This window comes from Marmota monax, unplaced genomic scaffold (genome assembly GCF_021218885.2).
Source record: "Marmota monax isolate L192 unplaced genomic scaffold, Marmota_monax_Labrador192_F-V1.1 WCK01_AAM20220418_F8-fsc00087, whole genome shotgun sequence".
In the NCBI taxonomy this organism is placed as follows: domain Eukaryota; kingdom Metazoa; phylum Chordata; class Mammalia; order Rodentia; family Sciuridae; genus Marmota; species Marmota monax.
In genome coordinates, this window is record NW_026693476.1 from 2,670,592 (window position 1) to 2,814,770 (window position 144,179).

Below are 144,179 nucleotides of genomic sequence, written 5' to 3' on the forward strand. Positions count from 1 at the left end.
TTGTATAGTAATCAATTATTCACACGACTCTCCTAAGACCGTGCGTTTCCTAAGGGTAGTTTCTAATTCTTATTCATCTTTCTAGCGTTTCAACAAATACTTACTGAATGTCTGGAATACCAGGCACTCAGGCTGGTATAGTGATTAAGAACATGCAAAGACTTTGGAGTCAGATTACTCAGGGCTGCTAGTTTGTGTGTGTGTGTGTGTGTGTGTGTGTATTTGTGGTGCTGGAGATTGAACCCAGGGTCCCATGAATGCTGAGAATGTGCTCTACCACTGAGCTTCACCTCCAGCCCATAGGGTTTTTAGTTGATCAATTAGGAGAACTTACAGGTAAAGCCAAGGCCATGTCTCTAAGACATTTGTTGCCACCTAAACCATACACGTGCCCATTTATTCACCAATTTCTTGACACTGACCCAGGTCTTTCCTTTGAACTTGGGTCTGTAGCCTGGAGTGTCTTACCACTTTCTCGCACAGACAAAACCTATGTTGTCTTGTCTAAAAATTTCAGGTTTGATTTTTTTCAAGGGGAGAAAGAACTTTAAAAATTGTTAAGTCAATGAAGTATAAAATTCTTCACGGGTTGGTTATCTCCTACTTCCACCCTTGGTCTTTTTTCTTTTTTTTTTCTTTTTTTTTTTTGGTGCTGGGGATTGAACCCAGGGGTGCTCAATCACTGAGCTATATCCCCTACCCCTTTAAATTTTTTTATTTTGAGACAAGGATTTGCTTAGGTCCCCTTACGTTCCTGAGGCTGGTCTCAAACTTGCAATCCTCCTGCCTCAGCCCCCCAGCTACTGGAATTACAGGCATGCACCATGGTGCCTGGCCACCCTCAGTCTTTTATAGTTGTTTTGCCTATACCTAATTTGGTAGCATGTTTTTTTCAAAAAAGCAATTTGAGTCTTCCCAGAGAAGTCATCTTTTTTATTGATACCTCTTTTTTTAAATTAGTGGGTTAAAAAACACATAACATTAAATTCATCATCTTAACCCCCTTTAAATGCACAGTTTATTAGTAACTATATACACATCATTGTGTAACAGATCTCAAGAACTTTTTCATCTGGCAACACTGAAATTCCACACCAATTTTCCCTCCCCAGCTCTTGGCAACCACATTTCTACCTTCTGTTGCTATACATTTTATTTTAGATACTTTAAATGAAAGGAACCATACATATTTGTTATTGGGACTTGGTTTATTTCACTAGCATAATGTCATCATGGTTCATCCACATGGTAGTATATGTAAGAAAAATCATCCTTCTTGATAGCTGTATAATACCACATGTTCTTTATCTGTTCTTCTGTGGATAGCAATTGAGGTTGCTTCCACCTCTTTACTAGTGTGAATGCCATCATGAACATAGACATGCAATGTCTGATATATGACTTTGGCTTCTTTTGGATATATGTACCCAGAAGTGTGATTAATGAATCATTGGGTAATTCTATTTTAATTTCTTGAAGAATTCCCCCTATTTTTTCTATAATGGCAGCACCAATTCACATTCTCACCAACAGTGCATATTCCAATTTCCCTTCGTTCTTGCACAAGAATGACACTTTTCTCTTGAGAGTGGGCCATCTCAATACTTGTCAGGTGATATCTCATTGTGGTTTTGATTTGAATTTCTCTTATGATTACTTATGCTCAGCATCTCTTCATGTGCTGGTTGGCCATTTGTATATATTCTTTGGAGAGTTGTCTTCTCAAGTCCTTAGCCCAGTTTTTAATTGGGTTGTTTTTTTTTGGCTGCACAACAAAGTTCCTTACATAGTCTGGGTATTAACCCCTTATCAGTCATATGTTGGTAAATATTTTCTCCCATTCCACTGGTCAATTTCACTCTGTTGATTGTTTCCTTTGACATGCAAAAGTTTTTTTAAGTTTGATATAGTCCCATTTATCTATTTTTGGTCTTGCTGCTTATGATTTTAGTATTATATCCAAGAAATCATTGCCAATGCAGCGTTCCGAAGCTCCCCCTCCCCTTGTTTTACTTTAGGATTTTTATAGCTTTCGTCTTACATTTAGTTTTTAATCCACTTTGAGTTAATTTTTATGTGTGGTGTGAAGGGTCCAACTTCAATCTTTTGCATATGGATATCCAGTTTTACCAACAGTTCTTCCCTTCCTCCCTCCCTCCCTCCTTCCTACAGAAGGACTGAGCCCAGGGGTGTTATACCACTAAGCGACACCCCAGCCCCTTTTGTTTTTTTGAGGTAGCATCTCACTAAGTTGTGTAGGGTCACAGTAAGTTGTTCAGGCTGGTCTTGAAATTGCAGTCCTCCTGCCTCAGATCTTCTGAGTTCCTGGGATTATAAATGTGTGCCACTGCACCTGGCAAGAATATTTCTTGATGACTTTCGTTAATGTTGACATTTCGGTGGTTTACATGCTATTAAATAAATTTATATAATTATGGCACAAATAGATTTGGGAATACAGAGAACAGAGATGACCCAGGTGAGCAGCACCTCTGTGGGTGGAGCTGGGTCACGTAGGCCTATCTCAGCAGCCTATAAGCCCCAAACGGTCAGTGTGTACTAACCATGTCATTTTATCTAGCTTTTCGGTGCTTTAACATCTGAAGTTTTGCTTCTTCTGGAGAGACCGTCCTCCTGGGGCTAGCCGATTACAAAGAGGGTAAAGGACTCAACAGAGAACTTGCCTTTGCTATGCAAACCAACCAATCCAGAGCTCACACCCGCCACCTTCTCTATCACACTCAGGACCCTGATCCTCGTGCCTTAATCACCCCAAGGTCATGTCCCAGACAGGGACAGTTCCTATGTCCCAGAACATGCTGAAATCATTCAACTTAGCCATTCCTAAGTCTGCTTACTTGGACTTTCCAGTTTCTTCCTGGGAAAAGAACCACAAAGGCTCTCATCTGCTTTTCCTTCTAATTAATCGACCTTATTGCTCCTCTATTGCTTCCCCAGGTGTCTGTCCCTCAACCCTCTGCAGTGTGGCATGCCTCCTGATCTGTTGGCCCTGCCATACCAAATAATAAAATCTTAAGAGTGGGCCAGGCACACTGGCCTGCAGGTTAAAGGCAATGGGAGTGGCTTTCATTTGAGAACTTCTGCTGCAGCCCCCTTCGGGGTGACTCAGACTGTGACCACACCCACAAGATACTGGGCACCTTGTAAGAATCCCAGTGCTAGTTATTATCACAACTTGGTACTGGGGCCACAGTGTTGAACGGTCCCAATCCTCAAAACACTCTCAGACCACCAGACCACTCGGTGAGGGGATCCTCATTTAGCCTGGAAGGGCAGGAAAAGGCTCCCTGGGGCTGGAAGCCGCCCAGATTAGACAGGTGGAAAGAGGTTTCCAGGCCAGCAAGTGGGAGGTGCCAAGGCCACTGTGGCAGGTGCCTGTGCTTAAAGGCCCAGGCACATGGTAGGTGTACAAGTTAAGTTTTTGCTTTTCATTTAAGTTGAGGAAGGAATGGGTTTAGTAGTCGGGTTAATAGGGTAGGGCATTGCCACAGGCCAGCTCTGACTGCATCAGGGTTTTGACACGAGCGGATCCTCCTGGTTCACTGACAAGCGGATAATGACAGGTCATTCTCGACTGCAGACAGTTGAACTGTGTGTTTATGAAGTCTGAGTACCTCCTCCAGGACTGGAACAAGGCCAGTCACGGGGCAGTGAGTGACTAGGACACACACCCAGCCCTTGAATAACTCACAGCACGAGGTGGGCCCAGAGCAGGACACAAAAGACACAGGGGACACAAGAGGGGCCAACAGGAGAGTCGGCAGGCGAGGCCAACCCAGTGCGGTGGCCAGCCCAGTGTGGCCTGCCTGGAAGTGGAGCTCTCAGCACTGGCTCCTGCCCAGGTCTGCTGAAGCCAGTGGTCTGGGGAAGAGGACTGTTTGTACACTGCGGAGGTCAGTACCTTATGGCCCTGTTTGGCTGCAGACTGCATTGTGACTCAGAAAAACCTCTGTGCTCCAGTCACCATATGGTCACAGAGCTTTGGTGTTTGTTTCCTCATCTGCAGAGAGGAACAATATCTAACTTCTCTTTCCTAAAAGGAGGCCTATAAGGTCATGAGAATTCACCAGAAGACCAAGAGACCTTCCCTAAGTAACAGGATCCTTGCCCTTAACGTTCTGATTGGCGGGAACCTCAACACGGACCCTATGAGATCCAGTTCTTTTCTTCTAGTTTGTGAAAATCCATAATGTTTTGTGGGGTTCAAAGAGATCACAAAGTGCTAAGGTGGCAACTGGGATTCAGCCACAAACAGATAACAGAGGCTAACATCAAGTTCCTCACACAACTTCAATTTAAATTAAACTTCCTTTAATGAAATAAAAAACAAATGGTTCATTGCATAATATTTGTGGTCACAGTATAAAACAATACAATTAGTTCATATAACATTGGATATGGACAAAAATACACAAGACCCTTTCTTTTTTTCTACTGAAAATTCTGCAGATCCTTATGTGCCACACTAAAAAAAGAAAGTCAACCTTGTTCTCCTAGTGATCTGCACATGTATTTATCACTGAGAATTTGGTCAAACAGCGGAGGAGAACTTACCCAAATCCCAGTTCCCTTCTTCCTCTGTTGTCATCGGTGAAGCTAAAAAAAAGTTTTCTGAAAGTAGCAAGTTGTATAGTATTGCTTATTGTTCCTGCCAAAAAAGGCTCAGTCTTTGGCTCACAGATGTCAGTGACAATATCATGGCTGCAGGCAGTCTGCAAAGCAGGAGGCAAGAGCCCCCAGGGAAAGAGACAGAGGTTTGGGCAGGAGGGAGCCACGTGGCTAGGAGGGGGGACACACGAACACACACACGCACACACACACATACACACATAAATACATTTCTAAATTAAGATTTAATCCAGCTGGTGAGTCAGAGTTCCACCGTCCCATGAAAAAATCTGAAAAGTTGTTTAGGAAGCCAGAGTTTTGCGTTTTTCTCTTTTTAAAAAAGTGAGACGTGTCTGTAAACATCATAAAGTAAACAATTTAAAAGCAATTTTGAGGCTTCTATCTGAACATCATTCAGGCTCTTTGGGGGAATATTTTTGTGATTAGGAAAAAAAAAAAAAAACAAAACACCCAACCTTCTCTAAAGTTGCTTTAAGAAGTGCAATTTCATCCGCGGGAGGCCTGGCCAGGTCCTTCTTTGCTCATACAGTACCGCTGGCGGGAGCCTCTCCCAGAAGAGCACTTTGTGACATGGGAGCCCTATTTGGTACCAGAGTGTATCTCACACTTTGAAAAGGACACACATCCCAGGCAAGTTTACATCTCTGGAAGGAACCAGCAATGTCTTGGAATTTCTCGCCCCTCGCCCAGCCCCCAGGTGACTTGTGGTTAGGCTGGCCCAATGGACATGGGGGAAGGGGGAAGGCCAGTGCCTTCACGACTCAGCCTTGAACCTTGACATCAGTTTGAAAGGGAAAGGTATGATCTGTGACCACACGTCCCTTTTATTACCACTAAGTGCCTGGTGTGACCTGGTCCCTGGTTTTACACACACCTGGGGGCCACCTGGTCTTGTCCAAAGCTAAGTGTCCCATCTCCTACTAAGAAGAGCCGTCGCTGCAACAATGAATCTTCCTATGGTAACTGCAAGGGCCCTGGGGCACTAGCTGTTACTACTATAGCACCAATTTATCGTTGTTCTCCCTTAATTCCTGCTTGTACAATCACCCGTGTCCCTCCTTCTCTGAAATAGCACAGTTGGGAAATGACATTGAGAAAATACCCGAATCTAGAGCCATCGAGGCTTCTTCTTCTTCCTCTCTCTCTCCCATTTGGGTGGGGCGTACCTGCTCCCAGTCTTCCCACCATGGGGTCCAGGCCTGGGACGGCCGTGCTGCAACCATGACATGACCTACAGCGTGTGTCATAGGGGCGGTCCACGTGGTGCACAGAACAAAAAGCAAAAACTGGGTGGAAATCTGCTTCCAGGGGCAACTTGGTGATAAGCAAGCACTTCAGAACCAATCAAGAGCAAAAGAGAGGGGAAGGAGAGCTGGTGAGCTGGGAGGAGCTCAGTCACCCGGCCCACAGTGACAAAGAGCTGCACATGAATGGCCATCATTTTGTATTACTTTATTGCTCAAAACAAACGAATCTTTTTTTTTTTTCTTTCCCCCTTTGGAAGACAGAGCAGTGTTAGAGCCTTCAGAGCCAGGATAAAAGCACAGAGGATTGCAATTAGGGCATGAGTCACCAGTGAGCCTCAGAAAACCCCACTGGAAGCTTCTGGAAGGCCAGTGCCGTGCAGGGGGCCAGACACTTCAGGGAGCCAAGGCTCAGAGGGGTGCACTATTAATGAAGAAGTCAGGGACCCGGAAGATCTCTTTCTGTCGGCTGTCCTACTCCTGATGGAAGCAGTCAGGCAAAGCGACTGCTCTCAATCCTACTTTACAGGCTGTTCACATGACAGTAAATTGCCGGGTTTCCTCCGTGTTCCTAATAGGAAAGCAAACATACCACAAAGTATACCCTTTCTCACTGACCCCCTGCAGGGGATCTTAAAAAGTCCTGAAGGACTGTAAAGGTCATTGAAAGCGCACGGCTCCTCTGGGCAATTTCAGATTCCTTTCAGTCAGTCAGTCTTCAAGCAGCAATTTGCCTTCATGTGAAGGAGCCCAAGTGGGGTGTGAAGGACATGGCATGTCTGTGGGTCCCTGTAGGCCCCCTGGTGGCCCACGCCTTTGCCTCTCAGGAAGGGCAGAAGCGGGGGATGGAGGGGCTTCCACGGCCCAGCACAGCCCTGGCGCCCTGGCTCGGGCTGTGTGAATCGAACTTCCTAGGATCCCTGGAGGCACAGAGGCCTCACAACTATTGGCAAAAGCGTCTGTCCCTCTCCTTGTCCCCAACCTTCTCTTCCTCGCAGACTTTCTGACTGCCCTGGACAGAGGTGGCTGTGTATTTTTTCTTCATATTCATTCTTAAGGCTAAGGTGGCAAGATAAGGTGCTCGGTGGAAAGCCAAATTCAGATTCCAGGGCTGCCATTTCAGCACGCTCACAGAAAGCAAATACAAAAGAAATGGAAGAGGGGCAGAGAAGGACAAAAAGAAAAAAATGCACTTGGGCTCAAAGAGAAGTGACATACTCCAAGTTTAGATTTCAAATGTAGTCTACGCCCTGGAAAATGGGGCATGGGTTAGAGTAGGAAAAGCCACAGATCAGCCGTGGGCACAGGCCTGTGGCATCTCTAGGCTGGGGTCGAGGGTCACAGCAGCTGTCCTCATGGGAGCCCCCACCGAGGACCCGGGCGCCCAGGTGGCAGGCACATTCTCGCCCGAGGTAAAGAACTCTGAATGCCATCACCCCTTCCTCACCGCAGCCCCTCGCCACAAAAGCGAGCGACACACACAAGTCGGAGGATCGATAAGCCAGTAGGAGAAAAAAAATTAGACAAAGGTTAACCGTTAAAAAACTGCAGTTGGGAAAACACACACTCAATTGTTATATATCAGAAAGTGCCGTGGGAAGGAGAGCCGTGTGCTGGTAGACAGGTCCGCGCTCAGAACTTGACATGCAGGAGAGAGAGCGAGCGCCAAGTCCCACCTGAGATTAGAGAGGACTGGTCTTAGTGTAACACACTTGGTTTTAAAATCTCACTGTCCTCTTCTCACCCCCACTGTCCCTCTGTCACTCCCAGTCCGGCTGTCTAGTCCATCTCCATGGACATGAGCCGGCGGCGCTCCCGCCGCGTCTCCTGCACCTCCTTCTTGCAGCACCAGTGGGAGCTGCAGTACCCGATGAGGCAGGACAGGAGCCCGATGACCGTGGACAGACCCACGCCGATCAGCAGAGGATACTTGAAGGCATTCAGCACTGGCAGGGAGAGATCAAAAGGGGAAGCTGTTAGTGCTGCCAGGGAGGCCCCTGGGGACTACTGCTGCCCTGTCTGCCCCACTCAGCGGGCTTTCCCTGAGGGATCAGATGTCATAAATCCAGCACCCAGCACGGTGCTCACATGGGAGCAGCTCAACCACGTTAGTTGGAAAAAATGCACAAATATCTCCCCACACCCAGTTCTTGGGGAGGGGATTGTGTTATAGGAAAAAAAAAAGATTCCATTCAATGCTTCTGAATGTCAGCTGGCTTTTTGGGGTTTTGGCAGGAGATTGATTTTTAAAAGTCAGTATAAGGGCAACGCACGTTCAGCAGCAGATGCATCCTTAAAAAAAAAAAACTGTGCATAAATCAACTCCATGCATCAAATAACTGAAGTGTACTAAGGGAGCTATTTTAAGTAACACTATAGTAAATTATCTAGCAAAGTGAATAATCACTCCCCTCCTTGTTTGGTAAATCTGGGTTTTTCATGTGGAGTTACTTCAAACGAGGAATATCTACGATGCAAATATGGTATAGATGACAGAAGTTTTAGATATGCACAAGCTGAGATTTTAGATATGCACTGCTGAGATTGCACCCCGGAAGCCCCAACTCTCCTCCTTGCTAGATGCCGTGAATGGATACCACTACTGGACGAAGTGCCTTACCTTTGGTGTGGTTTGGTTTTCACAAGAGCCTCATGAGAGATTACAAGAGAGGAAAAGGATCAGGAAGGCTAACGATTTTGGAAGAGCTGGAGTTCCCAGGTCCATCTTCCCAAACAGAAATCTCACTAGGGAGACACTCCCAAGGCTTCTCCTGGTCCGTGGAGGCACTCGAATTTTAACTCTCTCCACAGTGTTACTCCTTTTGACATTTACTTTCGGAAGCTTTTTGCAGGGGAAACATACTTCTTGGGAACAACTGCCCTGGCATGCTCGGGGGATGGAGGTCTGACCATGGAGTAGGTTGACTCTGGGGTGGGGAGGCTGGGAATCGCCCTCCTACCTCGGGGCTCTGTGAAGTCACCGTGTGCCTATGATACCAGGGGGACTTCCCTTTTCCAAGAAGCACAGCAAACGGGCACCCCAGCTACAGCTTCACCTGGAGACGGGGACCCTCCCTCTCAATGCCGCCCTCTGCTGCTGCCCCGCAGAATCCACGCCAACCTCAGGGCCTAGTAGTTTCCACAGAATTTATGGCAAAGCCTTGAAAATCTTTCCAATGAATCTTGAAAACCATTTCGTGCTGGTGCCACCAGCAAGGGGCAGCGAAGCTGGGAACTGGCAAGGGCTGCCTGTGCTTTCTGGCTGTAGGCCCAGGCCAGGCCTAGAGAGAAAGCAGGCTGGACACGTTACGGCACAGTCGTCAAACCCTGGAAGCCTGGATTCTGTCAGCTGTGGCATGGAACAGAGAGAGGACATTCCCCAAACACAGAGAGAAAGGTCTGTGTGTCACTCTTACCATCCATCTTCACAGTTATAAAGATGGGCTTGGAGTGGATCTCTGCCTCTCTCTGCCAGGAACCTGTTGGGGACTTCACCCACGGAGTCACGGAACAATAGTAGTTGCCAAAGTCCTGGTCCTCAGAGCCATGTACTTGCAGTAAGAATTCCAGCACACTCACGCGCTCCAGGCTGAGGTCACTCTTCCAGTCCCTTCGGGCAGTGGTCACAATCCCCTTCCGATCCAGGGAGGACAGGAGGACAGGAGCCTTGTCCAAGCCAAAGGAGTGTACAGCAAACCAGGACACATCAAAGGCCATGTCATCTGTGGATCACCAAGCCAAAACCCTGGGATCAGCGCAGTGAGCAGAACTAATGCAAGTAGCCCCCACGTATATGACGCTTATCACAGGCCTGCTCGGCTCCACACAGCCTCACAGCAGCCCTGTGATAAAGGTACCACTGTATTTGCCCTCTATACAGAGACCACCTTGTTCAAGGTCACACAGCCAGAGGGAGCAGCATGTGCAGCTCAACCCAGGGAATCCAGCCCCAGGGTCCAGCCTCTTACCCATCCTGCTGCTGCCACCCAGCCTAAGGAATCCCAAGGAATCCTGGGAAGATGAGTCAAAGTGCTTCCCAGAGACAGTAAAGGATGTAAAGCTGGTATGCAGTGACATCACGCTCTGTCTCTTAAAGAAAGCAGGGTCCTTTGGCACTTCAGGCAGAAGAATACAAGAGTGAGAAGACACTAAAGTCATAAAGAACAAAATGTACACAAAATGAACGGCACAAAATTTAGAGTTGTAAACTGTTTAGATTTTATTGTTCATTGTGGTTTTTTTTTTTTTTTCTTCTTCTTCCTCTTTGTAGAAGTACTTAAGTTCAAAACAAGAGGAAAAAGATGTCAAGCTGAGAAAATTGAACACAGTTTAGCAGTCCCAGGGAGTAATGCTGCTGGATTGTAGAGTACTCTGCAAAATTAAGGCTCTAACAGCCTCCAATAAATTAATACAGGCATAAGAGAAAGAAGACATTGGCACAGTGGTAATTGTCAGAGAATGTGAAAACCAAGCACATGTCCTAAAACCCCTGACCTCTTCCTCTTGACTGAAATCAACTAATATCAGTTGGGTGAGTTCTGAGGTCATCCAGCAGCCAAGTAAGGACCATAAGCCACAAACATCATTCCATCTTAAATCCACTTGACAAGACGTTTATATAAAATGTTAAAGAGGGTAGTTTTTGCTGAACAAAATGTAACATTCATTCATTTAGTAAAAGTACACTAATAACTTCGAAAAGTATAGTATAAAGCAAATAAGTGATGTTCAGATGATTACACATTTAAAAAGACTGTAAATCAAACTAAAAGCCAGAATTTCTACAAAATCATCCAAATGATAATTCCTTTCTGATTCCCTCTGAAAACACAATATCTCCTTTTTTGTCCCCAAGGAGCCACTGTAGTACTTGATGATAAGATTTTGTTCCCAGAGTGTGAAGTTGTCTCTATTCAACAAGACCAGTTCTGCAGGGGTCGAGTGGGTACCATGAGCTGCCTCCTACCCTCACAGCATCAGGGGCCCAACAAGCAACCGAGTCAGACTCACAACTCAGTGGAAACTTTAACTCAATGCCGCTGTCACCTCCATGTGCTGGGTGGATACCAGCAGCAGCAGAAGACACAGCAGTGTTCCCGTTGCTTGTGCCCAGACTCTAGCTCCTGATTGCTCACTGCACTTTGCAGGGTGGGCTACCTGGGCTAGAATCTGGGCACCCGCACTCACTGGCCATGTGATCTGTACAGATGCTGCTGGTGCCCTGAGCTTCTGCTTCCATAGGTGTTAGATGCTGAGCACTTGTACCAGACAACAGCTGACCACTGCAGGATTATAAAAGTCCAGTCCCTTGGCTCCAGGTGGCAATAATCTGGTCCCTCACAAGAGCACCGGTGGGGGTAGACTTGTTCTGAATTCACATCTCCACTGCCTTCTTCCCTATTTATTCTACCTGGATCCCCTCCCTTCTGGCAGTATTCTCCCGAGAGTGCTCCCTCAATGAATCACTGCATGCCTATCTCAGCTTTGCTTCTGGGAGGGCCTGAGCTGAGACACCGTTCCAGAAGGGCTGTGCTCTGCTGCCCCCTCCCCACCTTGGCACAGGAGTGCCTTGGCTCTCAGCCCACTTATGCAACCGTCCTTTCCCAACAGGAATTCCCTTGCAAGCCATAGGATGCATGAAAAAATACTAAATTACAACTTGTGTTTAATTATTCAGAATCCTCCACCTACATAGTCCAAGAGTGCAAAGTTCTGAAAAATTGTGACCTGCAAGATATCAGATACATATAGCTTTTGCAATTACACTGGAGGAAAAGATTTTTATATTAAATCTACAACTGGTGACCCTTTTCATATACCAACAAAGAACATTTAAAAAAATTTTTTTTGTGTGTGTATTATACGTGAGCTTTAAGGGTAAAAATGGCATCTCAGCAAAGTCGAGCCTACTCATTTAAGGCCTAGGCCCCTCCTTTCTTACCCCCATGAAAAGAACTAACCAAATCCATTGGTTTCCTTTTCTCACAAATGTAATCTCACAGTACCCACAGACATCTTTTTCCTACCTCTAAAGCTCATCCATATTCAGCTTTCCTAAGAGAGCCAGTGTTGACGTCAATCAGTAAACTACAGCCTTCAGGTCAAATCCAGTCCACACCTGTTTTTAAATACAGTTCCACTGGAACACAGCCATGCCCATTTGTTTACATTCTCATCTACAGCCGCCTTCCTGCTATGGCGGCAGATTTGAGGAGCTGCTGCAGAGACCATCTGGCCCACAGAGCCAAAAATACTTCTTACTGGGTCATTTACAGAAAATCCCGAACTAGTTACCACTTGAACCTTCAACTGGAGGTCCTGCAGGAGCCAGACATCCACCTGGATGGTGGCGGCCACCCAAACCTCTGCTCCCAGATGCCAGAAGGGCCCGGTGCCCAGCCCAGGGTGCTCACTCTGGCTTCACTCCCTTTGCATTATTAGCATAGCCCCTTCATACAGAAAGAAACCTGATTCTTGTTCCCCCCAGAACCACATTTCCAGCTGTCTCCACACAGAAATGTGAGCACTCTGCATAATTTGGACTTCTCAAGGTGCAAATCTGCCCCAAACCAGGGCTCTGCTTGTGATAGAGGGGGAACGACAATTGATGTCCAGGGTCAAAGTGGGTAGAGGAGATAAGGGCAGCCCTTAGCAAGATGCTTCTTCACGAAGTCTTTGGGAAAAGGCAGAGGTAGGTATAACCATGCTCAGCAACAGAGATACCCTGCATTTAAGGTTCTTTCAGGCCCTAAGGATCCAGATGCAAGAGTGGGGCCAAGGATAAAAGGTGTGAAATGAATGGGTCCTACAGCTGTTAAGCAACCTGTTGGCAATGCTAATATTTTCTGTGCAGAAAAGTATTATAAAAATTTCCTAAAAATTCTATAATAGCACTGCCTGGTCACTTGCTACTATTCTCTTATTCTTTTGTATTTCTTCATAGCATTAATGGCTCTCATTTTGCCTCTGTCCTTAACAAGGTTGCAAGTTCCAAGGAGAAAGACTTTGAATATTTTGTATATTCCTCTATTCTCAACATCTCCAGCATCACTTATGTATTGAAGGAGCTCAGTAATATGTAAATGAATAAATGAATAAAAAAAAAAAAAAACAGAGAAAGACTAAACTCTGCAAGTATGTTTCACAGCAGTCTAACCAAGCCTGGAGGGGACCCACTGCCTGCCCTCACAACTCAGGTTCAGATGTCTGAACATGTTTCCAAATCACCCAACAGACACAGGCATCCAATCAACCAAACCAGTACCAAGCAGGCAGTGGGGATAAATAGTCAATCTAATCCCCAGCCCTCCCCCGACATCTGCATAACACAGTGGGGATTGATATGAAAAATAATTTTCAAAAGGCAACCTGGGAAAGGGGAAGGGGATAGGTTGGTGGGAGGTACCTGGATCCAGCACTGCTCCTTCAACAGTGATGATGCAGAATAATTTGATCAGATCTCCCCGGATGACTGATGGAGTGTCCGAATGCACCGAGGCATTAAATATGGGACCTGCAAGAAAGTAAGGTCAGCCCTATTATTTTCTTTCATACTTTGTCAAATTCCATTCTTGGTGGCATCTAAATTGGTTCCCTTTCCTGGGAACTGGTTTGAAAACTCACAAAAAAAAAAGTGTTCTAAGAGTGCCTTTCTTCTATACAAAGCAACGTGTGCATTAGGCATGTCCAAATGAATCCTGTCTTAAGATGAAGCCAAAATACAACTCTTTCTAAAGAGCTACTTTTGCTTCTGGCTTTTCCCTTTACCTGTTTTCTGATAAAATCTCATTTGAAGGTCATCCCCACCTGGTACAGATTGGGTTATTTCTGGTTCATGGTGATTCACTCTAGGCCAGGGTAGTTTGGAGAACAGAGGGACAGGGACTGAACCACAGATGCTTTTTGGTCCTAATAGTATGAGAGACCTCACTGCATTGTGCTGGGTGCTGGGGACAGGGGCCCTGCTGTTAAAAAGCTGAAATCCAGTAAAGATTCAGACATGCCAACAATGATGTTTCTGTAAAGTACTGAAGTAGGGCTCTGGGCTGCCAGGGGAAATTGAGGCAGCCTGGATAGTCCTTCAAAAGACTATCCAAGTCAGGAAGGCAGGGTGCACATGGGGACTCTTCTTTCTGCTCAAGTTTGCTGTGAACCAAATGCTGCTCTAAAAAACAAAGTCTAGTAAGAAACAAATAAACAGAAAGCCCTGGACTCGGGCAGGATTTGTCTCCCATACCTCCCTGAGAACACTATAATATGATGATTACTTTTAACCTATCTAAGAATCCCTCTTAGGTGACAGCATTTCACAATTTTAAGCCAAGCTGATCCCAAGAAGTCAATGTTAACCTTATCATCACAGCTCCTAAAACCCAGGAACAGGCAGACTTGAAAGAAGGTTCCAGAACATCAGTGCTATGGAATTCCTCTGAGAGTTCCTGGGAAATAATGATAGATGGCCCTAGATGTGGATTCCAAAACTCGTTAAAAGAACACAGATGTTACTATTTTCTTGTTCAGATTAGCAGAAAGGAAAGAATACCCGAAAGTATATTAAAACAACATCAACAACAAAACATCCAGAAGAAATGACCATGGGGAGAAAAGGAGTGTGTGTGTGAGAGAGGGAGAGACAGAGTGTGTGAGTGTGCACATGCAAAAGGTCACACCATCTAATGAGGCAATTAATTGCCATGTTATTTTTTCATTTCAACTTGATAACTACTAAGACAAATTCATTAGACTCCTTTCCTAACACTAAGTTATATAAATAGTTTGTGTTTTCCTGGGAGAAAGGTAAAGGATGGTTATAAAATATGGAACACTAGCGGGGTTTAGGCAGCCGTGGATGGGAACCACTGAGTTCCGATTAGCCAGAGAGCAGCCGGGACAGGGAACACGATGGCCCAGCAGAGGGGGGAAAGAATGAAAGCCAGAGGACAAGGACTCGGCCCTCTTCTGGACATCAACTCCTCCGTTGCTCAGCTCTCAGCCCCTGTAGTGAGGAGGGGCAGGACTGGGCTGACCGCACTGAGCTAGGTCTGTGGTGATGACTGGGGTGCTCTATGCCACAGGTGGCCATCTGCGAGTGCAGGGTAGTCGTGGCCATGGTGAACAACAGCTCTTACATTGTTCTCTCAGATAAGAATTTCACAGTAACAAATGGGACTACAATCAGGGGCTTTCTTGAAAGTATTCGGGCCCCTTTTAAGAGAACACACAATAAAAAAAAAATGCTAAGAAATACCCATAATAGATTTATGTTTCTATTTAATTTGAAATAGCAAAAAAAGACTCATCGAGTTTGGACAAATGTCACTTTTTCTTTATATTTCCAAAGAAAACCCCAAATGTCTTCTAGGTCACAAGTTACAGTTCTCATTTTCCCCATTGGACGTGGCTGTGGGAATCAAGAGCCGGTTTGTGCCGCGGCTCACAATGCAGACAAGGATGGGGAAGAAGGCCTTCATTGTGGTGAAGGAGGCACAGGAGTCGATTTCCTTCTAACGAAATCAACAGCTCACTGTTAATATGGGTCATTATCCCAGGCTTAGAAATATTTTCATTATGGTCAATTTCTGTGGTAATGCTGTTTTTGTGAGGGGATTTGTCTGGTCAACTTCACAGATGATAGACTGGCACAGAGAATTTAAGTGAACAACCAGAGTCACTAGGGGTCCCCTGATTCCTGGTCTGCAGAGAGTACGGAAACCACTTAGCTTTTTTAAATACAAACATTCACGCAAACCATATTCTAACCCCCAGCCCCAGAAAAAGGCTTAATGGCAATGTTTTTGTGAAAGCAAAAAATTGCCCATCATCCGCATGTCTGTCAAAAGGGTCATGGTTAAGCAAATCCTACTGTATATACTCATTAAAGTTAGTGTTTACCTAGAATTTATTGCAACGGGAAAAATGCTTATCTTCTAACATTAAAGGGGAAAGAAAGCCGGTCATAAAATTATATACGCAGCCTGATCTCAAAGTCGTAAAGAAAACACACAAGGGAAAAATTCTAGGAGGATAAACAACACAAATTAGTTTCTGGTCGCAGGACAGGATTCCTTCTTTCTGTTCTTTTACTCTGTTTTCAAATTTTCCATGTGAAAGAGAAAAAAAAATTCACTAATATTCTTTTCAAAGGCCAATGCCTAAAGCATCACATTTAAATCTTATTTCTCCCTTGACACTTGAGTCAGCAAAAGTCATGACTTAGTAGGCCCCTTGAGAAACAGGTCTCAATCATAAAGAGGCCAGGGCCCTGCCAGCGGGCCAGGAAGATGGGCACTGGGAGGACTCTTTGTTGTGGGTCTTAGGGAGCACTGCAGATTTTTAGGAAGCAAAGGCTCCGGTTTCAAATCAATGTTTGCTGGGGGCTACTTAGGGCTACATTGTTGTGCTGGGTACTGAATTTGATGGCAGCTTCTTCTAATTAAAATGTGAACTGGCTATGACAACTCCACAGATTAAAAATAGAAACCTCAGGCAGTCTATTCAACCTGGAAGCACAGTGAATTTATCTGTTATATTTAGTTTTTAAAAACCAAGAAATAGATTCAATATCCATTCCTCACCCAGAAATACATACAGAAGATGTTATGTCTTCCCTCTTCCACAGAAGAGTTTACAAGAAAGATCAAATAACAAATGTCAAACATGATGGAATTGACTCCTACAGATAACAAAACATATACAAATAGAGGACAAACACAACACGACCATCTCAACAGACACAGAAAAAGCATTTGACAATACCCAATACCCTTTTCATGATAAAAAAACACTCAAAAAATTGAAATGGAAGAAAACTTTCTCAACCTGATAATGGGCATCTATGAAAAACCCAGATTTAATTGGGTGCGGTGGCACACGCTTATAATCCTGGTGGCTTGGGAGACTGAGGCAGGAGGATCATGAGTTCAAAGCCAGCCTCAGCAACGGTGAGGCACTAAGCAATTCAGTGAGATCCTATCTCTAAATAAAATACAAAATAGGGTTGGGAATGTGGCTCAGTGGTCAAGTGCCCCTAAATTCAATCCCAAGTACCCTCCCCTGCCAAAAGCACCCCCACAACCCAGATATAACATGACGCCTAATGGTGAAACACTGAATGCTTTTCCCCTAGGATTAGGAGCAAGATAAGGATGTCCATTTGAGCTATTTCCATTCAAAATGGTACTGAAGACTCTAGCCAAGGAAATCAAGCAAAAAAGAAATAGAAGGTATTCACCTCAGAAAGGAAGATGTAAAATCATATTCTCAAATAACATGATCTCCTATTTTAAAAATTGTAAAGAAAAAATTAATTGTAAGGAATAAAAAACTATTGGAACTAATTAACAAGTTGAGCAAGGTTGCAGGAAATTGATCAATGCACAAAAATCAGTTGTATATCTTATAATTGCAATGTCCAAACTGAAAAGTAAATTAAGAAAGTGGTTCTATTTCCAACAGCTTAAAAAACAAATTACAAAATTAGGATGAATTTAACAAAAGAAGTTCAAGATTTGTTCACTGAAAACAAAATACCAGCAAAAGAAATTAAAGACGACCTAACTAAATGGAAAGACATTTCATATTAATGAATTGGAAGGCAATATTATTAAATGGCAATGCTCTCCTAATTGTTCTACACAATCCATATTTTTATAGAAATTAATAGATTGATCCTAAAAGTCACAGGGAAATGCAAAGGATTCCGAGTAGCCAAAACAATTTTGAAAAAGAACAGCTGGAACACTCACATTTCTTGATTGCAAAACTAACTACGAAGCTACAATAATCAAATAAGATGACACTGGTTTAAGGACAGAAATACAAGATCACTGGAACAGAAGTGAAAGTCTAGAAATATACACTTATGTTTTTTATTAAATGATTTTTGACAAAGGAAAAATATAGATTCTCCAATAAATGGTGGTAGGACGAGTGGATATCTCCATGCAAAAGAATAAGATGAACCCATTCCTCACACCACATACAAAAATTAACTCACAACAGATTACAGCTGTAAATGTGAGAGCTAAAACTAAAAATATTCTTAGAAGGAAACATGCATATGTCTTCATGACCTTAAATTAGGCAACGGTTTCTTAGATCTGACACCAAAAAACACAAGCAACAACAACAAAAATACAGATACACTGGACTTCATCAACATTGAAAGCTTCAGTGTTTCAAGGGACACCAATAAGAAAGTAATGACAACCTCCAGATCGGGAGGCATTACTTTCAAATAATAATGTTGATGGCAGCCTTATTCAGAGTAGCTAAGAAGTCAAAACAATCTAAATGATTTGACTCAGAGGAAATATCCACAAGAAGCCAATCTATAGAGACAGAAAGTAGATCAGGGGTTTCCAAGTGAAAGGGAGTATGGGGATTGGGCCAGATTACTAATGGGAACGGGGTTTCCTTTGGAGTGATGAAAACTTTCTGAAATTAGAGAGGTTATACAACACTAAATATATTAAAAACTATTGGACTGTATACTTTAAATGGGTGACTTTTACAGTATGTGAATTTCATCTTATAACGTGGGTATTGTAAACAAACAAGCAAATACACAATAAGAGAGGCTTGTGTCTTAGCTATTCCTTACAAATCTCAGAGTTTAAATCAATATTTATGTTTTATTAATTTAAAAGTTAAGAGATGCTAGAAGATTATTTCTCTAACACCATAAAAGGTTAAAATAATACAATATAGATAACATGCTTTATGGGAGTATAGCTTACCTGTAAAGTAAATACAAATAATTTAATTCAACAAACATCTTGGATTTGTTATGGTGATTCACTTAAATGCCTGAATTTTTATAGATGAACATGAATTTACACAGACAGAAATTTCTAACTGGAACCCAGAGCAGAGTTAATAAAAATGTTCAGTCTAAAACTCACAAATGATAATCCTTCACATTGATACTCTAAATAAAACTGGGATTTAAAACTTTTAAATCACCTTCCTGCTGAAACACACACACAGATCTGTCAGAGGATCTTCATGAATTACTTAGATGGGAAAGAAAAATCTCCCTTTTAGAATGGGCACCTATATCTATGCTATCAACAAAAGAGGATCCTTCTACCTTACTGCATAACAGTATTCCAGTTACCAAAGACAAAATCACTTCAGAATAGATGTGAAAATGTTCTTGTCTGAATTAACTTTCCCACAGATAAATACAATTAACAATTGTTCTTAACAAAATGAGTTGGGCAGATACATTTGACCAGACCACAGCAGCTCTGATAACTTGACTAATTGTAGGAAATCTTTTCTCCAATCCAAAAGCCAGGTGAGGAATAAGATGCAGAATCATATGGAAACACTGCTCTGATTAGCTGGACTGAGAAAAGAAGTCACAACCTTCATTCCAAGAGGGCCCTAAGCACAAAATGCCATGCAACTGGTGAAGACTGGGGTCCTGGATCTGGATCTTCCACTTTCAGCAAGTCACTTAACATCCCTACAGGCTTAGTCCCCTCCTCTTCTTTTATTCCCCACCATGTTTCCTAAAGAATATCAAGTAGCTAGGTTTATTATTATTATTATTTGTTTGTTTTGTTTTTGTTTTTAAATGAGAACAGAAATAAAAACTCACATTTGCAAAAAAATGTGAATATTTATAGCAGCATTGCTTATAATAATCAGGAACTGGAAACAGCCAAATGTCATCCATCAGGTGATGAAAGGATAAACAAAGGTGACATGTCCATACAATGCAATATTCAGTCAGAAAAATGAAGTAAGTACTGAGCTGGGCACAGTGGTGCACACCTGTAATCCCAGTGGCTCGGGAGGATTGTAAGTTTGAGGCTAGCCACAGCCACTTAGTAAGGCCCTAAGCAACTTAGCAAAACTCTGTCTCAAAGTAAAAAAAGATAAAAGGGCTGGGGATATAGCTCTGTGGAAAAGTGTCCTAGTATATATATATATATATATATATATATATATATATATATACATGTAAAAGTACTGATACATGCAACAATATATATGATCCTAGAAAAATGCTCAGAGACATGAAGGTCACATAATATATTCCACTATTTGAGATGTCCAGAATAGGGAAATCTATATAGACAGAAAGTAGATTATTGGTTACTAGAGAACGTGACATGGGAAAAGAGAGGCAGAATTGGAGGATATTGGTTAAGGGTCAGGGTTTCTTTTGAATGTCATGAAAACATTTTAAAATTGATTGTGGTGATGGCTATACAATCCTGTGAACACATGAAAGGCCACTGAGTTATGAACTTTAAATTGGTAAATTTATTGAATTCTATTTCAATAAAGCTGTTTTTTTTTTGTTTTGTTTTGTTTTTAAAAAAAGGACATTTGATAAAAATCCTCTTCTAGTTCAATCTTTGATTCCACAGAATTCCCTGCTCACCTGAGGTTTGGAAGTCTATCTCAATAGGATTGGAGAGACTGGTTGCTGCTTCTCGCCATAGGCTGCCCCCAACAGGAGACCAGGCTGTCACCATGCAGCGGTACAGTCCTGCATCTGAGACCTGAGTTTGGTACATTCGATATCGAAATTCATCCTCTTGCACTTTCTCTAACACAACTCCATCCACCCGCGATGCATCTGTCCAATTCTCCAGCTTCACTACAGAATCCTGGTCCAGGGAGATGATGTACTTGGTTTCGTTGGGACTGGAGAGGTCCCCAACAGGCTTCTCGGCTGTGATGAGTACAGAATAGCGTGGAGACTTAATATTCTTGGCCGACACCTTGCAAGTCATCTCAAACGTATTCCCGGCAGCAAAGAAGGGTTTTGGCTGCCTCGCCTTCACCACGAGCACGGAATCTGGAATGAAGCACCAGAAGGTGATTTCCAACAGGATCAGTTAAAATGGATATGCATCTAAAAGCAAAACATCAAGGAAATGGGAATTTATTTGCAAACTGCCACACAAAGGCACTTATGAAAATTGGAAAACTCAGAAAGAAAATCAAGTGTAACCGTGACCCGGCTGAAAACCAGCACAGTGGAAGCAGCAGTTTGAAATGACTGAATGGGTGGAACTGTACAGGTAATGGATGGTGAGAATTTGGTTTGGAGGAACTTCAAGTCCTTAAGATGTTCACCAAGAGAGAAAAGCCAGGGAGCTAAAGTGACCCAAAGATGCACAATGGAATTCACTCTTAGTGAGCTGGGGAGGACTAGAAATCCTGGCCAGACTCCTGGCTACACCATTCACTTCTCCTCCCCTGAGCATCTGCTGAGCACAGAGAAGCACCCCCTAGCTGAGCTAGCTGTGTGGAGGAGGACAGCAGGGAAAAATGGCTTCTCCCTGTTTATCCCTATAATGCTAACGCTACAGACCAGATAGATTACTAAATGACAGGAGCATACGCACTTGTAGATCTAATCACTTCCACCTGGTTTACACTTTAATTTCAGAGGTGCTACTTTAACAGTCTGAGCCAGTGTCTATGGCTACACTAATGTTAGGTTTAAGTGTGTTCTCTCTGCTTCTGTGTCAAAACAATAATCCCTACGCATATACACATTAGAATTCATCTATTATAATGGCACAGCATCAGGCACTTGGAAGGTACTTAAATATTTGCTGAATGGGTGAATAAATGAATTAGACCCATTCTTTTTATCCTTTAACACAATTATTAATCTTATAATCTGTCTGGTTCTTAGAGTTTTAGGTTGGGTTCTTTGGAATACTTGTTCCTCAAAACCTATTAGCAGAATATGAATGTTACATTGTCTTTCCAGAATCACTAATTTCTGAGATCCTGTTGGATCACCCACACTCTTTCTTAATACCTTTATTTTTATTTATTTGTTCTTATGTGATGCTGAGGATCGAACCCAGTGCTTCACACACGCCAGGCAAGTGCTTTACCACTGAGCTACAACGCCAGCCCACACTCTTTCTTGATTGTCCTGTCTGTTTGCTCATTCAGTCTCCCACATTCCAGGCCCTGGGAAGACAACAGTGCATAAACATACAGAAATCCTTCCCTCTACACTGGAGGAAGGAGACAAACAAAATGAATAACTGAAATACATGGTACAGTTAGAGGGTGATAATTTAAGAAGCAAAACAGAGAAGAGGGTATTTTTTTTTTTTGCATGTGGGTTGTGTGTGTCAGCCAGCAGATGCAGAGAAAAGGTAACATTTGAAATAAGGACCTGAAGGAGGTAAGGGACCGAGCCTCATACCCACCTGAGGAAAAGCTTTCTGTGCAGAGGAAGAGCACGTGGGAAGCTATACGGAGGGAGCCTGGCTGGCCCTGTGGGGAGCCGCAGGAGGGCAGAGGGCTGGCGTGCTGTGGGCATGGGGGAGTTACATGAGGCCAATGGCAACAGCACATGGCACCAAAGGCCAGTGAAAGGATTCGGGGTTTTGCCCTGCAATCGGGAGCCTGTGATGGTGCAGAGTCCAAGAGCTTCATGGTCTGACTTGCATCTTAAGGGCATGGGTAAGGGCTGAGTGAGGAGACCAGTTAGGGAGCTGGTGACAGAACACAGCAAGAGAGGACGACTCCCGGGTACAAGTGAAGTGGTTAGATCCTAAGACGATTTTGAGAATGAAGAGTTGGAGTTTGGGGGTGCAGTCAGCAGTAGAGCACTTGTCCAACATGCACAAGGCCCTTGGTTCAATACTCAGAACCACCCTCCACCAAAAAAAAAAAAATGAGGAGTGAAGGATGAAGGTTTTGGATGAAACAATTAGAACAATGGTGCTAGCTAGCTCGAACAGGCTGGGGAAGGCTGAGAGAAAAGGGTCAGCAGAGACTGGATCTCTGCTTTGAACAGAGGTTTGAGATACCCATTAGATAACTAGAGGTGGACAGAAGGCAACATAATACTGGATCTGGAGGAGCTGGGGTTGTGGCTCAGTGGTAGAGCACTTGCCTAGCATGTGTGAGGCACTGGGTTCGATCCTCAGCACCACATAAAAATAAACAAATAAAATAAAGGCATTCTGCCCATCTACAACTACAAAAAAAAAAAAAAAAAGATTTAAAAAAAAATTGAATCTGGAGTTCTGGAAAGATCTCCGGAGTAGGAATGTAAAACTGGAAGTCACTGGTGTCTAAGTATTAGAATTCATGAGATGAAAACAGACTATCAAGGGGGCACATTAAATAAAAGTCTGAGGACAGTGTCCTGAAGTTGCATAATGTTTGGGGAGTAGAAAAAGGAACAGACGCCAGCAAAGAAGGCTGAGGAAGCATTCAGGGAGGTTGGAGGAGCAATCACCTGTGTTAAATCCTGCCAACTTCAGCAACATAACTGACAGGTAGATTTTGCAATATGTGGATCCCTGGTAATCTTGTAAGTGAAACAGAGGGAAAAGCCTGATTAGAACAGACACCAAAGAGAATGGGAGGAGTGAATTTGGAAACATCCCAAATAGAAAAATTCAATGCTGTGCGCGGCTATAGAAAGAAACAGAGTAATAGGCAGGTAAGGGTTGTAGGGAACAGAAAGATGGAGGAAGAAGAGGGATCGGGATTAGTTTAGCTCCCCCACCACCTTGAAGGAGATCTGACAGCATGTTTTCAGGCCAATAGAGAGGTTCAGAGAAGAGAGAACTATTAAAGTCACAGAGAGTGTGAGGCTGAATATCATAGGCTCAGGTGCTAGGGTAGAGCACGGGGGAATCTTTATTTAATTTTTTTTTTTTAAGAGAAAGAAGAAACAAAACCAGTAGCTGATAGAGAGGTGGAGAAGGAAGTGAGCAGAGAGAAAAGGTGGAATGCAATAATCATTTAGGAGAGTGGGGAAGTAAACAGATTTAGGAAATGCAGAATGATTCCCAGGCAGTGTTGAGGACCCACTTGACATAAGTGATCCCAGATTTAAAGGCAGGCCAGTCAGCATTGTTTGAATGTTCTTCTCTACCCACACTAAACTCTACAGACATAGGTCAGCAAGCAGCAGAGAGATGGCCTTGAACTGGGCTGTCGTATGGTTAGAACATAAGGCAGACCTAGAGAGGGGAAACTCCTAGAGAGAGTTCAGGATGTACACAAGGGAGTGATGTGACTGAGACTTTAGCCCAGGTAACAACAGGTGATCACATAACCTATCCCCACCTACCACCCCAGACGCATCTAAGATGATAGAGTGTGCTAAAGTGACTTTGGGCTACCCCAAGCCAACAGTCATCCTAGCTAAGAAGGAAGTGAAGGCACAGTAGGAGTGAAGGAAGAGGAGCCGATCATTGGTCCCTGTAGGTTGAAGGGCTGTTTTCTGAGTGCCGGCAGAAGTGATCTAGAAACACAGAAGACACGTTAGGAGAACACGATGCTTGAGACTGAGACTATGAGGGGTTTCAGTTATCAGAAGTGAGCCAGTCTAAGGAGCATACAGGGGGGAAGGACCACAATAGGCTAGGAGACACGATGCCTAGAGAGAGGACGAGGGGCTCAGGGTAAGAGGATTACCCACGTTAGGCTTCTCAACCTGGCCACACATGAGAAGCCAAATTCCAGCGTCCAGATTGCATTTATTTCCCACCAGCTGAAACGGGGTTTCTGGTGGGCACCATGCTCAGCATTTTCTTTAAAGCTACAAGGGTGATTTGTAGTGAAGTTCTCCTGATAGGAGCAGCAATAGAGCAGCTATGCAACTGCAGCTAGCATTTCCAACAAAGGAGCAGAAGACCCAGGAGTCAATGAGCAACAGCCATGAGAGTCAAAGCTAGATATTCCAAGGGCCGAGAGAAAATGGTCTGGAAGCTGCAGGGAGGAGAAGGGAGGTGCCCGCCCCACCTCTAGGCCCAGTGATCTGAGCAGTGTGGGAAGAAATGCCACCGTAGGAGAGCTCCAGAGGCAACAGTGTCCTCAGAGAGTGAGCTGGTAATGCTAAGTGGAAGAAGGCAGAAGGGGAAAGGAACACTCACACTTGAGGATCAGGAAGCAGGAGATTTTGTTAAAGACAGCAAGTTGCAGAGGGCCCTCTATGGGGCAGCAGTGAGCCCAAAGAGGGTGTAGGGGTCACGTGGTGATTATGGGTCCCCAGTGAACAGGCACAGATTCCTCGTGTAATCTGCAGGCTGAGTACATCTGAAAATGCACTCCTTAAACAGAAACAAAACAAAAATGAATGATAAACAGAATAACACTCTACCTTCTGATACCCAAAATATGTTGACAGGTTTGGAGAAGATGTCCTTGCTCTTCACCCAGCTGTTATTCCGCTGTTTAGTCCAGGCAGACACAACACAGTAATAATTGCCTCTGTCTTCCTCTGTAGTCCTTTGGATCCGGAAATTGAATGTGTCCGTGTGCTCCTTAGAAAAAATAAACTCTCCGTCCTGGGCCCGTTGCTTGCTTCTCTCTCCATATCGTAGCGTCCAGTCCCCGTCCATGACCGCCAGCAGCTCGCTGGTCACCACGTCATCACTGCGCCGATTCATTCTGTAGTACCAGGACACTGTGAAACGGATGTTGGCCTCTGCATTCTTCAAGTCCACTACCCGGCATTCCAGTTCCGTGGGCTCATCTGAAAACCCAGGGACCTTTGAGGCGTTCAGATATACCTGATAGTCTGGTTCTGAACAGGAGAGAGGCCACGGGGGGAAAACATAAAAATTAGGGCCACATACCAAGAATCAGCATTAAGGAATGAGACAAGTACTCAGAATAAGAAAATTAAATCGTGTCCCCTACTGGCTATGAATGTGTCCCCTACTGGCTATCGGTCTGTGATTGGATGAGAAGGTGCCTCTAAGAGTATGTTTACAAAACTTGCAAAATACTTCCTCTTATATTTCCCCAAGAAAACTCCCAAGACCAGGTAGTCAAACGTCCTCCATCAGAACCCTAACCTTTCAATAGGAGTGGGGTCAGCTGCCTCTCCAGGAGGTTAAAACCTAAAGATCTCATAAGAAGCTCAGTGTCCACACTTGACCAAGACTGTCTCTCGAAGGCTGTGCAAGCCCACAGCCTCCAAAGCCCCCACTGGAGCAGTACTGGGAAACTCTGTCCCAGACAAGTTCCGGAACTCTAGGCCCACCATGGCTCAGCCCCTGCCATCCTCGGCCATGCCCTGAATTCCAGGCTCTCAGGGTGCCATTCCCCTGCATGGTCCTGACTTCTCTTTGCTGCTCCTGACTTTTCTGCTGGCTCTGTATTCAGTCAATAGACACCCCCACCCTCAAACTCCCCACGGGATGTTCTTGCTGCCGTCACACGAAACTCACCCTACAACTCTGCCAACCCTGCAACCTTCTGACTGTGACCCGGCTCCCCTGTGACCAACCGCTTCCCTGCTCAGATTCCAACAGAGGGTGGGAGGAAAGCTAGTGCTGCTGGCCTGTCCCCTGACTCTGCCACGGTCCTGTTGGGTTTCACTTATAGAAAAAGAATCCCTCCTTCCTCTGATGTTTGCTGCCTTGGTGTATCTATTTGGCACCTCCACACTTCTGTCCTCGTTGACCCCAAGCCTCCTCCACACCTGCCCAGGAACTGGTTCTGGAACCCCTTTGTAGCCTCTCTTTCTCCCCATCCTCCTCCTGTGGAATCCCTGATCACCAAGGTTCTCACACCACTGTGGAGCCCTGTTTCAGATGCCTGCACACTTCCACTCATTCTTCACTGTCACCCAGGTCCCAAGACCTCAGGGGTGACAATTTCTCTGTGACCCCATGCTGTACACTTGCATATCAGTTATCCATACCATGATTCCTCTTTGCTTGAGAGTCTCATTCTCAAGCTCCAAATACACCCTTGTGTACAGTAGGCACTCAATATATGTTTGCTGCTTTAATGCGAAGGTTTCTTTTTAAAAAAAAAATCATTTTTATTTGGTAGCACTCTGCCCTCTGGGAGAAAGACAATTCTGCCTGAGCAGAACTTCCCCTTTGCCCACCCTGCCTTTGCCTGCCTTCATCAGTTTGGTTTTATTTAACATTGCTTTTATTTATGACTCATACAGATTATAAACTGCTGAGGTCAAGGAACTGTTCTTCTGTGATTTACACTTCTAATGAAATTTATAACATCATGACTTCTCCAAGAATGATTCACTGGGCCAGGAAATGGAAAGAACTCAAAATCCTAATTCCCTCAAATGTCATCTTTGCAAGCATTTAATTGTGAGTGAGGATGGACGCGGCTGTAGAAAGTCAGGCCAACAGGGCCCCTGGCCTCTGCCTGGCATGGGAATACATCCTACTGCGAGGCGGTGGCTGTGGAGAAATACCGAACTATATGCCTCCTCCTGCACAGGCAAGGGTGCTGTCTGGGGCCACCTCGCTGGGGTGTGTCCTGGCTCGCAGGCAGGGGACACACAGCAGGCCTCCCTAGCAACAACTGACTACGTATGTGTACCATCACATGCAAGGACAAGAATGCTCGAACCCCACCCCCCCCACCCACTTCAAGGTCTCAGACATCTGCCTGCTCATGTTAAATTCTGGATGCAGACCCAAATGTAGACCAGGTCAACCCAGCTCATCTATTGTGAAAAGGGCAGATTCAAACTGGCTGTGCAGACAGCAAGATCACACCCCTTAGGCCTGTCAAGGCCAACCCGGAGCCCGGCCACATCAACCATCTGCGACAACTTAGGGAACCTCAAGTCCATATCAAGTACCACAAGGAGGACCCTCCTGCATGTCACCCATTAACCTGACTACAACGAGGCAGTACAGAGCAGTGGGGAGGGTCAGGGTCTGGTGCAGACTGTTCAAATCCCAGCCCTGCCACTGATATGGAGTGTAGCCTTGGGTAGATTACTTAACTTCTCTGTGCAAACGGGGATAAGTAACAACAGTAACTATACCTCATGATCTTAATATGAGGATTGAGAGTTAAAATAGTCATAAAAATGCTAGTCATGATTTCCATTTCATATCTGAGAAGAGGAAACTTTTAAAAAGTTAACGGCTTGCCCACATAACTCAAAGCAGGCAGACTCGGACCCAGGCTTACCCGCTTCCCACCACCTTCCAAGAAAACCCTCATCTCTCAGATGAACCAAACTTATTATCTTCCAAACTCTGTGTTTTCTAAGTTCCACTGACCAACACTGTGATTTGAAGAAACACTAAATGCTGTGCCAGAAATGGCACTGATAAATCACCGCCACGGGGAACGTGACTCAGAAGATATCTTCCCACGGGGACCTCACTTCAGCTTCAACGACCCATGAGTTTAAAATGCCACGATGCTGCCTGGGGGCTTCTCTTCTGTCCCCTAGTAGATAATACACTCTTGAATAATAAGCCCTTCCATTTTTTCATGGTGGACTTACAGCCCTGGGCATATTCTTCCAAAGTGACACCTTTTTGAAGGCTGCTAAAATTATGACGAAAGACCAAAGGTGTTCACTGAGGCACTATTCACAAGGGCCAAGAGGGGGAATCACCCAAGGTGTCCGTCAGTGGATGAGTAGATAAAGTCAATGTGGTACACATGCACACATCAGAATACTATTCAGCCATAAAAAAGTAGGAAATCTCTTATTCACAACAACATGGACAAATCGGGAAGGCACCACATTAAGTGATACAAGCTGGGCACAGAAAGACAAAGACAGCATGATCTCACTGTTCTGTGGAACCTAGAAAAAGGTCAAATTCATAGAAGCAAAGAACAAAATGGTAACCAGAGGCTGGGGTCAGGAAGGGTGGATGTTGGTCAAAGGACACACAACTTCTGTTAAATAGGAGGAATTATTCAGGAGGTCAACTGTACAACGTATTGACTACAGTTGACAATGGACTGGATGTAGGTACTTGAAAACTGCTGAGGGAATAGACTGTCAATGTTTTTACCACAAAAAAAGGCACGTCGGGTAATAGGTATGTTAATTAGATTAACTTCGCTATTCCACAACAGAAATACATATTAACACAACCATTCTGTATACCACAAACATACACAACTTTAATTTATCAATTAAAAAAAAAAGATGTTAGAAAAGAAGCGACATGCCTGAGCTATTAGTGGTCACAACAGGAACACATGGACAAGGTCCACCAGAGCTGCTCTCTCCTCCTTGTCTTCCTCCTCCGCCTCCACCCCCCGCTTCCCCAAAGCTCACTCACCCACGTATGAGAACCCAGCTGGCCCCCTGCTCTGGCCCCGACTCTTCCTTAGCTCCAGACCCACACACACTGGCACAGAGCTCGTAGCTCAGTCCCAGGCATCCTGCCAGCTGTCTCCATGGCGTCTCAAGTGCAGCACATTCACAACCTAATCCACCTCCCTCCTCATCCTCCTCTGCCCATACACAAACACCCAGTGAAAACCGCACCCAGACAAGCACAGCCAGCTCCTTCCAACCTTCCAACGACGGTTCTCTCTACGACATTCCCCTCCTCAGGCTCCTGCTCCCCCAGCTTGAAATATGTGCCATCTCCACCTCTCCCTCGTCCCTTCCACCTCTCGGCTTCGAGGGTTCCTACGTCTTACACACTCTGCGACCTTGGTCTCTTCCACGGCTCCCATTCCCAGGCCTGATGCCTGGTAGCGTTTCACAAAGCTTCACCATGGACACCCCGATCTGGGCCCTCACTGCCTCCAGCCCAGACTGTCAATAGCCTCCCAGCGCCACCTCCAGGCCGACACGCCTGCCCGATCCCTCCTGGGTTTCTCCTCTCACCCACAGGGTCAAGAACTCTGTCCTGGCCTGGCACTCTAGGCCCTTCTCCACGTGAACCTGTGAACCCAAGCCGCGGGGTACCGCCTTTGCAACTCCATTCTGATAGCGCCTCTCAGTGTACCCCGGTGAGTCGAAAGCTTCCAGTTTTTCTGCTGCCTTCCCACTGTTCCCTTTGCCTCAGCACCTGGAACACCTGCTCAGTAGGTTGCTGAAGAAATGACTGAATGGATTCTCCCATTCAGTTCCATCCTCTGCCCTGAAATGGATCTGTTTAAATCCCACAAACCCAAATTCAGAAAATGAGAGCACGGGGGAGTGGCAGAACGTATGCGTCTGCTCAGAGCAACCTCAGCGTCTCAACACAGAAAAATATCACTGACTTTAGTGGCCGGCCTCCTCATTCTCCTCCCAAAAGGCCTCAGCTTTAACGCAAAGATAGAAATGCGTGACTTGCGGCTGGTGAACTTAACGAGGTGCAGTTTTGTTTGAACTATCTACCAGCCTTGCCGGTAACTTTAGGCCAACACCGCTACAGAACACAGGATTCTACCCACCCTGTCAGAATGGCAGGAGTATGGGTGGCGTCTTATTTCTTTTATTGTTCTGGTGCATGTGCAGAGACCGTCCTTTCATGCTGTTTTACAGTTTCAAAATCGGCTTGCCAAGACTCTGCCTTTCCCAAGGCCCCTCTGCACAAGCCTTTCTGTGCAGCCCCTCCTCCCTAACAGGGTGCCTCCTTTGAACTAGCTCGCACATCACACCTCTACTTCTTATTCAGCGAGTGTTCACACAGATCCTGCCACCTGCCAGGCTCCCCACTCTCCAAGGAGTTTACTTCAACACTACCTTGAACTTCAGTCATTTGTATGGGCGTCTCATGAACCTTCCGTAGGACTCTTTCCAGGGACAACCCATGTTATTCATCTGCACGTGCAATGCGTGCCATGCCTTGTACATCAAAGGTATTAACATACTTGCTGAATTGAACTAATTTTAATATTTTGCATAAAAATGCTCATTCTGGGCACAAGCATTTCACCACTGATTACTGCCACATTCTGTTTGATCTCATCAAGAAATCAGCACAGAACGCAATGGTGGTTATGTTTTAAAAATGCTTATCAGTTAAGATGCATGCTGAGGTATTTAACGGTAAAATGATACGATGTCTGGGATATGTTTTCTGCTCTTGCAGATTAAAAAAAAAAGTGTGTGTGTGTGAGTGTATGTGTGTGTGTGTGTATCCATGGGAGGGAAGACAGATGAAATAAGATCAGCAAAATATTGATAGCTGTTCAAGCCGGTGGTTATTACTCCCAGTATGAACATTTGTAAATTTCTGTTTTTAAAAGTTAAAAACAAACAACAATCCACACAGATAGACCTTTTGCAGAACACTGAGGCCAATCCAAGAGTGATGTCACCAATATTCCAAGAAAGGGGATCTGCTTGCTAATCTGGATACCAGGATGGTGTCTGCTCATATACACACCATCCCTGAAGCTATAGACTCCATGGTGATCCTGTCCAGAAGACTTATACAAATAATATTGGTCAGGGCTTAAGATGTAGAGTGGTGGCACAGTGCTTGTCCAGTGTATTCAAAGTCTGGGTTTGATCCCCAACTTGCGGGGGGCAGATTCAGAGGTGGGGGAGAGGCAGTCATTAAACTCCTTTGTTATGACTTTCAAAACAATGAAAAGCTTTCGGAATCATTGACTAATTGGTAAATCAAATATTTTGTGGGTTAGTCTCTGTGTCCTCTATTCGGTACCATTGGTCGACCAGTCTGTTTTGGTGCCAATACCATGCGGTTTTTGTTACTATTGCTCTGTAGTATAGTTTAAGGTCTGGTATAGTGATGCCACCTGCTTCACTCTTCTTGCTAAGGATTGCTTTAGCTATTGTGGGTCTCTTATTTTTCCAGATGAATTTCATGACTACTTTTTCTATTTCTATGAGGAATGCCATTGGGATTTTGATGGGAATTAAATGAAATCTATATAATACTTTTGGGAGTATGGTCATTTTGATAATATTACTTCTGCCTATCCAAGAGCAAGGTAGATCCTTCCATCTTCTAAGATCTTATTTGATTTCTTTCTTTAGGGTTCTGTAGTTTTCATTATATAGGTCTTTCACCTCTTTCATTAAGTTGATTCCCAAAGCCCCAACTTCCTTAATAAGACTCCTATAGCGCATGAATTAAAATCAAGAATCAATAAATGGAATGGATTCAAACTAAAAAGCTTCTTAGAAACAATCAGTGAGGTGAATCTCAGAGAGTCTACATCTTGGGAACAAATCTTTACCCCTCACACATCAGATAGAGCACTAATCTCTAGGGTATATAAAGAACTCAAAAAGCTAAACACTAAAAAACCAAATAACTCAATCAATAAATGGACCAAAGACCTGAAGAGACACTTCTCAGAAGAGGATATACAATCAATCAACAAATATATGAAAAAATGTTAACCATCTCTAGCAACTGGAGAAATGTAAATAAAAACTACTCTAAGATTTCATCTCACTCCAGTCAGAATGGCAGCTATTAAGAATACAAACAACAGTAAATGTTGGTGAGGATGTGGGGAAAAACGCACACTTACACACTGTTGGTGGGACTGCAAATTGGTGCAGCCAATATGGAAAGCAGTTATAGAGATTTCCTTGGAAAACTTGGAATGGAACCACCATTTGACCCAGCTATCCCTCTCCTCAGTCTATACTCAAAGAACTTAAAAAACAGCATATTACAGGGACACAGCCACATGAATTTTTATAGCAGCACAATTCACAATAGCTAAATTGTGGAACCAACTTAAATGCCCTTCGGTAGACGAATGGATTAAAAAAATGTGGTATATATACATAGTGGAATATTACTCAGCAATAAAAGAGAATAAAATCATGGTATTTGCAAGTAAATGGATGGAATTGGAGAAGATAATGCTCAGTGAAGTTAGCCAATCCCAAAACAACCAAATGCCAAATGTTTTCTCTGATATAAGGAGGCTGATTCATAATGGGGTAGGGAGGGAGAGCATTGACGAACTCCAGATAGGGCAGAGGGGTGGGAGGGGAAGGCAGGGGGCATGGGGTTAAAAATGATGGTGAAATGAGATGGACATCATCATCCAAAGTACATGTATGAAGACACAAATGATGTGAATATACTTTGTATACAACCAGAGATATGAAAAATTGTGCTCTGTATGTGTAATAAGAATTGTAATGCATTCCACTGTCATATGTAACAAATTAGAATAAAAAAATATTTTGTGCCTACTGTGTTCAGGAATATGACCTGAGGTTTTTCACATAGATTTCCTCTCTTTACTCTCACGTTTCTATAAGGCTTGGGTCACTTTCCCCACTTTACAACAATACTGTTAACATCTGGCCTCAGGAGGGCTGTCTATGTGCCAGACACCATGCTATGTACTTCCCTTGCATTTTTGATAAATCTTTATAACAATCCTGTTTCCTATGACAATTATTTTCATATACACTTCCAAATGAAAAACAAAACAAGCAAAAATGAAGCCTGGAAGAGTTAAGTCAGGAGATAAGGATGTGCACAGTGTGTGAGAGCAGAATGACAGGAGAGGCTCCCACTATGAGCAAATTGCACACGTTCATTCCGCACCCAGGTGAGGTTATCAGTGCCTTCTCAAAGCTTGCTACTTCCCAGACCAGAGGAGTGTCATGTCAGTGGAAGTTCTAATCCTGTGTGTCATGGGACTATGTTACCCGCTCTGACACTCAGTTACTTTGATACCGCTAATGAGAACAACAGGCTGGATATGTGAGTTAGAGAAAACAGGAGGAATCCCCTGTCTCTGCTCGTGATTTACTTGAAATGGGAAGTACTTTAGAGGCAGCAAAGTGTATGGTCAAAGAGTTACCCAAATCATTGCTTTTATAACAATTAAATATTCTCCAACATTTAAATAGAAATGGCTATAAATAAGAAAATATTGTTGGGGGGGAGGGCGCTTCACTGCAGCTTAGCAGCACCATTATCATGGGGATGCATTTAGCATGAGACATTTGGGAACAATTAAAAAACAACAACAACAACTATAATTTGAATGGAACACTAATGTCCCACACCCAAAGTAAGACTCAGGAAAGGGCTGGAGGTGGCCAGCTCAACCTATGTTCCCTAGCTCCTCTCAGGAGCAGCTGTTTCCAGGACACATACATCCTAGTTCCTTTAGGTGGGGCTTCTCCAGGCCCTAAGAGGCATTCCTGCATCCCAACTGGTTAAGAATTTGGTGGGGAAGGACTCTCCAACAGTAATAAATCATCATCACTACAGCACTTAAGTGCTAGTTACTGTGCTTCTCACTTAAAATGCATCATCCCATTAAACCAAGAAAACCAAACCTTGGACATGTTAAGCAACACCCTGGAGACAACACACCTAGAAGATGGTAAAGTGGGACTCAACAGGTCTCCCTGGCTCCAAAACTTGGCCACATGTTCTTCTGTCCTCCAGGGATAATCCTGAGCAGACAGCTAATAACAGTCCATCTAAAAAGCTGCACAGATCTAAATATTATTCCTTATAGATGGCACAGAACTCCAAAGTTTCTACCAAGTACTTAGCAGATTAAAAGCTCCTTCTAAAGAAGAAAATAATTACCTTCCTCGCTGGCGCTCTGCTGGAATAGGGGCCGGTCCTCCAGTGGGGAAGAATGCAAATCAGGTTCTTAAGACTGAATAGCAGAACTCAAGCTCTGCCTCCTCCGGCTCTTGTATCCAAAGCCCTGGAACCCTCTCCAATTAACACCAAAGAAGCATGGTACTTGGGGCAGAGAGCTCAACCATGAACTGATTAGTATCCAACTCCTGCCAAAGGCTCATTTAAGACATCTGATAGCAGAGAGAGATGGCTTAATGTGCAGATTAACTAGCCATTCTGCTAGGCTCCCTAAGTTTCAGCTATACACTAAATTGGATCAACACAAAGCAACATTTGTCCCCCACGGTAATTCAGCTTCTTACAGAAACTCCTTCACACACTTAGGATTTATGCCCTCAGCTTTTATAGAGGGTGGACATAAAAAAAATCCATTTAAATAATCATTTAGGGCCTTTTTTAAAAAAGAACAGTTGAAAGCACTGTCCATAATGTTACCCAATGCTCCCTGAAATGAAAAAGCACATGATAAATTCAGGGCCAAGAAAAAGTCTGTCTCTCTGAAGGAGTTTATGTTTTCCTTCCTCAGAAGAGAACTGTACAATCACATCTCTTTTTGTCTCAACTCTTCAAAACTTCAGAGGCAAATTCAATAATGAATTCGCCCCAACCACCTTGCAATACCTATTCTCAGATATTTTTCCCCACTCCTTTTGATCTTGGTTTTATTTTTATGTCTCCTGCTTTGTGTTTCACTCTGTAAGCCAACTTAAACCTTTTCCCCCTCTGAAGTAAGACATAAATCCTAAGTAAAAGAGGAGTTTCTCACTTAAAAAAAAAAAAAATCACCGTGATCACCTGCTCCTTGAGATGCCAGACCATTCCCACTAGTGCCCTGGTGTCTTCCCAGCTGGCACAACAGAACTCGAGAAGACCCCGACCAGTTGCACGCACTCACTGACCTCAGCACTCCAATGCTGAGCAAAGGAGAACAACGACTACCCAGCTTCTAGAAGCCAATGCTCTGATGTTCTCAAGTGAAGCAGGTCCCCAAGGCCAAAGGTGACCATACTTAGAACAGACTTGACCTTGGGCCATAATTTTAAGCCATCCCCAGCATCTTTTTTGAAACAGAGAGAGAGAGAGAGAGAGAGAGGGGAAAAGCAAGTGTTCTCCACCATGGTAGATTCTATTTTCCAAAGATGGCTGTAAGGAGATCTTTTGTTACCCTCCCTTTTAGGAGGTCTCTTATATCCCTTTGAAATTGGCATGACTTGACCCATAGAAGAAAGCAGAGCCTGTAATGTTCTAGTCGGAGACTTTGCATTTAAGTGGTCTAGTAACTTCCATCTCCTGCTTCTTAGAAGGTATCCACCACATAAGAAATGTGACCTACTCTGAGAAGATGGAGCTGCGAGAAGCCCAAGCCCTGTGGAGAGATGTATATGAGGAGAGAGGCCCAGGATTGTGGTGTCACTTCTACAACAAAGTTACCTAGAAGGCAGCCCGAAGTCCTAAGTGCCCCAGCTGTCATCACTGTATTAGAGATGGACCCCACTGAGTCCCTCCCTAACCCCTGACCCTCAAAATCATAGGCAAAATGAAAAAAATAGTGATTTTCAGACAGGGATAGGGAGTGGTACCTGACTCATGGGATTGTTATGGGATTAAACATTTAATGCCTATGAAGTCCTTTAGTACATGTCTGGTCCACAGTACTAAATAATTGCTCAATCAATGGAAATTATAATTCTGGATCTGTTAAGTGGCAACATGGAGTTTTGTGTACGTATCAACAAAACTCAAGTTTGCCACATGACAAAGCTGGGGATCCAGCTTTCTTAAGAATGCTTCTGTGACAACATTCCACAGTCATATAACCTAAGATGACCTACATACCTGGCAGGTCACCTGTCTTCCTGCTTTTGGGGGCAGGGGGCTCACTTCCCTGTTACCTCATGCAGGCCCCAAGTTGCATCTGGCATGGAAGGCACATGCACATACACACATGTTACATTTCTAGAGATAACCATGTAGGGTGAGGTCAGGCACATCTCTTTCTGGGCAGAGAACCCAGTGTGGAGATCCTGACTAAATGTCTGCTGCTGTACTCATGCCCAGCTCGTCTCCTGACAAGTGTCCAAGCAGCTGCAAGGGTATGAGTCACAGGCACAGGGAAGAAGAAGGAAAAAAGAAAGGAAAAGAATGAAGTTTTTTTTTTTTTTTTTTTTTTTTTAATATATACCACTTAACACTCCTAGTAGGTTCATCTGTGTGCAAATATCCCTGAATACTCTGACTTAAGCAAAACTGTTTGCAATTCTGGTTTACCTGTGCACGTATTTTAACATTATCCATGTGCTGGTCCTGGATGATTTGCTTATCCAGCCAATCAGCCAATATTTATCGAGTGCCTATTCTGCGTAAAGTGAGGAAAGGCACAGGGTTCCATATGCATTAGCATCAGTCAGGGAGAAGCACGCTGATGATTTTCACGACAATGGTGCCGGCACTCCGCAGGAAAGCAGACGACAGGATCCTTAGGATAATAACTGAACCTTTTCCACAATTTAGTCTCTTTATTTCTTCTTGCTCTCTGGAGAACAGAGCCACCAACAAATCCCTTCCAGTTAAAAGAGCCCACCTCTCCCAGAGCTCCTTTCCTGATGTCTGACAGTCTCTGCACCTCCCCCGGGGCATGCCGGGATCAATACGTGAGTACTTCAAAGAAACCCTCAAATTGGAGTGCACGCAGCACTTTCGGAAAAAAAAAAAATCCTGGAGCTGGGACTCAGAAATTGGAGGGGGAGGGGATAGGGAAAGGCGGCGCTGGAATTTGACAGCGCCACACAATGCACTGAGGATCAGAGCTACGAGACAAATTCAGCTCCAGAGATGAAAAATCTTCTTTTGGTGCTGACAACATCTGTTTTATTTTGAAGGTTGCTAAGGAGAGTTCTAGCTGGGCCAACATTGTTCCAGTTCAGTACTTCATAGTGAGTCTCTCACACAAGGCTCAGACGGCAGGAATAAAAAGCTCACCAGATAAACCTTGCTGCTTTTACTTTCCCAATATCAAAGGCTCACTTTGTTAACAGGGATGACTAACACCCTGCCTAGTCACAATTGCAATTGGATTGTCCTTTCTGCTTACTCTCTTATTACCTTTCTCCCTGCCCCCTCTGTCCCCACTTGCCAATCCCCCACCTTTGCCAAATAAAGGCTTATTAAGGACAGACAGACAGTGAACACAGCAGTCCTCTCACAGAAGATTTCCATGCAGAGAAGAAGAGCCAGGAGTGAGTGGCATGTCATGGCAGGAAAATGTTTGGTAACAGACAAAGGAGGAAATCATTCTCTGTCCTTGAAAGATGTGTTTTGCCTCCTAATAATCAAAGTTATGCCTAATGCCTTCCTCAGAGCCCAATGCACTCACGGGATAGTAGCGAGGCAAAGCTCTAAACAGAAAGAGCTTGACAGGTAGGCCCTTCCCATCCTGGTAATAATGCAGGTGGGAGGAAGGCTTTCCACACCCCATTGGACCCCATCCCTCCTGAGTTGACTTGCAATTACAAGCCATTAACGAAAATTAGGAAGAGCCCACACACATTTCGCTCAGTGAGAAAACACGTAGGAAAACAAGGGATGGGGAAGATGAGCATGGTAGAAAAAGAAAACACGAGGTCAGGCCAGGGGTCACACATATGACAAGTTGAGGAAACGACGATGATCTTTGCACATATGACACACTACTAAAAATGGGGGGCGAGGTGACCAACTCTGCTTCTCCACCAAGGAAAATGTACCCAGGCTGAGAGAGCCCCCAAGAAGAGCCTGGGGAAGCAGGAAGCCCCCTATGTGTAACTGGCAGCAGCAGATAAAATCATTTTGGGATTCCAGGGCATTTAAGTGGGGGAAAAAAAAAGCCTCCTATTAGCTGAAGGAATTCTGCACAGGGCTTTGGAAAGCAGCAGCGCCTGCCAAGGAGTACCTAGGAGTGTCGGACAGGAAGGGAAAACGGCAGTGCTCGCCCTCCAACAAAGGTCCATTTCAAAGCCATCCATCCAGCACAGCTCCCACCCTGCAAATCTCAACAACAAAAGGAAACTATGCCCTCTCAATTGAAGGCACTGAGACAACTGAGGCCACGTTATCTAAACATTCCCCTTGCCTGCCAGATTCTATTTCAGCCAGTTTTGCTTTCACCTCCAGCTTTAGATCTCTCTAAAGTACACATCTCCCAATAAAAAGAAGGTCTAAATAATGCAGCACACCCAGCACCCAGACTCCTCCAGACAGCTCCAAGGAGGGATTAAGCCGGAGAGGCTAAAAGCCATCCTCCCAACACTCACCTAGCCAGGTCACACTCACGCCGGCAGGTGCAGACATGGTCTCTGCTACCTTGTGCCAGCTCCTGTTGTGTCCAGGTACCCAGAGCGCCACGTGGCAGAAATAGTAGCCGGAGTTTTCTTTGCTAACATCTCGGACCAGTAAATGGTAGGAGCGTGCGTCCACGTGACTCAAGGCCACGTGAGGCGAGCCGTGCAGCAGGGAATCACGGTCCAGTCGTGCCAACACGTGGCGGGCAGGAGAGGAGCCATCAGGTGTTCTGCTGAAGAACCACGTCACCTCGGCCCGTACCTCATCCACCCGGTCTGTCGTGATGTTGCAGGACAGGTCCAGGTCCTTTCCTTCAGGCACGGACACGTTCCTGGCCACGGCCGCTCGCAGAACTTGTAAATTAAACAACAAATAAATCTAAGTTATCTGGATTAGGTCTGCCTCCTCCACCTTTCATCTCTCCTACCCTGCTTCCCTTCAGATCATCTTCTTTTAAGTTCTCATTTATGGCATGAAAATTAGTAGGCTTTGTACAGTTCTACATACTTAAGAGGTATTTAATGGATAAATTCATGAAACATGCTGCATTTCTCTTTATTTAAAAAAAAACAATTGCAAATACTGATACACACTATATCCCAATGTTCTGAGGATAATACTCAAAATAATTCTATTAGAAGATACTATTATTATCCTCATTTAACTGATAAGGAACCAGAAGCACAGAGAAGTAACCTGCCCCAAGTCACATCGTTAATATAGGTCACAGCTAGAATTCAGATTTAGACTGCCTGCTTCTAGGAACTCTGGTCTTAACTGTTAAGCTATTGTTTGTTTGATAAGAAGTCTGCTGAAAGTCACAACACCAAAATTAAACTTTCTTCCATTTGCATAATAAAACTTGAGTGCTTTTAAGAAGGACAGCTTAGTTCTGATATGTGTGCACAGTCAGTTTGAGACCGAGAAAGAGAAGGTAGGAAGTGAAGGTGAAACCATTTTTCTAGAAAAAAGGAAAAAAGCCTTAGCTGGGGGTATGGCTCGGTGGCAGAGCCCTTGGCAAACATGCATGAGGCTCTGAGTTCCATCTCTACAATGGAAAAAAAAGAAAAAGAAAGAAAAAATACCCAAAGCAGACAAGAAAGTAAAGTGTTCCTTTTGAATCAATTCAGAGAAATATTTATTTCATTAGAATTCCCACCTAAAAGTCAAACATAAGACATACTCTATAGCCAGAACACAATGATTTTTGGATTATCCACGCTACTGCCCTCTCTCATTAGTGTGGGTAATTAAAATAAGACTATATTTAGATGAAGCACTGAAGTATTTGGTGCCACAGATTCCAGGGGATCGAGTTTCAGCATTCCCCTGTCAAAGCTTTTATATGGAAACGTTTTACTCTATTCAGGGGATTTTTGAAAAGGAGTCAAACATCTGTAATCAGAGTAGGAAAACACTGGACTTGTGATAATGCTCTGGGAACAATTACTTAGATGGTAAATAGTTGACATCACCCAGGGGATGGGAATGGGGGCACAGCCCTGGCCTGCTAGCAAGAGCCAGTGCGTCAACCACTGTCCCCAGGAAGTTCAGGGACAGAGTCTGGTGCCCAGTTCAGAAAAGACCCAAGCGAAAAGCCCAAGCCCTTTGGTGTACATTACATGCACATGAATATTTCCAGAGTTTCACAAAATTTCAAACAAGTCTTTCAAGCCAAGTTCAACATTTACTGTGAGAGATGACAGAAAAGAAGGTGGGTATAGCATCAGAAAAAGAAATTTAGAAGTCCAGTTTCATCCTTCAAATTCTTCCTCTTCCCTTGTCTCTTTAAAAAGAAGCCAAAAGTGACTTGAAGGCATCTTTTGAGAGGACTCACAGAAACTGCCACGCTGAGCCAGGTTCTGCAGTTTGAACCACCCCACTTACAGTACAATGCTCGTGGACAGAAACCCTGAAGTTGGCTGGGGGAGCTGCTATTGGGCCAACAGCTCCCCCAGGGAAGACTGACTCAGGAGGGTGTCAGGTCAGTGAAGGAGTACTCAACATGGAGCTGAGGTATGTGTATATTGAGAAAATAGATCCTTGGGTCCTGGAAATGTTGGCAGAAATGTCTTTTCAACTGTATAGTTCACTTTGTAATTTTATTTGTGCAAGTAGCTAAACATCTTGTCATATCACTAACCATAGGCCTCACACATTCTGGATTCAGGAGTTTACCACTGGAAAACAGGCTGGAGCAGGCTGGAGGGAAATAAAGAAGCAGTTCTAAAGGATTTGTAGTGCAAGAGGGGACCTAGGCAAAGCCTGTGCTGAGGAATTCTCCCTTGTAATACAACTGCATCCATAAACTAGACACCAAGATTTGCATCACCCAGTCTACCCGGTACTATAACTGTGGGGAATGGGGGCGGGTAACTACCTCATCCGGAACACAGCTTCATTGTCTAAGTGGCTCTGTGCCATTTATAACAACAATGTGATCAGAATATTTAAGCAGGCAGCTATGGATAGTACAAGACAAGAGAATAACCATAACTTAGACAAGATGGAAATGACTATAACTCAAGTGATTCTTAACCTGGGGTCTACAAAGAGAATTTATGGAATCTGTGAATGTGTATGGGAAAAAAAATCCATTTTACCAATGTTCCCTAAAATAGAGTACCTTTTCACAATGTGAAAATGAGTAGGGTAGTTCTACCTGCCCCTGGGACTTCGCTCCAACAGAAATCACAGTTATTTTCATATTACATTATAGGTTTATAGTTGTTGCAGATATTGTAAAACATCACTTACATTCATTGCTACCTAGAAATTATGATAGTTTGCTAGGTCTACCATTATATCTTATTATTAACGTGTTAATAAAGAAGCATAATATTATTTTAAATTTGTCTTCAAGTATTTTGATAACTATTTCAACATAAGTGCTTTACTCTGTCATCTGGTGTATTATGTTTTAAGAATTAAGACATCTTAATTCTGACAAAGGAACTTCAAAGGACTCTCAAGGAAGCCCATGGCATAAAAAAGATTATGAACCCTTAGTCTCAGGTGAGAGCTAGACATTATTACCTGCCTAGTAGGCTCAGTGTTCCAGTCTTATTACAAGATACTATGGGTTTTGTGGTATTTGAAAAGGAAAAAAAAAAAAACAAAAAACTTTACAATTGAAATTCCTGCATAAATGGTTAACTTGCTGCAAAGCTGAAACTCTTTTAACCCTCCTGCCTCATTAAAATAGCTGTTTGATGCAGGCTGAATAGCTGGAGATTTTGTAGGGTAGCTTCTCGACAGATCAATTCTGCTAAGGAAGCTGACCCGAGGGCTGGAGATGCAGCTCAATGGTAGAACACTTGACTAGCACGTGCAGGGTCCTGGGTTCCAGCCTCAGCACTGAGAGGGAAAAAAAAAGTGACTTGAATCCATCTGGAGAGTGATTTCTGTAACGGTGATGGGTAGCTCTTCTCCTTGATGGCCACAGTCACTCCAGAAGCTCAGTCTTGTTTTTCACACCTACTTCTACTGAATCCAGTTCTGAGGTGGTGGCATAAATGCAGAGGAATGTCCCCAGGACAATAAGTCTAACAGAGACAAACACGGTGCACATTGTTTCCTTCTTTCCTTCCCATCCAAGCAACAGAGCAGCCACACACTCACATTTCTGCTCAGGAAATGAGCCTAGCCAAGGTCTTCCCAGTTTAAAAAACAGGAGGCACCAGCAGCAGTAGCAGCAGCAAAGCACTCTGAGATCTGTCAGTCACACTCCGAGAACACAAAGTCCACCCACTCAGGCCCAGCAATGACACTACCCTGCAATGGTCTTTCTGCAGTCCATCTCTGCTGAAACTGCAAGCTCCATGGGGCCTGGGAATAAGTGTCCTGCCCCTGGGCCCCTGGGCCCCTGGGCCCCCAGGCCCCCAGGGCCCAGCACAGAACTGAGCCACACAGGTTTTCTGTCAATGCTTATTAAACAATAAGTCAACACTGGCTTTTTAAAAAATATATATATTGTTTTCTTCTAATTTTTGTGTATTTTCTAACATGCTTTTTCTATTTTCTTAATTATTCTGTATTTGGAATAGGGGGTTAAAAAGGGGGGGGTAGATTCACAAATGATAGGAAAAAGGACTTCTTGAACAGACCCAGGGCTAGATACTCCTGGGATATGGATGGTAGAGGAAGCAAGGGGCCCAGCCCTCCAGAATACCTCACCTGATGGGTTGGCACAGCTGAGGGGACCCCAAAGGCAGGCCTAGAGAATGAAAGTTAGGTAAGAGGTTCGGGGGTGATCCTGACCCATCCCAATATCTGTGGTGACAGGCAGATTGACTCAGAAAACACAAATTAGATAAAGCCAAGGGAGCAGGTGTGGGCAGATCCACCCCAAATCCCCCTTGCACACCAGGCAGGGCTTCCCTCTGAGAGGAATTGATGTTCTCATCTTTGAGTGAAGTACCTTGAATAATGTGCTGCAGCTTCCCATGGGTATAAGATCAGATAAGTGCAGCTGCCACACAAAAAACGATAGCATAGAGCTCAAAACCAATGCACCTCTGCCCAAACCATCAGCACCACCCTGTTCCCTTCACCCCCAAAGGAAGGCCTCACACGAGAGGCCCATGGTTCTTCTCAAAACTCATGGGCTCCCTGGCTCAGTTCTGTATCCCACCACGGGTCACAACACACAGTCAATGCACACCATTTCTGGAAGCTCACCTGTTGGCTGGATCACCAAGGTGGCAACTTCCACCGCCTTTTCCTGAATTTCTTGCCAGTTACCCTGATCTGCGATCCACTCGCTGACCACACACCTGTAGGAGCCCTGGTCGGCAGACAGCGCCCTGGACACCAAGAGGCGGTAGGAGTCGCTGCCCACGGTGTCAAAGCGCACGTCCCCGCTGTGGTAGCGCTGCTCATAGCCTGGGCCCGGGTGGAACCTGCCCTCGTGGGTGAGGGCGAGGATGTTCCGGCGCGAGGGCCCGCGGTGCAGCTCCCACAGCAGCGCCAGGTGCGTGTGCAGGGGCGAGGCGGTGGAGGCCACGCAGCGCAGCTCGAAAGGCTCCCCCTCACGCAGGCTCAGGCTGGGCGGTGGCCGCGCACTGGGGCCCACGTGCAGGGCGTCTGCCAGCACTGCAGAGAGAGAACACATCTGGGTCAGTGGACGTGGGCCCCCTTGTGGCAAAGGCCAGCCACCTTCCAGGACTCTGGCCTTGAACCATGCCTGCAGCCATTACCAAAGTCAAATCCTTTCTTCCTTTCCCGGTTCTAATGCCCAGATGGGCAACTTTCCCATTTTGACTCATCTATCTCAAGTGACTTAAAAAAGGAAAAGAAAAAAATAAATAAATAAAAAGGAAGAAGAGACTACTAAACCCCCGGCTAGAACTGGGGTGGGGAAGGAAAACTGCCTTTGGTAGCTGAGTTTTCAGGGATGTGCTTCTGTCACCCTGAGGCAAGTTACTTTATTCTTTTGTGACAGTTTCTTTAAAATAGACCTTCCTCATGCGGTTGACCCGAGAGTTCCACAAGTTAAAGTGGGCACGTTCCCAGGACAGTGGTTGACATCAGGATAAAACAACTGGTTATCACTGTCAAAATACTTCTCTGGTGAGGACTCTGGGCTAGAACAGGGAGTCCGCAGCCAGCAGATGAGGCATTCTCAGAGTTAAAGCCGCCAAGATCTGCTGGGGGACAGGATGGCATGAGCCATCTGTGGCTCACCACCTGGGAACTGCCTGAGATGACAGACCAGGCCAAAGAAAGCTGAGGGTCCAGCTATTGCTCTCCCAGGGCTCACTGGAAGAAACAGCACTTCTACAGGGTCTAGAAAGGGCGGGCAGGGGTCAAGGAATTATTAGTGAGTGCGATTTAGGAAGAGAAGGGAAAAGCAACCAACATTGGTACTCTAGTAACCACAGAGGGGACCTCTAACAAGGGGCATGGAAAATCTATCAGTCTAGTCCAGGAGCTCATCTCTTTGGTTTTTCTCTCAGTTCCACTCTCAGAAACTAATTCAGTGTCCCTGAGAAGGGAGTACTCTAGATAACAGAAAAAACCTGCTATGACTTTAGAAGGGCAAATTCTAAAGATCCAGCCCTTCTACAAAATAGATGCCATGACTTTCTAGCATTATATATCAATCTGTGAGTCTGGCTAACACGATTTGGTTCTCAATGTCGGTTTCTCTCTGGGTATAGATGAATAGTTTCATGACCCATGAAGTTGAAGGTCAGAGAAACCCTGGAATACAAGCAGCACCTGCCAGAGGCTCCATCTAGACAGCCAGTCAGTCTCTCTCACGGTCATCCATCTGCTTTCTCAGGCCAAGAAAAGCCTTCCTTTGCTTCTCCTGTCTGCTAAAGACTAGAGAAGAAAGAAAGGAAAAAAAAAAGATACTAGGGATGGTGACTGGGGTGGTAGTCTCCTGCTGCCCTCCTGGTCCTCAAGATGAGAATCACAAGGGAAGTCAAGGCTGCATGTGACCTAGAGGAGAAGAGATATGTCACACTGCATTGTAACTCCAATGCAAGAATGACATGGGACTTCTGCAAAACACACTCAGGATTTACTCCTCTACTTTATTCCTGTGGGAATAAAGTAGGGATTTATTCCTGTAGGAATGAAGTAGAAGAAATGGAAGAGGTAGATTAGATGTGTTAATGCTTTAAACCTACTTAACAGACATGGGTAGCTGTTTCATTCCTTCATGAGTTTCTAGTGCGGGGATAGTGCCCGAGATGGAAGGTTCTACCAATCATAGTGGATACAAACGCCTGGAACAACCCTCTCTTTTTATATCCTCGTGTACATTTTTCACTGTCCTGATAATTACATACATTTCTATCCTTTTGGGAACGAGGCAGGGTACAAATGAAATGCATAATTAATAATAATAACAATAATAATGTTTCTATTTTGTTAGCCTCCAATTAAAATGGCTTGTTCTTGCTCATTTACTAATTAGCTGTGTGATTTTAGGCAAGTAATTAACCTTTGCTCTTCCATTTCCTCCTGTTCAATTAGAGAAATATCCTGCCCTATCTTTTTCAGTGGAGTTAGAGAACTGAATGTGTGAGTAAATCTAAAAGGTCTTGAAAGATGGAAAAAATAAAATAAAACCCAAGACAGATAATACAAGATATGATTCTTTACACAGCCAGGTCAATGAACAGCAGTGACCAGATCATTTTGGGGGTATATACAAACATACAACTTCTGTTACAAATAGGTATTTAAACCATACAGGTCACAAAGAAAGATGAACTTTGAAATAAGGGCTATTTCTGTACAACTTATCATTGTCATCGTGACCAACACCTTCTTGTCACTAACCCCTGAATGCAACTTGCTATTGGCACTGCTCTAAGGCCTAGCACATGTTAACTTACCTGTCTCACACCCTTTGAGGTACATACTGTCACAGCGAGGAGGAAGTGAAGGCATGTCACATGCCCACCGCCACACAGCTAACAAGTGACAGAGTCAGAACTGGACTGAGCACAGGCGACCTAGCTCCAGAGCTGGCTCTCCCACCACACCATGCTGCCTCCAACTCCCTGGCCCCTGAGATGCTTCAGAACCATGTAGAAGAGAAGAGAAAGGGCACTTAGAGGTCACCTGGTCCCTCCTCTGCTTTTAACCAGGTAAGACACTAGCAGTCCCCTGGACATGGGCATTGTCTCTGGACACAGCCAAATGGCAGAGGAAGGTCTGGCCCCCAGTACAGTGACCCCACATGAGGACTGTACCTTTAACCTGCACTGTGTCCTCATAGTTGCCCTGGACAGTGGCATCTGTGCTGGGGGTGGAACATTTGTAGTGGCCTTGGTCGGAGGGCTGGACATTCTTTATGTGGAGCTCCACGGCGTCGTTGGCGGTTCGCCTTAACTGGATCTCGCCCCTCTGCAGCCGCTCCCGGTACAGCTGGGCGGGGAAGCCCACCTCCCAGGTGCTTGCGAGCTCCACGAAGCTGCTCCCCGACGATGAGAAGCTCCAGTCAAAGTTCTGCTCGCTAGGGCCGTCGTAGTCACTGACGTTGCAGGGGATGACCAGCTCAGTGCCCACCACCCGGACCAGGGTCCCTGCTGGGACTCTCACCACACGCCCGCGACAAAGAGCTGCAAAACAGGAGAGGACGGGAAGGTCGTTAATTGTGGAAGGTCCCTCAGGCCTCAGGCAGAGAGATGGCATCCTAACCGTGGGGGAAAAAGGGGGAGAAGGATGCTAAGCCATCCCTAGAACTATGAGCCAAGGATACCCTGAACTGAGTGCCTCTCCCATAACCAGTTTCCCAGGACTCACAGGGAGGAAGATTAAATATTAAAACAAGCCTAACCATAAACCTGAATAGCTGCGTCCCTCCCGTTACTATTTAACGTACTGTTATCACTCATGATGTAAAAATATTTTAGGTTCTCTGTGAAAGAAAAGGACACAGCTAATCAAGTATTTACATTTCTGCCCACCCTATGTCAACCCTCATCCCTGGAGACCATTCCCTGGGGCTCTTGAGACCTGATTTACAATGATGGATGCCAATTTTAAAATCCTAGAGCAACCTGCTGATAAAATGATTTAACTCCTGTTATCTGACATTGCCTATAAATTAATTTTAAAATATGACGATTCTACCAAGTATTAATTTTCTATTTTCTGGCTCATTTCCTTTTCTCTATTCTTTACCCTGATCTAAATTCAGAATGAGGATGGGGAAGCACAAAGGGAGGGAGGGAGTCGGGCTGGCTGCTGGCGTTGGCAGGTATGCAGGAACTTGCCGCAGGGGACAAGCTCGGTGCACAAAGCCCTGGGTTCACTGGCATTCCCTTCCCGGGAGCATGTGATCCACAGACCTGTGGCAGGACCCTTTGGGACTGGCACCCGTGAATCTGCTCAGGAGGCTTCCCTGCAATAGTCCTAAGCATGATTTTAACTTAGTGTGTTTACTCCCTGCGTTTCAATTCAGACCAAATGGCTACGCATGGCTCCTTCTTAATGTTCTACGAACAGGTGTAACAGGCGATGGGTTGAACTGTGTCTCCCACCCCAAATTCACAGTGAAGTCTCAGCATCCCATACTTTAGAATGTGGCCTTATTTGGGAATAGGGTCACTGCAGATGTAATTATTTAAGTTGTGATGAGGTTGTCCTGAGGTAGGGTGGGACCCTAACCTAGTATGACAGGTATCCTTATAAAGGGAGAAATCTGAAGCTGGGCATGGTGGTGCATGCCTGTAATCCCAGCAATTTGGGAGGCTGAGGCAGCAGGATCATAAGTTCAAGGCCAGCCTCAGCACCTTAGCAAGATCCTGTCTCAAAAAAAAAAAAAAAAAAAAAAAAAGAGATGGGGTTGTGGCTCAGTGGTTAAGCACTCCTGGATTAAAAAAAAAGAGAGAGAGATAGAGAAATCTGGACACAGACACAGGGAGAATATCCCATGATAATGCAGAGATAGGATAATATGTCTACAAGCCAAGGACACCAAAAAAATACCAGCAAGCCAGGAGAAGTTAGGAGAGAGGTATGGAACAGATTTTCTCTCACAGCTCTTAGAAAGAACCAACTCTGCCAATACCTTGATCTTGGACTTCCAGCTGCCAGAATTGTGAGAGAAAGAATTTCTGTTGTTGAAACCACCTGATGTGTGGTTCTTTGCTGCAGAAGCTCGCCTAAACTAATACACCATTACTGCCTAATTTTCACCAGTTTAATTCATATTATTCAACCTATAAGTTGCCACCCATTAGAAAGCACACACCCTCTGCCACCAGAGGTGTGTGCTTTTTATAATGGAATTTTAAATGAACAAAAACTATTAAGAGTGCATTGCATTTAGCAAGGGATAAATACTGTTTTATCATACAGTATTTTGTTAAGTAAACAAAGGTATACGTGTACCAGATTATGATGAAAAAAATAATATCTGAATTTGGGTCAAGGTTAAAGAAAATGGAACACTTTTTTTTTTTTTTAAAGCTAGCTCTTGTTTTTCCACTCACTATCAGCTCATTTAAGAAGGGAAAAAGAAAGTATCCACCTAAGAGAACTAGTGAAGGAGGACAGTGTGTGTTCTGAGGCTTGGCTGCCTCCCCATCCCCCTTAGACTAGCTGGGAAGGTCCAGACTGAAGCCCTGTTTGAAGAAAAGCTGCTGGACCCTAGATCATACAACTCACCTTCAAAAAATAACATGACTGGGGCTGGCAACTCAGAGGAACTATGGGTCATATATCTTCCCAAGGAGAATAACTGCACCAACCTCAGATACTACTGAGTAGCGCTGGGACAGGCTACCCTCTTCCTAAGGCAACTCAGTGCCTACCAGACGATGCCCTCAACCTTATGCCTCTTACTTCTGGCAAAGGTGCAGCAGACGTGTGGCAGCTGTTTAGTGTTACTTACCTGCCCCTCAGATGGGGCTGGCCGTGCACCTCTGCCCCAGAGATGGGCGCTGGAGGTAAGACAAGGTAACTCAGAATTCTCCTGAAGCTTCTCAGAAAGTCATTTGTTCCCAGTAGAATCAAGGTACCATATAAAGATGGTTTACCCTGAAGCTGCACACGGGCAGCCCTCCTGACCACATGAGGAAGCCATCAACATAAAAAGAGACCCAGGCCAACAGCTGAACCGCAGAGGTGGAGAGAACACACCCAGTGATCTGAAGGCAGCCTTGGGGCCACTGCACCCAGCCACAACTTCTAGACCATTTCCCAGGTGCTCAGACATGTGTGCACGTGAGCACATGCATGTGCATGCACACACACACACACACACACACACCTCTTTCTTCCTCTGGATGTTTCAGTTTCTAGCAATCCCACTCACCTCCACTTAATGTTTCTTAAGTTAATTTCTGTTAGTGGGAACTCAAAGAATAACGTTGAAATAATACATATTTCTACGTGGCAGTGACCAAGTCTCTGAAGACACCATGATCATGGCTCACAAAGGAAAGAGGTGATCACTTTCTCATATTTAGTTTTAGAGATGACCAGACAATTGTGAATCTCTCAAAGAGACCTCTCAGAGGGAAGCTCCATGGCAGAGATCTTTGTGCCCTGGAGACTGCCGTCAGCACCCTGTGCACTGTGGTGAGGATTAAGTGAGCAAAAGCAAATGCATTTGGCAGCACTTGAACAGCACCCTGCATGTGGTAGGGGTCCATGGGGATCTGCAAGAAGGGCCTCCTCTACAGTAAACTTGACCATAACCATTCACCTTACTTCCTTGGCAAAGTTTACAAAGGAAATTCCAATGCGTAAATCTTTTCTATTCCTATTTTTTTTTTTTATGAAGAAGTTGGCTCACAGGGCCTTCAGGCATGAGCCTACATCACTTGTGAGGTTTCTATCTCTATTCCTAATTCTTACAGCCTTGGAAACTAATCCAGCTCCTTGCTCAACTCTCCAATCCTTCTTCCATATGGTTGCCACACACAGTCCACATCACTCTGTGATCAGAAGTTTTCAGTGGCTGAATGTCACCCTTAGGTCAAAAACTCTCCCCCAGCCACCGCACTGCACCCCCCAGGTCCAAGCCACTGTTCTTCTCACCTGCACTATTGCAAGAGCCCTGACTCATCTCCTGGCTTTCTACTCATTACAAAGGGGTCTTTTTAAAAACTCAAGTTGTGTTATATCTTACTCTGGTCAAAACACTCCAATTATTCCCAATCTTACCCAGATAAAAGCCAAAATGCTTACAGAGGCCATTAAGACCCGGCCCTCATAGTTTCTTAGACCATGCATCCTGTTCCTCTCCCTTTCCAACACCCCGTCATGCTTTCTCCTAAACAAGCCAGATCTTAGGGACTTTGTTCATTTCTTCAGCATGGAACATTCTCAGACACTCACCCCACTGGCTTCTTTACCAGCATCAGATCTTTATTCCAATATCACCTTCTTAATGAGGTCTTTCTTGACCCCCTAAAATAGCAGCCTCTCCTCCATTCTTGCTCTTGCCAAAATTTCTCATCAGTTCTCACTAATATACCTCTCTGTGCACTTAGATAATTTTACTATCAAGTGCTGCCGTCTCTTCCTGTCAGAAGGCAATTCCACATGAGCAGCGCTCTCTGTTTTGTTCACTCATTGCTGAATGCTAGTGTTTAGAACAGAACCTGATACACAGTAGCTGTTCAATAAATCTTTGCTAAATAAAGGAATGAACAGAAGACATACAAGATCCTTCACAAACTGGCCCACGGTACCACTCTGGCTTCTTCTATGACTCTTCATTCCCCTAATACTTATCCTTCAACAAAAAAACAAACCACTTTCACTTTCTGAAAATGCCACCTTCCCTGTTGCTCCTAGGCCTCTGCCCCAATGCCCCTTCCACCTGGAAGGGCTTTCCAGCAATGATCTGGTGAGAGGCAGCTCCAGCACCACCTCCTGGGTGACCCCTCCCCTAACACAGACACACTCAGAATCACTGAGGTGCTCCCTCCTCCTCGTTCCAACTCATCCTGCAGAAGTACCTGTGACAACAGCAATGTTACAGTGCCGCTGGGGAAAATAAAGCAGATATGAACAGATGCTTGAAAGATCAAATTCTAATCTGAAAAGACATAAACCATGTCTTCCATGCAGAACTGGGAGGTCCCCTCATCCGTGAAAATCAAGATTTTAAAATTTTGGTAACAGAATTTCAATTTGCCACCAGCAATCTGGTATTTAGTACAGATTTCCATTAATATTGTTAAATAACAGCTAATGACACATAAAAATAAATACAAATTTGTAAAAAGTAAAGCATATGGCTCTTCTCAAATCAAAAAGAATATCGACAGACCCACACATTGCAAAATTTCATCAAAACCTTTTGTAACAGCTGATAACTTGAGCAAAAAAAGAAAAGAAAAATTTCCTCTGGTTTCCCAAATTCTACCAGTGTGTTTCAAATTAAGAGTCCCAAGCCTATCTGTATTTGAACTCTATTAGTGTAGCTTCCCATTAAAATTTCTTAAACAATTAACAATTTAAAATTATGGCTTCATTTGTTTGCAGGGGTCAATATAAGAAAACCAACTCATAAGAAAACCAACTCTTCTCCAGCTTTAAAAATACTACTGAGGATACCATTGGGCTGTATCACAAAGATTCACCTGATAAAAATCCATTAAAATTTAGTAGCAGGAAAAGTATACCTGCTAGGGCACCATTTTACATTCTTTCCCCCAGAAAATAAGAATTACACAGGTATCTCCTACCATGCAGGACAGTTACTACAGCCCCAGAGAACCTTCACCATATTTCACCACATAGCTGTTGAGATTTTATGCCAATTTCTTTTTTCGCAAAAAAAAAAAAAAAAAAAAAGTAGGGTGCAACCATGGTGAAGTTTTTAATGTGCTGGTATTACTTAAGCATCATTTATTACTAAATTGTCTTTGGTGCAAGATTAGGATGCACAGAATACTTGTGACTAAACAGTCATGCCGTGGTGGCAGTTATGTGATAGAATACAGTAACACCTGAGACTCAATAAGGGCACTTCAATAAAACTGGTATGAAGACTTCTATGCTCAATCAGTACTACTCCCCCAATTACTAAGGGGACCAGCATCACATTGTAATGTGCTGATTAGACTAGACCCTCTGAATGGTTTGGACCTGGAATGTCCCCCCCAAACCTCATGTGCTAAAAGCATGGTCCCCAATTCAGCAGAGGTGCAGCTTTCCAGCAATGACTGGATCATGAAGGCTCTGACCTCATCAGTAAATTAATTTATCAAATACACGGATCCATTAAATGAGCTAACCCACTGATAACTGAATGCACTACTAGGAGGTTGGACCTAGTTGGAAGAAGTAGGTCACTGGGGTCATGCTCCAGAAGGGCTTTATCTGCTCCCTGGACCCTCCCTCCCTCTTCTCTCTGTCCTTTCTATCTGCCTTCTTGTGCCACACCTTTCAGCCACAGCCATAATGTTTCTGCCTTAGAGCCAGTTCAACTATGGACTGAACCTCTGAAACCATAAAACAAAATAAACTTTTCCTCCTCTAGGTTGTTCTTGTCAGGTATTTTGGTCATAGTGACAAAAAGCTAGCTAACATACCCTCTTAGGTAAGCCTCAGAACCCCCTACCCTACCCATTGTCTCTTAATCTTCCTTTAAAAGCAATAAAACAAAAACAAAAAATATCAAACAATTCTCACTGCTAACTCCATCTCTTTACTCTATCCCAACATGCAAGTTTCCCTTTCCCCAATTTAAAAAAAAAAAAATCATGTATCTTTTTGTATTTTGGCGTCAAGGAAAATCAATATTAAACATGATGTTCAACTATGAAAACCATATGTAGTTTACATTTCTAGTAATCATCTCCTTCTTTACACCTTCCTCTGGTTTTCTGGCTGCCCTTGAACTCTGAACCTTTTACCTTATTTTAAGATTCTCACTGTATGTAGGGCTGTTTCATTAGAAGATCGCAAATATCGTGGGGAAGGGAATGAGTGGGTACAAATTCCAAAGGACCAGTAACTGAGCTGTCCCTGGCCAGATTTCCCCTTCATGCTATGATAAAGTACCTTGTATTGAGACAACTCCCCCTTTGATAAAAACCACAAAAGACAGATAAAAGATAGGAAAAGATTACTTGGATGCACTGGTGAGTAATCAAGTGGTAAAGATCACTAAAACACAGTGAGATGACCCCAACAATGTCCACTGCTTATTCTCTTGAGAAACTTGCCAATTTCTTAGTGGTGTAGGTCAGATCAAGTAGAATTTAGTAACTCAGAGTCTCCAGCAACTTATGGGGGCCAAAATAACACAGCTTCTGAACTTTAGGGGACACTAAGAAACTCAGAGATTGAGGAGCCAAGTTCCTGGGGGAGGGGGGCAGCAGAGAAAGAAGCCCAACTCGTACCACATCACTTTTCCCCTCATGGCAATTGATAACATGAAAGATACACAAGGGGCTGAGAAGCTAAGCAGAAAATAAATACAAAGAGGCTAAACAGTTCAACAGAATCCCACAGATCAGGGAAACAATATTGGGATTCTGAGACCTCAAAGGAAGGTGGACTATAACAAACACCAAGACTGGAAGGGTTATGGTCATGGGGCAAAGCTGAAAACACAACTGGCTCACGTGAAGACTGGAATCCAATCTAAAAGAATCTCCATTCCTCATTAGATTAACGTGAGTTTCTATGTGAGTTTTTCCTACATTGTTATCCTGCCAGGAAATAGTCTACCTTTTTTGGAAGAAGATAACAAACATCTCAGAGAGCCTCTACATTTTTGGCAGTGTTCAAGGTGATAGAACCAGATGACTAAAAACAGAAAAGAGACAACAAAAACAGATCTGCAGAGATCCAGTTATTGCTGCTATCAGACACAGATATTAAAATAACTATGATGAACTTACTAAAGAAATAAAACACAAGATTTCACATCCTAAATTGGAACCTATTAAGACAGCCATATTGAAATTCTAGAACAACAACTACTACAATATCTGAAGTTAGGAGCTCTGTGAATGGGTCTGATAGAAGATTAGATGCAACATAAAAGTCAATATAAGTAATCCAAACTGAAGTCCAAGGTGCAAAAAAAAAAAAAAAAGTTTAAAAAATACAGACAAGTCTATGAAATACATGAAACACAGCAAAAAGGTCGAACAGATGTGTAATAGTCTCAGGAGAAGCGAAAGAATGAAGTAGAATCAGAATTAATTTTTAAAGAGATAATAGCTAGGCTTTTTCTCAAGCCAACAAAAGACATCATGCTATAGAAGCAAAATGTGTTAAAAAACCACAAGCAGGAAAAATGCAAAGAAAACTTCACCTAAGTACATCCACAGTAAAAACTATTGAAAGGGAGAAAAATATAACCGATAGCTAATTTTCAACAGCAACAATGCTCATAAAGCCATGAAATGACATCCTTAAAGTGATAAAAGAAAATAACTGACAGAAAAAAAATTGTTTTAAAGGAAGGCAAAATATATGTGCTTTCTCAACCAATTCTCAACAAGGGGAAATGATTAACACCAAGAAGAAATACTACATGAAGTTTTTCAGAAAATGATCCCTGATGATATTTTTGGAATATGAAAAAAATTATAAGTCCAAAGAGCACCAGAAAGGATAACTATGTGGGCAAATGCACTGAAAACTGACCATGTAATATAACAGTAGTCTTTGGAATTTAAAACATATATATATATATATATATATATATATATATATATATATATATATATATATATAATTAAAATGTCTGATATCAACAATATAAAAAGTGAAGGGAGGGGTGGGATTAACTGGAGCTTAAATGTCAAAGATCTTTCCTTATGCTAAAAGAGGTAAAAAAGACCAGAAGCAGACACTCATCAGTCACAAGTATATATCATGGTAGCCATGGAAATGGAATAAAGGGCAAAAACCAAACTAATTAAGGAAGGAAATGGAATAATAAATACTTGATTCATCAAAGAACCCATACTTTTAGCTAAAATCACATATGCATTTCTCAGGTATTGATTTTGTATTCAGTTTATTATCAAATCGTCAAGTTTCTCCCAACAAGAACACAAGATAAAGTAAGAAGAGGAATATTGTTCTGTGTGTCTCTTATATACCATGCTCTGAGTCAGACACTGTTCATAGGTTATTTATTTATTTATTTTTCGGTACCTCAGATGGAACTCAAGGGTGCTTAGCCACCCACCACATTCCCCAGTCCATTTCTGGTTTTGGTTTTATTGTTTTATTTATTTAGAAACAGGGTCTTTCTAAGTTGCTTAGAGCCTCACTAAGTTTCTGAGGCTGGTTTTGAACTTTGGCTCCTCTTGCCTCGGCCTCCCAAGTCACTAGGATTCTAAAAGCATGTGCCACCACATCTGGCTCACAAATTATCTTAAAGAACACAATGATAAGGTAGAGATTATCTCTCTATCATAGACAGGAGGAAACTGAGACTCAAAAGAAGCTGGAAAAACCTGCTGGGTTCCTAAAAGCTATGACAGGAAGACTCAAAGCCAGGCTTATCTGGCCCGCATGCCGCACTGCCAAGCAGCCATGGGCTGGGCTGCCTGTGCTTGCTGCTTCTGCTGATTTTGTCTTTGCAGAGTAGAGAGAAGAAACATTTCATTTCCTCCAATGGCAATGTGAACCAGGTGGGCAGCAGTGGAAGAAAGAAATGAGTCACTGAGAGAAGAAATAACATATATTCTCAATATGAAATAGATGAGAGAAATAGAGAAATGGAATTAATGTCCAGTTTCTTCAAAAGTTTTTCTCTGCTGTTCTACCTTCATTACTTGAAGTGAGACCAACTCTAACATCAGATACTATATGTTCGTACTCACAAAATTCAAAATCCTGGAGGAGGGGCTTTTAGAGGCTCTCTGCTCAGGCTGCTTAGCAGTAGATAATGAACAACCCCGAGCTCATTGCTTTCAGATTATCACTCCCCTACCTTCGGAATACTCAAGAAAGTAATTCAATGCCTTCGACTCCCTTCTGTCATGTGGAATAGATGAGGACAGGCAGGAAAAGTCGGGCAAGTTTTTTCAAGGTAAACAACTACTCCATGTTTGTTTCAGTAAGTGCTATTGGCAACCATGAGGAATCATTAAGAAAGACAAGCCAGTAAAGCTAAACTTTATTTATTTCCCTCTTTCCACCTCCTCCTGAGATCCATGGGAAATAATTTCATTTCTCAGGTTATCATCAACATTATTCTAAATCAAGGCCTGCAGAGTACGGCATATCTGCAAAGGATTCCTGCAATTGTTTCTATTATTGCTCAAATTTTATCATCTCACTGAGCTGCCTGGAAGCAAACAATCTGACTTTCCAATCTGAACCATTTGGAAGATAAGTATCAGCAGTTACTGAATACAGTGGGACAGGTATTGCTGAAACGCAGGAACTAAAGAGCTTATGGAATTGCAGTCTGCCTTGTAAACGGATGCTTAAATCCCCTTCCTGGGTCCTCATAAGGCCTTTAAGTGAGAGACTGGAGGCCTGTGGATTTCCAAATGTGAGTGAGAAATGAAGACAGAGAAGGTCAAACTTAAACACCCTTCTGATGCCTTTCCTGGAGCACCCGACTCAACAAATGAAAAACCTTTGTCTTTTCTAGTCTGCCTCGGAGAACTGTGGCAGGAAGGGACCATGCTAACTTTCATCTGGACAGTCCCTAAGCATTGACAGTGCAGAGATGCACCCATTAAACAAGGCAGGGCTAGCCAAGTATAGGTGACAGAGTCACACGTGGCAGTGCTCCAAAACACCACCCAAAAGTACATCAGGAACTATGAGAGCAAACCTTAAAAATCATTAAAACCAAGTCCAGCTCAGACCTCACTGGGAGACACTGGACAAATGCAAGACAATATTCCTCATTCAATAAACAGCTACTGAGCAGGAAGCCCCTGTGCTAGCCATGGGTGAGAAGAAAAGTACGGCCGCCTCTGGACCTTCTTGAAAGGCATACATGCTGTGACAAGAGCCACAGGCGCACATGGACACATAATAGAGGAAAGGATATAAGTACCAAACAGAGGTGCTAACCAGGGCCATGGGTTCAAAAGGAAGAGAGGGCAAAAGGATTAGTGAAGAGCTTCATGCAGCGTCATTATCTGACTTAGATTTTGAAGAACGGCTGGGAGAGGAGGAGGTTGAACAGGGGACACGGAGGAGGAAGGTGATGAGATAAAGGGAGTATCAGAAGCAAAGACCTGGGCAAAGACATGTGGGAACACACGTGGAGGGTGGTGAAGAGCAGGGTGATTAAAATGGTATCTGCAGAGAAGACGTGGAGGCCCGGAGGTCACTCAGGAGCCCTTGTCTCCCCCAGACGACAGGGAGAGGGGTTTGAAGGGTCAAATCAAGAGCAGTGGTGGGAACAGAAAGAGAGCCCTGCTGGAGGAAGGGTCAGCCGTTATACCTGCGAGGTGAGAGAGAAGTCAAAGGGAAGCTCAAAGCTGGTGAAAACCATTTCCTACAGCACAGTAGCAACACAGCCGAGAAAAAGAATCAGTGAGATTTAGACAAGTGGAAATGGAAGCCCCTAAAAGATATTTGAGCCTTAACATGAAGATGGAATCACATGCACAGAAGGAGATGGGCAGAGAGGAGATCCTTGTAAAGGTGAAGATGTGGGAATCACTGGAGGGTCACCAAGAGAGAAAGGGCCCAAACCAGAGTGAACTTCTCAATTTAAGATACAAGCACAAGAGAGACAGCAAAGAAAAAAGGGATAGCATCCAGTTAGGAAGAAAACCAGAAAAGGCTTATGTCCTGGCAACCAAGGGATGCAGGAATTCCAAGAGGAAGCAAGCAGTGACGCCCCTGTCTCCCTTGCAGACATGCCATTTATTTGGAAGGCTGCAGGCTCCATGAAGGCCGTGCTCTTCCCCATTCTTATCTGCACTATGCACAATCTCTAGAGCAAAGCTCCCTTGTATGTTTCTGTTTGAAAAAAGATGAACAGTAACAGCAAACAAGCAGAAATGTCAAGGAAGATGGGTACCAAGAAGACAACTGAATTGACTGGCTAACTAATTACCGGGAACTCCACCAAAGAGCACATTCAGTGATGTGGTACAGGATGTGGAGAGTAAGAGCCAGGAGAGAGGGAACCATCAAAAGATGCAGGCAAGTGAGGGCCCCATCATGAAAAAGAGATGGAAACAGGTGAGAGGAGATGGTTGGGCACAAGTGGGAGGCACAAGTGGTCAGTCTTTCTGAGAACCTTCTAGGCACAAGGGACACAGAGCCAGGGGCCCCAACTGCCAGAAGCTTCCATTCTAGTGAGGAGAGGGTGAGACCCCAAACCATGCATACGTCTATCAAGTTAAAATTCAACAGTACGGGGGAGAAGTGTGGTCAGGAAGGGCCTCTCTGAAAGCCAGGATTGAGTCCAAAGCTGAATGAGGAGGAGACCCTGATAGAAATCCTGGAGCAAACCTGATCCAGACAGAAGAGCAAATAAAAAAGGCCTATAATGGATCAAGCTTGGAGGTCTCCAAGGACAGAAAAAGGATCAAGGTGAATGAATGATAATTAATAATAAAAGGACTGGGGCCCTGGATTTCTGTAAAGGAGGAAATAAGAGAGCCTGCTTTATTTGTAAAAACTTCAGCCTGGTTGCTATAAGAAAGGTGGATTGGGAGGGGCCAATTTGGAAGCAAGGTTCAGTATAGGAGAAGGTATGGCAGATCAAGCAAAAGATGATGGACACCTGGCTTCAGGCTCCATTGGTGGGGATGCTCAGGAGTAGTCAGACTCAGGATATATCTTGCATATAAACAAAGAGACTATGGCCAAGAAAGGGAGGAATGTAGGAATGAATAATGAATGATCCATGCTTCTGGCCTGAGCATCTAGGTATGTGGCGATGCCATTTACCCAGAGACAAAATAACTGGAGGGAATCAAATCCATTTGGCAAAGCCACAGTTCTCTTTTAATCACTTCAAATTTGAGATCCCTGTTAGACACCAAGTGTTGTGGTTGGATGTGAGGTGTCCCCCAAAAGCTCTTGTGTAAGACAGAGCTAGAAGGTCTGGAGGAGAAATTATTGAGGGGTATAGATTTAATCTAACCAGTGGATTAATCCCTGATGGTAATAACTGAGTGGTAGCTGGAGACAGGGGGTAGGGTCGGGGGCAGGTATGGCTAGAGGAAGTAGTTCATTGCGGGTGTGGCTAAGGGCATATATTTTGTATCTGGAGAGTGGAATCTCTCTTTCTGCTTGCTGTTAATCGTGTGAGATGGTTCCCTCTGCCGCACACTTCTTCATGATGTTCTGCCTCACCTTGAGCCCCGAGGAATGGAGCCAGCCTTCTGTGGACTAAGACCTCTAAAACCATGAGCCCTCTTATAAACTTTTCCTCCCCTACAATTTTTCTGGTTGGGTCCTTTTAGTCACAGCTATGAAAAGGCTGACTAAAACATCAAGTAAACAGTTGGACATAGAGATGTGGAGCTCAAGGGAAGTCCACACTAGAGATTTTCACTGGATAGTAATCAGCACACAGAAGGGAAAGCCAAGGTGGTAGGGGGTCAGATGGAGAGGGTGTACATAGGTAGAAAAAAGAGCCAAAGACAGAAGGAGAAATGGATGGGTAAAAAATACAGCAAAGTTTTCAGGCAAAAAGTTTGAGGAGCCTTTAATTGGTCACTACTGTCTCAGTAAAATAATAGAAAAAGGTTCAGAGGCTAAAGATCATGAAAAAAGATTTAGAATCAGGACCAAAGGGAGTATGATAGGAAACCATGACAAAGTAAACAAGAAGGAGGGCTGGGCTGCAGCAAAGATGTCATGACTTTGTTGGAAATTCAGGTGGGCAGGCTTTCAGATTGTCCCCAGCAAGATGATACAGCTCGGGTTTACAGACTGTGGTCACTGTGGACTACTCAAATACGAGGACTGGCAAAGCAACGTGGCAGAGGGTCCCGGGATGTTCACGAACTCACTGCCAAATGGTGACCACCAGAGTCTACCTGCAAATAAAAGCCAAGTAAAGTAAGAATGGCCCGGGGGACTGGAAAAGAAGGCGTGTTCAAGATCAGAGGGATCTCAATAAGGACGAAGGGTGGTTTCAGTGCACCCAAGGAATCCGAAGGAGTAAAGGCAAGGCGGAAAAATCAGAGTCAGAATCCAAAAGGTGAAAAACCTACAGTGATGGCAAGACCCAGGGATGGCCATTAAATCTCTCAGTCTACTCTATTGTCCTAGAGCCAAGATTACCACCGAGGACACATCAGCGTCTCACTGGCCTGGGCCTGGCTACAGAAACATAAGGAAAGGGCAGAGTGACTCACAGGCTGCAGGGGTGAAGAATGGTAGCCCGGAGAGTGAACCCTTGCTCTCCCTTAACATTTACATGACAGTTTCTGGCTACGTTATCCGTAGTCATTTCTATCCAGAAATCTTGTTTTAGCCTTCATACGCATGTTCCCTGGGTCTAATGAGAGAGAAGGGAGGTGACACGGTAACCGTAGTCTCCATCAGAACTGACGGGCTCTTGTAGTCAATGCAACTTTCCTTCGCTTCTGCTCCCATGATAAGCACCACCTCCTGCTCTATAGACACGGATGGCAAGGGAGACAAACTGATGCAATGCCACCAGCAACTGGGGAACCAAACTGCAAGTCACTCCTTAAAGACTGGATCATTAACTGAACTCTTGACCATGGACACTGTGACATCACCTCCAGTTCTGTGGCCTTTGAGAGATCCTGGGAGGCCAGAGTCATGCTAAATCTTGAATTCTACATGATGAAACGCTGAGGTTTTGTACCGTGTCAACTTGGTTAAGCCTAAACTATACTTCCCAGAGACGCCTTCTCTTTGCAATTCCCAGGTTAGAGTTGGATAGAACAGAACACGTGAGATTTGAAAGCAGCAGCCATTACGCTTTCACGGTCCTTGTGTTGAAGGCAATGAAAGATACGAGATGCCAGAGGGCACCAGTTTGTCCCTGCCCTTTCTGCTTCTGTTTCTAGATGCTATTCTTATGGACCAACAGGACTCAAAGAGCACAGGTGCTTGGCTGCAAACATCTCAGGAAGAGGTAAGGAACAAGGCCATTGCCCTTCTTCAGACCCTTATACCAGCCCCCATTTGAGGTCCCACTCTACCTGGCTTCCAGATTCCTCTGCAAGCTTCAATGTGTCCACCCACCCAGGGGGCCTGACTCGTGACTTTTCCCTGATCCTCCAAACTCCCCCTTTCAGGCCTTCGCTTCTCCAGCCCCTTCCCAAATCCTCTGATAAATGGCTCTCCATAGTGTTTACTGAGGCTTTGTTTCCCTGATGGAACCCAAACTGATACAGCAAACCAAAGTAGTAAGAAGACTGCTATGCCCTTAGAAATTGACAAAAACCACCTTATATTTATAGCACTGCCTTACAGTTTGCAAATTCTGTTCACAAGATTTACTACTCAACCTTGAGAGGATTAAATAAGGAAACTGAGGTTCCGAGAAGTTATGTGACCAAATGATAATGATTTAGGGGAAAAAAAAAAGATGCAAAAACCACTTTGAGGCAGTGGGTACTGATGAGCAACCAAAATAACTCAATAAACATGAAATGATTTAAACAATTCTCTGTCCGAGAACCACAGACAGAAAAGGCTGAGCCACAATCTATCCATAAGGATTATTTTAGAGCATTCTATAAAATCAACAGCTGCTAGAAGCCCAAGGACTGCCCAGCATCCCTCACCGCTCAGCCATTTTCAATCCTCTCCCTATACAAACTGGCCAACACAGCCTGCCAAATTCTGTATGAACACCTGGTCCTCCTCTGAGCCTCTAGTTGAAAGAGAACAGGGGATTTACACTGGGCTTAAACTTGCATCTGGACATGAAAGGCACCTGAGATGACTGCTGGTGAAATTCTCCTCTCCCCTACCCTGGACAGCTTTGTCCCATCTCCCTTTCCTGCTGGTCCTTTGCCTTGTCCATCCCTCATCCCTCAACAACACCTGAAGCCTCCCCTTGACCTTTACAGGCCTTGCCATATACTGTGGCTCGTGTGGGATCTGTGCTCAGCTTCCCAGATGAGGCTCAGTAAGGAGTGTCATAGCCTGGCTGGTGTGGTGGTTTGGATGCGAGGCGTCCCCCAATAGCTCACATGTGAGACCATGCAAGAAGGTTCAAAGGAGAAATGATTGGGCTGTGAGAGTCTTAACCCAATCAGTGAATTAATCCCCAATGGTAATTAATTAATCCCCACTGAGTGGTAACTAGAGGCAGGTGGGGTGTGGCTGGAGGAAGTGGTTAATGGGGTGTGGTTATGGGGTCTATATTTTGTATCTGGAGCTGGAGTCTCTCTATCTGCTTCTCCATCACCATGATGTGAGGTGCCTTCCTCCACCACCCTCTCCCACCATCATGTTCAGCTTCACCTCGAGCCCCCCCCCCCCACCACCGAGGATGGAGCCGGCCTTCTCTGGACCATGACACATGACACATGAAACCATGACACAATTTCAATATTCCAAATCACAAATTTCACCACATCGATATTTGAGAAAATAAACTTTTCCTCCCCTACAGTTGTGCTGGTCACATCCTTTAGTCATAGCAGTGAAAAAGCTGACTAAAACAGCTTGCAGGAACTGAGTAGAGAAAGACTGTAGGTTCTGGTTTCACATGTCTCTTAAGACTAACTACATCAATCTGACAGGAATGAAAATTCTTCTTCGTTCTGCAATTCTTTACTCACACCTACCATATGCACAGCCACATCATCACATGAACTGCTGAGCCAACCTGCAGCCAAGCGTCAGACAGTGTTCCTGGGACAGTGGCAGCTTTGTAGACAGGCAGCTAGAGTGTCATGTTCAACTACTTTCGGTGACATGGGAGACTCTTCAAAATCATGTGGCTTTCTCTCCAGTCCAAGGTTTTCTCTGTAAAGACCCTACCATTGAACCCTCCTCTCCAGAGGCAAAAAAAAGAAAAAAAAATTTTTTTCTTCATACATTAAAAATCAACAGGCTTGGGCTGTAATTGTGGCTCAGTGGTAGAGCGCTGGCCTAGCATGTGTGAGGCACTGGGTTCAATGCTCAGCATCCATAAAAATAAATAAAGTTACTATGTCCATCTACTGCTAAAATTATTATTATTATTTTAAAAAATAGACATGCTTTTATAAATTGGAGTATATCTTTCCCTACACTCTCCCCTCTGCCTAAAACAAACTACCTGCCCAGCACAGACGTACGCACCTATAAACATGCCTGTAATTCCAGCTACACTGAAGCCTGGAGCAGGAGAATCACAAGTTCCAGGCCAGCCCAGGTTCAGAGACCATGTTCTTTTGAATAAATAAAAAAGGGCTAGGGCTGTAGCTTAGTGGTAGAGCACTTGCCTAGAATGCTAGAAGCTCCTGGGTTGAATCCTAGCAACAAAAAATAAACAAATTACCCACTCGTTCTCACCAGAAAAAAAAAAATTACTACTGATAGTCAAGAATTAATGAATTCAAATGAATTCACGGTGCTAAAACCATTCCTGATCCTTCTCCAGCCTCCGCACCAGCCCAGGCAGAGTTCAGAGAGCCGGCTCCCCCATCATCCCTGAGCTTATTTGCTGGTCTGCCTCCCTTGCTGGACTGTGTGCCTCGGGAAGGGGCAGATGGCTCCCTGCTCGTCACCACATCGCCAGCCCAGCTCCAGGCCTGGAGTCATAATGACTGTGATCACTCCTATCTCAATGAGCTTCTGGAATTTTAGAGTCAGAATTGACCTTTGCATCATCATCATCCAGGTGGGTTAACCGGAGTTACTTAATCTTATTAATTTCAGAAACAGTCCCTCATTAATACATTTTCAAAGAAGCTCTTTGCCAAGCTCATCCTGGAAAGTGAAGGGCATATGTTCGGAGCAATTATGACATCCAGCACAGTCAAGGGACTAGGTCTCAGCACCCCAGGAAGTGACACAATTTCAATATTCCAAATCCCAAATTTCACCACTATCAATTTTATGAACACTCCTCTTTGGGGTGAGTGAAAGACAAAATACCTGTATGATTTGGATCCCTCTGAAAGGTTCTCAATCCAGACATGGCACTATAGTCTTTAAAAATACATGCACCAGTACGTATTCTTACATACATAGAGGTGCATACCTCTTCTGCAAAAGCACCTCTGTCTGAAGTGGCCCAGAACACTCCTCCTTTTCTCTAAACTTTCAGGGTTCTTTTTTTTTTTTCCCAACTAGTAATGCTTGGATTCTTCTCTAATGCCACGTCTTTTCCTGTGTATATGTCATTCCTCTACATGTAACTGACAGCTACGGAGACAAAGGACTGCATCTATGTTTTTATGTGCCCAAGCTATAGAATAAGGCCTGGCACCGGGTAGAGAATTAACAGCAGTAAACCAGGCAGTGAGATGAGATGCATGCTGCAGGAGCAGCACCACTGTCCCTGCCTGGGCCAGGACTCAGCAGGCTGCTCCTGGAACACTGAGGACAAGCAGGTGGTCTGTGGTCTGGACCGACCCCGCCACGAGGCTCTTGGAGCAAGCGCTGAGACTAAAGACGTCCAGTTCTCTGTACTGTGAACATCAGGACCAAGCCCAGGAAGGGAGCAGATGCCATTCTGGAATGGACCATCCTACAAAGGAAGGAATGGGTGGAGGGAGAGAATAGGCAAGAATAAGAACCCACGAGTCCTTCGTCTTACACACAAGCCACCAAGGAAAAAACAAATTCCACAGGGAGGAGAAGGGAGACTTTCTCATCCCTTTTTCTTTTTTCTTTTCTTTCTCATGGTACTGAGGAGTTCATCTCTTCTTTCCTTCTTTTTCATGTGTGGATTCCATTTTCTCCTACTTTACTGTACAAACGTCTCTTAGAAATGAAGTCATGGGCAATTCTTCCTGAAATATTATGGTAGTCACAAAAACAGATAAAAAGCACACATACAAAAGGTAGTAAGGACACACAGATCATTTCTACCCTTTTCTGAGTTAAGGCCTACAATTTCATATACATATTATGTCATGTATTACATATGTATTTTACATGTCTATTATGTACTATTAATATATATTATATAATACATAAGTGTTTTTTCTTTTTCTTTCTTTTTTTGTCCTCATACTACTGGGGATTGAACTCAGAGCCTTAAGCATGCTAGGAAAGTGCTCTAACACTAAGCGACCTCTTCAGTTCCCTTTTAAATTTTACTTTGAGACAGAGGCTCACTAAGTTGCCCAATCTGGGCTCAAACTTGAGATCCTCCTGCCTCCGCTCTCAAGATGCTGGGATTATGGGCATGCACCACCAGGTCTGGCTTCCATTGTTTTCTAACCACATAAATCAATTCAATCATTCAAAGATCCAAGATCAGTGAACCCAGACATATTTGTTATAGTCATCCAGGGTGAGACAGGCACCCATCCTGAGACATTGGTCATTGTAAACTGGTGGCTGGGTTCCAAAGGTATGTGGATCCATGACAGCCATGACAGAGGCCTGACGCAGGCTGGCCCATGCTACAGGTAGCAGCACTCCATCCAAGGGTCCAAAAGTATTTTCATCTTGGTGAAGTGAGGCTTCCCTCAAGACCCAAAGAATCAACCAGAAATAACTTGAAGACAAATACATAAACCAAAGAAGGGCAATGTGTTATATATATTGTATAGTCATTTCTAAGGGCATGGGGGGGAGGGATGCTTGGGGAAAATTGCAAGGACTCACCAAAGCTTGATTATGTGCTGAGTTTTCATACTTGTTGGAGGCCCAAACACCTTAAAGGAACCTACCGACAGGAACAGACCCTGCCTTATCATTGTGGCTTTCTTAGGACTTAGATCCTGGCACATGCTGATTACCTTTGTGTCCGAGGTGTAAATGAGCTCAGTGCTGGTCCCGGAGGGTCCCCTGGGCAGCATATGCCACTTTGCTGCCTCTGTGACACTCCAGAGATGCCCTAATGGAGGTAGCTTCCCCAGTTACTTATGTGCTAGGTAGCACACCAGGCTTTCTGGGACTCATACTGATGTTTGAGCTGAAACTTGTTTGTGGCATAAATGGTTATTAAAGTGGGACTCTGAAGAATGAACCACATGATTGCATAAACCTTGTTTCCGTAGAACACCAACTAAAATTCCCTATCCTTCCTCTAAAACTTGTCTGTGTCTATTATCAGATGATAGTCCTTTGAAGAAATGCTCTGATAAACTACCTAAGGGGAACATCAGTAATTGTTTTGTGAGCTGTTTTCCTTGGAAGAAACAACCCAAAATAGGATTATGGCCTGACTTATCACCTTAATTTAGCAGCCTTGCTTCCTGCAAACCCCAACAGACCTCACCAGTGGTGTGCATGCAGCTCCAAGCTGCTCTGTGGGCGCTGATGAGGCTGCCAACACCTTTCAGGGTGACTTTGGCCACATTCTTCCTCTCCACCAGCTCCTCTCCCCAGAATTTAATATCCAATTATTCCCCGAGGTCTCTCTTATTTATTCAGCTTAAGTCATCTGATTCCCAAATGGGACACCAACCTGGACACTTTCATCTACTCCCACCCCTGAGAAACTGCACTGGTCATTTTGATACCTGAAATGCCTTTCCTGCTCCTGGCTCTCTGCCAGAGAGCCCACCTGCTCTATGGAGCTTTTCCAGAGTAACAGTCCCTGGCCTCAGTTTCATTCCTATAGTTCTGACAGCCCCATATGCACAGTGATCTTATAACTCACTCAGACCCTTAAAAAGCACCTCTGATCCATTCTGCTGTCCAAATGGAACTGTTCTGTTTCTATTTTGGACTCCATTTCCTAATTCCTTTGTAATCTCCCAGTGTCAGAAGCATGGTAAATATTCCCCAAGTGCTGCTTAAGTACTATAAGATAAGACCACAAGGAAAAGTAGGATCATCTCATATTTCAGAGCAGAGTAAAAGTTGGGCACAGACTTGCTCCTCCAAGGTTCACAAACCATGTTCACATAGACTGTAGCCTAAGTGCCCACCAGGTACCAGGCTCTGGCTTAGGCATCATGGACTTAACTTGGAATTTACTGTATGGATTTCAAGCAAAGATGATGGACTGTAATGTCTTCGAATAAATAAGAAAACATTTGGATGTGCCAGCTTTCAGAAAATGGAAAAAGAAATAGTTGTGCCAAAAGTGTTTTTTTTTTTTTTTTTTTTTTTTAAACTCCTCACTGCAACAAAAGCAAACTGGCAGCATCCTGGACAGACATCAAGTCAGATAATATGCTGTTCTTGGTACACCGTGCAGGGACAATGAATTTATAAAGCACCATGTACCCTTTGACCTCTGGAATGGCACATGATAACAAGCTACTTAAAACTCAGCCCAGAATTCACTCCTAGAGAGCTCTAGGTAAGCCTCAAAAACACCTGCATACAAGCAAATTAGATCCTATCACTGGTTTTGGCAGCACCACCAATAACACCTCAATGTGGCCAGGGAGGGCTGGGCAGCAGCCCTGACGCAACAAGGACTGAGGTCAGAAACAGAGGTCCCTACCAACAAATACCCTGGTTTTCTAGAAGTTATCCTGCTAGCCAGGATGGTATTCAGCATTATTTTGAACTTTCACATTCAGACCAAGGAAAAGAAAGTAAGTCCCCAAATGCTAGAACCTATTTCTCAGCCAATTAAGACTATTGATTGGAGAAGCCTGAACTTCAGCTCTCCTGAAAGGTACTTCAGGAAGAGTGTAAAATCCAAAGTGGTGTCAATATTTAGACACATCTAAAGAGGTCTGCGTCTCTTCTCTCAAGTCTGCATTGTGCTAGGAAAGGACAACCTGTGGAGCAGAGCCAGCAACCAGGCTCCTTCCCAGACTGAAAGGCTAAAGGTGGTAGAAAACACAAGTCACATTTATGAGGACAGAGACGTGATGCTCAACCCCAATTTACACAGGGCTGACACCCTCAATCACAACTTGGATGCACACAAAAGATGAGTAACTGTAAGAAACAGCCTGTCCATCTAGAAATGCCTTGTTGGCTTTATTGTTTCTGTGTCTTGCCTAGAAGTCTATCTGGAAGCCCAGTTAGCGTGGTGGTGGGGACACCTCATACCCTGGGGAACCACAGAGAAAGATGCCCAGTTTCTCAGCAAAGGAAATGGGCTGGAATGAGGAAGTAATTGCTGATACAAGGGCAGAATAGCAAATACTTCCCAGATCCCTAGGAGGCACTGCCAGCCTGGTGGTGGAGAGGTGCTAGGCAGGTGAGAGACAACAGGCACAGGCTGTAGACCTGAAGAGTGCTCAGGAAGATGGGCCTGGAGCCAGGAAAGCCAGGCCCCACCTAGAAGCCCATATGGCCAACAGCAGGGGTCAGCAAGGCTCACAGAATTCTGGAGATGGAACGGGAGACCTTCAGGATGGCTAGACTAGTCCTTATTCTACAGGGGCAAAGAACTAGTCAGCATCTTCTTCAAGGTCAGGAAACTACTGAATGGAAGAACTGGAGCCAGAATCCAAGCCTCACATCTTAAAAGACAAGGAAACAAATGTTATCACACTTTAGCTAATTGTATCAATTCCTTCCCATGTTTGCAAAGATACATTTTGACTCTGAGTGATTGAGTCTCACACAGAAGGGCAGGGCAGAAGAGTCCACTGTGGGCAAGTGCCCAGACTGGAGCCAGACTGTCTGGGTTTTAGTCCTGGCAGCTCTGCCACTTACTATGTGACCTTGACCAGGTTATTTCACAGTGCCTCAACTCCCTCACTATCCACCAGAGGTAATAGCGTTACCCACCTCATGGGGTTATGAAACCTACTAAATGAGTCAACACATGCAAAGTGCAGTGCCTGGCACAAAATAAATGCTATATAAAAGGTAAAAAGATTTCTTTTTCTTTTTTAGGAAAGAAATGATTTTTATATGGCTCTTCCCTAGCACACCTGCTCCCCAGACCCTAATTCATCTTAGTCACAGGTTACCACTTTACCTGCAAAATCTGGAACTAATGCTTCGAAAAAGTCACACCTGTCTCCTAATCCATTTGGGCCCAACCCAGTCTGATATAGAGCTAAACTGGCCAAAGTAGCAGAAAGGCCCTGAATCAAGTGCTGTTTAACTACTGGCCAGCCTGCCTATCTGAACTTCCACTTCCAAACGCTGAATTATCATGTTACCTCTTTTGACCCCACCTCCTACCTTTTTGGACCACCTCCTCTCTTGAGCCTCTACATCTGCTTCTTGACCCTCATCATGTGTTCCGGTCTTCGAAACCTGCAGATGTACCAAGTCTTGAAGCCTCACAAAGCTGCTGGTCCCATCTGCACTCCTTGGCCAATCTTCTATGTCATTCTCATCAGCAACTAGATTCCTTCATCCCTTATCTCTCCACTGTCTTCCATGGAAAGACACGTCATCTCTCCTAGGTGCCAAACTTGATAAATAAAGCCACAAAAACAACTGATGGCCTCTACCACAGACCTAACCTACCCATCTTTCACTGCGAACTGAAAGTCTGCCACATTCCCATGGAGCCCAGCCCTAGTCCACTCCCCTCTAGCACTGCCTGTTACCATGGCTTTTGCATCAGTACTCACTGAAAAGCCCAGGCCACCAAGTAATCTGTGTGGCAAGCACAGATTGTGGACTAGGTTTGCACATACGGTTCCTCCCTAGCACACTTGCTCCGCAGTAAACTTTGGCATGTGTTTGAACTCCTGGGGAGCCTGTTCAAACGCAGCCTCTGATTCAGCAGGTTGGATTGAGCCCTGAGAATCCACCAGGGACTATGATGCTGTTGGTCCCCAGACCACACTAGGAATTTACATTCATTGTTTAATGTTTTCATTTGACTAGAAATATTATTTTTAATCTTCATGACAATCCTCAAGAGAGGTATTCTTCCCATTTCACAGAGGTCATAAGTGAGGTTCAAAGAGGTGGAAAATCCTGTCAAGATTCACACTGCTGGAAGGCAGGATTCAAGCAGAAGGCCAATTCCAGAACCAAAGTCCTATTTTTTCTTTATATATTTCATTGCAGAGTTGGGATGGGAGTGGGAGGAACATAAAGAATAGAAACACTTAAAAAAAAAAAAAAAGAAATGTTTTTTTTTAAACACACATGTAATCATTTATCTATAATACAAATTACTGAAGTCTTCCTAGCTGATGTGGATGGGAAGAAGATGGATAATCAAACAGGACAGAGTCCTGGTGCTGGAGACTCTGCCCAACCGCAGAGACCTAAAAGCAACTATCAGGGAGTAAGCTAATTCCACTAATCCACATGGAAGATGACAGCCAGGGAGGTCCTGGGGTCAACTTTAAAGGTGTGCCAGGAGGAAGCAGACATTCAGATGACCACTACCAAGCATGTCTGGGACTGCAGGACCACTGGGCTGACGGCACTGTGGCATGTGCACTGCACACCACACTGTTCCCTCCAAATCACCCCTCCACCTCTCCCTTCCCTCTTCTCAGATCCTCCAAGACCAAAGCCTCTATTTGAGCTCTTGTCCCACTATCCCCTTTCTCTAGAGTATACCCACATCCAGCAGCCATCCAGCCTGTCCCTCCACTAGACTCTAGTGGACTCCCACTCCACTACAGTGGCCCTTGCTCAGGCAGGAGTCTCTTGGACCCTGTCCACGTCAGTCTGCTCCTGCGGTGCCCCCAAGCTACCACCCTCACCATGGTCTTCTACTTGCAGCACTTGAAAATGGGTGACAGTCTCTGACTCAGAGTTCCATCCCCACCCCCACTTATTCCTGAGCTAGTGTGATGTTCCTTCCTCCTCTACTATTTGCTTGAACCTCAGTGTCCAAATCCAAGAGGTCTTCTCTGCATTTACCCTTTGGGTTTTCCAGCAGCATGTGGCCAACCTCTCTTTAGCAAGTCCACTCCCCACCATCTCTGCTTGGCTTTCCGCAGGGTGCTCTCCTGGCTCTCTTCTCGCCCCTCTGACTATTCCTTGCAGAACTTGCCCACCCAGTTCCTATCTCCTAATGATGGCATTCCCAAGAATCTTCCCTCAACCCTTGTTTCAGCCATCCTCTTTCTGAAGATGGCCCCCAGCACACATCCAGCATCTGGTCCCACCCTTCAAGGGCAGATCTGAGTCTGCTCTGCTCTGTTCACTGCAGAATTCCCAACACTCGGAACAGTGCTTGGCCCATAGTCGTAGGCACTGGCCCAGTAACTGCTGAATGGATAGATGAGCGGTTCACACTGCCACTAAGCTTCTCAGCTTCCACCTTCAGTCCATCCCAAGGTAGGGTTCACCCAGTGAAAGAGACAACTGCCAACCTTCATCAATCACAGCACATGCAGGCAGTCATACTACCTGTACAGCTCCCTGGGTAACTAACTTTCAGATTTAGAGGCTGCCTCTGACTCCTGGGCTCTAGGAGCTGAAGGTATAGTCTAATGATATACCTGTAACCTACCTGAATCCCATGGGGCATCCTTTACCACAGCCAACAAGCAGGAAAGCGCTGGCCGAGCCCAGCTCTAAATAAGAATGAGGAAGAGCCATTCTTAGAACATCCGTGGCTTGGTGTTACTTTTAAGGTCTGAGAAGTAACCCGTCTGACTGAAAGCTGCCTCTATTTCAATAGGATTCAACTCTTCTCCTCACTGTTTGGAGCCAAATTCATCCAGGACAGAACAGCACTAGCCACAGTACTCCACTCTACTTCCCCAAAACAGTCCAAGTGATGAAAATGCTCTTGTGATCTAGTTGCTTTAAAAGGTGTGAAGCCCGGTTCATCATACTTAAACTTCAATCATGACATTCAGTGACTTTACAATCTATCACAAACACTTGGAGAAATAAGCATTCGAAGAACAAACACACACACTGTGCCATTATCTCTTGTCTACTGGAAATCACACTGCCGGTAGGCGACAGCATTAACCACTGGGTCTAATTCTGTTGCTTCCCAAAGACTACAGTTGGTGTGGAGAAAAATATTCCAAAATCTAAAAAAACCACTGACTGTGCCAACTGCAGCACATCGCCTTTTCCAAAAGATAAATTATGAAGAATTTTTGCCAGTGCAAGTTATTTTCCCAAAGCAGAGTCAAATGGCCTTGCAACCCTGCCTTAAGAAACCAATGCAATTAAACTGAATAGCTATGAACTGCCCCTGACAGCTTCCCCCTCAACTTCATTTGATAAAGTGAGATGCAGACACACACCAACAGACAAGCCCACACCTTATTTAACTGCCAGACACAGTGCCAATATGAAAATGTGCATTCAATCTATGGGGGGAAATCAGCCCAGCAGCCCATCACTAAAACAAAATAGCCATATAAACGCCGACTAGCCCGACTGCCTTGTAAGGAATGATCACTGACAACCAGAGATCCTATTCAGCAGGCTAAAAAGAATAATTATAGCCAGGGCAGGCATTAATCAGCTTGGCAGATACAGGAATTCTGTTAACAAGGCTAAAATGAGTGCCAAGGAATCTCTGAAGGCCACAGCACTTCAAAGACTGAGAAGCTGGATGCATTCACTAGGGTTCTCCTGTGAGCCCTCTTTCTCCTGCCATGCTTCCTTTTCTCAGAGCAGGTGTAGTGACCTGCTAGAGGTTGCAGGTATGGCACCCAAGAGGTGCATGCTGGCACTGCCACTTCCTTCGGGAACTGCCTGATCACCCCAGATCTTAGTTTTAGTTGCATTCTTGCTTGCAAACCACTATCATCCTTTTTTGCCTACATTAATCTCTAGCAATACACGGCACAAGGTTGTGTGAACATGGATCAGCTTCTCCTTCACAGAGACAGAGTAGGATCCTGAGATCAAATTCTGGCTCTGCTGTATCGTTTTATGCAATTGGGCAAGTTATTTAACTTTTTCTAGGCATTGGTTTCCTCATCTAAAATAAGGAGAAAATAATGTTCACTTTTTGCAAATTTGTTGCTGTGAAAAAATAAGTGACAGAATATATACGTAAGAGCCCAACACTTGATATGCAGTTTATAACTTACCTATTATTATCTGGGGCCTCCTAGGTGCAGTCCTATCCAGAAGCTATGGGAAAAGAAAAGGGCTGGGGATGAGGCTCAGTGGTAGAGAACAAGGCCCTGGGCTTAATCCTCAGCATTGAAAAAAAAAAAAAAAATCAGTGTACAGAGATATAACACACATATGTTATACAAAAGTGTCTATGGCTAGGCAGGATGAGTGCGTTTCTCATTTTATATCCCTTATAACTGACACAGCGACAGCGAGCTATCCCCCTAAATTCGTTCCTCCTTTCTCCCCCAGTAGCTGGCATATGGCTGCCAGGCTTCTCCACATCTCCCAGCTTCCCTTGCAGCTAGTGTGAGATGGAACTAAATTCCTTCCCACAGAATATATGCAGAAATGATGGTGCCATTTCCAAGCTTGGCCCATGAAGCGGCCACATATTCTACTACATGCTGTTTCCTTTGTGGGACCACAGTAGTGATGAAATCATGGGCTGGAGATAGCAGAACTGCCACCAGCCTGGTGCCACAACAACTGTGTGGAACAGAGTCCCCCCGAAGCCTACTCTCTGAAGCATCCTGTGGACACTGTTATAGAAGACACACTGTTTGAACGTCTAATCTTTGAGTTTATTTGGTAGAGCAGTTTAGTTTTCCTAACTAATATAATACTCTCCTGTAGTATTTGAATTTTAAAATATAGATGTAATGTTTTTTGTCATTTTAAAAAATATTTCAATGGATTTGCTGAAAAAAAAACAAATAAAATTTAAATAGACATGAACAGAATTCCCGTCCACAATCTCCAGCCCTTCCCCCCTCCAATTCACACTGTATACTAGTTGAGGATTTATCCTCCTCAAACATCATCCCCCTGTTGCGTTAATCTCACCTGGCAAACTTTTAATGGCTACTCATATCCACAGATAAAAAGATATATCTATGGGGCTGGGATTGTGGCTCAGAGGTAGAGTGCTCACCTAGCACCCATGACGCACTGGGTTCAATCCTCAGCACCACATAAAAATAAAATAAAGGTATGTGTCCACCTATTACTAAAAAGATAAATATAAAGACATATCTATTCATATATATTCAGTTGGCCAATATTTATCAAGAACCCACTATGTGTTATATGCCCTATTAGTAATAGGACAGAACAGTGAGCAAGACCACATGGTCCCTGCCCCTAGGGGATATAATTAGGGTAGGGATTTAGACAGGGGACAGACAGTTACAACCAGTGAAATAACACAGGCTGCCTGGCAGCACCCAGGAGCCAATAAATCCACCCCTTACAACCTAGTCTTCTCAGCACAGTAAGCAAAGCCTCCAGCATCTACCCCAAACCCATCTTACAATTTACTTCCCCTTTTTCCTAATCCTCCAGAACCTCATTACATGGAACTCATGCGCCGCTTCTGAGTGAATCATGCACTTTCACTCATCCACTCTTTACGCTTTTCCCCAGAGCCCAGAATGCTCTTCTATCCTTTCTTTCAAAATTCTAATTATCCTCAAGGCTCAGCTCAAATGTCACCTCTTCAGCAAAAGCAACCCCAACCCCCAAGTCAAAATTAATCATCCTCTTCCTTGCTTCCTACCAGCACTTGGTTTCTACTGGGGCATCTCATTCTGTCTGGTAGTTAGTTGTTTTATCATCTGTGCACTCCCCCCGCAGCCCACCAACCACTCACTCAGTGAGAAGCTGTCTTGGTTATTTGTCTGGGACACCCAGTACTGAACACACTATTATAGACAAAGGGAGCACTCAAGAGATGCCAAGCTGGACGGATGGACAAGACAACTCAGACACAGTGAAGAGAAGTGAACAGCTGCCACAGGAAGCTGAGTGGTACTGGTGAGGTCCTGCTAAGGTAGGCTTCGCTGGGAAAGCTTCATGGAAGAAGTGAGTTTCAAGCAAAAAAAGGAGATACATAAACAAGATATTCTATATATCCTATGCAAAGAAGAGCAAATGAGTCACTTAGAATGACATGTCTGAACCAGAGAGAAGACCGGAGGGGAGAGAACACAAGGGTCAGCCCCTCCCTAGCAGAAAATCATAAGGAAATGAAGAGAAAAAGTGGATTAAAAAAAAAAAGATCTTTTAGGAAAACAATGAACTTAGAAGGGAGGCTGGGGGGAAAGGATGTCAGAAATTACCTAGGTGGGAACCTCCAGGACCTGGACTAAAACTGTGGTTAGAGAAACCAGAAGGATAGGAAGCAGCTTGATCCTGTGCTACAGGAAAAAAAAAATAATAATAATAATGAGAGATAGTGTGAAGGTGAAGGTCACAGAGAACAGTGACACCAAGATTCTATGAAGGCTGCAACACTGGAGGAAGATGATTGTGCTTATCAATGTATTACATTTCAGGATAAGTACAGGGCTAGAAAGGTGTTAAAAAAACCTTTCCAGAGGTCAAGCTGAGACCAAAGCACAGGAAATACTGAGAGTCAGAGTTGACAGGTGGAACACCAACAGTTCAGAGAACCATTGGCAAAAAGGCATTGGCTAGAGACACCACAAATTCCTGGAGTAGTTAACATGAGACACCTAACCAGGGCAGGATAAACTAGGGTACAATCAAGATTTCCCAAAGCTCTGCTTTCCCACTTACATTTTATTTTTGCCAGTCTCTTTCTGCCCACTCTCCCTTTTTCTCCCATGCCCCAGTTACTCAAAGGCATTCTTTTCAAACTTTCTACCTCACCGCACCCTTTTGACTGATGTGCGAGCTGTGAACTGCCCAACTCTAGGGAGAGTCGTTCACATAAACTATGATGAACAGGAGCTCCTAGAGTAGTGCAGTGTATCTCATGTGCAGCCATGGGTCATGGCCCTGCTTGACAGCAGACACATAAGTCAATTAAACTGTGTGAACTATGGCCAGCAATGTGCAACAAATGTGGAACTTACAAGGGAACCAGAGTGCAGGAAAGATTAAAAGCACCAGGATGGTGAACCACAGGGGAGATGCTACAAAACTAAGAGGAAGATCCAGAAGCTTCCTGAAGATGGGTTGCATCTCAAGCAATGTGGCTGGATGAGCTCTCTGAGGGAGTGAGTTTGAGAAAACACCTCCCAGGTGGAGGAAGAACACAAAAGCAGCTAGAAAGTCTGGCTTACTGGCTGCAGCAATCAGGGGGCTGGGCCCTAGGGCCAGCAGGAGGGAAGTGGTGTGGAAGGCCATCACTGGGACCCTCTGCATAAAATACACAGTAGTCACTTAACCCTGCAGTGCAGATGGGGCCTGGCTGGGGACAGACAGCACCACGTGCTCTGCAAAGATTCAGATCTGACTTCTCTAGGGGATTGGCAGAGAACCTGTGACCAGGTCTCAGGATTCAGCTTGTCCTGGTTGACACATATATAGTGACCCCAAAAATATCAAAGCATTTAAGGGCCCGCCCTCCAGTACCTTGGTGGACACTTAACAAACATATTCCCTTAGCTGGTTAAGATCATCATGTGTATCTATGTGGAGATGGTGACTGTGTATAGACTGAATGGAAAATGGAGAGAGAAAAAAAAAATTCATGAATGATTCCTTCAGTGGGGGGAGGGAGGGCGCTGGTCCATCAAGAGCCACCGCGGGTTTCCAGAAGGTGAAAAGCTAGGGACAGTGGGGGTGGGGGGGTGGGGGGCAAAGTAACAGGTAGAAAAAGTTGGAAAAGCTAGGCACTTGGGTCTTTGTGTATAAACGTGAGGCTAGGCAGCTTCAAGAAAAGCTAAGACAAGACTGAGGCAGGAGATTCAGCCACGACAAAAATGACGGCAGGGACCGCACACCGATTGTCATTGTAACGCTCTGGGCCATCCCGTGACCTTCGTGGAAGGAAGTTGCTGGATTCTCTCGCTTCCCTGGAAAGGCTACCCAGCGAGGGCTCGCGCGTGTGAAGAGCAATCGGCCAGGGGCGGCTATGGCGGGGCGTATCAAAGGCTCACATTTCCGCTCTCAGGCTGGGGACGCGGGCCGGGACCGCGGGCACCTTCCGGGGCCGGGAGTTCAAGGTGAGCCGGGCTCCCGGCGGCCAACAGGTAGAGAGAGCTGGGGGACCGCGGGCCACCGGCCACTCCCCCGGCACATGTGGGGGGCGAGGCTCGGCCTGGCGGAGAGGCTCTTTGCACCCCGCGCGGGGCCGGGCCGCTGGGCACCGGGCTCGGGGCGGCCCCGCAGCCGCTCCCCGCCCGGGCCGCCCGCGCACCCGGGTCTCCCGGGAGCTGCCAGGGCACCCTCTGCGCCCCAGGCCGCGCGCTGCAGCCGCGCCCCGCCGATCCCCACGGGGCCCCGCCGGTGCCCCGCGTCCCGCCGAGCCCCACGCTCACTTACCCAGCGACAGGAGCGCCAGCAGCAGCGGCCTCGGCGCCAGGCGCCCCATGCTCGCAGGGCGGGAGCGAGTCTCCCCCTCCTCCTCCTTCCCCGCCGCCTCTCCTCCTCCTCCTCCTCCAGCTCCGGCTGCTCCAGAGTCAGCGCTCCTCCGCTGGGCCGCGCGCCTGCTCCGCTCTCCTCGCGAGCCGAGAAATCCCAGCGCTGGGGCGTACGTGCGCCCCTGGCTCGGCTCGCTCCCTCCCGCCTCCTTCCTTCCCTCCCTCCGCCAGACGGCCGGCCCCGGGAGCTGGCCCCGCCGATCCCAGTGTACAGCCCCGACCGCTTCCCGAAAGCCAAAGGGAAGGACCGCAGCGCCCGCCCGCGCCTCCCATCCGGCGCTTTGCCAGCAACAAACACAAACTTTCCCAAGCCCCTCCCCGCTCCAGGTAACGGAGGAGACGCCGGGGCCACCCGCTTAAAGGGGAGGCGACGGCGGAGCCCACCCAGCCCTCCCCTCGGGCCCCCACCCCATGAGAAACTTTCCTCCGACCTTTTAAAGTTGGCCTGGGAAGACTCGTCTGGAAATCCCATCGGTTTGGCCCTATCCCGGGACGCCCCGAGTTCTCCACTTAGGAGTCACCCACGCGTGTCTGCTAGTCCCTCTGCCAACAGCGCGCACGTTTTCCTTCTCCTCCCGAGCTAAGCACCCCACCAGCCTGCTGCTTGGCCCTGGTTAACATGATTCATATAAGGCTGAAAGAGTTGTAAGGACTTTAAGGGTCATGGATTCCAACCTTCTTTATGGAACAGAGACTTGATGTGTTTGGGTGACTTATCCAAAGATTCAAGCAAGGGGCAAGATCAGAATGGAACTCTGACTGTCCTGTGGGGCGGGGGCTTGGTTACACCAGACCCCTCCCTCCTCTCCAGGGTGCCCATGACTTTGATTAGAACAACTTTCCACAAAGACCCTTGCTTTAAAAAGAAAAAGAAAAAAAAAGCATATTAATAGCTAGAGTACTTCATATGGAATGTACTCTTAAGATTTTATATTCTTTGCTTTAAGTGGACACAACTGGTTACCAATAAAGACTCTTTTTCCCCCCACAATAGACTTTTGTACTTTTTTGATTTGAATACAAAAGGCTCTACAGTATTGGGAAAATTTTTTCCTGTTCCTTGTTTGAAACTTCACAAGGATGATTCAGACACACAAGAAGCAGCACTGGTAACCCACTGCCCCCTCACCATAGCCTTTCATTAATATACTCAAAACAAATCACAGATGTTCTTGGGGAAACTGACCAAGCTGGAGAAGAACACTGCTTTTATTCTGGTACATTATTATTTACACCAACAAGTAAGTCTTATTTTTGTTAACCAATGTGTGATTAGCCAGGTATGAACCCTACAGAAAGACAAGGACAAATTCATTCCTGGTGATGGAATAATGTGAATTTACTTAATGCCACTGAACAGTACATTTAAACATGATTAAAGTGGTTATATGGTGTTATGTCTATTTTACCACTGTAAAAAAAAATTAATTTCCTTCCTACAACTGAGCCTTTCCCACATTGTTAACCCACTCTGTTATTCTTCTCCCTCCCCATCCCTGTCCTTCCCTGGGATTTCTAGGGGCAGTTATTATTATTATTATTACTATTATTATTATTATTATTATTATTATTATTATTATTTCATTCAATCAACCTTGAAAACAAGCCTTGGAAGATGCTGGAGCTACAGAGAAGCGTAAGGCCTGGCTCCTCCAGAAGCTCGGATTTCTGCTCATCAATCTTCCTTTCTTTACCACCCAGAATACTTAACGTCTGGACTGCACATTTTAGCACTTGATCACGTTCAGTTTAACACAACATGTGCACTGCTCCCATCTCTGTCTAATAATACAAGAACCTAAGCGGCTGGCACCTTTTCATCTTGTATCCCCCACATTACTGCAGAGTCGATTTTTGCTAAAATAAATAAATAAAACCGTCTTGTTTAACAAACAAATGCAAGTCTGGGAGTGTGCCTGGCACATAGCAATTCCTCAATACGTATTGATGGAGCGAATGAATGCCAGCTAGATCCTGAAACTACAGGAATGAGTCAGGCAGTTCCTGTCCTAGCAGTGCTTATAGTTCATGCATGATGGACTATAGGTGCGGCAGCGTGTGCAAGGTTCAGTCATGACAGAACCAGGGAGTGGCCTGTCCTGGGGAAGGTTTGCAGAAAGAAAAAAAAAAAAAAACCTCACAGAAAGGATGACTGTGCAGTGAGTCTTGATATATCAGTAGGTACTCAGTTGTCAGGTATGAGGGGATGAACTTACAATAGTTGTTGTATATAGAATGTGGTAGAGATTCTTCTCTCCTCCCATTTTGCCCTCAGGTGTCATCAAATTAATGGTGCATCTTACAATCATGAAAATAACCATAGGTAATAGCTGAAATATGAAGAATAAATAAGACTGTCCAGGTAAGGCAAATAGAATGGGGACTAAGTAGACAGCCCTTAGGTGACAGTCAACTGTGTCATGAGAATCAATCAAAGAGCCATTTTTGTAGCAGAAAGTGAGCACAAATGAGTAACTCCAGACCACACTGTTTGCGTGGCCCTGACTACAAACAGATAAAATGTTACCAACTAAAGAAGTGCAGCACCTGCAGCAGACAAGCACAATTTGTTAATTCATGACTCTGGAATCTATTGATGCTTTTATTATGGCAGACATTTATTTGCCTTAGTCAGTAATCTTCTGTATAGGTAAACCTTTTGCCCCAACCGATTGTTCTCAGATGATTAGTGTATAGACTTGCTAGGCTCAGGAAGGCTCACACCCACTAATTCTAACTAACTCACCCCTACCACCAATGAGAGTGAATCCCAAGTTAGCTGTTCTTTGTCCCATCACACTAATCCTCAGTACACTGGCCCCAACCAGCCACTATTCTCTCTTGATTACTCCTGTCTGTCTGCAGCTATTGTCCCCGAAAACCTCACAAGAATCCTCATATGCTCTCCCCTCAAACAGGTTTCCCCAATGAGATAAGGCAAAAGCAGTATATTATTTAACTTTGAAAATGAAAATGTTAAAAGTTCCCAATGAAAGAATTTCCTGATTGTTCTAAGATTCGCCCAGTCTTAATATCTTAACCCTATTGCTGCCACCAGCTCATGCACAGCCTCCCAATGATCTGACCCCTACTGCAGCAGGGTCTCAGGGAAAGGAGGGTGTTCCATGCCAACTTTTCATTCCATCGATCATTTTCATTCAAAAATAGGCCTTGTTCTGTGTCCAGGTGTGTATTTCCCCAGTTGAAATTAAACAGGGACTACTATTTTCAAAAAAATAATAATAATAATAATAAGATTTAATTAGAGAATGGAGGTAAGAGTTTAAAAGGGAGGAGTGGGGATAGGAAGCCATCATTTCCTGATGAATCAATGTCATTTGATTTTGGATTTTGGTGAAGCCATGTAGGAAGTGTAGGAAGTTGCCCATCTGAGACAACCTTCAAAACAGCAAGGGAATAGGCTAACCACTCTTCTCCCTGAGGGCTGGTCCTGCTCTGTGTCCGCCCAACCATCCATCCTTCCCTTCCTTTCTTCAGCTCTAAAAGACTAAAGTGTGAGAGATAGAGAAAATGTTCTTAGGTGACTTAGAACTGCCCCTAATTCCACCTCCGCCAAGCCAAAAAAGTCTCCCAAGCACCACCCCCAGAGCAAACACTTGCCCACACAGTGTTAGTCCCACGGGGACACCGGGGTGGAAGAATGAGGAGAAAAATGAGGAAATGGAACAAGAGGAGGCTTTTGCAATAAAAATACTCTATAAGAATGAGGTTATATTATTAAGAGTGTGCATGGCCTTGGCCCTGGCCCTGAAGTAGCTTCTCATCTCGTTTAATGTGTTGAAAGACATGCCGCAAAGGATGAGGGAAGTGATGATACAGGAAGAGCAAAGGAAATTGAAAGAAAGTTAGGCAGATAAAAGAAGTATATGCCATATTGTGGAATATTCTGTGCATATGCTATCATCAGCGCTGAAGTATCTCCTAGAATGAACAGAGGTAGCAGAATAAATGGTGAAAAGGAAGTACTGCTACATCCGGGAAGTTAGAAATAGCTGTGGGGGACCAGTAGATGTAGAAACAGATTCTCTACCCACGGCCATGGCTGCCAAGCATGGTGGTGCCCCAGTGTGTCCGGTATAGCCCACCTTGTGCCCTGAGCATAGGTGGTGTGCCAGGGAGGGGGCTTTTTCTCCTTTTGGCAAAGTCCTGGCCCTAGCCTTCACACAAAAGTGTGGGGTTGGAAGAGGAGTATGGGCCTGTCCTCCCTCCCCTAGCCCTTCTCACCACATTTGAACCAGACTTCTGAGTTCACCTGAAACTATAAGTTCTAGCCACTGCATTTTAAAAAGCAACATTTATTAACTAAAATGCACCATAAGTAGGATTGCTGGCTAAAAGACAGGATGCCCGATAAAATTGAAATTTCAGATAAACATGGAATACTTTCTTAGTATATTCCCAAATATTCCATGGAGTATTCTTATACTGAAAAAGATATTCCTTGCATGCCTAAAGCTCAAATTCACCTGAGCATCCTATATTTTTATTAGCTAAGTCTAGCAAATAAAAGATTTATTGGAAGAGTCTGGAGAAGACAATATGGAACTCTGAGTGAGCGATCTTCAGATTGTTTGGAAGTTTACACTTGAAAGAAGGAACAAACTTCGCTAAGGGATATTCTGTTGAGTCACTGGGTAAAAATTGCCACAAGAGAGAATTTGGCCTAGTTTGTAATAACCAGAGCTAGCTCAAAGCTGAAGGGAGCTGGATTATATGGCGCTATCTTCTTTTCCCTAAAACCTGTTCAGCCAGAGGTTAAATGCCTGCCCGCATTGGAAGCATCAAAGGGTAACTGCATTAGGTGAGTCCATACATAAGTTAACCCGGAAGGATGTCCTTCCCAACCTCAAGATTGTTGTGCCCTTCATCCAGGTACAACCAACTCTTTGGTCCTCACATTGTCCTTGTCCCTGTTACTCTTCCTTTTCCCCCTAGAATTGGGTTGGATGTTTGCTCTGCAGCATTAGAGGACAGAGAAACTCATGTGTAGATGCCACTGTTTCTTGTGGAAAGCTAGGGTTACTACCCTGTAAACCCATCTACTCTCTACTGGAGAGAACTCACAGATCAACTACTATTCTAAAACCAGACCATCATTTTTCAGTAGCATCTTCCCCTTTTTATACACTTTTGTAGCTCATAACCCTTCTTTAAGTCACTTCGCTTGAGTTTATATATCATTTCAGTACTGGGAACTGAAATGCTAGGCAAGTTCTCTTTCACTGAACCTGTCCCCAGCCCTTTAATTTTTTTTTTAATTTTGAGACAGAGTCCCATTAAGTTGCCCAAGGTCTCAGTTGCTGAGGTTGACCTTGAACTTGTGTTTTGGAAACCTCAGTTTCCAAAGTACCTGGGATTATCAATGTACGCCACCCTGCCTGATCACAGGACATATTTTGCAAGTTTATCCTTTTTTTTTTTTGTAGTGCTGAGGCTCAAACTCAAGACCTCATACATGCCAAGTAAATGCTCTACCACTGAGCCACACTCCCAACTCCCTGCAACTTTGTCTTGAAGGCTGCACAAGGAGTGCCAGTTTTCATCACCAGTCCTTCATGGGTACTGTACTGAACAGGTTTATACCCCAGCAGAAGTATCAGTGTTGTGCCAGCCCTAATATTTTTGCCAGCCTAAAATTATTGGACCTCTACTTTATGACACAAAGCTTCTGAGGTCTCGATCATCCATTGGCCTCTGCATTAGAGTGCAAGGTTTCTTTCTGAGGAGAATCTCGGATGCCCTGTCCCTGCAAACACAGGAGTTCCACTTCTGAGCCGTCACAGGCTGTCCTGGTGTGGCCCCAGCATCTCTACTAGAGGACATCAGGTTTGCCCCAGTTGGCTGATGGATGGGTAGAGCAGGTGATTTTGTGCTCAACCAACCACGAGAACAGCCACCATCTAGATGATTTCAAACGTACTGTCTCTCAATATTTTTTAAAAGCTCAACTGAGAAAAACAATATTTATGGGAGATTACCTGAAGAAAATGCAGCCTGTACATTCTTCTAGAAACCCTAAGATCCACCTCGAGTTATGAATTAAGTAGACCGTCAGTGAGCTTAACACCTGGATATATCACATTGGCACCTCATAAAGTTGCTTTTACCGAATTGCATTTTGTCACGATGCCATCAGCCGGTGTTGAAGGATGTCCTTAGAAACAGCCCAGTGCACTTTGTCATTTGGTGTTTCCCTCAGGACAGGTTTACAGATGCTCTTCATTACGTCAGGCAGCAACCTCTCTGCTTAAGACCCATGAAGAGATTTTATTCTGATCTCAGTGCCACAAATAGTTACACTTTTCCTTAGGGACCGGTTTCTTTTCACCTGATGGGCTCTGTAAATATTGTAGCTGTTGGTATTTCCCTTCTCAGGGTGCATGGTTAGAAAGCTGTGGTCGAAGCTGTGGCTTCCTATAGCATGCAAATAGGCATGAATTTTGTATAATCTCTCTTGCAGTTCCTCCTTACCTTGCCACCATTATTTTCCCTTCAGCTCCTTTTACTTTTTCCCGTTTTCAATTCCTATTCTCCTTATTGTAAAATTCTCGTCCACACCTCCTGCCCTTCGCGAGACATTTTTACATTTGAACTCCTCATTTGCAGATTAAATGCAATGAGGTAATAATCAACATGAGCTCTGCTCTGGGGATGGGCTGCAATGTGAAGGGACCCATATGAGGAGGGTGAACACTGCAACCACAGAGGCCCACGAGCTTCTGACAAAGGGAGTTGTTTCCAGGAGCAGCCGACGGTGGACTCTCCTCTCCTTAGTCCTAGGAATGTGCCCTGTTCATCCATCTGCACAGGATGAGCAAATATTAGTTTGCTTTCTCTAAGCACACAGTGGTTGAGGGGCTAGAGTGGTCTGAGTGTGTCTAAGACAGATGAATAGTGGTCAACCCCAATTTTACTATTGACTGCATAGAATCAGAGTGGTCCAGCCAGCACCAAGAGGCTTACTGCTCCCCTGTCCCCTCTGCTATCTCCCTTGGAAATACCTTTCATGCTTCTTCAAATGGCCACTCCATTAGGTGGGGTTCCATGGAAAGCAAAGTTTGAGACACTGATTTGGCAGTGAATCCTTTATGTGGGAAATGATCTCAGAAAGCAGCAATGAGGTAATAGGAACAGCAAATCAGGGGACAAGAGAAAGTCAATGCAGTGGTGTTATTGAGGTGAGACCTTCTGTGCATAGAACCAGCTTAGAGTTGCCCCTTGGGGACAAGAGTTCAGGTATTTGTTCCCTCATGCTCCTTCCCAACACCTGGGGTTGGCCCCCAGAGACATTAACTCCTCTGCTCTCTAATGGGCACCCACCTGAGCCCAGAACCCTGAAGTAGACAAGTCTGTCTCTTCCACTAGAGTGAGAGAAGAGGCCTGTTCTGCTCAGCCTTGTATTCCAGGCACCCAACACAATGCCCGGCACACAGTAGATCTGGTCAATAAATGCTTCAGCCCCAATGAAGAGTTGTTATTTTTTCTCTTTGTATGTGTTGGAGTTCCATATAAAATTTTATTTGGGGAGAAAATAATCTAAAACCACTGATCTAGCCCAACCTCCTCATGTTACAGATGAGGCATCCGAGGCTCAGAGAACCTAAGTTACTTGTTCAAGATTACACTGTACATTAAAGTGATTATGGAATATTAAAATGATTCCACAAAGTACCCCAAATACAGACTAGGGAGCCGCCTGGAGTTACAATGTGAATTATTAGCACTTCAAATGCAGGGTATGACCACTTCTGTGCTGGATTTTTAACAGGAAATTGCTTAAAATAAATTAACTTGGAAAGTTCCTGAGCTCTGATTAAAGAGGTGAACGGTTTGAGTGAGACTTTCTCTTCCAGGGAAAGAAATTCACCCTCTCTAAACGCATTCAGGTAATGTACCAAGGACTTTTGAGTCAGAGCGAACTAATTTAGCTTTCTTTTCCTCCAGTTGACAATGACAGCTACCAAGAGAGTGGCATTTTTTGTTTATAATAAATAAATGAAGTCTGGGGCTAGGGATGTAGCTCAGTAGTACTGTGCTTACTTGGGCCATGTGAGGCCCTGACATCCAAAACGAAAACCAAACAAAAATGAGGTCTGGATTATACCACCATCTCAGTCGATTGTGAATGCCCTCTGCCAGCCCTTCACTTTTCCTGAGCTCCCTTCCTGCCCTTATATATTCGTTCTGCTGCAGACTTTGGCACATGAGTGAGTTATAGCATTCCAGGGATAGTCAAGGATTATGACAAAAAACAAGAGTCTCAATGTCTCACTGCACGCTAGTGCAAAAAGTCAGCAAAACACTTGCTTTTCAGGGGAAGGGGTTCTGTGAGTCATGGGAACTGGTCATTTCTGCCAAGTGAGAGAGTTAGGATTTGTTTGAACAGACATACACATACTGAACTTTTGTTATTTGCCCAGACATGCGTCAACGTTACTTTAGAAAAGAGGGGCCGGTGTAGCATTTCCACAGTCCATGATAAGGGGAGGGTAAAGCACTTGGTGAGTGTGAGGCAGACACCTACCCCCTTGTCCATGTGGCCCATTCTCAAAAGTTTTCCTTCTGGCGGGCACGCCTGTAATCTCAGTGACTCAGGAGGCTGAGGCTGGAGGATCCAAGTTCCAGCCACCCTCAGCCACTTAGCGAGATCCTCAGCCACTTAGCAACACCTTATCTCAAAATAAAACATAACAAGGGCTGGGGATGTAGCTCAGAGGTAAAGGCCTAGATTCAATCCCCCAGTACCACAAAGAAGGAAGAAGTTTTCCTTCTGGAATTCACCTGAGCCAAACGGTATCACACTGTGGTTTTGATTTACATCTCCTGGTGACTAATTATGTGTAGCATTTTTTCATGTGCTTATTTGCCATCTAGGTATTTTCTTGGGTTGAAATGTCTATTAAAATGTTTACCACTTTTAATTGGATTGTTCTTATGAGAAAGTGATAAGAATTCATTATATATTTTGAATGTGAACCATTTTCCAGGGGGCTGGAAGGGTAGCTCAGAGGTAGAGTTTATGCATGGTGTCTATGGGGCCTGGGGCTCCGTCCCCAGCACAGCAAAACAGAACAAACCATTTGTCAGATGCAGATTTTTGCGGATATTTTTCTTAAATTTATGTTTGTGTGGATAAATTTGTTTTTACCTATCTGTGACTTTACATTTAAAATGCAATTTTAGTAGACAACATAGAGTTGAGTTTTTCTTTTTTTCCTGACAATATCTGCTTTACAATTAAGGTGTTTGAAGAATTTACACTTAATGGACTTTTGGTATGGTTGAGTGTTTAAGTCTATGATTCTACTATTTGTTTTCTATTTGTCTCATCTGTTCTTTCTTCTTCTGCCTTAATCTAGGTTGAGTTTTGTTGTTGTTTTTTAGCATCCCATTTTATTTTCTCTCTTGCTTTGGCTTTTTTTTTTTTTTTTTTGGCTGTATCTTTGCTATATTTTAAAGTGGTTTCTGTGTTTGCAATGTGAGCTTCGACTTCCCATGGTCCACCCCTGCATCAGATCCTGCTGGGCCAGGAGTAGTGCAAGTCTCCCAGGCTCCGCTTCCATTTCTCCTTCCCCTCATGTGAGCTATTGTTTTCACTCGATTTTCTTCTACATATGTTATGAATCTGACCTCATGGTGGTTATTTTTGTTTTAAATAGCCAATTAGCTTTTAAAGACATTATTAAAACAAGGAAAAGTCTTTTCTCTTCATTCACATATGCACATTTGCAGAGCTCTTTATTTCTTTGTTTAGTTCCTGAATTTTATCTGGCAATATTTTCCTCCCACTTGAAGACTTTCCTAAACATTTCTCGGTATGTTTGCGGGTGATAAATTCTCTCAGCTTTTGTTTGCCTGGAAATGTCTTTATTTTGTCTCCATTTTGGAAGGATATGATTTTCCCTGAATCTAGAATTCTAGCATGGAAGGCTTCTTTTGCTTCTTTCTTTCCCTTTCTTTATTCATGAGGGTTTCTTTTCCGATCAGGACATTAAAGGCACCATTTTATTGTCTTATGGCTCATAGCTTTTTTTTTTTTTTTTTTTTTTGGTACTGGGGATTGAACTCAGGGGCACTCGACCACTGAGCCACATCCCCAGCACTATTTTGTATTTTATTTAGAAACAGGGTCTCACTGAGTTGCTTGGTGCCTTGCGTTGCTGAGGCTGGCTTTGAACTCGTGATCCTCCTGCCTCAGCCTCCTGAGCCCCTGGTATTACAGGCATGTGCCACCACTCCTGGCTGACTGCCACTTTTAAGCCTATTTCTGTGGACTGATTTCTCTCCTAGCATGGATCACTTTTTTTCTGCTGCTTTGCATATTTTGATGCTAACCATTGCAACTGTTATATTATTGAATATCCGAATCTTGTTGTCTTTCTTTAAAGAGTGATGGGCTTTGTATGACTGAACAGTTAAGTTACCTGCAGGTCAGCTTGATTTTTTTTCAGAATGGTGTTTTAAACGTTGCAGAGGTGGTCAGTCTTTACTCTAGGTTTAACTCAATCCTACTCCTAAGTCATTACCCTCCTGGCGATGCTGCTGGCTGAAATACAAATGCTTCCCATTCCTGTGTGAATGGTGAGAATGGCTCAGCTCACAGATCATCAAGAGTTGTTCTTTGTTCGATATTTTGCAGGTTTAATCAGAGTCTTTGAAGTTTCATAGTCACCCAAATACTCTAAGTTTCCCTTAATGCCTGTTTCTAGAGGTTTTTCTCTATGTAGCTTTCTCTTCTCCAGCACCCTACCCCACAGAGTCCAACCTCCACCTTCCCAAACTTTGATCTCTGCCTCTTACACTCAGAGAGCCCTCCGTGCTCTGCTTAGGTCTCGCTACTGCTCTATGGTCCAGAAAATGCCTCTGGAAGAAAGCATGTGATTGTAGGGCTCTTCTGATTTGTTGCCCTTCACTCAGGGCTTACCCTGAACAAGGTTGGAAAACAGGGATATCATATATTTTGTCTAGTTTCCTCGTTGTTGTTGGCAGAAAGGGATGTTTCATACCAGCTCCTCTTTCATGGTCAGAAATGGAAGACTCTTCTTTTCTTAAAAAAAAAAAAATATATATATATATATATATATATATATATATATATATGCTTACGTATGGATCTCTTCTTTCTGGATATGGTTGTGATGTTGGTTGTGTGTTAGCCGAATTATAGACAAAAAGGGAGCTGGCCTGTAGACAAACCCGTATGACAAACAGGGCAGGAAACAAAGATGGAAATTGCCTGGGTCCTTAAAAGACACTGAAGAGCCATTGCACTAGCCAATCCTGGGGGCATCCTACCTTGGAAAATCAGGACTGTGTGAGAAGACGGTTTGCTTAAGCTTTAAGCCAATTGGGTTGGTTTTTGTCATCTGCAATCAAAATAAATCTAATTAATGTAAATTCATGGGCTAATACAATAACAGTAGTAAGTACTCAGTCACTGCATATTTGGATGTTAACCATTGCAACTGTTATATTATTGAATATAATATAATTTTAGAGCACTGTACTATATGGGTAGTGTCTAAAGAGGTATAATCAAGAAATGTCAGCAGGTCTAGGATGTCAGTAGTGGTACTAACCCTATTTTATAGATGCTTGAAGCTGAGAAAATAGCATATTTTTCAGGCTTACAAAGCTCTATTATGGCACAGCCAGGATCCAATTCCAGGCCTGTCTACCTTCAAAGTTATACTGCCTTTTAGTTTTCCTAATAGTGGTTTTCAAATACCAGAACTGACTAAAGGCCATAGTTCTGTTTTGTTTTTCACTTTAAAGAAGATGCTGATCAATGGGAAAAGTATCTTGTGAATGGGGATCAAGGACACCAGAATGTTAGCCCAGAGTTAGCAGGAAAGAGAAAGCTCTAAGCTGAACCCTGTACCCTAACTTTCCCTGCCTGCCTGTTTCTGAGGAGACAGGACTGTGTGCTTTCTGCTAACTCAGGGCAGCAAGCCTAATCCTACGGAACAGGTGAACAGAAAACCTGAGCAAGCAGGCAATTGGGAACTGGAGTTAGGTCCCCAGAAACAGGGATCCGGATGCACATCTGGGTGAGACATGCAGTCAGGGAGTACGTCCAGGGCCACCTGACTGAAGGATGTTTTCAGGTCAGAATCAGTGATATAGGAGATGGAGAAAAGGCCTAAGACCCATGTTATGGTTTCTCTATGGGCAAGAACCTGCCTGATGCTCACTTAGAGGTTCTAGAAAGAACCCACAGTCCCTAAATCCTACACTGTTTCTGCTAGGAATGCCAACAACAGTTTTTGAGACTTTGAGGGACATGAGATATGGAAAGCATTATCATGGTGTACAAGCAGTATACATCTATTAAAATCTTGCCTTAGTCACTCAGTGTAAATGAAACTTCTGAGAGCTATCACCAGTGGAGAGGAAGGGAGAGAGAGAACTCAGAAGCAGAAAGAGGAGGGCTATACCAAGGAAGGGCCAACTGCCAGGGGTCAGAGCTCTATCAGGGAAACATCACTGATGCCTCCTTTTGCAAATGACTCTTGTCAAGCTCAAGACCAGAACAGGCAGAGGGCCAAACAGACACATTTCCTTTCTTACCTGGTGTCTTTCCCATAGAAACTGGGCAATAAAGTGGAGTGAGTGGGTGAGTGAAACCACATTGTCAACCAAGAGAAAGGCACCCAGAGGGAGTGTGTGTGTGAGTGTGTGTGTGTGTGTGTGTGTGTGTCTCCCAGGGTGTAGATTAGAAAAGAGACACTTCCTGCCTCCAATCCCAGAAAACTGGGATAATTTTAATAGAGCAACCTTCAGAAGTGAAGAGAAGACAAGAGAAATATAGATACGACTGACAGAGTAAAATCAGCATGTTATGGTTTGGATGAGGTGTCCCCCAAAAGCTCACGTGTGAGACAATGCAAAAAGGTTCAGGTGAAAAATGATTGGTTGTGAGAGTCTTAACCTAATCAGTGAACTGACCCCTGATGGTATTAACTAAGTGGTAACTTAAGTGGTAGGGTGGGGCTGGAGGTGGGAATTAGGGGCGTGGCTTTGGGATATATATATATATATATATATATATATATATATATATATATATATATATATTTATGTTGTATCTGAGAGTGGAGTCTCTCTGCTCCTGATCACCATGAGGTGTGCTACTTTCCTCCACCACCCTCTTCCGCCATGATATTCAGCCTCTCCTTGAGCCCCGAGGAATGGAACCAGCCTTCTATGGACTAAGACCTCTGAAACTGTGAGCCCCCAAATAAACTTTTCCACCCCTTCAGTTAGTTGTTCTGGTCAGATTCTTTAGTCACAGCAGTGAAAAACTGGCTAAAACAGAGCAATAGAGGCTGGTGGGGTGGCTCAGCAGTACAGCATGTGCCTCGCATGCCCCCAAGCACTGGGTCCAATCCCTAGCACTGACAAAAGAAAAAAAAATGAACCAGAAATTGGAAAAATGAAAATAGTAAATTTGCCAGGGGGGTGGGGCATGGGATTGTATATATTTTAAATGTCTGTTATTACAATAAATAGCTTTTTTTAAAAATATTACATCTTATGTTTGAATGTCCAATTCTGTCTGTATTCCTGAGTCTCCCATTCCTGGAATCTCAGTCCCTGCCCCACAGGCTGGTAGCACTTTAAACTGATCCTGAGAACAAAGAAGGGAGACTTGGCCACATTTTAATGGCCTCCAGCTGTGGACCAGCCCTTCCCTCCAACAGCCTTAGCCACACCCTCAGAGCGCTCTGCTTTGGGGCAGTCTGTGCTTCCCGAGGTCTGGTTTGGCTGACTCTGAGTTAGATCAGCCCTTGGAAAATGTTATTGCCAGTATCACCATTTGCAGAAACCATCCTGCCTTTAGCATGGGGAGGATTGCTGGCTTTGCTTACTGGTGTTCTGAGGGGAGAACACCCATACAACACTGGCTGGGGGCTTCTACAGCTGCAGGTCAGTAGAGAGACTTTGCTGAGAGGCCTGGCCTGGTCTGTGCAGAAATTTGATGGCAGTGCTGTCCAGTGGCTTGTCCAGTGGGGACAGAATGATACAATGTGCAGTCTCCCTCCTCTTCAGCATCACGGTGTGTCGAAGGGAAGTTACAGCAAGGATAACCCTTGGATAAATCACTAGACTTGAAGGTCATTCCCCTGTCCTCCAAGCCAGGAGAACCTAGTGCTGAGATTGTTCTCTCCTGTACTGCTCACATTATTGACTTTTAAAAAAAATTAAAATCAAGCAAAATTAAAGGTGGAATTACCATATGACCCAGTAATTCCAGTTCCAGGATTATAATTAAAAGGTTTGAAACCAGGGACCTGTGTAAATATTTGTACACCCATGTTCATGGTGGCTTACTTCACAATAGTCAAAAGGTTGAGGCAACCCAAGAATCCATCAATGGATAAATAAACAAAATGTGGTGCGCACATACAATGAAATAGTATTCAGCCTGAAAAGGGAATGACATTCTGATACATGCTATAGCACAGAAGACATGCCAGGTGAAGTGTGCCAAACAGAAAAGAACAAATATTGTATGAATTAACTTGTATGATGTTCCTGGAATAGTCAGATTTATAGAGACAGAAAATAGAATAATGATTACTAGGGGCTGGGGGTAGTGGAGAATAAGAAGCTATTGTTTAATAGGTACAGAGCACCAGTTTGGTAGGATGAAGTTCTGAGGGTGGGTGTGGTGTTGGTTATACAGTGTGAATATACTTAATGCCATTGAATTATCCACTAAAAATGTTTAAAATAACAAATTTATATTATGTGTATTTTGCCACAATGATAAATTAAATGAAATGTAATAAGTAATTGATCAGCACAGTCAATGCTCATTTATGGAGAATTTATGTGCCAGCGCTATACTTGTTAGAGAATAAAAAAGTGAGTAAACAGCTGGTGCGGTGACACATGCCTATAATCCCAGCAGCTTGGGAGGCTGAGGCAGGAGGATCACCAGTTCAAAGCTAGCCTCAGCAATAGCGAGGTGCTAAGCAACTCAGTGAGACCCTGTCTCTAAATAAAATACAAAATAGGGCTGGGGATGTGGCTTTAGTGGTCACGTGCCCCTGAGTTCAATCCCTGGTACAAAAAAAAAAAAAAAAGTGAGTAAACAATATTATTGCTCCAAGGGAGGTTGGGTCTCAAACACTCTCCCATGTGCTGGCCCAAAATCTTGATCTCCAGAGTGGCAATACCGGGAGGTAGTGGAACTTTTAAGAGGTGAGGACTAGTGTGAGGTCTTTAAGTCATTAGGGACATGCCCTTGAAGACTCCAGTCCTTCCTCACTGGCCATGAGATGAATAGTACAGGTCCACCATGTGCCCCCACCATGATATGCCATTTTTCCATGGGTCCATAATTGATGGAGCTAATCAATTATAAACTGTAACCTCCAAGATTGTGAGCCATAAACCTTTCCTTTTATAAGTTGATTACCTCAGGTATTTTTTTTATAGGGACAGCAAGCTGACTAACACATTATCAAAGTGCTAAATACAGTCTTGTCCAACTTTCCTCATTTTCTTTCTAGATTCTGTCACGAGAATCCAAAGATGGAAAGCCCATGATTTTTACCAGACCTCTTTTTTTTTTTCATTTTTATCCCTGGACTCTACTGGATCCTTTTCCCCCAAGATGTACACATATTTGTGTGCCTTGATGAACACTTAGAACATTATAATCATTGGCCTCTGTATTTATCTCCTTCTAGATTCTGATCTTCCTGATTCACCCTATCCCTAGACCTTAATGACGGGCGTGTTCCTGTGTCAGACAGAAGATGCAGAAAAGAACCTCATTACTGAAAGTGTATTTGGAGACCAGCAGCATCAGCATCACCTGGAAGTTTATTTGCAATGCAGCCCATCAGGCCCTAACCCAGCCCTATTTAATGAGAATCTGCCTTTTTAACCGGCCAGTCTAGGTACCTGTTATAATTTGAGAAGCCCTGGATTTGAGGCTTGTTCAGGTGGATGATGAACATTTGTTTAGGTATACATAGTCATGCATGATTTTTATAAAGTCTGATCACCCCTAGAGGAGGCCCTAAATGGCAGCTTCTGGCAACCTCTTCTCTGATCACTTCCTTTGGCTTGTATCCTGACCACAGCTTTCCTCCAAAACGGTGGCTGAACTAGACTTATGTAAGAAGTGAGGAAAATAAGCTGGAATAAAGAGAGGATTCCAGCCTGCCTGGGTGGGGCAATGGAATAGTTGCTGCTTCCTCAGATCAAATCTTATTACCACAGCAACATTGTCATGGCAAAATCCCCCGCATAACAGGCTTCCAAGTTCCAGCTGACTGTCTACTTCAGTGATTTCATATAATTTTAAAGGTACTCAGTTAGCCAGCATTTGTTAAGCTTCCACTTTAATTCTTTCATTTCATAGAAGAACAAAGCGAAGGCTGAATGAGTTTGGAGGAGCCTGCTCTGATTTGTCCCCTAGGGTCAGGACTGGATCGAAATTATGAGCACCCAGAGAGGCTAAAGAATTGGTACCTCTTCAAACTGATGTTTTAAAAAAATGTTTGTTCAATATTTATTCAGTGATTCCAGGAATAAACTAATTTTCTATTAATCAAGTTTCTATCTAGAAAGAGATTCTTCTATTCATTTACCTCCACTGGCCCCAACAAAGTCTGGGTACTGTTAAAACTTGTCAAAGTCATTTCCTCTTTTCTGATGTTGTTCTTGATTCGGTTTTCTTATACAATTTTCTAAACAAGACAACTTCATGAATATATAAAAGGGCTTAAAATGCCAACAAAAAGAATGAAATTACTTGATCTCAGTCAGGAACAGCATGTGGCCCCTATTCAGTATCAAAATGTGTGATATTCAGCTTCAGGTTTGGTTGTATCAGGTCACTTGCAGAGTGACATGGCACATCCGTGTATAACCTGCAGAGATAGATCAAGCCTGGCAAAGAGTGTTCTAAAATTATCACTCAAGGGTAATATGCACTACTGGAAAAAGAAAAAAGTTAATATTCACATGACTTGGAGGAAACCTGAATTAAGTGGCAGTTATTCTGTTTATTTCAGTGGTGTTTTTATTACACTGGGCAGTTATATCACTGAGTCTCTTAATCTCTGATTAAGCTCTGATTGAAATTCAGATGCCTCCAGGCATATCTGGAGGATTAAAAGAGAAGACCTTATGTGAAGGACCAAGGAAAATTGTGGAAGAAAGAAGTCATCCTAAAGAGAGATCAGGCACTTATCTCAGTCCATTCTCTAGTAGCACCTCTCCCTGCCCTACACCAACAGGAAGGGATTGGAGGACATTTTCCTGGTTTCCTCCCCTTCCCCTTCTCCCTATAACACAGTTGACTTCACTTAGAAGTGGCCCATCTCTAAAGGTACATCCGTTTTCCTGGCTGCAGGCACCAGCAGCAGGACCTCAGGAGACTGATGGGGACCTGAGAAGAAGAGGAGGAGAATGGAGAATGTGGTGTGGTGGCTGCAAGGTCTTGTTCATGAGTATCCCTGGGACTTCCTAGAGGCTTGGAAATGAGTAGGAGATACTGGGGCTGAGGGTGAGCCAGTGAAGCACTGGTAGGGTCATTCTGTTCATATTCTGACACTCATTTGTTCTGGTAGAATAAACAGGACACCAGGACTCAGGACTTCTGCTGGCTCCTAGCTGGGTGACCATCAGCAAATCAGCATTGGTTCCCTCATTGGTAAAACAGAGCAGCCATAACCATCTGCACCCCCCCCACACAAGATTATTGAGTTTTATATGAGATAAAGAACTTGAAAGTCTTTTGTTCACTATAAGTGAAAGTAAGATATTGTTATTTTAACCAGAAGAAAAGTTGACGCCCAGGATCAGATTCTAGAAAGGGCAGCAGGCTAAATTGAGAAAGATCATTAGGAATCTGATGTTCTGGGTCTTGGGTCTTGTGCCAAGAGAACCAGGAAACGATGTGAGCCAGCCACCTCCAGGTTACTTGCAGAACAGCCACGTGTGGGTGGTGCCCCTGGACTTGTGGATCACAGCAGCTTGGGTCCTTTGGAACCTCACATCTGTTTACATTTGTACTGAAGCTTGATTGTGTTTTGAATCCCCTGTGCTAGACTGCATTTGATTGGACTCATTGGAGGTACTGACTGTTGGGAAAGGAAGGTTTAGAAATGACGAGCATTGCCTGCAAGTATTCATTCTGGCCTCCATAGTACACTTAGTAATGGCAGAAAAAAATATCTAACCTAAGCTCTCCCAGACCAGCCTTCCATATCCTGTCTAGAGCAGGGCTTTCCCAGGCAGGGAGAAAACCCACTCTTCATCCTAATGAAAGTTATTGCCATTATGTCATAGTCTTGGGATTTTCGATAGTAGAACAAGCAGGCAGCACAGGTTATAGCATGCAGCGCTCCAACTGGTTCTGACCACACAAACCAAGGTGGAGCTTTGGGTGCCAGAAACCCTTCAGTGGGCAATAAAAGTCATCTTGGTTATGTTAGAAATTGCTGTTAGCCTCACCCCTAGTGGATCCTATCACAATGGAAATTTTGGGTGTTTTCCCAGCCGCACCGTGATGTGATTCCCTTGGAAAGGAATATTACAGAATGCTGTGCTAAACACATTTGGACAAAAAGCACTGCAGATATTTTGTTGTCCCATACAGAAAGCCTTAGTAGTTAAACCAGAAAATGTGGTCTTGGCAGGGACTGCTGGGTTCCTGGAAAGCCATCCAGTGTAGACACCTGGGGCCAGCTCCTTGGAGTAGCAGGAGGTATTCCCCCTTCTGCAGCCCAGTGATAGCTGTTTTATGGCCCATTCCCCAAGGTACCAAGGATTCGGTTTTCAATCAATCCTAAGTCAGTCATCAAGGTTCCTTTCAGCCCTAAATTCATGAGACTGTCATAAAATATTCATCAAGCTACTAAAGATTCAAGGCACCATCCTTGGCACGTGAAGGAAACATGGTTGCTTCTCCCCATCCCTGTCCTCCCAGGAGCCTATCTGAAAGGCCAGTGAAATACCTAACGAACAACATTTTCATTCACTTAACATCTTCTGCTAAAGCATTGCAAGCAAATTATTTTTCCAGATAACTAACGTTTACTCCATTAAGTGCCAAGATCATATTTGAATCTATTAAGATGGAAATCTTTGCAAAATGTATTACACAGTTTTCTGTTTTCTTAAAGGGATAGTTCCGAACCATCGTACCTTTCTTGAATGTTACAGGGTCACTGTTGATTTGCAACCATTTGTTCAGCAAGTATTTATTTAGTGACTATTATTGGTAGTACAGTTCTAACTATGGTGAAAATTACATAAATCCTGCCCTCTGGAAGCTTCCAGATGGTGGGGAAGACAGAGAGAGATTAGCAGAAAATTCTCCTTATGGTGAGCTACTGCCATGATAGGGTAAACTGAGAGAGTCTTATCTAATCTTCAGATATGGAAAGGCTCCCAGAGGGTGCCCTCCAGGCTGAGGACTGAAGCCCAGGGAAAATTACTTGAAAGGAAAATCAAGAATTGAAAAGAACCACTGGGAAGAGGAAGCAATAAAAGCAAATGCAAAGAGGCAATATGGAGTTGGAGGTGAAACAATGAGAAGTAACGGGAAGTCTATGGTGAGAGGTGTTCTTTGGAGGGTTGTGCAGGGCAGCTGGTATACCCAGGCTTGAGACTGGAGATCTGAACTAAGCCTGGGCATGAAGAGCCTTCTCGCCATTGGGGACAGACTGGATCTTCATCTTCTTCTCAGCCTATGTACACACAATTTGCCCAAAGGACAAATATTAATTAGCCACCTACCAAATGCCAGGTGATGATACTAATGATAATTGCTAACATTGAGTGCTTACCTTATGCCAGGCATTATCATACACATTTGCATTGTTCGCTTTATTTAATCCTTGTGAAGTAGGGATAAATATTATCCTCAGGTTATGGATGAGGAAATTGAGGAGGGTCCAAGAACTTAGGCCACTTGCACATAGTCACATGGTTCAGTCAGTGCACATGGTGCTAGATGCTGCAGGTGATGAAGTATCTATGGGACATTGTAGAAATCATGTCATTTTTAAGACCTAGCCTCAAAAGTCACAAGCCATCATTTCTGCCAAATTCTGTTGATGGAAGAAGTCTCAAAGTTCCACTCAAGTTGAAAGAGAAGGGATATTTGACCTCATCACTCCATGGAAGGAGTGTCAGTGTCACATTGTCAGAAGAACTTAAGGGATGAGAAATATTGTGGATGCCATCTTTGGAAAATGTAATCTGCCTCTAGAGGCCTTAGGAAAAGGCCAATAGATGGAAGGCATGATCTGCTGCCTGCCTGGGCACCTTGTGTAGACACAAACTGCAGAAACACGCAGCACCCCTGCCCCCAGCGATTCTGCTTTGGGAGATGCCTGAATGAATTATAAATGAAGAACCTGTTTTCTGGATTCCCCTACTGTATTTGCTGGATTCTTCTTTACCTTGTGTTATCAAGCTCTTCACACCAATGCTGGTGTGGCTAGATGCACCGTTAGTATTAATTTAATGACATGGATGGACTCCAGTCTACTGAGCAGTAGGGCAGCTGCTAGTGGGGGATGCAGTGGCTGTGATGTTTGTCCATTGCAGTTGATTACATGACAGTCACCATCTCTCCCTAGCAGACAGCGGTTGGCTGTGTTTCATATGAACATTTTGTTACCCATGGAAGGTCATCTGGAGCGGGACGGGGGGTGGGGGGCATTCTACACAGGATTGGAATATCTGCAAGTGGTTGGAGATTCACTGTCTCCCAGTAGATGTGACCTCATTTGCTGGTGGAGCTCCAGCCAAGACACAGAGAAAGAAAGTGAGACAGAGAGAGAGAGAGAGAGAGAGAGAGAGAGAGAGAGAGAAATTGCAGAATGACCAGATCCACTTTATTGCAATGGATGATCCAACAGGTAAAATAGAGAGGATATTAAATAGGTGAATTGCAGAGGACTTTGAACATCGGGGTTTCATATGCTTTATATTTTATTTTATTTTTCAGTGTTTTTTTTTTTTTTTACTTAGATGCCTTCCAAGCACTTTTGATCTTGCAACCAACGATGGAGTTGTTTAATTACTTCCTATCAAAATGAATTCTTTTCACTCATGAACAATATATATGATATACACTGTAAAATTTATTCAAGAATAAAAATCAAGGCAGAAGAAGACAAATAATTGATAAGATAATCCTAATTGTTTTCTATATGCCACTAGGTTCTTGCACACACATCCCACGTTGAAGGCCACTGGCTGGGTCACAGGGAAGGCTTGGAAGGGCCTAACCCTTGGAACAGCCTTGCTGATGATAGCTTATGAGGAAATCTGAGCTGGTGGTAACCGGGGCAGGCTGTAGGCCTCTCTGTGGTTTTGTTACCAAGAGAATCTATTATTCAAGCGTGAACTCACCTGGCTCCCTCCTCTGTTTTCACGTCTCTCTCTCCTTTCCCAGTTGTGGAGGGTTGGGATGACTCCTTGCATTGTTCCATACTCTGAACAAATTGTAGATCTGGAGACCTACAACACTTCAAAATAAAGAAAATCATGTCTCATTCTGTCAAAGCCTTTCTTTGATCCAGCCTGAAAAGATATCCGGTCTGCCTTCCTCTGTTACCATGTGCTACGATTTCTCTCATCACCCAAATCTTGATAGCTCCCTTTCTCTGGCGGCTTGTGTTGGAACCTCATGAATCACCCCATGGGCCAATACTGCTGCTCTGCGTAGGAGAATGTCTGATAATATTGTGTAATACGCATTCAGCAAGTGTGAATACGCACAGCTGTTGAATGTTAATTCTCTCGGCAGGCTTAAGAACACAAGTGCCAGTCTGTACTGAAGTCATGGTTTGGGTCGTCTGGTCCTTCTGTCAATAAGCCCCGGCTGGCTTGAGCAGAGCGCATAGGCTTCCCTTTTCCACCTGGTCCTGGGAGGAAGGTCAGCCTCTCCCCTTGCATTACTGCTACCTTTCAAAGGACATGGTCCATTTTATTTTTCACCTTCCCATGTCAGGGGCCCATGTTGAACTTTTGTTATTCAGAATGTAACAAGACAGGGACTTCATGAGGGCAGCAGCCATCAAGCCAGAACCTTACTGTGACTTTGGACAGACCCAGGACTAAGGTGGGAAAGGACGTTGCTGGGGATATGATGCTTAAGGAGGCCTTCACGGGGTCCCCTGAGCCAGTGTAGGGCCAGCATTTCAGGATGAGGCCTCTTTAAATTTTAACCTCCAGGGATCTCACTTACTCCTGCCCTGGTCCTGGCTTGGCCTGACCTTCTTTGCCTCTCTAGATTGACTTAGTACCCTGGACTGAGCTGTCAGGATATAAGGAGATGGATTCTTTTTACCAGGGTTGAAGCTAAAACTCATCTGATCTAAGCATATACCAAATTCTGAGGTTTTCCCATTAGGCCAGGGAGGCTGAGCCCAGATGGAGTTGAGATGCAGTCAGCAGTGATTCAGAGTTTTAAAAGCCTCTCTCTGAGGCTTGGGAAATGATACAGCAGAGGTTAGGGGAGGAGAAATAACTCAAAGTCCCTTGCAGATTCACACGTCATCACAGCCCTTGGCAAGTAGAGAGTGGCAGTGCCTCTGGCTATTGAGAGGATTTGAATCATGCGCTGTGTCCTGTTGGTTGAAGGAGCCCTGGCCTTTGGCGATCTGGCCGGTGGGCCATTTATTACCAAGTTGAATGTTGCCTCTGCAAGTCTGCTGCACAGCCTCCGGGGCCAGAGTCTGGTTTGTGCACCATTTCTAGCATATTGGCAGCCAAATGTTGAGCATAATTCCATTCCCCCTTTCCTTCCTTCCAAGTCCTTCAGCAATGAATAGCACCTAATGAAACCCTTCCAGCTCACATACTCCTAACCTTTGAGTAAACCCTGACTGTAGGCCAAAGGTTATCAAAAGAGCCCCGAATGCAGAGGTTAAGTGGCTCTTCTCTGTCTGGGAAGAGTCCATAAAAGAGAAAAAATGGGAGTAAAGATTTTGTTTTTCCTACTTTTTAAATGGTGACAAGCTGGAAACCATCTAAATGTCCAAAATAGAGGACTGGCTAAGCCAATTACGGTACATCAACTTGAAGGAATGCTCTGCAGCAATTAAAGCAAATAAGAAAATAACCTTACGAAAAGTATGCTTATAATATAATGTTATAAAATCAGGGGGAAAAAAAGCCAGAATATAGAATTTTATTTCACTATGTGAAACATGAGTGCATGGAACCAAAAAACCATGCATATATAAAATCCATCGCTTTGGGGTGATGAGCTTAGCACTGACTTCTTTTTCTCATTTAAACACTCCTTTAATGACATTATTTACATAATGATTATATAATGAATTTTTTGGTGTTTAAAAATTTCCTAGGCACTTTTTAAAAAAAAAAAGTGGAGATCTAATGAAGACTGAAGGTTTCTTGCTGGCCAGTGAATGCCCAGATCCCAGCATGGGGGCTCTGGGTTCCAACTGTGTGTGTTGAGATCCTGGTTTTGCCACTTCTTAGCTACATGACCTTGAGAATAGTCTGACCTCATCTGTCAAAGAGAATATCTATTTCCTAGGCTTTGTACATCTAAGTGAGTTAGTATGCATGTAGTGCTTAGAAAAACTCCTGGCCCAGAGTGAGCACTCAGTCAATATTAGTTCTGGTGATTACACTGTGGATAAGCCAGGTGCCTTATGCCACATCAGCCTGGGCGAAAACACTCCAGCCCTAGGAATCTCTCTAGCTGGACAGTGACCCCATTCTTGTGAGTCTTCCATAATTTTTCCAGGAGGCAGCAGGGCTATCTGGGAAGCAAGCGGCTCTTACTACCTCAGCTAACTGGCAAGGAGGGAGGCCTGCCCGCCTGCTGGAGACCCACCAGCCACAGCGGGGAGGCTGGTTATTCCTTCCAAGGACACAGAGGAGTCTGCTGCTGCTGCTGCAGCTGCAGGGCTGGCGGGCGAGAGGCTGCTACTGCAGATGCCACAGCTGGCTTGGCCTCCTGTGGATGTCCAGAGTCACATGCTGACTGCCCTGTGCCAACTCACTCTGGGCTCTGCCACCCTGTCCCTGGTGAGAGCACATTTTTGACTTTTCACTTGGGAGTAACCCACCCGACTCCGTTCACCAGGATGGAAGATGAGGCCGAGAGGCACGTACCTAGCTGCTCTTCATACTGCCCTCCTCTGCCACTGAAACTTGCCAGCTTGGAGACTTTGTATAACGAACTCTCCCCTCTTTCCCAGGAGACCCCACCAGCTTTCTGCCACCACCTTCTGCTTGTCAGATGCACAAACCCAGACCTGACAGAAAGCTCATGTGAGGGCAATTCTGCTCCCGCTGGGACCCCATGCAGCACAAAACCAGACTCATGGCCAACCTGGAGAAAACATCTGGATGCAGGAATGAGGACCAGATGCCCAGATAGCTATGGGCAGGGATGGCCAGGCTGGAGGAAGAGGGAGGTGCCTGAGGCTATTGCTGACTGGACATCGAAGGTTCGGGAAGCAGGGAGAAGTGGAGGCAGCTGCTGCAAAGGCAAAAGGAAGGTGCTAAAAAAAAATCCTGGAGCTCATTCTCCCAAACCAGCTTCCGCCTCCCCAGAGTGTCTTTCACATCATGACATTCCATGGCCCCCTATTCTTCTAAACTACAGGAAAAAGGGTGCTGGGTTTGAGCTGGGGTGGTTCACAAGTGTGATGGACTCACCTCAGAGACAGACCTATCACCTGCTATGATGCTTCCTCCCCGCCAACAGGAGCCGGATGAGAAATGGGGACAATGTTCACTGTTAAAGGGGAGGTGGGTCTGAGGAAAACTGGATGCTGTATAAAGGGAAGGAGATGCAAAAGTAAAAAGCCCTGGTGGAAATAAAGTGCTCAGCCAGTCCTGTATCCATTAAAGTAATAACATCAGTGCATGGCGGGTTTATCACTCCCTCGCAACCCCTCAGCGAGGGAGCTGGGGCTCTCTTTAAAAATGAGAATGGAGTTGTGTGCTGCTGCTCCAACATGGAAGGGCAGGTCTCCCTGTCCCTTCCCCCAGTGCTCCTCTTTTCACCCCCTCCCCACAACCTTGGACTTCTCCCAGCCTCGAGAACCATCACTAAAATTCATTTCACTCTTTAATTAGATTTCATGGAGTAAGGGATTGGGAGGGGTGCTGGGAAAGGCGTTCATGTGCCCTCTTTCCATAGAGAGGGGTAACGCTGTTGATGGAGGAGGTGGGACAATGGTTGCTATGGAGACATATTCCCAGACATACAGACACACTCATTTTAATGCCTCTTTTTTTTTTTTTTTCCAGCAGGGGAAGGATCCAGTGCCCTATTTTTAGTGTCAGATTTCAGCAAAACAATTCACTTTCATTTCATCACACACACACACTGCTGGGTTTTAAAGTAGGTCACATCTTCTAACTGTATCAGGAGCTCAGATCTGCCTTGCTTGAGTAATGCAAGGTTCCACCGAAGATTTAACTGATTGAGATGAAGATCTCAGACTTGCCTTGGCACAGCCTTCTTTCATCTTGGTTTGACAGGCATTAGAATAGGCAGAATGAATAGCTGTAGGTAATTTACATTTTCAAGACTAATGCATAATGTCGAGGCCCTGATAATAGTAAGAGAGGTATAGAAATGAACAATGACAAACTCATCTGCTGTTCTGTTATCAGATTATCACTGATTATTACAAACATATTCCTTGAGTACCCATACTACGTAGCCCATTGGGGAAGAAATAAGTCCTGAATGGTTGCAGTCAAATTTAAATTTTTGATCTTTATTCCAGATTGACTGGGTATGGCAGAATAAGAGAATGGAATTGTGGGTTTTATTTTTGCCCCATCCTAAGTGGCAATTTTTAAAGTATACTTGTCTGTGTTTCTTCCTTTGTAATCTTTGCCAAATATCCCAATTCCTCTGTGACCAGAATACCCTATTGACTGAAATGAGCACTAGATGTTCCCCTAGCAGAACTAGCCCAAGGCAAGGCTGCACATTGGCCAACTGTCTGGCTTTGGGAGCCCCAGACTCGTACACGCCCCGGATCTTCCCAGTGCCTCTTCTTCCCAGGAGGGAATATTTGCGTGTTTTCTAAACTTAAAAAGAAACAGGATCTAGTTCCTTATTCCAAAATGGCAGCAAAACCAGACCAATTGAAGAAGGGCTAGTCTCTCTTCACTTGAAACTCAGTATATATTAACTGGAGCCTTTTGGTTATTTTCTGTTTTGGCAGAGACTTCTGGCTTCTCATTTATAACAGAGTGAGGAACTCCCTGTGCCTAGAACTAAAGAGTATCCCATGGTCATCAGCTTTAAAAATAATAGCATAATAGAGAAAAGAAAAACGAGAATGAAATCATCAAAATATAGTACCAACAGTGTCATCCAAGCAGTGCATGTTCAGTAGGTTTTATTTTCTCCTCCATAACTTTGCATGTTTTCTAAACTTCATTGAGTATATATTTTCTTCTTAATCGGAAAAGAGCATAATAAAAATAAAATCTAGAGCAAAAATCTCCTACTGAGTTACTATTATGTGCTCCTTGTTATGCGAGGAGTGTTTTATATATAATCTTCACAACCACACTCCGAGATAGGTAGCAGAATCCCCGTTTAACACATGAGGAAACTGACAAGGACAGAGTTTGCCCACAGCCTCCCACCTACCAAGGATCCACATAGATCTGCACAAATTCGAATTCAAGTGCTATTATCCTAACGATGTGCTTCCTGAATGAGTGTAGCTACCATTCATTTAGCACTTACGAAATGCTAAGCATTATATATCTGTTGGATACACATTATACCAATCTACACTGTGAGTAGATTAATTTTAAAATATACATTTCACCTTAGTTAAGCACGAGGCTTCACAATCACTAAGTAACTTGCCCAAAGTCACAGTGAGTAGTGCAGTGGGGGACATTTGAATCCAGGTCTATGTAAAGTTCATAGAAGTGCCACAGAGCTGTGGGCTCCCAGTGGGGAACTGAGAAAAGCCTTAAATAGCCATTCTCTAAAAACGGTTGCCTTATTGTCAAATACACAAAACTACTCATCAAAAACTGTGAGATTTGACTACCTAGCAAAATTTTGTTTCCTGCCATATAGATCATGGCTCTACACCTCAACAGATAAAAGACTAAGAAAAGAAGCTGTCATCCCACTAGCTACTGGGGTGGGTGCTTGCTAATGAGAACATTGACTCAAGCAGTCTGGGTCCCTGGAGCTCTGTAGCACCCGTTCTTGAAAGATACATGAACAGAAAATGCTATTCTATTGTAGTAGAGCGGTTGAATTCTTAGTTCTGTTATTGGTAGCAAGTTAGCCCTCCCCAGTTAAACAGAAAGTGGTACCAAGAGTTGGGTGGACAGGCACCATTGCAAAATCCTAAATCCACAAGCAGCAGGAGAGTAGCAAACTAAAGCTAAATTTACCCAATTTTTAAGATATTAGGAGAGTCACACAGGCGATACTCTCTGTCTTTGTTTGGCCTTCCATTTAAATTGACTAACAGTTCAGTAATCTGGGAGCTTAAAAATGAAAACAAACAAATGTTCTGACCCAAAAAGAAACTTCATATGCAGTGGCTCCAAAGTTGAGTAAATTCCATTTAAGTGCCATTAAAAGCTTCCTGGTGACAAGGGATGACTACGATCCAATTAAGTCTGTTGTTTTCCTTCCCAAACCATTGTTTCAGATAGTCCCAACTAGCTGCCATTAAATCAGGGCAAAAAGGGCAAAGGTCTTTAAGATCTGAATCTGTAAGTTTAAAAACTCTGCTGTCACTTATTTATGGAATGGATAAAAAGCCAATAGAAGAGACATCTACTGAGTTTTGAGGGACCTGCATTGCCCCAATTCTATGAGTCTAACCAGCCATAGCCTCTGACTATTCAATGTTTCAAGCCGCCATGTGCCTGCAGATCTGCACTAGTAGGAATCGGGCTCTGAAAGCTGTGCAGTTCCTCAGAGGGTGGACTCACTACTTCCTGCCTTGGACACGGCCACAGAAGATGCTGGATCCAGAAGCAGCTCCCAGAGGACTGTCGTCTGATTCTTTCCCCCCTTTGATCATTACTAGAGGCTGTGACTTCTGGGGGTTTCACATTTTCTACAGGGTAGTTTTAATCGTGGTTCTCTTGTTCTTACTCCATCACAGCATATCTAATGGGCTGGGTGAAAGATAACCAGGCTTCTAGCCGTGGTGTGACTGTGTCTTCTCCAAAATTTACGATGGGACTCAATTCTCAATGCAATGGGGAGAGGGGTCATTTAGGAGGTGATGAGGTCATGAGAACACCACCCTCACAGATGGGATCAGGACCTTTGCAAAAGGTCTCCAGTGAGTCTGGTCATTTCCCACCTTCTGCCACGTGAGGACATAGCAAGAGGTGCCATTGTTGAAGCAGAGAGCCCTCACCAGACACCAAATCTGTTGGTACTTTGAGGTAGAGATCTTGAATTTGGGCTAGAGGCAGTTCCTTGATAAGATTTTGTGGTTTCTTCCCTTGGGGAGGAGTGTGTCCTATAGGAAGGACGAGCGCACAAATACTTGGGGGGAAGACAAAGGGGGTAGACTGTGACGGAGACTGTTGAATTGTCCAACAACATTGGCTTTTCTCTGTTCTGGAGTCTTAGAATCCTCAATGTTTAGCCAGGCACTTACTTACTAGAAAGGCTCTATTTCCAGATTCCTGTCCAGCCAGGTAAGATCATGTGATTAAGATTTGGTCTGCTGGGTGTAAGTAGAAATAGTGTGAGCAACTTTTAGCAAGTGTTCCTAAAGGGAACACTTCCCTTCTCTTTGCCTTTTCCTTCTTTCTCTTGCATGGAATGGGGATATGAGGACTGGAGCTAAAGCAGTCATTTTGACCTTGAGATGATTTAGGAAATGGAGATTATGCAGATATTGGCAGAAAAATACAAAAAAAAAAAAAAGTCGGTGCTCCTGACACACGGAATCCCTTTGCAATTTGTGAACTATCTATCTAGTCTTGTGTGAAAAAGAAATAAGTTTCAATGTTGTTTAATCCACTGGGGTTTTTTTTTGGGGGGGGGGGTGGATGGGTTGAGGGTAGGGGGAGTTCAACTTCATGCTGTGAAATCTAATCCTAACAATATTTGAGAAGTTGAGTACCCCAATTTCCCTAAAATGCATATATTTGGGAAACTTAGGACAAAAAGTGGTTTAGGAAGGCCACAAACTGAAGCAAACACAATGCCACCTTATCCTATGATACAACATTCAAAGGAGAATCCCAAGCCAAGAGAGTTAATATCTGCTGCAACACAATTTATATCATCATCAGTGTCCCTAAGAAAAATCATGTCTCTATCCCTTTTCATATTGAGATTCTGGAACTTCAGAAAATCAAGTGCATTTACTTCTCTGGGTTTTAGCCAAGAAGCTGGCCTGCAAACCCTTTTTAGACAACCGTCTGCCAGGTTGGTTTAGGAAGAAGTGCCCAACTGGCACAGCATAGCTGAGGCTCTGGAAAATGACTAAACTATTCCAAACTGTTTTAAAAGTTAATCCATTTTTAATATCCCAGCAACTGTTTAAGTTTTATTCTACCTAGTTTGGGATAAGTCTATTTTTACTTTCTAGCTCCTTCCCTCCCTCCCTGGCTTCACTTTTTATGTGGAAATTTTTATATTTTATTTCTTCCAAATTACATTTTATTAATTTGATGCAGTCACAGCCTGTCTCTGATGCCACATAATTACTTCAAATCACGTCAGTACAATATTGATTCAAAGATTTTGTTATTGGTAACCTAAATGTTACTGGTTCTCTTCCGTTTCCTCTCTTGTACAATAATAACACTTGTTTATAAAACTGCTTTGACATTACCAAGGGGGAAATAGCAACATCAAGATAAAGTGCTGTGTTGTTCTTCCCTTGGAATTATGCCTTGGCTCAGATTTGAACTTGGGGTATAAATTGGGAAAGATTCTGCCAAGAGTACTCCGGTTCTGATATGTGCAGCATTAGATGAATTTCTCCTTCTAAGCCAGGCCCTTGTGCAACTCAAGGGAGATGGGAAAGGAGAGTCAGGCAGGAAAAGGTGAGCTTTATTGCAGTGCCATCACACTCCCATGGTGCCCCAAATCCAATTCTCCCTTCTTTCAGGCTCTCCTGCCCTTCCTCACTTCCTTCCATATCCCATATCTAAATTTTCCAAGTCTTTCTTTCCTTCCTTCCTTCTTCCCACAAATACTCAATGAGTACGGAGGTAGCTAGTTTTTAGAGAATGATGTCCCCATGAACTGGGGGTTACATGCAGGCTCTGCAGACCCTGGCCCCAGTGCAGTACTAGCCAGCAGTCCAGCATCTGGTGCCAGCCACATCCTCCAGGTGACTCAGTCCTAGCTGCTGTTGGCCTCCATCCACATGGAGATTCTCAAAGAGCAACTGCCCAGGGATTCTTGTCTAACTGTGGAGTCATGAGACCATGAAAAGCTATGGTTTTAAGTCACTGTTTCAGGATGTGTTATGATTGAAAGGAGCATTTACTAGAATATAGGCACTGTTCTAGAACCCAGAGAGCGAGCAAAACAACACACACCAGTGCCCTCATGAACCCACATGCTAGTGGGAGAGAGTGTCAATATGTGTGTGTGTATGCGTGTGTTATATGTTGTGTATGTCTATATAAAATGTTTGCATATAGATAGTATACACGTGCATGCATGTGTATACACACACACACGCAGTTATGAAAGCCAAGGAGAGAAAATAAAGATAAATTAGGGAATATGAAGTATGGTGAGAGACAATGGAGATGTCTGGGGTGGGGCAGCCAGAGAAGGACTCACTGGGATAGTTTTTGAGTCAAGAACTAAGAGAAGTGGGAGTTAGTCACATGGCTATTTGGGGAAGAGTGTCCCAGGGGAGCAAATTGTCACTCAAAGGCCCTGTGGGAGCACATTTGGTGTAGACAAGGTCAACAAAGAGGCCAGCACAGCAGGGGCTGAGTGGATGAGGTCATTGGCAGTGAGGATACAAAGTTTGGGGGTGCAGATCAGCAGGGCTGAGGAAGAACTGTGGTCTTCGTTGTGGATGAGATCAGAGGCACTAGAAGACTTTGAGCTGAGGAGCGATGTCATTTGGCAAATGATGTAACAAGATCCCTGCTCTGCTGAAGCCAGAGGAGCCCCGGGCAGAAGCTTTGCCCTGGCCCATCAGGAGATTTGCGACAGTACAGGGGAGAGATGATGGTGGGTGGGTCTGAGTGGTGACGTGGGGGAGGGGGTAAGCGGTAAGGAAGAGGGTACATTCTGGGTGCATTTCGAAAGTGTAGTTGATAGTGGACTGAATGTGAGTTAGGAGAGAGAGAAGCAGAGAATGATATCAAGTTAAGAGCAACTAGAAGATGACATTAATGGAGATGGAGACCAAGTGGAAGGAGCCCTCTGAGGGAGAATATGGGGTGTTCATTCCTCATTTCCTAACTTGTCCCCCTCCCTCCCTTCCCCATTCCTCCCTGCTTCCCCCTTTTCCTCCGTGGGACCTCCCTCTACTCAGTTCCCAGAGCACATTGTTCAGGACTCCACATGTTATTAATAGAAAGTCCAAAGAGGGAAGCCAGACTCTCCCACTCCCATTCTATAGCCACCATTTATGTCAGCCATTGCAGAGTGCAAACAAAGTGTCCATTCAGTCGGTTTCCATCTTAGTATACTCACTGGGCAGAGAGACGCTGGGTCCTGAATAGAAGTTGGCCAACATGGGTCAAGTTCAAAACATGAAAAGTGTGGAATTCCGCTCCTCTTGTAACAGCCTCGGATACTAGCGCGATGTGCCTTGCTTTGGTGGTAGCCTCTCCTGAGTGCTGGCCCACTCACCAGTCATGCTCAGTGTCAGATACTTTAAACCACATTCCCAGGACTACTCAAGAGAAAAAAGATCCCTGGATTCCTGCCTTTGGTGTTTTTTCCCTCAAGGGGTGTCAGCTGTCTTATGGACACATGGCAGCCAGGATTTGGGCTGAGGAACACTATTTTTAACATGATGATTTTGAAACTTAGGAGAAGAAACTTTGGATCACAAGTTTCCTATTCATTGAGGCTTTCTGCTGGAAGGTCAAAATTTCAGGAAGTTGAAACAATGTCAAAATCATTCAAGTCCGGAGAGAGGCAGCACGTAAGTGCCTGAGCTCACCACCTCACAATAAGGGAATCCTTCTGTGATGTGCACTTGTAATATTGCTAAGTTATGAGGCCCTTATAGCCTTGCTTGTAAAAGCCAGTAAATACTGAATGATTGACTAAATCTCAAGGGTAACAGAAAGGTACTGATAAATATATGACAACTGGCCCCTGGAAGATGGGTTGGGAGCTCTGACTGATGGAGTTTTCCAATTTCCTTGGTGCAAATACTCCCACCATGACTGATTTCAAGCTATCAATATGACATCACTGAACACAGAGTTAAGAATGCACCAGAGCTCACCACTGTGTATATAGTTTCCACCAGTCATAAAAGATGCAAATAACTTCAAGAGCATCAAAAGCGGTAAAATAATTTGTAAGTGATGTCCTTTGAGTAATTATCACCTTGGTTTAAAATATAATTATTTAACTGAAACTTTACATAATTGAATATTTATTAATGGCTGTGTTTAATAGCTGGCTTGCAAAATTCCTAAAAATTAGCCGTGGGTTGGGGTTGTGGCTCAGTGGTAGAGTACTTGCCTAGCATGTGTGAGGTACTGGGTTTGAGCCTCAGCACCACATAGAAACAAATAAATAAAATGAAAGCATTGTGGGAAAAAAATCTTTAAAAAACATTTTTAAAAATTTAACCATTAAGTCTTGCAAGCCAGTATTAGCCAATTCCAGAGCACTGCTGATTTATAGGTCTTAGTAGTCCTATCTTTGGTCTGTACACACAGTCACATCCCTGGTCTCAGGCTGGCCCAGAATAGTGGGTTCGGGAACTGTGCCAGCCTTTGCCACCTGGCTGGCCCATTTGGCTCAGTGAGGATCTGGTCCACTGGTTTAGCTGTTCTCTAGTCTCAGGATGAGTCAGGTCACCATGTTATCTACTTCTCACACTGAATTCAAGGGTCAGGGACTTAAACTTGAATCCCTTCCCTCCCCGGAGTCCCTGGGCTCTTGGGAAAATAGGCCCTCCACTTCCAGATCTGCATATGAAAGCATGGGAAAGGTTTTGACTGGGAATGGGTTAAGAGAGAGAAAAGGGGGAGGAGAGGGAGGGAGAGAGAGAGAGAGAGAGAGAGAGAGAGAGAGAGAGAGAGAGAGAACACCTCTGGTCACAACTTTTCCCAGTACAAAGGTCCTACTTGACCTCCATTTATATAATAACTAAAAGAGACTGTGAATGATTTGTCACTGACAAAGAGTATCTGCTTCAGGAAGGTGTATCCTTCTATAGAAAAATGGATCCAGTTCAACTCCATTTATATAAGCAACAACAGGAAGCCTCTTATGAGGTTCTCCACAGAGCAAGGAGACACTTCAGCGTGGTCTTTTGTTCTTGGCTATAGAGAGAAGAAACTCCCACTACAGAAAAGCAAAACATAAGTATACTCCAGGGTGCATTCATCTGGAGAACCCTCTGACCCCCTCCTCCCTCCAATCCCCCCTTTCTTTCTTCCTTCCCTAAATATTTATAATGTGCCTTCTTTAAAACATGCGACCCAAGTGCTAGGAATGCCTACATAAGGAAGAAGTGAATTCACTCTGTTCCCCTCAATTCCTCCCCTACCAATCTACCAGGATGCTCTTTAAAAACACAAATTAAAATGTAAGCCAATCCTCTCCTCCTCCTTTCCTTTGCTTCCCTCCTGTGTTCTTCCCTCCCATTCCCTTCTGTTCCCTCCCCTTCTTTTCCTGTCTTTAAAATGTATTTATTAGCTCGCTTTCTTTCTTCTTGGAACAAGGTAGGTAGCCAGTTCCGAGGATGCTGCTCACAGAGGGGTGAGCCAGAGGTGTGGCCTGGTGATATCAGGAGACATAAGTAGAGTGAGATGAGAGAGTTAGGGTTCCCATTGGGAGGCAAAGATACAAAAGGAGGAGCCAAAATAAACCCTGTAGTGTTGCATTGAAACTGAGCTACCAGTGTAAACTAAGAGGTCGACAGGTAGCTAGATGATAGATGGAAAGAAATAGAGATGGATAGATACAGAAATGCAAAGAGATTTATTTGTGCCTGTGTACATAGACACATATGTGTTTTATGGTTCTTTCAGAAAAAAAAAACTGAGGAGAACCCCAAAAGCAATGGGTACTGAATACATATGTAGTTACATATGCAGTACTCAGATCTTGGTTCCCAGTACTGCTCTGCATTATAAGGATTTTTTTTTTTTTTTAATGAATGACTGATTTCAGGACTGGAGCCAGGAAGGAAGCAATATGAGCTGAGCCCAGATTTTGTGTGTGTGTGTGTGTGTGTGTGTGTGTGGTGCCAATGATCACACCTAGAACCCCATGCATGCTAGGCAAGCACTGTACCACTGAGCACAGAGCTACACTCTTAGCCCAAGTCTGGAATATCTTCTCATACCAGAATGTAAAATATTTTTCCGAGAACGACTAGGACTTCTCAGGCACCGTGGCACATGCCTGTAATCTCAGGGACTTGGGAGACTGGGGTAGGAGGACTGCAAATTTGAGGCCAGTTTAGGTAACTTTGCATGATCCCATCTCAAAATCAAAAATAAAAACGGGCTGGGGATGTAGCTCAGTCTTAGAGCACTCCTGGGTTCAATCCCCAGTACTGAAATAAAGGATGTCAAAAGTACAGTGACACAGCTTGCAGGGATGTCTGCTGACCAAATCTGGGACAACTTGAGAATTGATATAAATAATACCAATCTGGTGAACAAAACAGAAGCCCTGGTATTCACGTAGATATAGTTCAACAACTACATTAATAAATGCAAAGAGTATTTCTTACAGCAGAAAGTCAACTAATAAATACAGAATAAACAGGGGAGGAAAAAAATCCCCATCAGCAGCCCTCGTTGCAGTAATCAATTCAGGTGAGAAATGCCAGTGGATGATGGTGGATGTGGGTCAGGGAGGCTTCTCCTGCCTGTCCCACATCCTGGGCATTTCCGCATCAGCATGGGAGATGTCCCTCAGAGTGTACCTGTGTTGCACATATGGTCGATCTGGGTGCCTAACCCTGACCATCTTCTAGGTTCTGTCTCATTATTGCTCCTGGGAAAATTCATGAGATTGAACAGAATTTTATAGAAAGGTTTTTAAGCAACTCCTTGAAATGAAGCATGGTGTTATAATATCTTCTAATAGAATAATGATATAGTAACAGTGAATATTCATTGAGCTCTTGCCGTATGCCAGGTGCTTCTATGTGTATTCTCTCATTTAAACCATACAACAATTCTTCCAGGAAAGAACTATTCCTACACTCACACTACTGATGAAGATGTTTAGGCCCAAGGATACTAAATAACTTAATGAGAAAAAGGAATTGGTTTATAAAGATAATGTGGCATAGGACATGCGTCTCCAGGACAGTGCACGGTCTCCAGAGTGTCAATCTGAATCTTACTAAGAGAGCTGTCTATATGGTTGGAGGAAGTCTCCCCTGAAAATAAAAAAATCTAAGCAACTAAAAGTGGCATTAGCTGCCAAGGAGCACACACCCACTTAACTACGGGTACTTGTTTGCTGCTGATATGTCTTCAAATGCAACTTATTTTTTCTCCCTCGCTTACCCAGAGTGTATGTAATGGCCTAAACTGGGGGGAGTGATTGGAGGAAGTGGAGCATGGGGAGGGAGCAAGTGGGAGAAGTCAGCCCAGGTGTAGACAATAAGGGGTATAGTTGTCTGCAGAGAGTATAAAAATGATAATAAACCAATTAAAGTCCATCTGGTTTGCATAATCACCATGCGTCTTAGCAATTCTAAACAATGTCAGTGAGAAAATGCTCCTCCCAGCCAAGGGCTAACTCTTCCACCCTCTACCCTCTTTGGAATGTCACTGGTTGGAAGAGATCCATCTTCCTATATTGTGGGCTTTATCTAGTTTTGCATTCCCAGGACAAGTGGTGTCTTTCATATAATAGATGCTCAATAAACATGAAGTTGGAAAAACTGTAAAATTGAACACAGGTCTACGTGTGGCCCTTTCCAATCTGCACTAAGGCTCCTGGAAAGACCTGCCCAGGTGGGTGTCACCTATCACAAAGGAAACTTGCAGCAACACAGAGCCCCTCTGTTCAAATACAGGAAAATTGAGGTAATTGCCCAAGAAATGTTGGCAAAGTCGGAACTTTGCCAGAATGATACAGATGGCTGCCTTCATGTCTTACTCTACATTGGTCGTGGTTATCAGGAATGCCACGAAGGGATTTTATTTTATTTATGTATTTTATTTCCTTTTCTTGAAAAACCAGCAAAACTCACCTCGTAATTCAGGATGTTAAAGGATCCATTAGTTCTAGGCTGGATCCTAAGGGAAATCAAGAGCTTAGGAAGTACTCCTCCTACTACACAGGCACCCCCACACTCTCAAATTACCCCAACTAGCTCCTAATTGGGACCAGCTGGCAGGAGAGAAGGAGGCCCCTGCACTGGGCTAGGAATCAGATTACAAATTTCATCCCTAGAAAGAGACTGGTCTCCATTAAGGGTTAAGATGTGGGGGGGTCAAAGGAATAGTGCTTGGGAGCTGGAATGTCAATTGGATAAATAGAACCTGAAAACAAAGAGTATTCACATCAGCAACTACAGCCCCTTGCTTGGGCTGGGATAAAATGAGAGAAATAACTGAGGGGACTGTGCAGGGCTACAGCCTTAGCTGAATTTGACTTCATCGTTTACCTTTCCAGAACTGGCATCATTGATCTGTATGCTGTCCAATATCTTTCCTTTCCCCAAAAGTTGTTCCCACTCCCCTGGGAAGTAGGGCCCTCCCCATCCATGCATATAGGAAAGGACCTGTTTAAAATGGGTAGTGACTGTGACACTGGTGCTGCCTAATCTGCCGTGTTCCTTGAGGTCCACTTTCTCCTGCATTCTCGCCAGGCCTGCTCACCACCTCCGCCGTGGGCCGTGGGCCTCCGCCCTGCTGTGGTGCCAGCTAGAACCACAGCTCTGCTTTTGGAGAGCAACTCCTGGGGCCTGCCCTGGCAGCCTTGGCATTGGGCTTCCAGCCTGCACCGGGAATCTGGAGGATGTGAAGCAAGTGCATGATTATTCAGTAGAGGCAAGCGGCAGCGGTGGCTGTCAGTGGCTGGTGCATGGGGCCGCTGGTGGCTGCCTCAGCCGAGTGGTTTTCAGCAGTGTGACCTTGGCTGTGCTCTTTGGTGCCAACTCCTTTGGTTCTTGCCTGCTCGATGGGCCAGATTTTCCAGGCTTCCTGTCGATTCTGTGAACGATTTGAATGCTGTCCAATAATTTTTGTGTGCTGCTTAACAGAGTCAATTTCTGGTGTCAGAAACCAAGAGTCCTGCCTAGCACAGCATCTGTCCCTATAAGACTTAGGATACCACGGCCAATGCTTAAGAGGGAGAAGGGGAGATGAAAGGAAATAAGTGGAATAAAGAAAAGGAATTAGGAAGCAGGAAAGACTGAGGCATGGTGGAACTGTGGGGAGAAGGAAGGAGGAATGCAGGGGGAGAAAGTAAAGGAATTGGCAGGTGAGGCAGAACAGCCTGGAAAGGGTCATGCACCTTGTTAATGCTTGTAATAGGAGCCCTGAAGGAAATTGCCAGAGTGGCCTCCCTAAGGTATTTCTGCATTTCTATTTCTGGCAGACAATGTGGTTTAAATGTTTTTTTGTGCGACTGTTTTAGGAACAACAGCTCCTTGATTTGGACTTGCTTTTGGAGATAAATGAAGGTGTTAGCTTTTCCTTTGTGCATTTATCAAGTGTGCTGCATGCTCGGAAGCACACAGATATATGGGCATGCATATGCATGGTGTGATATGATAAATATATGCATGAGAAAAATAGGTCTTGGGCTAGTTATGTAGGTGGGGAAGTTTTATGTAACAAGCTTATTTAATATCTCAAAGGGAAAACATGACTTACTATGCCATATTAGCATACGATTTGTCTTATTGGGAAGACAGAATGAAGAATCTTTGACAATTAATAGAAATCATAGGGAAAAAATTATGATTAAGTGCCATCTGCTGGCTTTTGTGTGTTTTATTTTTATGCAGCTTCCAGTGTGTCCTCAAAATCATCCTCTGTCTCTCTCTTGCTGAGGGCTTATATCTGGCCTGGTAATGAGAGCTGTGGTCCGTGGGTATGTGTGTGTGTGGTGGGGTGGGGGGTGTGTGTGCACATGTGTGTGATTGGAACTAATTTGAGAGAACAAATTCAACTTCCATAAATCCGTCCTCTTCTAAATTCTGACTTGAGAGAGTAGACGAGGGTTTATTTTAAAATTCTGTTTTCGTAGCAGATTGAAGAGCAATGTGTGCTTAGCGTGTGTGTATAGAAGCAGGAGGGGAATCAAGGTGCGGGGAGGGGGAGGCTGCCTTGAAAGTGACTTTTCTCTTTGGTTTCCATCCTCTCCTCTCAACATGTATACGTTTTGCGTCTGAAAAGCTCTGTCTAGTTTATGGCAGGTAAAGAATTTCCACATCTCATTCTGATGACATTGCAACCAGGCAGCCTTGACCATTTAGAAGTTGGCGGGAAGGAAAACTGGTTCCTCGTGAACGTATTTGACCTCTGCCCCTGGGGCTAGCTCTAGAGGCTGGACTGGAAGTGCTCAGCAGGAAGCAGGTCTTGCTGTAAGTAAATTACCACGACTCGTGTTTACATGGCGAGCCACAGGCACAGGTCAGTTCCTTGTCTTCAAGCAGATCCTGGGCCGATAATCTATCTGGGCAACTCGCATTCCAAATCCACTTTGGGCTGTGATTAATGAGATTGATGTTCACAAGTTCTCAACTAATAGTGATGGTTACCATTTCCTGAGTGCCCACTGTGTGCTAGGCATCCTGGTAGACCATTTTAAAATGTTTTCATAGCTTTGATTTATTTACATATTTGAATCAGTCTTATAATGTCAATAACATCTGATCTCAAATGAGCATTCCTTATTCATTATTTTAATGTTATATATACATTTCAAATTTTATTTATTTTGGTACTGGAGATTGAATTCAGGCACTTAGCCACTGAGCCACATCTCCAGCCCTATTTTATATTTTATTTAGAGACAGGGTCTCACTGAGTTCTAAGCGCCTCACTATTGCTGAGGCTGGCTTTGAACTCACAATCCTCCTGCCTCCTCCGCCTCCCGAGCTGCTGGGATTACAGGTGTGCATCACCATGCCCGGCCCTTAATGTTATATTTGATACACAAAAATAATATAGATAATAAGCCTGGAAATGGTAGTGCACACATGTAATTCCAGTTATTGAGGAGGTTGAGGCACTGGGATTACAAGTTCAAGGCAGACCTGGGCAACTTAATGAGACTCTGTTTCAAAATTAAAAGAAAAAAGAAAGAAAGAAAAGGCTGAGGATATAGCTCAGTGGTAAAGTGCCCCTGGGTTCAATCCCTAGTACCACCAAAGAAAAAACATATATAGGTAATGCATTGGAGTTATAAAGTATAATAATAAAATGAACCACAAAAGATCTTTTTCATTCATTTGACTCAAGGTGAGAATCAGAATGTCACCAGTTCTGTGTCATGATGGTAGATTCATTACTCTCGTTTCTCACAAGTGATATGTGCTATTTTACCCAATTTACGAATTGGTAAATTGAGGCCAGTAAAGATAAGCTCCTCACCCCCACACAGCTGGCCGGTAGGAGAGGAGGTGTGGTAGACATCATCAGGACAGCAACAGACTTCCGCCTTCTCTCCCCAGAGGCAAGGCTAATCGTTTGTCCCAGCCCAGCACTATGAGAAGTCCATGTGACAAGCTCTGTGCATGTCACATGTGAACATGTCACTTCTGGGTTGAGGTGCCATAATGTCATTAAAGCTTATGCGGCCTCTGTCCCTCTGGTGTGGCAGACACTGTTAGTGCTCAGCTCATGTCCCCTGGGTGTCCCTAGCTCCTCTTCACTTCAATGGCATCTTTCTCCAGTCACATATGACTTTTTGTTCAACTGGTCAAGGCAGGTCAAAACTGCCAGAGAATAACTCCCTCTGGGAGTGGCCTTGAGTAATGTCCCACAGGTTTTGGTGACAGATACCACCTCTTCTTGACCCCTTGAATGGGGACAACTCTGGGACATGTTCTGCTCTGCTCTCAGTCTCCAGTAGTTTCCTATTCTTTAGAAAGCTCTGTGCTGATTGCCTTTCCTTCCCATCTCACTTCCACATAACCAAACAGATGACTTGTGCATGTCACATGTCACATCCCAGTCTCAGAGTCAGCCTATTATCAGTACCCTGGGAAGAGGAACACATGTTTGACATGTGTTCCCAGGGTGCCGATACTACATGATAAGATAGCGCCACATGTGGACTCCTGTCCCTATCCATGAAAGAATGTGTGGCCCTAGGGACTGGGAGTTCTATCCACAGACAGTCTTCAGTTGTCAATTTCTGCAGGGCAGCCTCAGTGGCAAAGAGCCTCCCCACCCAAGGTTTGCCCTGATTGACATGGAAGTATAAGGGCATGGCCACTTTACGGGGCTATCAGAGCTCCAGAGACCCAGGGGTTGGGCCAGGGCTGTTGCTGATCCTGTGTGGCAGGCCAGCTCTTCCCTCTGTACCTTCTAGTTTCCTACTGCCCCTTTTCCCAGGTGCTGATCCCAAGGGTACTCCTAAATTAACATTCTGCATGTTAATTTCCTTTCAGAGTCTGCTTTTCAGAGACCTCAATCTGCCACACTCCATAGGTATGAGTTCCTGAGTACTTAGTAAGGCAGCGTATCCCCCATGGTGGGCATGTCCTGTGATAGAAACTAGCCTCCTTTTTGATGTCAAGACAATGATATTTTAGGATTAATTTGAGAAGACAGCCTAACATAGTGAATTTAAACTGGACTCTAAAACTGTCTTCTTTCCAGGTATCACTCCATTTCTTGAAAATGACTTTTCCTCTTTTCACTTTGGCTATGTTGGAGCTGGGAGAATGATACCCTGAAATATGGTGCTTTGACTTGCTAAGTACTTTGAACTAAAGGAGACTGGAAGTCTTCAGAAGCTGTCTGAGAAAGTCTCTCTCTGACTTTCTTTCTGTTCTTCTGTCTTCTGTCCCTTTTCCTCCTCCAAAGTGAATCAAAAAAACAGAACTCCTCCTCCCCAGGGTGTGTCATAGGAATTAGAGTCCCTCTCCCCACAGTCAATCATGACACTTAGAAAGTTCACGCTTTCCCTTCTCCTTTGGAAGCCTCCTTCCAGAGGGTCCTGCCCTGTACCTGGGAAGGAGGAAGGCTACACAGAGAGGCCAAGAGGAATTGAGCAGATGGGGACCCCCTCAGTCTGTTCCATTAGATCATAACATACTGTCCAATCACATTTCTGCACAGCCATCCACTCCTCATCAAATGTAAACATAGAAACAGCTTTCTCTGGGTCTTTGAGTTTTCATTTCTGAAGACTCTCATGTTACATAAAGCTTTGATTAAATAAACTTGTTATGCTTTTCTCTTGTTAACCTGCCTTTTGTTATAGAGGTGTCAGCCAGGATCCTTATGATGAGTGAGGAAAGATTTCACACTTTTCTGTCCCCACAGCTAACAGTTAACGATTTAATAACTACTTGCATCTTGGCTATGATTTGGCTGCTCACATGTTATCTTTTGATCTTAATTGTCCATGTGATAGCTGGGACCAACTTTGCAGGGTCTAAGTGACTGAGCTAACTTCCCAGTTCAGGCCAGGATGCAGAGATGGGGAACAGGCTGCACGCGCTGTCACTTTGCTAGAGGGGCTTCATTCCTTCTGTCCATGGCTATCGGTGTGGAAGAGGTGGGGACAAGACGAGTACTTGTTAGCACATGGAACATGTTAATTCCATATGCATTTGTGAAGTATCTTATGAGTGCCACAAATCGAGGGTATGATGATGGACGAAAAGTAGTCCCTGTTCCCAGCCTTGTGGAGGTAGGCAGGTAAACAAAGAATTGCAATACGATGTTGTAAGAATAAATAAAGGAGGTCAGAGAAAGGGCCTGGGAACTTGAATAGAGGAATTCAGGGTCAGCACCTCGGGGAAAGAGCCATTTGAGTTAGCTCTTCAAGGAGTTAAAGGTGCTCACTTGTGGGATAAGTAGGGGAAGGGAAGTCCAAGCAGAGCACACAGTCTGCAAACACAAGGCGGGATTTGGTTGAGAGCCAAGGGAGTGAGGCAAGAACCAGGGAGCCGGTGAGGGCCTTGGAAGGCACTGGGCCTGTCGGTGTTACTGCAGGCTGTAGGGACTTAGGTTACAGACTGACTTTTTAGGAGGAAGATGGGAGCCCTAACATTTATTGAGGAATTAGTGTGAGCTGACTATTTTACATAGATTATTTTGCTTATTCCTTTAAGAGCCTTAAAGATAAAACCTTTATAAGATAAAGTCTTTGGGATTATTATGCTTATTGGAGAAGCTACCTCCCCAGCAGAGTTGGGGATGAACTAGAGGGTATACAGTCTGATGGTAGAGAGAACAGTACAGAGGTGTGTGACATTCTGGGCAAGAAATGACAAGCCAAAGGAGTAGCAGAGAGAAGCGAGGGTCCAGATGCCTGAACTGTTTCTATGGGACTTGGTGACTGACTGGTTGAGGCTTGGAGACTACTCTAGAGGGACATCCAGGCAGGCTTATGGGGAAGCATGCTACATGGAGATTCCTGCAGATGTTCAGGCAGCAATTTCTATGGAGGAATTGAATATATAGGTGTGGAGGTCAGGGGAGGTGCCTAGGGTGGCATTACCAATTTGGAATTATCTCCCCTTAAATGGTGAATGAGGAGCTGACAAGAGGAATAATAGAACTTAGACACTGGAGAGGCACAGCCCTGGTGTCCCAGCTCTGCCCTTTACCGATGGCGCAACCTTAGGCAGGCTACTCTGTGACCTCAGTTTCCTCATTTGGAAAACTGGGGATGATAACAGTGACCCCATAGAATTATCATAATAAGCCTGTAGAACACCCAGTAGAATTCTAGGACATTAGGAGTGGTCAATAAGGTGTAGCTGTTATCAGGCAAGTGGATGAGATCACTGCTGGAAAGTGCATATGGGGAAGAGAAGCAGGATGAGGTGGAACCCTGGGGAACAGAGGTATTCTAGAGGCAGATAGAAGAAGACAGCAGAGGTACAAGACAGAGGTGCCAGGGAATCAGAAGACAAGGTATCCCGGAGGCCAAGGGAAATGATCATTTCTAGAAAAAGAAGGGGTTTGTTAATATCAACACCTAGATAGAGAACTGGGAAAAGAAAAGATTTTTACTGAGAAAGAAATGTGAATAAATAGGCTGGGGGTGTATCTCAGTGGTGGAACATTTGCTTAGCATTTATGTGGCCCTGTATTCAAAGCCCATTTAATGTGTTCATAGATCTGTTCTGTTGATTTCCATCTATTCTGCAGAGGCTAACCAGGGCCATGCATCTCAAAAGGCCACAAGGTTTATTTTTAACTCTCTCTCTCTCTCTCTCTACACACACACACACACACACACACACACACACACACATACACACACAGATGGCAAATAAATAGATGAAAAAGTGCTGAATCTAACTCAAATTCAAATTTGAAATGCAAGTTAAAATAATAATGAGGTACTACTTTCACTATTATGTTGGTAAAGATGACCAAGTTTAGTAATTTCCAATATTGATCAAAATGTGGAGAAATCTTATGTTTGCTCCCAGGCCTTATGGAAATGTACATTCATGCCCTTTCATACACAGTAAACTGTCACAAAATACCCAAATTGTGAATGCATATGTCGTCGATCCAGATTTTACACCCCTAAGAATTTGCCTGACAAAAATCTCATAAATGTACAAAGATGTATGTATCCTCTAAATGCTAATTAGGACATGGTTTAACACAGCAAAAGAAAACTGGAAGCAACGGAAATGTCCACCAAAAAAAAAAAAGGACTGGTAAAATAAACTGTTAGCATCCTTAAAAGTGGGGTGGTTGGCAGAGGGTAGGGGTTGCAGTGGAAACCTAGGGGCCTTAGAACAGAGGTGACAGTAATGACTAGGGCTGTGTGTATCAAAAGTGGCTGAACAGAGGCCAGAGAGGAGCATTCCAGTTTGTGGTGTGGTCTGGGAACACTAGGGACAGACATGTTCAACACAGTTGTGTTTTGTTTTGTTTTGTTTGAGAGAGATGTTGATGCTGTGAAATGTGTCCTTCTTTCCAGCTCCATCAATCTTTAATGATATTTTAAAAATCAGGATATATTTAGTGTGATTGGATTTCTTGTAAATGCTGGTCAAGGGGCTGAGTTTTGTGTCAAGCTTGGCATGGGGCCAAAAGAAAGTCATCCAAGCAGATGAGATGGACAGCCAACATCTGGGTCACATATGCTCGTGTATGCATAAACATTCTCTTGAAGGGAATGTGAAAATCTATTACCAGGGTTACCTCTGGGGGTAAGAACTAGGGGTGTTGCATGGCGGTGGCCTCTGGCTTTTCAGTTTGTACTCTGCAAACCATTGGCAATTTTACTTTTGAAACTATTTTTAAGAAATTACGTCCTTCAGGCAATACACTTAGAGAATAGTGATGACTCCTAACTTTAGCCCAGACTTGATATTTACATGGATGTGAAGACTGCAATAATTCTTTTATGGGGTGAGGGCGAATTGAATCCAGGGCCTTGTACAAGTTAGGCAAGCCTCAGCCGAAACCACACTATACCTCCAACATTTTTTCAAATTTTTAGTTAGATATAGAGTCTTACTAAGTTACTGAGGCTGGCCTCAAACTTGCAATTTCTTCCTCAGCTTCCCGAGTAGCTGGGATTATAGGTGTGCACCACCAGCCTGGTGACAATGATTCTTGAAGAGGGATCTAGGAGGAGATTGTGCTTGCAAAAGGTTTGGATATGATACATTTCTGAAATTACATAATTCTCTCATTAAAGTATTATCTGCTGTATGTATTTCATATGTATTCATATTTTAGATAGTTGGTGCTCAATAGAGGTGTACTGGCTTCAATAATATTTAAAATATGTAAACCCCAGCTACTCAGGAAGCTGAGGCAAGATGATCGCATGTTTGAGGCCAGCCTGGACAATGTAGCAAAACTCTGTCTTGAAATAAAAAATAAAAGGTCTGGGATGTATCTCAGTAGTAGAGCATCCCTGGGTTCAATCCCCAGTAGTGGGGAGAAAAAAAAGTAAACCTTCATTCAGAGTTTAAATATCTACATATGCTCTCATTTGACTAAATTTAAGGGCGCCATCACTTGGTTACATAGCTCTTATCAAGGGGCTGCTCTGTGTTTGAGGTAAATAATGCACCATTGCCTTTTATCCCATGCCCTGAGTGAACCGTTAAATCAAAATAGTCACATTCCAATGAGCTGCCCACACAACTCTTCAGGACATTTGAGACTCGCTTTTAAAGTAAGTCTGAAATTGTATCATTTAATTCTACTTTCAAGGAGTGAGGGATCTTTCACAAGCTCTAGAAGTTCCTTTTGAAATCCTGGGGCTGAACATTTCCATTTTGAGAGCAGAGTAAGAGGAAGGCTGCTCCCCCAGGCTGCTTGGAAGCAGAACTGGAACTGATGGCTGCCTGTCTGCACCATGTTCCAAGAGAAGCAAACTTTCCTGGCCATAGAGTGGTCTCTCCGAGCAGTTCCAGCCCCATGTCTACCACGTGAGGAGACAGTGTCTGTCCCTGTCCCTGCTAGTACCCCCACTTCATTTCTGCCTCCCCAGTGCCCATTTAATGTGTTCATAGATCTGTTCTGCTGATTTCCATCTATTCTGTGGAAGCTAACCAGGGTGGTGCATCTCAAAATGCCACAAGGTTTATTTTTAACTTTATTGTAACTTTTTATTATAAAAAACACCAAACATTCAGAAAAGTTGAAAAAATGTGCACTAAATACCCACATACATAATTAGCTCCAGCGTTCTCAAGCTGATGTTGTGTTCCATCTCATCCCAGGCATGGGTATAGAGGCCTCTTCTATCCAGTGTCTTTGGTGCTCATAAACTACATCATGGTTCTGCAGAATCCACAACCCGCTGCCTGCTTCTCCACCAGCCATACTGGTCCCTTTTTCCTCTGAGTGCCTATGGCAATTACAGACTTAGGTGCACAATTTAATAAGTACAGTCTCCTCTTGGCCTTCCATATCCTTGGGGTCTCAGCCAACTGCAGATCAAAATTATTTGAATAATAACAACAAAAAATTGTTCCAGTACTGAACATGTATAGACTTTTTTCTAGTCATTATTCCCCAAGCAAAAGAATGTAACAACAATTTCCGCAGCATTACATTGTACTGGGTATTATAAGCAATCAAGAGATGACTTAAAGAATATGGGAGGATGTGTGTCGCTTATGTGTCCTGTAAATACTATGCCATTTTATTTTATTGGTTTTCGTTTTTTGTGGTGCTGGGGATCATATCCAAGGCACTGCACCTGCTAGGCAAGCTTTCTACCTCCAACCCAAAATGGCATTTTATATAAAGGAGTTGAATGGCTCCTGATTTTGGTATCTGCAGGGATCCTGGAATCAATCCTCTGCACATGACAAGGGGCTAACTGTACTTTTGTTTAAAGCGATTAATATTTTCTATCTGCTTTGAGACAGGCTCTAAGCAAGGCACATTAATTTTACATACATGATATTATTTAATCTTTAGTCTCTGATACAGATTGAAGTTATATAGTTATTATTATTGTTCAATTATTATTACTGTTCCCCATTTACAGTGAAGAAGATTGAGACACAGGTAAAGCGACTTCCAAAGTCATTTATGGCTAAAACTAGTACTATTAAGGAAATAATTACGAATGAGACATCCAAAACAAAATATATAGTTATATTTCAGTGCTCTGTCAGTATTTAAATATAGACTGACAGAATTATGTTGCCCTCCTTGAACATGTGCTTCAGAGCAAGAGGTTTGGAAGGGATGTTGGGATGCTGTCATTTTGACACGGCTTTTTAGATATCTTATACCCAGTCCCCAAAGAGGTTTCAGTTTGTGTTTTTGAAGTAACTGTTTAATATCAGTCATTTCAACTGTACCACTTCACTCCTCCCCGTCCCCCAGAGAATCCAAAGTGTCTCATATGTTTTCCAGTGTTGCTTGATGAAAATTCATGAGTACCGATGACTTCATATAAATAATCTAATAGAGAATTCTGGACAATAACAGAAAATACCATGCAGTTTCATACTCATTTTATCAGCCTAAAAACAAGCCATAAAACTTTCTGGTATAAACAGCCGTCGTGATGCCCCTGTTCCCACAAGCTACATAACAATGGAGTGCACCAGGGACTGTGGCAAGCATTCAGTTACCACAGGAAAAACATCTTAGGCATTATCAGCTAATATTGATGTGAGGGATGGAGTTTGGAATGAGAGGAGGTCTACAGAAGGAAGATACAAAGGTTGCCAAGAGCAAACTCTGTTTTGCCCCCAAACCAGCCTCCAGAGCTCTCCACCCTTTTCCATTTTTGTAGCATCCCTTCCAGGCAAACTAGTCTCTATATGCTGATCAGAATTCGGAAGGTGCTTTAAAATTTGCAAAGCACTTTTCTAGAAATGATCAGACCTGAGTTTCTCCACAACTACGAAGAAGGTAGGCTACGTATTATTGCTCTCATGTTTCTAAAGCTCAGAAGTTAAATGACTTAACCAGTATCATCCATTTTTCCTTCCACCTCACCAGGTGCAGCCTGGGATTTGGAAATCAAAGACTTGGATCTGATTCCCATTCTGGCCTCCCGCTAATGCCTGGCCTCTGAGCCCCCGACTCAACCACTCTGAAATTGTTCCCTGTGAAATGAAGATAATCTACCTTGTAGGCCTGAGGTTAGAATTACATTAAATTATGTATGAAAAATGCTCTGTAAACTGCAATATAATATATGAATTTGGTGGTTATTAATATGCAGGCAATATGCCACCTACGGTAGCATATATTTTATTTCATTCAACTTTTCGTTATGACATTTTTAAACATACACCAAAGTGTGCAAGAATATGATGAGCTTATTTACAATGAGCCTCTGCGTACCCATCACTCCGCTAAACTGTCAACCTTATGCCAACTACACTTATCTATGACCTGTACGACCCAATGGTGTTGGTCAGCTTTTCCTTGCTGTGACCAAAATACCTGACAAGAGCAGATTCAAGGAGGAAAAGTTTATTTTGACTGATGGTTTCAGAGTTTCAGTCCATGATCGGCCGACTCCATTCCTCTGGGCCTGAGGGGAGGCAGAGCGTCATGGACGAAGGGAATGAGAGAGGAAGACTGTTCAGATCGTGGCAGCTGGGAAACAGGGAGCCAGGTGCCAGGGACAAAAATATAAGCCCAAAAGCCATGCCTGAATGACCTACTTCCTCTAGCCACATCCTGCCCGTCTGCAGTTATCACCCAATACAGTAATCCTTTCAAATTATGAATCCATCAAATAGATTAATCTATTGATTAGCTCAAAGCTCTGTAATCTGATCGTGAGCTTTCAGGGGGACACCTCATATCCAAACCATAGTACTCACCCTTTGCCACATTATTTTTTAAAAATTCCAAACTTTATATCTTGTTTCATTCCAAAGTACCTAAATATATATCTCTAAGAAGTAAGGACCCTTTTTTAAAAAATGCATCCACAATACCAATTATTATATCTAAAAGAAATGAACACTAATTCCCTAAACCATCTAGTATCTAGTCAGTGTTAAAATTCAAATTATCTCATAAACATTTATTTTACCTAAACCAGATGCAAATAAGGAACCCATGTTGCTTGTGGTGATATTTTTCATGTCTCTTAAAAGCGCCCCCTGCCCTACCCTTTATGCTGTTGTTTTACTTGGTCTTTATTTGTTGAAAATACTGGGTAATTTGTTCTATGTGATCTTCTATATTTTGGACTCTTGCAGTGTCTTTAACATGTTCTATCCCCAGTGTCTCTATGAAGTGATTATACCTACAGGCTTCATGGGTTTGAGATGAAACTTTTAGCAAAAGTATTTCATGGCTGGGGCTAATTTTTATTACATCACATCAAGAGGCTTGTGGGTGTCTCCTTTGTGATTTTCATATTTATCAGGGGGTTCAGGCAGCGTGCACGTCCGGGTTTCATGGAGACTAAAGTTTAAGCAATTTTTTAAGACAGAAATCAAAATTGCAAATACCAAATTAGATTCTAGGCCTTGGAAGGGGTCCACATGAATGAGTGGCACTGAAGATTACACTGGATCAGCCCATGGCCAATCTGCCTCTGAATGCGGGTGATTCAGGTCTGGTGCATCCATTATCACGTTCTCCACCAGCCTCTTGCTTTAATGGCTTTAGCATCCATGGATGATCTTTGCCTAGATTTATTTTTCTTCCAATGTAAAATATTTTAATTTGTTCCTTGCACATTGATTAGCTGGTGTTCTTGTATACTTTCCCCCATCAATTACACCCAATGTTGGCTTGGATATGGCTTAAGTATGTTCCCCAAAGTTTTATCTATTGGAAGGTTTGTCCCTATTGTGACAATGCAGGAGGTGATAGTAACTTTAAGAGGTGGGCCTAGTGAAAAATAATTAGGTCATTAGGGGAGGTGCCCTTGGAAGGAATTCATGCAGTTCTCATGGGACCTTGAGAAGGTTGTTAGTAAAGAAGAAGTGAGCTCCTCCATGCCCTTTGGCTTCCTGTCTCACCTATGCTCTTGCCATTGTGATGCCCTCCGCCATGAAGCCCTTACCAGAGGTCAAACAAATGGAGACACCATATTTTGGATTTTCAGCCTCTAAAAACTGTGTGATAAGTAAACTAATTTTCTTCATACATTACCTGGTCTCAGGTGTTTTATTGTAGCAATGAAAAATAGACTTAATTCAGTTATCATGTTCATCAATCAGTGTTGAAAACAGGAGACAGAAATACTGTCTCCTGTTGAGAAAAAGAAAATTTTAATATAAAAGTTATTAACTAGAGATTAAGAAACTCTAAAAGATGTAGGAATAGTAGATATTGGCCTCTACTGAACAGCTCTATTGTAAAAGTAGCAGCTTCTACATCATCAGCGGAGTCAGAACACACAAGGAAGTGACAGCAGGAAGAGGGTCTCTCCAGTCTCAAACATGGAGAATATGATTGGACAGTGGAGAAGTTCACTGAAGTACTTTAGGCTGAGGCTGGCAGGCAGGAAACTGCCCACAGCAGGAGTCGGACACACCTGCTCACAGGGGTTCTGTTACAACTCACTGGGACGGCCTCCACACTTTTGGCCACTGTGCACTGCAGGAATGAGGAGGAAAAACACACTGAAGCCAGAAAGAGCACCTCCCTCCTGTGATGTCCACCCGCACCTTCTGCAAAGCAGAGCAGAGAAGGGTGGATTTGGAGCCAAGGGTGGCACCTTGATAATTGGAATACCATGAAGTATAGTTCCTATAAGGAAGGCAGGATACGTGTTGATCCTTTCCTTTTATGTTTCAGTTTTCTGAATGAGTAAGTGTCCTGGAAATCTCCAAAGATTGCTATAATGATTTCTCTCATCATTGTTGTTTTGAAATCATTATGAACTCATGAATTTTAACATATTTAAAGTGTTCAGTTCATTGCAGTTATTATTCTGTTGATTGGGAACATATATTTTGTTCTGATCCAATGCATGAAGAATGCATGTTTTCTCTGCTTTAATGTTTGGGGAAGATAAGATGAAAAACTATCTCAAAGCTTTTGGACCCAAAAATCCTTACAGCAGAGATATCTAAGCACAGAGCAATCTGAGCTGGTGAGTTTCTTTTCTGTTGGCTCAAGAATTACCCTGGAATGTGAGAAATTGTGTTCTTAAAATTTGTTTTTGTTCTTTTTAGGTATACCTGACAGTAGAGTGTATTTTGACCTATTACATGTACATGGAGTATAACTTCCCATTCTTGTGGTTAAACGTGATGTAGAGTTACACTGATTGTACATTCACATATAAACATAGGAAAGTTATGTCTGATTCATTCTACTGTATTTTCTATTCCCATCCTTCCTCCCCCTTGTCTATTCCAATAAACTTTCATTCTCTCCTCCCCCTCCCTATGTGTTAGCATCCTCATATCAGAGAGATCATTTGGCCTTTGGCTTGGGGGATTGGCTTATTTCACTTAGCATGGTAATCTCCAGTTCCATCCATTTACAACAAATGCTATAATTTCATTCTTCTTTATGGCTGAGTAATATTACATTATGTATACATACCACATTTTCTTTATCCATTCATCTGTTGTAGGGCAACCTAGGTTGGTTCCATAACTTAGCTATGAATTGAGCTGCTATTAACTTTGATGTGGCTGCGTCACTATAGTATGCTGATTTTAAGTCCTTTGGGTATATACCAAGGAGTGGGTAGGATCACTGGGTCAAATGGTGGTTCCATTCCAAGTTTTCTAAGGAATCACCATACTGCTTTCCAGAGGGGAAATTTGCAGTCCCACCAGCAAGGTATAAGTGTACCCTTTTCCCCACTTCCTCACCAACACTTATTGTTACTTGTATTCTTCATAATTACCATTATGACTGTAGTGAGATGGAAATCTCAGCAAAGTTTTGATTTGCATTTCTCTAATAGCTAGAGATGTTGAACATTTTTTCATATATTTATTGACCGTTCTTCTGTAAAGAGCCTGTTCAATTCCTTTGCCCATTTATTCATTGGGTTATTTGTTTGTGTTGAGTTTCTTGAGTTCTTTATGCTTCCTGGAGATTAATGCTCCATCTGGATGGAATGCAAGTGGCAAAGATTTTTCTCCCATTCTGAAGGCTCTCTCTTCACATTCTTGATTTTTTCCTTTGCGGTGAAGCTTTTTAGTTTGAAACCATCCCATTTATTGACTTTTGATTTTACTTCAAATTCATTTAGAAAAATAAGAGGCACAGAATAGCCAAAGGAATCCTTAGTGACAAAAATGAAGTAGGAGCCATCACAATACCAGATCTTAAATTATACTACAGAGCTATGGTAACAAAAATGGCACCAAAACAGACACAAAGACCAATGATGCAGAATAGAAGACACAAAGACAAACCCACATAAATATCTCATACAAGACAGAGGTGCCATGAACATACATGAGAAAAGGTAGGCTCTTCAACAGATAGTGTTGGGAAAACTGGAAAGGAAATTGAACCCCTATGTCTCACTCTGCACAAAACTCAACTGAAGGGGATTAAGGACCTAGGCATTAGACCAGAGACCCTGTGCCTACTAGAAGAAAAAGTAGGCCCCAAACTCTATCATGTTGGCTTAGGAACCGACTTCCTCAACAAGTCTCCTGAAGTACAAGAAGTGAAATAAAGAAATTTCACTCTTGAATGTGCCCTAGCTATAGAGGAAGGAAAGATTTATGTTAGTTAACCTGTCAGAGTTTCCCAGGTGATGTGTCATGAGCTGAACACATATTAGTGCCTTCAGTGTGTGCTGTGAGATGACAAAGGTTGGGAAGCATTGGAATGAATGATAGAGGTAGACTTTATCTTCCAGAAGTGACTGAAACAATGTTAATCACCCATGTGCTCTTTTACAGTGTGACTGTAGCACTCCTCTATCAGGAGATGGAGGCTAATCCCCTTTCCCTTGAATCTAGAGTGTGTAATATGCAATGGAAGAAAGACATGGGACAAACCAGGCAGGTCAGAACAGGTCTGTAGCTACCACTGGTTCCTTTGAGATTCTTGTCCTGGGGGAAGATAGATTGTAGGTACGGATCCAAGTCTAATCACTTTGAGTTGGCTAGACTGGAGAGCCAGAGGTGGGTTCTCAGTTGACAGTGCATTTAGCCTACATCAGCTGCCATTCATGTGAATGAGACAGTCTGGAACATTCAGCCCAGTTGAGCCTTCAGATAACTCTAGCTCCAGCTAACTTCTGACTGTTAACACAAGACCCAACGTGAGAACAGCCTAGCCATGTTATTCTCCAATTGTGGACTCACAAAATCATGAGTAAAGTGATATGGTTGTTTTAAAGTGTTAAGTTTTGTGTTATTTTGTCCTTCAGTAATAATAACTAGAATAAAGCCCACAAAAGCTTCTCTTACACAGTGACAAATCAAGATTAAGTGTAGACCCGTGGGTTATACGTATTCTGCAGAGGAGAATTAAAAATAGGGCCAACTTCTAAGTTCTGATCTATGGATTCCCCAAGTTCACGGACAAGCCCTGGCCATTCCTCATGTCTCCTGAGTTGCTTGTATGCATTTTCATTCTATTTTTAGAAACTTAAAAAATATAGAAAGTATAAAAATAAAAGAACAATCATTAATATTCATACAACTGGGAATTGCCACATTAATGTCTTGACTTATTTATGCCCAGTCTCTCTTTTTTTTAAACCACTCTGTTGATTGTTTTTGAAAAATATTATGAATTTGTTATAAATTATTCAATTATGCAAAACTGCTCCCAAATATGGAGTACTTCATGGAGTTGCAAGCCATCTGTTTCAGTGTCCATAATTATCTTATCTGTATTATTTCAATATTTTAATATCAACTCAGCAATTCTGGCACACTTTTAAACCCTAGAATTTGTATTAGTACATAGAAAGAAAATCAATTATATCAACTATTCGTCCCTGGTCTTTTGGATGTCCTTTACTCATGGGTCACTATTTGAATACAACTGTTTCCTGCCTTGACTGTACATTCACATCTCCAGGAGGTAATATTCTCTCTTGTTCTAGTCAAAAGAAAAAATGCTTTTTTAATTTCCTAATGGTGTGTGTGTGTGTGGGGGGTTGTTTTGTTTTTTTGTTCAATGGACCTTTACTCTGTTTATTTATATGTGGTGCTGAGAATTGAACCCAGTGCCTCACATATGCTGGGCAATTGCTCCACCACTGAGCCACAATCCCAGCCCAGAAGAAATGCTTTTGCCTCCCTCCACCTCTTTTTGCAGAAAATTTTGTTCAACTCTGCTTCACACCCACTGCCTCCTCAGCTCAACAGGCCTCCTAACTCTTATTAGAGAACATGTCATTGACTACATCATAACCGAGATGTGCACACTGATCTGCATTTGATGGTGCCACTGTCCAGGGTATGTGGAACCACAGAGTCTTTGGCCTAGGGGTAGAAATTTCTGTTCTCCTTGTTGGGAATCTGCTTCTGAGTAGACCACCCAGCAATGGTGCCCACATGTTCTACTCTGTAAATCTCCTGCCCGAAGGGCTGGGGCTGTTTCCTGTGGCTCTGCTCTGCACTGCTCCTGGGGCTGGCAAGGCAATGCCAGTGTCCTCCCTTGTGGACAGGGCTGAGATTTCCCATCAGACACAGAGGAGCCACCTGCAGCCTGGAGAAAAGATGCCGGCCAATCTGCTGCCTCAGACACAGCTGATATTGGGCTTACCTATATGTTCTCTGAGAGTCCTTAAGAGCTTCTCAGGCTCAGTGTTTCTACATGGGAGCCTTTGGGTTTGGGAGCAGGTGTCAAAGAGTGTTCAGAAATCAGGATATCACACAAAACATGACCCAGCATCTCTGCCAGTCATGGGCCTGAGTCCCTGCGAGTAACTGAGAGATGCTGGTTGAACAAAGGGGAATCAGGCTTCATCTCTCCTTCCTAGTGTTGAGGCTCAGAAAACAACACCCCAAAGTATGACACTTTAACATGCTGAGCAATGAGAATTAAAGAAAATTGGAAGGGCTCCACAGCTACTTAAGAGTCAAGGTCTCTCTGACCCTCCCTTGTTCCTCCCCCAATAACAAATAGGACTCTTACTGAAGTTCCTCTAGATGACACAGGAAACTTCTTCAAAAGTAATAAAATTGTCTGGGCCCTCTCCCTAGAAACCTCATGAAACCAGGGAAGATTAACTGCCAGAGAATAGGCTAAAGTCCTCAAGCACTGAGGCACACTTTTCATCTATTTCTGAGAGTTTCCTGAGAGACTTCATTTGGATAATAAGAACCTCTGTTCACTGTGAAGCTCAGTCCCTGAAATTCTGTTCCTCATCTTCTTTTTAGCTTGCCATTTTCTCCCCAGTATGAGAGGAATCTTAACCAAGATCATTGTCTGTTCTTGGGCCCATTCAATTCTCTAAAAAAATCATTAACTACTCCTCATAATTGCCTACAATCTCTCATCTCTGAATCTTTCAGGATGATGACTCACTGGTGATGATCCCATGCATGTTAATTAATTTGCATGTCTTTCTCTCCTGTTAGTCTGCCGATTGTCAGTTATGAAAGAACAAACAAGGCTCGACATCGGAGAAAATGCCTGTTTATTGAGGCAGCTCTGCATATTTATAGGGGGGGGGGGTGGTCTGACAGTTGGCATGGGGTACTTTTTGATTGGTGGGTAAGGATCAGGTGAGCCAGCAGGGCTAGTCTGATTGGTGAGTAAGGATCATGTGAGCCAGCAGGGCTAGTTTGATTGGTGGGTAAGGATCATGTGAGCCAGCAGGGCTAGTCTGATTGGTGGGTAAGGATCAGGTGAGCCAGCAGGGCTCACCACTGGATGGCTCTTCTTGGGGGATGGGGAAGTTAGTCTTTGGAGCTGCCTCGACTCCCAACAAGTTAATTTCAGTGACCCTTCAGAAGGCAGTGTGGAAACTTTTCCCCACCTTTACGCTGGCTGTTCCTACTGCCTGGGTTTCTTCTACCTGATAGCACTGTCAGGATGAAAGAGGAACCCAGAGACAGAGCCCTGGGAGAGAAGGTCTGCTTGGCAAAACCTGGAACTGGAGCTGGGACTGGAATAAAATACCTTTCCAGATGAAAGTGGCCTGGAAGCCACTTATCTCCCTTAACAGGTTGTGTTCAGGTCCTGCTTACTTCTCCCCTAGAGTTCTCCAAATACAATGCCCACCAGCTCCATGCACTGCCCCAAACTGGTACAGGCATCCCAAAATACTCACATTAAATCTGTCCTTTGAAATCACTTTTTTCTCTCTTTCCAAAGTGCCTTAAGGTATAATTGTTGCCCAGGAACCACTTAGCCCTTTTGCTCTCCTCTTAGTACACAGCTGACTAATAATTTGGGACGTTAACTAGGGTGTTCTATTTCTGTCTTCCACCATCACTGGCTCCAGAACATTAAGAGGTGAGGCTGCCATTTTCCCTGGAGGAGGGGCGAGGTATTGGATGAAGACCAAACCTGTGAAGAATTTGCCCTGAATTCTTGACTTCGATACTCAGGAGGCAACACATCTAGTGAGACAGAAGAGACGGGAAAGGAAGTCCAAACAAACAGAACAGATGTCTCTCTAGAAAGGTTTTTCTCTCCAGCTCAGACATGGACCTAGAGAAAGATCATTGGCAGAGGAGGCAGGGAGAGAGTTCTGTGAGTTCCAACAACAGTGCAGGAGCTATAGCAGCTACCCCATCTTTATCCCCCACCAAAAGGAATTCAGGGGGACGTGGAATGGACATGGCACAGGGAGCTTCCTGTTTGGAGGTTGTAAGATGCAGGTATGTGCTTGGGCATGAGGATGGGGTAGAAAGTGTTTCATGGGCTACTGAGCCATTGCCCTTCCCAGGCCACTGAATAGCGAGGGAGGGGACTGCCATAATTTGTTGGGACTGAGCAGAGGGCAGTACTTGTCAGGAAATCCCAGGTGAAGGGATGCTGGACTAAGTGGTGTCGGGTGGACTGCCTGCTAGGAGTTGGAAAAGAACATGTCTGCTCCTCTTTGGGTTGTCATGGCCAAGGAGGGACAGGGAGCTGAGATATGACCCAGAGAGGGACATACCCTGAGCTGAAAGAAATGGATGGAAAGAGGCAAAATTCTACAGATAAGCACAGCAGGGAGGAGGACCCAGAACTGAGCTGCAGACCTGCCTTTCCTCACTGCCAGCCATAAAAGCCCCCAACAGGGAGAGGAGGAAGTTATCCACATCATTTGGAATTTAGGATTGAGCCTAGGGAAGGAAGAAAACTGAAGAAGAGCATTTTAACCCTGAATGCCAAAGGTTTAGAAGACAAAAAATATCCTTTTAATGTCAAACTGGAGTGTTGGGAGCTAGGCACACCCAAGGTCATCTGATGTCCTGGAGCCACGGTCTCAAAGTGTGGCTCAGAGTTCCCTGGAAGTTTCTGGTCTCTTTCAGGGGCCCATGAGTCTGACACTATTTTCACAATAATATTAAGATGTCAATTTTGCTTTTCATACAGGAGCTTTCACCTTGAGTTATTACAAGCCAAGGAATGCATTCTTTTTCTTGGACACATAGCATACACCACATAGGAATGAAAAGATTTTCCTCTCCTTCTCTGAAGGTTTGCTTCTGCTGTAATAATCTGTAAATGGACTAACAGAAAAAAGGTAAATAAATGTGTTAACAGGCACATGTGCACAGGAGCCAAACTTGCATATGAAATGAGTTTCAAAATATAAAACTCAAAGGGGAAGATGGTTCAAGTTTAAATACCTCCTTCATGGGGGAGAGAGAAGTGGAGGCTGTAGGCAATTTTTGAAAGGTAGTAAATAATTTTTAGGATAAAGAATGGGGCTGAAGAACAGATGATGGCCCTGGACACAGTTCCTCAGGGCTCTGGGGAGGTGGTGACAAGTTTGTAGAAATAAGGGTTGTCTTATGCAGATAAAGTCCCTCAGGTGGCAGTCCTTAGAAGAATAGATAATGTATTTACTATCAAAGGTGGAGAACTTTTAGTCTTCTTTTCTAAGTTAATCTTTTGTGGTTAATGAGATTTTAGGAAGTTTAAGATAATTGCATTTTTTTTAAATAGAAGAATTTCCTTTAGTCAGATAAGGGAACTTCAGAGAGAACCCTCCCTGTACTTAGGAGGTAGAAACAGAGAAAAGTCAGAGACCTTGATTCCAAGGCAGCTATGAAGGCCTTTAAATTCCTTTAATTCAAATCACTCAGTTTACCAAAATGTTATACTTTAGGGTATCATTTTCTAAGCCCAAACAGCTACATTTCCTAGTTTCCCTGTAGTTAGGTGGCCCTGTTACTGAGTACTAGCCAATACATTATAAGTAGGATGTCATTCAGAGCCACACTTGACCCTGAAATCCTCCCATGGTGCTTGGCCATGTTTTTTTTTTCTCCCTCTGGCTGGTTTTGGGGAGTGGACCTCAAGCCCCCCCCCCCCAACCCTCAACCCTGGGGAAACCTTGGGAACTGCCTGTTAATAATGGCAGAGAAGGAGGCTGGATTCCCAAAACTCTGCTTAGGAGACAGCCACCCATGCAGGAGTCTCACATTGGATAGAAAGAGACAAGGAATAAACTTTCATTGTGTTAAATCACTGAGCCTTCAGAGTTTATCTGTTACTAACACAATGAGCCCACACACTATGAAGACTGAGACCACTTATCCCAAGTTAACTGCTGCTGTCAAATCAAACGCATGGCAAATGTAATCTGACAAATCCCTCATTTGTTTGGCAGCCCTTCAGGTTTTGACATCAATTGTTATTGTGCTGTGTGACAACCAGGCATCAATAATAAACATTTCACAAAAATGGTTGTAATAGCTTTTGCTTTTTTAAAGACAACTAATTTCCTCTCCTTTTTCTCCTTCTAGTACCTTCATTCGGCATCAGTCAATAATTGCTTCTGACATTGTGCACACTCTCATCCTTAAAAGCATGGTATTAGTAGGTGTGTAATATCTAGAATGTGGGGGCTGAAAATCCTGCTGCAGTCTACACTGATCCCATTATGGCTATGAAGGGTAACAGAACATGCCCCTCCAGAATATGCCATTTTGCCTTAAGGATTGCTTTCAGCTAAAGGCAATCGAAAAGAAGCAGATACAAGAAAATCTCTCTACCCTGCCCTATTTGCCTAAAAACAAGACGTATATTTGTAAAGGTTTCCCCTCTCCCTTCTCTACAGGAAGGATTGGATACTGGAGACAATTCTAGACACTTACCCCAGGGTGATCTACATAACAACCTTTGCTAAAACTCATACTCCACCACTAGTTCCCTGTATGTTTGGCTTTCTATAGCTTCCTTCATGAAGCTCCAAGTCCCTTTCCTTTGTTTTGACACTTCCCTACAAAAATTACTGTTCCCTGCTAAGATGCCCGCTGAGATGAGTTTGAGTGTGTTCCAAGCCATGGATTGGAGGTCTGGTTCCCAGTGTGGAACTGTTAAGAGGTGGATCCTTGTGCAAGGTAACTGGGTCTTAGAGGACATTGTCTTCAAAAGGGATTATTGTAGTTCTTATAAGTCCTTGGTTAGTTCTTATGAGAAAAGTTGTCATAAAATAGCAAGTCTGGCCCCATTCTTCCCAGAAATTAAAAAAAAAAATCTTACAACCCATCTGGAACCACAAAAGACCTTGACTAGCCAAGGCAACCTTGAGCAAAAGCAACAAATCTGGAGGTATCCCAATACTCCATCTGGAGATGCACTGTAAGGGTACAGAGAAGCCAAACGAGTGTGAGGCTGGCAAAAAGTGAACACACAGACCAGCGGACAGAATAGAGAATCCAGAAAAGAATTCACACACCTACAGCCATCAGATTCTCAAGACAATTGCCCAAAACATACATTTTTCCCAAGGGCAGCCTATTTAATAAATGGTGCTGGGAAAATTGCATAACCACATGCACTTGACCGCCCTCTCTCACCATATACAAAAAACTCAAAATGGATTACAGACCTAAAGGTAAAGGCCTGAGACTACTAGAAGAAAATAGAGGGAACACTTCAACACATCAGTCTAGGCATTTTTTTTTCTTTTTTGGACAAGGCCCCCAAACTATAGTCAACAAAAGCATAATAAGCAAATATGATTCTATCAAACTAAGTCGCTCCGGCAAAGCAAAGGAAATAATCAAGAGAGCAAGAGACAACCAACCTGCAGAATGGGAGAAGATGTTTGCAAACTATTCATTCAACAAGAGAGTCAGAACCAGAACATATGAAGAACTCAGGAAACCAAATAATCAGATCGCAAAACAGGCGAGTGATCTGAATAGATATTTCTTCAAGAAGAAATACAAACAGCAAACAAGTAAATGAAAAACTGTTTAACATCACTGGCTATCGGGAAAATGCAAATCAAAACCACAATTAGACATCATTTCACGCTGATTAGAATGACTGTAATCAAAAAAGACAAAAAAATAACAAATGATAGCAAAGATGTGGAGAAAGGGGAATCCTCTATTGTTGGAGGGATGGAAATTAGTACTGCCAATGTGGAGAGCAGCATGGAGGTGCCTCAAAAAGCCAAAAGTAGATCTACCGTGTGACCCAGCTATCCCAGGTCTGGGGATAAATCCAAAGGAAATGAAACAGGCAAATCAAGGAGATACCTGCACTCCTGTATTTATGGCTGCACCAGCCACAATAGCCAAGATATGGGATCTATGGAGGTGTCCCATGGTAGGTGAACAGATAAGGAAAAAGTAGTAAAATGCATTATAGAATCATATTTAGCTATTTTAAAAAAAGAATAAAATTCTGCCATTTGTGGCAAAATGAGTGGAACTGGAGGACAGTAAGTAAAGCAAGCCAGACACAGAAACACAGAAAGACAGATGCAGCATGTTCTCTCACCTGGGTGGGAGCTAAAAACGTTGATCACAAAGAGCACAGTAGGCTAGTGATGACTGAAGGCCAGGATATTCTTTCTTTTCAGGACTGAGGGTTGAACCCAGGGGTGCTCTACCACGGAGCTACATCCTCAGCCCTTTTCAGTTTTCAAGACAGGGTCTCACTAAGTGGCCCATGCTGACCTCAAACTTGGGATCCTCCTGCCTCAGCGTCCTGAGTTGCTGGAATTAACCACTTGTTTATTCTATGTAAAACTAGAAGAGAGGGCCGGGGATGTAGCTTAGTGGCTGGGCACCATAAGGCAGTACAAACAAACAAAATCTAGGAGCAAGGAATTCAAAGCTTCCAAACACGAAAGAATGATAAAGAGATGGAAACGCTAATTATCCTAATTATCATTACACATTTATACATGCATTGAATTATTACATCGTACATAAACAAATACAACTTCTATGTGCCAATTACAAATAAAAATTACTTTAAAACAATTAAAAGTAAATTAAAGACTGACCACCCCCCTCTCTCTGGCTTCTCGTCTTACTCTGTGATCACTTGCACACATGCTCCAACCAAGATGCCATTCACCATTAAGTCCTCACCAGAGGCTGAATCAAGGGGACTAGAAGGTCAACCCAATCTTGGACTTTCAGCCTCCGAGACTGAGGGCTCAATAAACCTGTTTTCTTTATATATCACCCAGCCTCAGTTATTTTGTTACAGCAATGGAAAACGGATGAAGACAGATGCTATAGAGACCCAAGTTCTAACCACTCCTTTGACTTACTCATTGTCAGGTGCTCCATGTGTAAGCATGTTACAGATATTAACCAACTTATGCTTGTTTTTCTTTTCTTCATCTGCCTCTCGTCAGCTTCATTTGCAAGGCCTCAGCCAAGTAACCTGAGACAAGTAGAAGAAAAACAGTTTTTCCTCCCTCACAGCTGGAACTTGACCTCAGGTCTGGGCTCCCTTCTTGGGAGAGACAAATGGAATCTGAAAACATGTCCAACAAGATGGAGAAGGGGTTCAAAACCGCCATATGGGAAGTGGATGAGAAACAGAGGGAAAGAGGATACAGGGAAGATGTGTCACTGTTCATGAATTTGATAGGCTGTAACCTGGAAGAGGGATTAGATTTATACTCACCCCGAGGGGCAGCAACAGAACCAACTAGCTGAAAACTCCCTAGGAGAACTATTTCAGTAAAGAAAGAAATTTCCAACAGGGCAAGCGCATCAAAACTGAAGAGGTTCTGTGGTGGAGAATGAAATCACTGTTGACGTGAAGGAGGAAGGAGGAGGCAGAGAAGAAGAAAGCAATAAGCAGACTTCTATATGGAAGTAACAACATATTCAGTTTCATTTGAAGGTTGGAAACAGTTTTCTGTCTTGGATTAACTTTGAGGCAGACTCCTTTCATTGTTCTGGGGGAAAAAATATTCACAAAGAACCTTTGCTTATGCAAATATAGAACAATGACTCTTTTCTAGAATGACATGTCGGAGAGCTTGGCTCACAGGAGCTAAATTATATTGCATAATGGTGAAAAATATGTTTCTTTCTTTCTTTCTTTCTTTTTTGTAGAAAAGTTGCATCTCCACTAATTACATTTCTGATAGGAAAAAAAAAATGTTTCTTTCCTAAGTGCATGTGGATTTAGACCACAAGCACTATTTATATGTTATGACTTGTCTTGGTAGAGGTGTGAAAGTGCCCCCGCAGTTGTTCAGAAGAGACTCAGAGGATGGTGGGAGGACCAGTTCAGCCCACGGGTACCATGAGCTGGAGGAACAGCTTAGATTATTTATGTCTCATTCACTTTCCAGAAATGAGTGGCCCAGACTTGGAGAAAGTACTGGTATGGAATTTTTAGCTTTTGATAGATTCACTTGGAGGCTCTAGGGCAGTGTTCCCAGAGCTTGGTCCAAAGATAGATATATTCACTTCAAAGAATAACTACAGAACAAACATCTGTGCAATCAATCACTAACCAGACTCGGACATGGATGGTAATACCAAGTACCCAGTATGTCTTCCAGTCACATCTCCTTCCTGTCCCATAGAGTAGCCCCCATGATAATCTTGTGATTATCAGTCTCCTGCTTGTCTTAATAATCCCTAAAGAACATCTTTCTTAGTCTTGCTTGCCTCCTGATTCATCCATTCCCTTGTAGTGCTGATTAGGATTCTGTATTCCATCATTTATTTGTCTATTTTACAGTTGATAGACAAGTGAATTATTTCTATTTTTATTATTTTTGAGATAATGGTGCCATGAACCTTCTTCTGATGCATGTGTGCATATTTCTAGGACAAGGATTCTCATGTAGTCCTACATCAAGTCACCAGGGAAACGCACAATCTCAGCTCCCACTTCAGACTTGAATTAGATACAATGGGAGAAGGGCCCCCCATATGTGTGTTTTAACAAGACCTCTGAGTGTGCTAAGGGGAGGCTAAAGTTCAAGGACCCTGCCCTAGGATATGGATGGAGGACCCAGTTTGCTAGCTCAGTGTTCAATTTGCTAGATAAAATCAATCTGCTTTCCAAAGTGGGTTATGCCCATTTATGTTACCAGCAGTGTACAAGAGTTCTCCTACTAACACGTGGGTTTTGTCAATATTTTTTTACTTTAGCCATCCTGGTGAGTATGAAATATTCTTTTATGGTTTTAATCTGCATTGTGTTTTTTTAGTAATGAGAATGAGTTAAGTATCCATCAAAGCCCCAACAGGAAAAACCCAATTTATGGTAAAAGTGTGTGTGTGTGTGTGTGTGTGTGTGTGTGTGAGAGAGAGAGAGTCAGAGAGAGAGATAGAAAGAGAGAATGGTTTCATTGGGTGTGGGCTGGTGAGGAGAAATAGAGATAATGCAGAAATTCAAGGCTAACTCTTTCACTACCTTGAAGCCAAAGAGACAGAGTTCCAAAAAGCAGATGCCCTTGGAGGATGAATGCAGCCTGTCCAAGGCAAACAGTTGCAGGGAGGGCAGCAATGGACACACCCTGGCCTTACTCTCCTCCTTTCTCTGTGGGAGTCCCCACAGGCTGGAGAGGTTTGGTGAATTTGCAGGGGAGAACAGGAGACATCCAGTGTGGTACAAACATCTTTTTCACATGGTTTTAGTCATTTGGTTTTCCTTTTTTTGGAAGTGCTTATTCAAACCTTTTGTTCTACACATTCTTCATATTGATTTGTGGGCACTTAAATATCTTAAATTTGTACCCTTTGTCAATGATTTGTGTTCCAAAAATCTTATTATGTGTGTGTGTTTTGTGTGTGTGTGTGCTGGGGATGGAACTCAGGACATTGTGCCTAGTGCAAGTGCTCTACCTCTGGGCTTCATCATCAGCCTGTTTCTTCTACTCTTTTAATGCTGTCTCTTAAAAAAAAAAAACCACACACACACACCTTAATTTTAGTGTGGTTTCAATAATCCATCTTTTCTTGTGCGGCTTCTGATGCTCTATTTTAAAAATAATTTACTGCTCTGAGGTCATGAAGATGTTCCTGCTTATTAATTTTTAGAAAATATATTATTTACTTTTCACATTTAGAAGTAGAGTTGATTTAGCTGAAGATTTCACCTTTGTCGTATCAAATGTCCATTATGCATGAGTCTGTTCCTGGACTTCCTTTCTATTGCATTAGTCTATTCTTGTAGCAATACCACAGTGCTTTGACTTCAGTAGCATTATAATAACATATGATTATATGATCATTTACTATATAATTTCAAGGAAGGCAAGTCCTCATACTTCATTCTTTTGGAGTGATTCTGTGTTAATCTTTGGTCTTTACAGTCTTAAAATCCACAATTGAATTTACAGATCAGCTTAGGGGAAGCATGCATCTACCTCTCCATGGACATTATATATTCTTACCCCATGTATTTAGGAATCTAATCTTCCCTCAAAAATATTTTATAGCTAGGGTGGTAGTATGTGACCATAATCCCAGCAATGTAGGAGGCTGAAGCAGGAGGATCACAAATTTGAGGCCAACCTGGGCAACTTAGTGAGATTCTGTCTCAAAAAAACTTAAAAAAAGGGGCTGACATTTTAGAGTATCCTTCTGTTCAATCCATAGTGCTAGTGGGTTGGGGGGTGGGGAGCGAGGGGAAGGAAAAGAAAGACAAAAGAAAAGGTTCTATACAGTTTTCTGTATGCAAGTCTTATACGTCAGGGGTTTTGTTTGTTTGGTTGGTTTTGTTTTGTTTTTGCAATGCTGGGGCTCAAACTCAGGTCCTTGCACACACTAAACTGTACCCCCAGCCCAATTTAAACCTTATTAATTAGTTTGTGAATATTTATATTATTTAGAGTGTCCTTTTACATTTTCATTTCCTAATTCTATAGAAAAAAATTTAAAAAGCAAATGATTTTTTTGTATGTTGACTTTTACTTACGGTTTGAAGGCTTGTGTCCCTCCAAAACTTGATCCCCAGTGCAGTGGTATTAAGAGGTGGGGCTTCAAGAGGTGATTAAGTCATGGGGGCCCTGTCCTCAATAATGGAATTTGGGCCCTGATAAAAGGAATCGAGGGAGTGAGTTCAACTTGTTGCACTTCTGCCGCGTCAGGTCCCAGCAGCAGGCATCCTCTATGAAGCAGAGGGTGAGTACTCATCAGCCATGACACCTGCTGGCACCTTGATCTTGCATTTCCCAGCCTCCAGAACTACGAGGGGGAAAAAATTCCTATTATTTATAAACAGGAACAGGCTTAGATAAGCTTTTATTAGCAGCTTTGCTAATATCCTTTACAAATGCAAATGATTTATCTTAAATTACTTTAGATGCTCTCCATATAAAAGCCATGTCACCTATGGATAATGGCAGATTTATTTCCTTTTCCAGTTCCTACAACTTTTATTCTAGATATTCTGCATTTCATTTTTAAAATACTTTTTAGATTAACAAAGCTACACTTTACTCCTAATTTGCTTAAAGATTTTTTTAAAAAAAAAGTTTTAAAAAATAGGTTAAATATCAAATGAGATAATTATATGATTTATCCTATTTTCTCTGATAAGGTAAAAAATTAGACGTATTGATTTTTGAGTGCCGAACAAATTTGCTATGGTATCCTTTTTGTATATTGCCGGACTTGATTTTTTAATATTTTGTTTGGGATTTTTACCTCTTTTTTTCACAAGTGAGATTGGCCCTGTATTTTCCTTTCTTCTAATGAACTAGTTGGACAACCATGGAGTTAAGATCGCCTTGGCCTTTTCAAATGAGTTGGAGAGTATGCTTAGATTTTTCTCTTCCCTGAAAGACTTTGTATTACCTGGGCATTTTTTTTCCTTAACTGGTTAGTAGAATTTACTGGTAAAGTTATCTGGGCTTGCAGCTTTCTTTCAGGGAGATTTTAGTTCTATATTTGATTTCCATACTAGTTTGTGAGTGTTCAGATATTTTTTCTTGTTCTAGGTTTTGCATGTTTCCTCAAAATTTTCAAATTTATTGGCACAAAATTGTTTATTTTTAAAATCTTTTTAATGTTTGCAGGATCTGTAGTCATTCCCCTTTTTTCATTCCTGAGATTGTCTATCTCCTTTCTTTTAAAAATTTGTCTTACCAATGTTTGGCAGTATTATTAATCTTTTCAGAGATTAATAATAATAATAATAACTCAACCTTTGAGTATATTGAAAGTTTCCTCGTTTGCATATTTCTAGTTCATGCATTTCTACTCCTGTCTGTATCATGTTATTTGCTTTACTTTTTTGGGGGGGGGCTGGAGGGATAGATACTGGGGATTGAACTCGGGCACTTGACCACTGAGCCCCATCCCCAGCCCTATTTTGTATTTTATTTAGAGGCAGGGTCTCACTGAGTTGCTTAGCACCTCACCATTTCTAGGCTGGCTTTGAACTTGCGATCCTCCTGTCTCAGCCTCCTGAGCTGCTGGGATTACAGGCATGCAGCACCGTGCCAGCTTTACTTTTTAAGGTTTGATTTCTTTTATATTTATTTTTTAGTTTGACACAATATCTTTTTTTATTTATTTTTATGTGGTGCTGAGGATCGAACCCAGGGCCTCGCATGTGCTAGGTGAGCGCTCTATCGCTGAGCCACAACCCCAGCCGCAAAGGTTCAATTTCTTGATATTTTTTAGCTTCCCTGGGTTGAATGATAGTCTTTCTTCTCTCCTAATATATGCATTAAGCATTATAAATGTTCTCTATGACAAGTGTTAGCTGCACACTACAAGTTATTATGTATAACATCTTTATTA

General features: G+C 43.7%; 1 protein-coding gene across 1 annotated transcript; it reads right to left on the reverse strand.

Moving 5' to 3' along the window:
* Positions 1–4,315: 4,315 nt before the first annotated feature.
* Ptgfrn (prostaglandin F2 receptor inhibitor) lies at positions 4,316–77,362 on the reverse strand. Its single transcript, XM_046458297.2, has 9 exons — positions 77,231–77,362; positions 46,234–46,602; positions 43,202–43,615; positions 38,494–38,874; positions 25,009–25,434; positions 20,293–20,712; positions 13,300–13,407; positions 9,311–9,616; positions 4,316–7,840 (listed from the first exon to the last, which is right to left on the reverse strand). The coding sequence occupies exons 1-9, from the start codon at positions 77,277–77,279 to the stop codon at positions 7,674–7,676; spliced, it is 2,640 nt and encodes an 879-aa protein (XP_046314253.1). The 5' UTR covers positions 77,280–77,362; the 3' UTR covers positions 4,316–7,673.
* Between the last annotated feature and the right edge of the window lie 66,817 nt (positions 77,363–144,179).

Bases quoted from the DNA above. Each gene is read 5' to 3' on its own strand.
- Ptgfrn (XM_046458297.2), bottom strand. From the start codon at position 77,279: ATGGGGCGCCTGGCGCCGAGGCCGCTGCTGCTGGCGCTCCTGTCGCTG. The intron at 46,603-77,230 runs GTAAGTGAGCGT...CCTGTTTTGCAG, and splicing joins GCTGGCGCTCCTGTCGCTGG to CTCTTTGTCGCGGGCGTGTG. The intron at 7,841-9,310 runs GTAAGAGTGACA...TCTCCCTGCCAG, and splicing joins TATAACTGTGAAGATGGATG to TGCTGAATGCCTTCAAGTAT.